We start from the raw sequence: 142,092 nt of genomic DNA, 5'->3' as shown, positions 1-142,092 counted from the left end.
ACCACAGTGGTGGGCATATTTTATTTTGTTTGTCCAGACCCATAGGATATACAAGACCTTCATGTAACAAATGCACCACTGCCGTGTGATGTTGGTAGTGGGAAAGGCTGTGCCTGTGTGAGAGCAGGGAAAACATGGGAAATCTATATTATCAGCTTCATTTTGCTGTGAACTTAAATCTGTTTGTGGTTGAATATGTGACTCAGTGGCAGAGCTGCTGTTTAGCAAGTATGAGGACATGAGTTCAAATCCCAGTATCACCACAAAAAAAATCCTTAAAAAACATCTTTTTTTTGGGGGGGGGGAGGTCCGGTCGTGGGGCCTGAACTCTGGGCCTGGGCGCTGTCCCTCAGCTCTTTTAGCTCAAGGCTAGCGCTCTACCACTTGAGCCACAGCGCCACTTCCGGCTTTTTTCTTTTTGCTTATGTGGTGCTGGGGAATCGAACCCAGGGCCTCATGCATGCAAGGCAAGTGCTCTACCACTGAGCCACCTCCCCAGCCCCAACATCTATTTTTTTTTTAAGGTGTATTAAGTGGCTCTCAATGAATGAGATGCCCTGGTGTTCCACCTCCTTGTCTCTTGTTTTTTTTTTTTTAATTTATTTAACCATTCTTATAGGTCTGTAAGGCTATCTCATTATTTTAATTTAAAAATCCTTAATGACTAATCTCATGTGCTTATTTGCCTTCTATGAAATTTCAGTGTAATATCTGTTTTTGCTCATGTTCTAATGGAATCAATTGCTTTTTTTTTTCTTTGAGCCAGTACTGGGACTTGAACTAAGTAAGGTCTTGTACTCTTGCTTAGAGTTTTAAGGCTGGCATTCTTCCACTTGAGTCACGCCCCACTTCTTGCTGGTTAATGCACATGTGTGTGTGTGTGTGTGTGTGTGTGTGTGTGTGTGTGTGTGTGTGTTTGCTTATGTGCTTATTTTGGGATTTGAACTCAGGATCTGGGTATTGCCCCTGAGCTTTTTTGTTCTAAGTTAGCACTCTATCACTGAGCCACAGCTCCTCTTCTGACTTTTTGGTGGTTAATTGGAGACAAGATCCTCATAGAGTTTCTTTTTTCTTTTTTGTCAGTCGTGGGGCTTGAACTCTGGGCCTGGGCACTATCCCTCAGCTCTTCAGCTCAAGCCGAGTGCTTTACCACTTGAGCCACAGTGCCGTTTCCGGTTTTCTGAGTAGTTTATTGGAGCTGAGGCTCATGGAGTTTCCTTTAGCTGGCTTTGAACCGCAATCCTTAGATCTCAGCCTCCTGAGTAGGTAGGAGTTAAAGATGTGAGACACCAGCACGTATCCTTTGGACTCTTTACAATTATGTCATCTGCAAATAGGGACAGGTTTATTTCATCCTTTCCCTACTTAAAGGCTTTTTATTTCCTTTTCTTGACTTATTGCACTGAGGGAAAGCATCCTTGACTAGTTCCTGATCTTAGAGGGAGAGATTTCAGCCTTTCACCATTATGTATAAGGGTAATTAATATACATAGATAATATCAAAATCTATAACAATATCTGTAGGTTTTTGCATTTTTTTCTTTGTTGAGATCAGGAATTTCTCCTCTATTTCTGTTTTTTCTGGGAGTTGTTTTCAGTAGCATTAGCATTGAATTTCATCAAAAGCTTTTCTGCACCAATTGATATGATTATACATTTTCTCTTCTTTAATTTATGTGTATAATAAATTATGTTGAACCAACCTCCCATCCCTGGAATAAATTCTACTTGGTGATGGTGTATAATTCTTTTTATTTTTAAAATTAGTTAGTTAGTTAGTTAATATTTGTCAGTTGTGGACTTCAATTTGAGGTCTGGGCACTGTCCCTAAGTAGCTTTTGCTCAAAGCTAGAGCTCTACCACTCTGAGCCACAGCACTACTTCTTGTTTTCTTGTGGTTATTTGGAGATAAGAGTCTCATGTACTTCCTGCCTAGGTTGGCTTTGAACCTTGATGCTTAGATCTGTCTCCTGAGTTGCTGGGATTACAGGCATGAGTCACTAGTGCCCAGTTTCTTTTTATTTTTTATTTTGCTTTGAGGTGGGTGGAGCCTGAATTTAGAGCCTCATGCATGCTAAACTCATACTTTACTACTGGGCTACTCCCAACCTCATAATTCTGACTAATATTTGTTAGTCTTTTATGTTTCCATTTGTGCCCATTGGTATATCAGGGTTGTTAGCTTCTAGACCAGTATGTAGTCTGATCTAATGAGACAGACTAATGAGTCTGTCATGGGGTCCTGAGGTCCCTAGCACATTTACCTGCTTTTTTGCCTTCTTTAAGTCTTCTTACATTTGTCATGTATGTGACATACAAAGGTTTCAGTCCTTTGCATGTAAGGAAAAGGAAAATTCACCTACGCTGTCTTCCTACATGTGGAAAGCCATGAAAATATTTCAGTGAAGGCTGGAAATGTGGCTTGTTGGTAGAGTGCTTGTCTAGCATACATGAAGCCCTAGGTTCGATTCTTCAGTACCAAATGACCAGAAGAAGCCAGAAGTGGCGCTGTGGCTCAAGTGGTAGAGAATTAACCTTGAGCAAAAGAAGCTCAGGGACAGTGCCCAGGCCCTGAGTTCAAGCCCCAGGACTGGCAAAAATAAAAATTAAAAAATTACAGTAAGATAAAAGTTACAATCAGTGCTATGAACCAATCTTTCCATATATGTGTAACCTGAGAACCACTACCCAAGAAAACCTTTCTAGCATCCCAGAAGACTCCCTTTTTCCAGGAGGGGCTTATTTGCATTGTTTCAAATATTCAGCTGACTGGATTGGGGAGCAGCAGGGGAGGGAGTGGCAGTCAGGATTCTCAGCTACCCTGATCTGTTCCTGTGGGGCCTGGTCTCTGTAGACCATAACCAAGTCCATTAACGCCTTTTGGCTGACCATGTCCTTTCTCTGTAGCCTGGGCTATCAGTTGTTGGGCTAGAGCTGTTTCATGCAGGTGGGAAGGCCTGCTCTTTTGGCTATCCCTCTCACTGTCAGGACACAGAAGCAGCCTTTGGATGCCCTCTTTCTTCACCTCTGGGATCAACTGTTTATTTCCTGTTTCCCAATATCAATCCACAGTGAGTTCACATTCATTTAGGCAACGAAAATGCTGTGTTATGCAAAACTGAGAGCTAGATGCTGTGTCTGCTTTACTCTGCCTGGCCCTGGATGATAGGGCTGTACAGGAAGACTGCAACTTCCTGAGAGAGTTGGGGGGGGGGGGGGGGGAGAGGAAGGAGAGAAACAGAGAAAAGAGAAGAGAGCAAAAAGAAGGTAGAGAGAGACTATAGAGGTTCAATGGATAAGTCACTTGGGCTGCCTCAGTTTCCTCATCTGTGACACAGAGCCCATATTCCCACTTTTGGAGGAATGAAATTGTGGGTTTGAGATTCTGCTGTGCAAAGAACTCATAATACAGGCTCAACCCAGTTAATACTCACAATCATTTTGTTAACCAATTAAAGGCATATATACTTAGAATTTATACATATGTATGTATATACGGTATGTTTCTTAGAAGAAAAATACTAATTTTGAATTTAGGAAAATTATGAAGTGTTAGTACACTATCAGGAAATCTACATGGTGATTCAATTTAAGATGTTAACACCAAAATCACTTAAAAATAATTTGTGATTACGTGTGTGTGTGTGTGTGTGTGTGTGTGTGTGTGTGTGTGTGTGTGTGTGTGTGTAAATACTGGGGCTTGAATTCAGGGCTTGGGCGCTGTGCCTTAGCTTTTTCTGCCCAAAGTTAGCACTCTACCACTTGAACCACAGCTCCACTTCTGGCTTTTTGGTGGTTAACTAGAAATAAAAGTCTTATGGAGCTAGGATCAGGTGGCTCATGCTTGTAATCCTAGCTACTCAGGAGGCTGAGATTTGAGGATCTTGGTTCAAAGCCAGCCCAAGCAGGAAAATCTGTGAGACTCTTATTTCTACTAAAAACTAACAAAAAAGCTGGAAGTGGAGCTATGGTTCAAATGGTAGGGCGCTAGTCTTGAGTAAAAGAAGCTCAGGGATAGCACTCAGACCCTAATTCAAGCCTCATGAGTGGCACACACACACACACACACACACACACACACACACACACACACACACACACACACACACACACACACACACACACACACACACACACACACACACACACACACACGTCTCATGGACTTTCCTGCCCAAGCCAGCTTCAAACGCAGATCATCAGATCTCATTTTCCTGAATAGCTAGGATTACAGATGTAAGCCATCAGTGACTTGCTTATGAATAGTTTTTTTTTTTTTTTATGTCAGTCCTGTGGCTTGAACTCAGGGCCTGGGCGCTGTCCCTCAGCTCTTCAGCTCAAGGCTGGTGCTCTACCAGTTGAACTATAGCACCATTTCCAGTTTTCTGAGTGGTTTATTGGAGATAAGAGTCTCATGGCCTTTCCTGCCCGGCCTGGCTTTGAACCGTAGTCCTCAAATCTCAGCCTCCTGCATAGCTCGTATTACATGTGAGCCACCGAAACCTGGCATGAATACTTTCTTTTTTAAGTCTACATTTTGAAGTATGGGATCTAGGGCTCAACATAAACTTGGAGGGACACAGTTTGGCCCATAGCACCCTCTTTTTACCAAATTTTCCTTCAGTCCGAACCCTTTCCCCAGGAGTCACACTCTCACTAGGCCTGCTTGTGACATTGGTGGAGCCAGGACAAGAGTCAGACCTGGGCTTGGTTAGGCTCAACATTATTCTCTCACATGTTGGCCTATTATTTGCTAACCAAATATTGAATAAAAATGTCCTGTCCTCCCTCCTAGCTGAAAAAACATACTTTCATAATGATCTGGAATACCAGGTCTAGATCTGGAATTCCTGAACTCTCCAGAGTTTGTTGTCAACATGTGGGGGAGAAGCCTTCCTCCTCTCCCTGCCCAGCTCCATCTGTACCGGGGCCTCTTGTGCATCCACGCAGGACCACTGCCTCATGTGAACTCTCTAATCCAGTTCCTCAACATCCACTTCCAGCAGCTGCCGGGTGGCTCTGGGCTGGACTTGGATCTCTCCTCTCAACAAGCCATTGTCCTTGCTGGAACCATCTCTGCCCTGGGGAATACTATGCTCCCAAGCATGTGGAGCTTGGTCTGGAAAGAGGGCTGAGGTTCTACTTGGGTGGGACCCCTAGACACTTCTCCAGTGGGAGAGGTATACCTGGAAGGAAAGGAAGCAGGGATGACAGTTAAGGCAAGCATCCTTCTGGCTCAGGCCTCAGGATGCTTTTAGTAGATCCTAGTGAGGATGTTCTCAGATCCTCTGTGCCAATTTTCCTTATAAAAAGGATATTCTTGCCAAGTGCCATGACTCATGTCTATAATAGTAGCTACACAGGGGGCTGAGATCTGAGGATCACAGTTCAAAGTCAGTCTGAGCAGCAAAGTTTGTAAGACTCTTATCTCCAATTAACTACCAAAAAGCTGGAAGTGGAGCTATGGGTCAAGTGTTAGAGTGTTAGCCTTGAGCAGAAAAGCTCAGGAACAGTGCCTAGACCCTGAATACAAACCCCACCACTGGCACCCAAAACATAAAAAATGAAATTCTCATTCCAAAATAAAATTCTAATAAGAAATGAGTGTGTGTGTGTGTGTGTGTGTGTGTGTGTGTGTGTGTGTGTGTGTGTGTGTGTGTGTGTGTGTATTGGTACTGGAGCTAGAACTCAGGACCTGATCCTGTTCTTTAGCTTTTTTTGTTCAAGACTTCTGGGTTTTTGCTGGTTAATTGGAGTTAAGAGTCTCCCTTTCTTTCTCTCTCCTCTCTCTCTCTCTCTCTCTCTCTCTCTCTCTCTCTCTCTCTCTCTCTCTCTCTCTCTCTCTCTCTCTCTCTCTCTCTCTCTCTCTCTCTGATTTTCCTGCCAGAGCTGGCTTTGAGCTGTGATCCTCAGATCTCAGCCTCCTGATTGGTAAGGATTATAAACATGAGCCACTAGTGTTTGGCCAAAAAATAGTGAACATATTTTAATACATGGTCATTATTATCAGCATAAGATACTGATGGAAAACTGTACTTCTTTCTCCACCAGACATCTGTAGTCAGGCTCCCAAGGCCCTGCTTCTGTAGACTCAGGGATTTTCCTTTGACAAACAGAAGGTCTTGAGGAAGGAGGTCTGCAAGCAAGGGAGGCCCACTGGTACCTGAAGAGATCGGAAAATGAGGTGAGTGGCCCAAACTTGCTTGCATTCAATGAGCACCTACTATACAGCAATCTTTTGCAGTATCTCTGGTGGAGGTGGTGATACCTCCAGTTTTACGGCTTAAGGAACAGCTAGAGCAGGGAAAGCAGCTTGGCTCAGGATGTTGGGTGGAACTTGAATTGAAAATCTGAACAGAGGCCTACTTGGTGCCAAAGCCTGGGTGCAGCCTACAGCCCTATACAGTCCTGCAGCTCTGGTCAGCATTGAAGCTGTTGGGCTGTGGGCCAGCTCACCAAGGGAGAGCAGAATGCTGAGGCCTGGACCACAGCCAACTCTCTAATTCTACCGCTGGCCATCTGCCCATCAGGCCAGCTGCATGGAACCATGTCTCACTTCAGGGGGTCTAGAGGGTCTCAAAGGGGGGATGTTACACCACAGGGCCATCCGACCATGTTTCTCAACTTCCTGGCTGACTATCTGGAACCAGAGCCAGGATCATGATGGGCATTATGGGAGTTGGCAGGAAGGTGGTATTGGGGAGAGGAGTGTCTGGAGCCCAAATCTCAATTCTGATTTAAAGGCGTGAAGAGGGATGCTGGGCGCTGGTGGCTCATGCCTATAATCCTAGCTATTCAGGAGGCTGATATCTGAGGATCACAGTTCCAAGCCAGCCTGGGAAGAAAAGTCCCTGTGAGACAGACTCCTATCTCCAACCAACCACTCAAAAACTGGAAGTAAGCCAGGCACTGGTGGCTCACTCCTGTAATCCCAGCTACTCAGGAGGCTGAGATCTGAGGATCATGGTTCAAAGCCAGCCCAGGCAGGAGACTCGGTGAGACCCTTATCTCCAATAAACCACCAGAAAACTGGAAGTGGCACGGTGGCTCAAGTGGTAGAGTGCTCACCTTGAGCTGAAGAGCTGAGGGACAGTGCCCAAGCCAGAGTTCAAGCCCCAGGACCAAAACAAACAAACAAACAAAAAAACATACACACAAAAAAAACTGGAAGTAGTTGGGCGCCAGTGGCTCACACCTGTAATCCTAGCTACTAAGAAGTCTGAGATCTGAAGATCACAGCTCAGAGCCAGTCTAGGCAAGAAAGTCTATGAGACTATCATCTCCAAGAAACCACCAGAAAACTGGAAATGGCACTGTGGTTCAAGTGGTAGAGCTTTAGCCTTGAGCTGAAGAGCTGAGGGACAGCGCTTAGGCACAGAGTTCGAGCTCCCTGACTGGCAACGAAAAACAAAACAAAACAAACAAAAAACTGGAAGTCGTGCTGTGGCTCAAAGTGGCAGAGTACTAGCATTGAGCAAAATAGCTCAGAGACAGCACACAGGCTCTGACTTCCAGCCCTGTTACTGACCAAAAAAAAAAGTGAAGTGGGGCTGGCTGCTAGCATCAGGGCCACCTCTTCTGCAATAGCCGGTGAGAATATCCAGAAAGCTGCTGTCTCTTCTTGCCACCTCCTCCTTCCTTCCCTGCTGTCCTGCCCATTATTTAATGACCCCACCTGCCTGTTGTGTTTCTGCCTCTGAAGCTTATCTTCTTATCCTGTTCCTTACCTCCCTATCCTCCACCCCCCCTCCCCCATTCTCTGGACTTCATGCTCTTAAAGTCCTCAGATCATCTTTGAATTTTGTATTCCCTACTTCTTTCTTCTTCTTTTTGTCAGTCTTGGGGCTTGAACTTAGGGCTTGGGAGCTGAGCTTGTTCTGCTCAAGGCTAGCACTCACCACTTTGAGCCACAGCTCCACATCCACCCCTTTTTTGGTAATTTATTGGAAGTAAGAGTCTCACAGACTTTCTTGCCCAGGCTGGCTTTGAACTGCAATGCTCAGAACTCAGCCTCCTGAGCAGCTAGGAGAACAGGTCTAAGCCACCAACACGTGGCTTTCTTCCCTACTTTTTGATATATTAGTTGATGTTTCCTGGGCCCCCTAGGCTGTTCAAACATATGTAGCAAACTGCTGTGAGAGCCAGATATGGTAACTGAACCCCTGGAAGCAACCTCTCAGCAGGCTGAGGTGGGATGGTCATTTCAACCAGGAGTTAGAGACCAGTCTGAACCACAGAGACCCCTGACTCAAAAGCAAAAAAGGGAAGTAGGAGAGGGGAGCGGAGGGGAAGGGGAAGGAAAAGAAAAGGAGAGGAAGGAAAGGGTGAGGAGGAGAGAAGTAAGAGGGAGGAGGAGGCAACAATGTTTGGTAAGAAATGTACTCATTATCTTGCCCATGTAATTGTAACCCCGCTATACAGTATTTTCACAATTAAAAGAAAAAAGTAAGAGGGAAGAAGGGAGAGAGGAAGGGAGAGAGGAGGGGAGAGGAAAAGAGGGAAGGGTTGCTATAAAATGAAGGGCTAGGGGCTAATATCCCCCTGAGGGGATTATAAAGTTAATGGGAGGAGGCTCCAATCTCCAGATGCCTCCTCCCTCCCCTCTTCCCACCCCTTATACACTGACCTCCAGTATTTTTCCCCCCAAACTTCTGATCTCTCTGCCCTGCCAACTTCTAGAGCAAGAGTCCAAAAACTACTGCAAGTTCTGTTTTTGTTTTTTTTATTATTATTATTATTGCCTATTATTTTTAGGGGACAGAATCCAGCCTGATAGGGCATTTCTGGCCCCGCTTGGCCCCAGCTCCTTGGCTCACCTTCTTCATGTTTACTTAGGGGCTGCTATGGACTGAATTGTGTCGTCCAATTGTGCTTATGAGGAAGTTCTGACTCCTAGAACTTCAAATGTGACTGTTTGGAGACAAGGTTTTTTTAAAGAGGAAATTTGGTGAAAAGTGAGGTTATGAGGGTAATTCCTTCCTTCCTTCCTTCCTTCTTTCTTTCTTATTCTTTCTTTCTTTCTTTCTTTCTTTCTTTCTTTCTTTCTTTCTTTCTTTCTTTGTTTCTTTGTTTCTTTCTTTGTTTCTTTGTTTCTTTGTTTCTTTGTTTCTTTCTTTCTTTCTTTCTTTCTTTCTTCTCTCTGGGCTTGGGCACTGTCCCTGAGCTCTTCAGCTCATGGCTAGTACTCTACCAGTTAGCCACAGCGTGGCTTCCGGTTTTCTGGTGGTTAATTGGAGATAAGAGTCTCACAGACTTTCCTGCCCAAGCTGGCTTTGAACAGCAATCCTCAGATCTCAGCCTCCTGAGTAGCTATGATTACAGGCATCAGCCACTGGTACCCCCAGATAATTCTTAATTCAATGATTATTGGACATATATGAAGAAGACATCACTAGGTTCTGATAGCTCACACTGGTCATTCTACTTCAGAGGCTGAGATTGGAAGGATCATAGTTTCAGGATAGCCTGGGGAGAAAAGGTCAAAAGACTCCATCTCAATAAAAGAGGCTGGTATAGTGGCATGTGTCTGTCATCCCAGCTATGCTATGAATCAAAAAACAGAAGTCTCTTGGTCCAGGCATAGGCCCAAGCAAGAAGTGAGACATTATCTCAAAAATAACCAGGACAAAAAAAGGACTGGAGGCATGACTCATTGTGGAATGTCTACCTATGAAGCATGAAGTCCTGAGTTCAAACCCTAGTACTGCCAAAGAAGAAGATGATTAGGAAAAAGAGGAGGAGGAGATTGAGGCACTGTCACACACAGAGGAAGGAAGTACCACATGAATGCACTGTAGGAAAACAGCCATCTATCTATCTGGAAGGGAGACCTCAGAAGAAATCAACCTGCAGCCACCTTGATTTGGGCTTCTAGTCTTCAGACTGTGATCAAATAGATTACTGTTATTTAAATAAGTATTTTGTTATGGCTACTTGGGCACACTCAGGAGCTACCATAGGCCAATTACCAAGGACTTCTATCAAGGATATAAGCCTCCATTGTCAGATGAGTTCTTTGTTTCAGGCATCCACTTTAAACTTCAAGAATATCTCTTAGTTGCTGGGTGAGGTGGCTCACACCTGTAAACCAAGCTACTTAGGAGGCTGAGATCTGAGGATTGTGGCTGAAAGCCAGCCTGGATAGGAAAGCTTGCAAGACTCTTATCTCCAATTAAACACCAAAAATGCTGGAAGTAGAGCTATGGCTCAAATGGTAGAGCACTAACCTTGAGCACAAACATTCAAGGAAAAAAGCCCAGGTCCTAGTACTCACACACACACACACACACACACACACACACACACATATACACACACACACACCTTCATATAGAATATTAAAAAAATGCTCAGTGTTAGAATTTTTGTTGTTCTGACCTGAGAAAATAAGGTAAGTGAGGAAGGCATATGCTGGCTCACAACTGCAGAAGTTTCGGTCCACAGTAGCTTAAGTCATGTTTCTGGGCTTGTGATGTCTGAGTCAGGACCTCATGGTGAAGGGTGTGATCGAGTAGAGTTGTTCACCTCATGGAGGACAGGAAGCAGAGTGAGTTGCATCCAGTAGGGGCCAGGGCAAGAAATAGCTTTCCAAGACGTACTTACTCTAGCCAGGCTCCACATTCCACAGTTCCATCTCAGTCCAATAGTCTGTTCTAAACCATTGATGTTTCATATTCTAATGGTCTCTGAAGTACCCTCACAGATACATCCAGAGGACTGGCCTTATTGATCTTGTAAGCATCCTCAGTCCAAGTTGACAGTCAAGATTAACCATCACAGCATCTCTAACCTTTTCAGACATACATCTTTTATTAATATTCTGGAAGCTTCTCAGGCTGGAAGTGTCCTAGATCTATCTTCTACCTGGAGTCTCCATCGTCCCTTTTTACTGTGTCCTCTTCTCTGCAGGTACTCTGCAAATGCTGTTCTTTGTGTGGTCCTCTCTGACCACTGCCAGTCTGGTGAGAACCTTGGGAGTTACTGTTAGCTCTATGAGGCAGGATCTGCCAGACTTGAAGCTGGGCTGTGTCTGCTTTAAGCAGGGAGCCAAATGGCTGGCTTTTGGCAGAAGTATCCACATATTCCTGTTGCATGTGACAATTGTTAACAGTTCCTTCCTCCCTCCTTCCCTCCTTCCCTCCCTCCCACCATCCCTCCCTTCATTCCTTCCCTCCTTCCCTCCCTTCATTCCTTCCCTCCTTCCCTCCCTTCCTTCCTTCCTTCCTTTCCTTCTGTCTTTGTTTCCTTCTTTCTTTCTTTCTTTCTTTCTTTCTTTCTTTCTTTTCTTTCCTTTCTTTCTCTTTCTTTCTTTCTTTCTTTCTTTCTTTCTTTCTTTCTTTCTTTCTTTCTTTCTTTCTTTCTTTCTTTCTTTCTTTCTCTTTCTTTCTGTCTGTCTGTCTGTCTTTCCTCTTTCTTGTATGTGCCAGTCAGTAGCAGGGTTTGAACTCAGAGCATCACACTCTCACTCTGCTTTCTTGCTCATGGCTGGTGCTCTCCCACTTGAACTATACCTTCAGCTCAGCATTTTGCTGGTTATTCCAGAGACAGAGCCTCATAGACTTTTGTACCCAGGTTGGCTTTGAAATTTGTTCCTTTAGATCCCAGCTTTTTGTATAGCTAGGGTTTCAAGAGTGAGTCACCAATGCCTGGCTAAATCCTAAATGAAAAAGAAGTCTGTTTTCAGTAACATGGCAGACAGAAAACCTTAAAATTCCAGAACAAGATGGAAATACTGAATGAAGTAATACTGATCTATCTGAAATTGGCAGAGAGCCACACGTTTCATAGTGCTCTGCGTTGGAGGAAACAGCCCTAAATCATAGTCACCCAAGAGGAAAATGGGGTGGGCACAGGGACATTCATCACAGCACCGCTTGTTACCACAAAATGTTAGCCATGCTCCAGCGTCTGATACTAGGACTTGGCCAGCACTTAGAAGGTACCTCATGCCCAATGGCTGTCCAAGATGATGATGAGCCCCCTTTAATCCCCCCTCTAAATGGCCATGAGCACTTCAGTTAGAGCTTAAAGGCACAACTCTGATCACATTCATCCTGGATAAAAACCATGCATGATTCCCAGCACCATACAAATAAACCCCAAATATGCCATTTGTCTGTCCCCCACAATCTGTTCCCAGCTGACTGCTACCTCAGTCCCCTACTTCTGCCCTTCAGTCTCACCAGCCCCTTCTGTACCCACACTGACCCTGATCTGCAGACTCATTGCCAGGCCCTTGCCAATGCCATTCCCTGTGCTGGAATCCCACCTCAATACCTTTCCCCAGTTAGCTCACCATTGTATTGCAAGGTTGTGCCTTACCTTGTGACTCCCAAGTCTGGGTGAGGGGAGCTCTGGGCTGCTCTATACCAAGCATAGGCCTGAAGGAGGGGCAGCAGCCAGCTTGCTCATTGGCACATAGCCTCTAAATTCCTGGGGCAGGATCGTGCCAAAAGACATAGCTACAAGCTGGATGCCAGTGGCTTTCACCTGTAATCCTAGCTACTTGGAAAGTCCATGATACTCTTATCTCCAATGAACCAGCAAAAAACAAAACAAAAAAGGCGGGGGGCTGGGAATGTGGCTTAGTGGTATTGGTAGTATATACGCTTGCCTAGCATGCATAAAGCCCTGGGTTCAATTCCTCAATACCACATAAACAGAAAAAGCTGGAAGTGGCACTGTGGCTCAAGTGGTAGTGCCCAGGCCCTGGTTTAAGCACCAGGACTGGCAAAAAAAAAAAAGTTGAGCATCCGTGGCTCATGCCTGAAATCTTAGCTATTCAAGTGGCTGAGATTTTTTTGTTTGTTTGTTTGTTTTTGGGTCTGGTTATGGGGCCTGAACTCTGGGCCTGGGCGCTGTCCCTCAGCTCTTCAGCTCAAGGCTAGTGCTCTACCACTTGAGCCACAGCGCCACTTCCGGCTTTTTTCTTTTTGCTTATGTGGTGCTGAGGAATCAAACCCAGGGCCTCGAGCATGCAAGGCAAGCGCTCTACCACTGAGCCACCTTCCCAGCCCCAAGTGGCTGAGATTTGAGGATTGAGGTTTGAAGCCAGCCTGGGCAGGAAAGTCCTTGAGTCTATCTCCAGTTAACTACCAGAAAACTGGAAGTGGTACTGTGACAAGTGGTAGAGTGCTAGCCTTGAGCTGAAGAGCTCAGGGACAGCGCCCAGGTCCTGAGTTCAACCCCCACAACTGACCAAAAAAAAAAAAAAGCCAGAATGCCAGCCTTCAGTGAAAAAAGCCAAGTGAGAAGGCAAAGCCTTGAGTTCAAGCTCTAGTACTGGGGGGCAGGAAGGGAAACATAACTACAACCAATTTAGTTTAAAGACCAAACTATCGGGGCTGGGAAGGTGGCTCAGTGGTAGAGTGCTTGCCTTGTATGTATGGGGCCCTGGTTTCAATTCCTCAGCACCACATAAGCAAAAAAAGCTGGAAGTGGCATTGTGGCTCAAGTGGTAGAGTGCTAGCCTTAAGCTGAAGAGCTGAGGGACAGCGCCCAGGCCCAGAGTTCAAGCTCAGGACCAAAAAAAAAAAAGACCAAACTGTCTTTTTATTTGAAATTGCACAAGTGAGTATACTTCCTTCTTAAAACATAGAATGAGTGTTTCAATGTGCAAAGTAGGCCTCCTCAAACTATTGGTTCTGGCTGTGGCTCTTTTTTTTGGGGGGGGTCCAGTTGTGGGGTCTGAACTCTGGGTCTGGGTGCTGTCCCTCAGCTCTTCAGCTCAAGGCTAGCGCTCTACCATTTGAGCCACAGCGCCACTTCCAGCTTTTTTTCCCCTGCTTATGTGGTGCTGAGGAATCGAACCTAGGGCCTCATGCATGCAAGGCAAGCGCTCTACCACTGAGCCACCTTCCCAGCCCCTGGCTGTGGCTCTTGTCCCACATCTCTAAGACTTATTCCTGTACCTGAAGATCTGACCCCTGGGCCTAGCATCATCTGGCCCCTGTTGTCACTCATTGGGGCCTGGCCCAGACCCAGGCTTGGTGAAGGCCAGGGAAAGAATGTCAAGGGCCACTGGTTATGGAGACTACTGTTCCTTGGGGTCAGGCTAAAGATCCAGGCATGAAGGCAGCCAATGTTGGCATGAATGCCAAGGCAGCTGGGGGTTTGGTAGCCCCTGTCCAGCTTGCCACACCTGTCAGTATCAAAGACTGAGCACCAGTACCAAGACTTCCTGAGCCTGGCAGAGAGTATTGTCCTTGGGGGGACTGAGGACAATGTCAAAAGAGGGTGTATATATCTCAGTGTGATGCTCTTACTTTGAGCTTTAGAAACTGTACTCCAGGTAGGCTGTTTATCTCTGCCAGAAATGTCTGCTTATCCCCAGGCCTTCGTTGGCTACCTCATGTTTCTCCTTCAGCTGTGGCTTATGGCCTTTCCAGCCACCTGGCTCCGAGCAAGCTGCCTTTGCCTGGTCCTCCAGCTTCTCCCTTATCAGAAAGCTCACCCCAGTACTTGCATGTTCACCTTCATGTGGTAGACATGAAGTACCAAGAGTTCATCAGTGTATTCATCCTAAATGAATGAATGACTTGTCAGAATAAATTTGATTGAAAGAAATAATGTGACATATACCTAGAAACTATGAAGCAGTTGAAACCTGCTTTTTTTTTTTTTTCTCTAGGGTGGAGGTGTGTAGGCACAGGGGCTTGAACTTAAGGCCTCACTTTGCACACTCACTTGATTTGGCTTTTGCTCAAAGATGGAATTCTACCACTTGGGCCACAGCTCCATTCCTGTCTTTTTTTTGGTGGCTGACTGAAGATAAGAGTCTCACAGACTTTCCTGTTCAAGCTGACTTTGAACCAGGATCCTAAGATCTCAGCTTCCTGTGTAGCTAGAATTACAGGTGTAAGCCACAGACACCCAGCCACACATAACTCTTTATGTCGGCCATTGGGATCTCTCGGAGCTCAGAGAAGGGGTAGAGTGAAGTACTCAGGCCCCCTGCTCAGAACTGAGCCCAGACCAGCCATGCTACCTACCATAAGTTAGATTCCCAGGCCACAAGCACCAGAGGGCCAGCCATGTCTAGTCAGGAAGGAGAGTTAAGGAGGCCCCCAGGAGACCTGGCACCTGAACAAGACACTAGATGGGGTGAAGAGGAATGCAGAGAGCTAGTGGAGGGAACTCCAGACAGAGGTGCAGAGGCAGGGCAGGCTGAGGTGAGAGGAAAGGTTATAGAGGAAGGGTGGGGCCTGGGAAGGCAGGCCAGGTAGTTTGGGTAATTATCAATGATGCTGGGGAACCATGGAAGGTGTTTGAGTAGCCTAGGGCCAACAGGGGTGGGAGCAGGGATGCTGGCTGTGCAGTGGACAGTAGAGGGGAGTGTGCAGTAGAGGGGAGGAGTCCAGTCCAGAGATGGTGGAGAAGGTCCAGAGAGGGATCTTCACAATCTTGCATTGGCACAAATGCCAGGGGTAGGGAAAGACACCAAGAGACACACAGAGCCAAGCAAGGCAGCAGATGGGACAGGAAGCAGCTGCATAACTAGAGGAGTGTGACAGGTACCGGGCTACATGCAGCATGGGGGTATCATGCAGCCTGTCCACAGTAGGTACTCAGGCAAAGGAGGTCATACAAGTGAATGGACCAGTTAGCCTCCCTGTCTCTAGGTCTGCTTGGGTTGTCTTCTCTCCCGGTTTCCTTGGCCCCCTTCTCTTTGCCCACCCTGTGGGCTCTGAAGGACCCCAACTAGCTCAGGAGGGGTGGTGTCAGCCCATGGTCCCCACCCAGAGCCCTTTCCTGCTGTGTGGGTACACCCACACGGCTTCCCTCTCTCCGTCCCCCTCCCCCTCCCTGTCCTTATCTTTCCCTCCCGTCTCCATGGCGACTCACCACCTCAGCGTGCCTGCATCCCAGCCTCTGCCAGGGATTCAGAGCCGGGCTCTGTCCCTCCCTCTTCTGGAGCCCTGGTACCCGCAGCCCTGTCTCCTCCCCCTGGGGTGAGTCCAGCAGCAGCCTCCTCTTTCCCGACCTAGCCGGCACATTTATTCTCCAGCTCTGACAGGGAGTCAGCTCTTGAGGAGAAACCATCCCCCCAGCCCCACCCTTCACCTGCCAGCTCGGCCAGCCCTCCAGGAGGAAGTCGCCGTGGCCTCCGCTCTCCTCTCCCCTCTCCGCAGCAGACCCTCTCCCATCCCAGCCTCTCATGCCGAGACCCGCCTTGTCGGTCACTTCCTTTTGTCATCGGCTTGGCAAACGGGCAAGTCTTCAGTCCTAGGATCTGGGGAGGAAGTGGGGGTGGGGGTGGGGGGAGAGAAGGAGCTACCTGGGATGGGGGATGGGCCTTGGGAGGGTGGGGGAAGGGCTCTCAAAACCCAGGCTGAAGACAGGAGTCTGGATTCTGTTCTAGATTTTATTTATTTATTTATTTATTTATTTATTTATTATCTTCAAGGAGAGAAAATGGAGCTTCATGGGAAGCAGCAGCAACAGTTGGTGAGCAGCGGAAGGGGCCTGCCGGGCTGGGATTGGTGCAGTGGAGCTGGCAGGTCAGCTGGAAAGGCTGGTCTGGGAGCACGGACTCCTGCGGCTGTGGGGCGGTGGCCAAGGCTCAGAAAGGCTCTCCCAAGGAGAGGAAGTTCAAGGCCTGATCAAGCAGTCTGTGTAGGGGGATGGAGTGGGTGCTTCTGAGAGACAGATGCTCTGAGCTGAGCTGAAGGAATCCTCCAAGAACTGAAGCCATCTGCTCAGCTACAGAATGGATGCCCAGGCACCAGGTGGCAGCCACCCTTTCCTGACTGTCCCAGCAGGAAGGGGATGTAGACTTGAGGGACCCCTGCTGTCAAAGGGCTGGGGACAGGATTTTCCTGAACACTGGGCACTGGGCTGATGAAGCTGCATGTACATCATGCTGGAAGATGGCCCATGCCCAGACCAGCCATTCTATCCATTGGGACAGGAACTGGGGTTCTGGCAGGGAATGGGTCTTGCTTGGGTTGTATGACTGAGATGGAAGATCTAGGTTTACTTTCACTGTTCTGCTACTCCCCCTCCCACCCCCCATACTCTGGGCTGCCAGGACCTGGGGTTCAAGGAAATGAGGAATGGACAGAGTTCAGTCCCTTTGGGAACTGCTTTGTCCAGTCACGGAAGGGCCAAGGAAAGCTGGGAAGGTCTGGGATGGCCTCCAATTCTGAGACCCAATAGACATCCTGCTTTGTTCTGTTGGGGAGGGTGTGCCAGTAATTGGGCTTTAAGTCAGGGCCTGGGCGCTGTCCTTTGGCTTTTTTCCATTCAAGGCTGGTGCTCTACCACTTGAGCCACAGCTCCACGTCAGCTTTTTGCTGGCTAATTGGAGATGAGAGTTTCATGGACTTTCCTGCTCAGGCTAGCTTTGATCCTTGATCCTCAGATCTCAACCTCTTGAGTAACAAGGATAACGTCCTAATTTCCAATGGTTTGTCTTGCCCTCCACCCCCAGGGCCCATGCACCATTCCCCAAGCTGGAGCTGGGCCTGGGGCCCCGTCCCACAGCACCCCGGGAACCACCCACCTGCTCCATCTGTCTGGAAAGGCTTCGAGAGCCCATCTCACTGGACTGTGGCCATGACTTTTGCATCCGGTGCTTCAGCACACACCGCATCCACGGCTGCGAGCCACCCTGCTGTCCTGAGTGCCGGAAAATCTGCAAGCAGAAGAAAGGCCTCCGAAGCCTCGGGGAGAAGATGAAGCTCCTGCCTCAGCGGCCACTACCCCCTGTACTGCAGGTGTGGGGACCCGGGCTCATTTCAGGGCAGTGGGGTGCTGGGGTCCTCCAAGATCTCTGGTCAGATCCTCACAGAGGGAGGGCAGGTAGTAGCTTTGGCCTTATTCTAGAATGTCAGGGCAGGCACAAAGTTCCAGGCTGGACACACTGCAGACTTGGAGTTCCATTGGGAGGCTCACGGAACCCTGCTCTGTCCTGCCCAGGAGGTGTGTGCGGTGAGGGCCGAACGGCTGCTGCTGGTACGGATCAATGCCTCTGGCGGCCTCATCCTCAGGATGGGAGCCATCAACCGCTGCCTGAAGCACCCGCTGGCCAGGGACACCCCAGTCTGCCTCCTCGCCGTCCTGGGGGAGCAGCACTCAGGGAAGTCCTTCCTCCTCGACCACTTGCTCCGGGGCTTGCCTGGCCTGGTGAGGGTGGGGCTGGCAGGAGGCTGTCGGGGATCGAGACAGGAGCCCCAAGTTTGGCTCTGGTTTGGGGACAGGAGTCTGAAGCCTGGTCTGTGGGGAAGGGGCATGAACCAGTGGATGCTCTTTCTCTCCCTGCAGGAGTCTGGTGAGGGCAACTGGCCCAAAGGAGGAGAAGGGTCCTTGCAGGGGTACAGGTGGGGTGCCAGTGGGCTCACCAGGGGCATTTGGATGTGGAGCCACCCTTTCCTGCTGGGGAAAGAAGGGAAGAAGGTAAGGGAGAAAGGGCAGAAGAAGTGGGAGAAACAGAAATAGAGGAAGAGGAGGGGATCAGATCTTCAGGTGCCAGGCGCCGGTGATACATGCCTATAATCCTAGCTACTCAGTAGGCTGAGATCTGAGGATCGCAGTTCCAAGCCAGCCTGGACAGGAAAGTCCATCAGATTCTTATCTCCAATAAACTCAGAAAAAACCAGAAGTGGCGCTGTGGCTCAAGTGGTAGAGCACTACTAGCCTTGAGCAAAAGACAGAGCCCAGGCCCAGAGTTCAAGCCCTAGGACCAGAAAAGAGAGAGAGAGAGAGTTAGAGAGAGAGAGATCTTCAGGGGTGACAAGAGGAAGAATGTGGTAGAGAGAGGTAAGCCTGCCCTGAGTCTCATCCCCCTGCCCTCTGCATAGGTGGCTGTGTTCCTGGTGGACACGGGGGACACCATGAGCCCGGAACTGAGCAGAGAGACAAGGATCAAGCTGTGTGCTCTCACCATGATGCTGAGCTCCTACCAGGTGCAAGAGGCCCCAGACTAAGCACACCCATCCCACGTGTCCTTCTCCAGCTCAACTTCCTCCAGGCTGGGGGCATCTCAAAGGCTTTGGTGAAATGGGCTTGCTGCAGGTTCTGGGGATACCAATGTAAAGGAGAAAGGTCTCCCAGTTAGTGAAGGTGGGAAGATAGGTTATTCTAGAAATATATTTTCCAGGGGCAGTGGAGGTCCATAGAGGACCCCACAGGGGCTTCCTAGGCCTGCCTGGTCATGAGTGTAGTCCTTCAGGCCCCAGAGGCCTTGGGGCTGGGCCCAGCCTTGTTCCCAGTCCCACAGACTTCCTGGGAGCCCTGGGTCTTCCCAACACATGGCATTGGCCCTACAGCCATTAGCATGCTCTTCTCATTGGTTCTAGATCCTGAACACCTCCCAGGAGTTGAAGGACACAGACCTGGGCTATCTGGAGGTAAGGTGTCCTCTGATGCTTGAGCATCACCTAGAAGGCCAGGAGGGCTGGACCTGAGGAAACTAGTACCCTCCATTTTGGCCACTTGCACTGGTAGGTGGGTGGGTTTGAGGGCAGAGGGTAAATAAAGCATGAGGTACCCAGTTCAGGGAGAGGCAGGAGAATGAATCAAAGCCCTTGGAGCACAGCCCTGATTTTCTCTATGCCTATCCCCAGATGTTTGTTCATGTGGCTGAGGTGATGGGCAAGCATTATGGGATGGTACCGATCCAGGTAAGACACCTGTTCCCTCACTTGTCGGCCCTGACCTTCACACCCTCCCCCTGCCAGCTACTAGGGTTAGAACCTCTTCTCTTCCAGCACCTGGACCTCTTAGTTCGTGACTCATCCCATTCCAGCAAGACAGGGCAGGGGCACGTGGGTGACATCCTGCCGGTGAGCAATGCAGAGAGAGGGGGAGGAGCAGAACAGGTGATGGGGGAGGGGTGGCGGGGGGGTGCGGGGGTCTGGAACAGGGATTCCCAGAGGGAGGTAGCTCCTCTGGCTTAGAGCTCCTTACAATCCATCTTTCAGAAGTTGTCCAGCAAATACCCCAAGGTCCAGGAGCTGCTCCTAGGGAAACGAGCCCGCTGCTACCTGCTGCCTGCTTCTGGGAGGCAGTGGCTGAACAAAGGCTCAGGAAGCCCAGGAGGGGGTGAGTGTCCTCAGGGGCCAAGATTTCTGGGAGTTGCTCCTCACAGCTTCCCTGAAGCCCTCTAGGGGTACCCAATGTCAGCCAGGCTTGGTCTCCTCAGCCTGAAGAATCTCTTTCTTAGATGCAGAAGATGAATTTGGTCAACTTCTCCGGGCCTACGTGTCAGATGTGCTGAGCACAGCCCCTCAACATGCTAAGAGCCGCTGCCAGGGGTATTGGAGTGAGGGGCGCACCGTGGCCAGGGGGGACAGACGCCTGCTCACAGGGCAACAGCTAGCTCAAGAGATCAAGGTGTGAAAACTCCCTGGAAACCCCAGCACCCAGCAGGTCCCTGCTTTCCCTGACCAGGCCGTGCTATCTCTGCAGAACCTGTCAGGCTGGATGGGGAGGACAGGACCTGGTTTCAGCTCTCCAGATGAGGTACAGAGCCCCCCTCCACCCTCCCCTGGAAGGATGGGGTCTGGGGGTGGGATGGGAGCCTGTGCACCCTGGGAGCGGAGATGAGGAGCAGGCAGCAGCCCTGGCTGAGGAGGAAGGAGGGAGGCAGCCTGGGCTTTCCCGTGGACAGATGGCCGCTCAGCTGCATGACCTGAGGAAGGTGGAAGCTGCCAAGAAGGAATTTGAGGAGTTTGTGAGGCAGCAGGTGAGCCCCAGGACCTGCTGGGGGGGGGCAGGATCTGGCCAGGTGGGGCCCACCCCAAAGAGGGGTCGCCTGGGGTCTCCTGGCCAGCTTACCTTTTTTTCCTCCTCGATGTCATCCAGGACATAGCCACCAAGCGCATCTTCTCTGCGCTCCGGGTCCTGCCCGACACCATGAGGACCCTCCTGTCCACCCAGAAGGATGCCATCTTGGCCCGCCACGGTGTGACCTTGCTGTGCAAGGAGCGAGAGCAGACCTTGGAGGCCCTGGAGGCCGAGCTGCAGACCAAGGCCAAGGCCTTCATGGACTCCTACACTATGCGCTTCTGTGGCCACCTTGCTGCTGTGGGGGGCGCTGTGGGGGCCGGGCTCATGGGCCTGGCAGGGGGTGTGGTGGGGGCTGGTATGGCAGCAGCCGCGCTAGCTGCCGAAGCTGGGATGGTGGCAGCGGGGGCAGCAGTGGGGGCCACTGGGGCTGCTGTGGTTGGGGGTGGTGTGGGGGCTGGGCTGGCTGCCACTGTGGGATGCATGGAAAAAGAGGAGGATGAGAGGGTGCAGGGAGGGGACCGAGAACCCCTTCTCCAGGAAGAGTAAGCCAGGAGGCCTTAAAGGGTGAGATGCGCAAGGTGAAAGGGCTTGGAGGGGCACACATGTACCCCATTGTGCCCACTGAAGGCCTCGTGCCTGGCAGTTGGCTGAGCCTGGGACTCGAGTTGGCTCGAGGAACCAGGCCAGGAGGCATGGAAGAGAGCACAGGGCCTATTTCTGAGTAGAGATGATTGCTAATCTGCCATCATCCCAGCTGAACTTGGCCCCAGGGTCTCCCCCATTCCAGTTTCTTTTCCATGATGACCCTGGGTTGGAGGCAGTGCCTTCCTAGAAGTCTCCTCGATTGTGGAGAACCCTGTGATTTCACAGATGGAAGAGGCCCCAGCATGACTGACCTTTGTGTTCAGGACCAGGGGAACTTGACAAGGGCTAAGACACAGGGCAGAGCCAAAGAGATAGGGGTAGGACAGACAGTAGCTTGTCCCCAGGACCCTTCCCAAAGCTACCTATCCTCCAGCAGGACTGAACTGCCTGCCCCGCCCCCAAGTCCTCCCCCACAGGCCTCCAGGCTCCTGTTTTTCATCAGGCAGAGGGAGGAGCACCTATGGTCTTTTGCAGAACGCCCTCACCCAGCAGATTAAAAGCCAAAGAATCGCCCTTCGATTGCATCCTGAGCTAAGCCAGTCTATAGCAAATCCTATCAAAGTCTTAAAAAGGAAAACATGGTGAGGATATTTGATCCTTACCTCTTTTGTCCCCCAAGCTTGTGAGACTATTCTGCCATCTTAGAAGACCTCCTCCTTGATGGAGCTCCCTGAATGCCAGCCCTCATGGAGCCCTTAGGGGCAGGGAGCCGCTCAGGGCAGAGAAGGGGAGAGATGGAATAATTCTGGGCTATTAAACTATAAAAGATGCTGGGCACATGACCCTTTTGTTTTATGGCTAATAAAATATATGTGTACTCGAACGTCAGCTTTCCGGTATGTTACTGAAACAGCCCTCGAAGGGCTTTAGGATGGGAGGAGGTGACAAAGAGTTCCACCATCATTAGGATTTGTGGATGGGAAGAGGGAGACAGGAAATTCGTAAGTGAGGTGGGGCATATCAGAGGGCACTGAGGCAGGAGGGCTCAGGCCAAAGCCAAGTACATTGCTACCTTCTTAGGCCAGTCCCCTAGGATTCTGGGCCCAGTGCTCTTGTCTCCTCTGAGGAATGGTCTCTGATGGCCTTGTCTATAGGTAGTCAATTGGCACTTGTCCCTGCAGAGGACAGAATGGTGGGGACCTTGGTAAGACCTTGGAGGAAGGAGGCTCCATTATGGGACTTAGCCAGCCAAGAACTCACATTTCTGATTCCCCTCCCAGACCCTGACCCTCCACCTATGAATTACAACAGCACTCACTACATTCAAACCCTGATCTTTATACATCAAACCCAGAAAGGTGAGGTCTTGAATAAGGCTGACCAATGGAGACACAGGGGAATCTGGAAGTCCAGCCTGGCTCTCCTCCAGACATCAAAGGATGTGCTGTGCTGTGCTGTATCAATCAGGTCCAGCTCTGGGAAACTGTTGGAGCGGCAGAAGCAGAGGACATGGTCTGGGGACAGATGGCTTAGAAGAGTTGTAATTAACAGACAGAAATACCTAATGTAGGAAATCCCAAAGCTAGGGTGGGGATGGGTGGGACAAAGACAGATCAGAGTGACTGTTTTTTTGGAAACTATGCCTCGGGTGGGGACTATGTGTAATGTTTTTAGATAAAGGCTTTCTGGAAGCATCTGAGTACTTCCCTCATATCTGGTTAGACATGTGTGTCTTCAAAGCATTTCCCCCCACCTCATCTTTCTTAAGTCTCATACATGTTACAGAATACACATTTTCCTAGAGGAGGACCCAGAGACCTGGAGAAATGATAGTCAAGTCAGAATCAAGCCAGAGCTCGAACTCAAGATTCCTGATGTCAAATCCCTTGGTCTGCAGAGCCCTTATGCCAATAAATCTCTCCAGTCCTCAAATCTGGACTATGGGGTCCTGAACCAAATCAGGTGGCCTCCTGAGTATATGATTCTGCTTTCCATTACTATCACGAAATACCTGAGGCTGAGCACTGCACAAAGAAAAGAGGTTTATTTAGCTCACTGTTTTGAAGGCTAAAGGCTATTGTGCTAGCAGTGAGGGCTCTGGTGAGGATCTGGTGGTGGTAGTTGTAACATGCAGGAGAGTGTCCATGAGGGAATGCTCATATAAGAGACAGACAGACAGACAGACAGACAGACAGACAGACAGACAGACAGACAGACACAGAGAGTGACTGGGTTCCCATGAGACCTGTTTTCTTTTGCCATGTTGGTGATTGAATCCAGGGCTTCATGCTTACTAGGTGAGCATTCCTCCACTTGAGTTCTGCCCCTAGCTCTACATTAATTTTTTCTAACGGCTACATCTTCAGTGACCTGATGACCTTCCAGTAGGCCTCATTGAACATCCAACATCAACTCTGTATTTCATTAGGACACTGGGTGATTTGGGATCCAGGTCTCCACCACATGCTTAGGTCTGGTTGGTTTCCTTCCTTTGGCTTATTGAAAGTTGACAACTCCAAGATTCTCATGTGACAAATGTCTATGTTTGATTTGAGGCCTGACCTTCACTTCCTGCTTCGAAATCTCTCTCCTGTTGAAGATGGCAGGAGCCAGAGTCCTGAAGCCCCTTCCTTACATGGGGCAGGGGGCCTCTGACCTGTAGGAAACCATGCCATGAACCAGAAGTAAACTCTTACTTCATTGTGAACTGAGACACATGTGCTCTCTCTGGCCTAACATCAACCCCCACCCCCGCCCCGCCCCGTGTTCCTTAAAATGGAGCATGTCTATAACAAACTATGGGAATATTGCTGATTGGGTATAGAGCAATGGAGAGACACACTGCTGAGCCCATGTTAGTTCACAACAAAACAGTTGTCCAACTGCCACTGACAATAACTTGGAAGGCAGACCTTGTGTTGTTGAGGGGAAAAACAACAAAAACAAAAAATAAAATGGCTGGGAAGGTGGCTTAAGTAGTAAAGCGCTTGCCTAGCATGCATGAAGCCCTGGGCTTGATTCTTCAGTACCACATAAATAAAAAAAGCCAGAAGTGGTGCTATGGCTCAAGTGGTAGAGTGCTAGCCTTGGATGGTGCCCACACCTGAGTTCAAGCCCCAGGACTGGCAAAACAACAACAACAATGAATCAAACAAACAAAAACACCCTGAGAGCTAGAGTCCAGTGGCTCACACCTGTACACACACACACACACACACACACACACACACACACACACACACACACACACACACACACACACACACACACAGCCAGCACATAAAAAGACCTGGGAGGGCTGGGAAGGTGGCTCAGTGGTAGAGCACTTGTCTTGCATGCATGAGGCCCTGGGTTCGATTCCTCAGTACCACATAAGCAGAAAAAAATAAAAAAGCGGGAAGTGGCGCTGTGGCTCAAGTGGTAGAGTCCTAGCCTTGAGCTGAAGAGCTGAGGGACAGCGCCCAGGCCCAGAGTTCAGGCCCCACGATCAGACCCAAAAAATCCCAAAACATTATAATATCATTAAAAAAAAAAAAAAGACCTGGGAACACGGTTTAGCAGTATAGTACCTAGCTGGTAAGCTTGAGACTTTGAGTTTCAAACTCAAGTATTCCCAAATAAAAATAAAAAATAGATAGATAGATAGATAGATAGATAGATAGATAGATAGATAGATAGATGATATAGATAGATGAGTCCCTGACAACCCAGAATTCTTTTCTACCAATATGGAAAACAAGAAAAGTGGGATGTTACTGAATATGCATTCAACCAGACTAGGACACACCCTAGCAGTTATTACAAAGACAAAAGAAATCCCATCTTCTTTCCAAAGGCCAGCAGATACAGCCTGTATTATCTGCATTCTCAGGTCCAAGGACTTCTCCCCAGGTGAAAGGACTCATACTCCACATGCTTTCTTATTCATCCTAAAGCCTACTGGTAATTGAACAATTAACTGTAGGTACCATCTACCCTCTGTATCCAAAGCTACACTTGCCCATTTCTATTCCTGCAAGGACTGCATCCAATAACTCTCAACAAGTCTTCATCCTTGTAGGGCCTCAAACAATCTCCCCCAACCCCTTTTAGTGCCAGTACTAGGGCTTTGAACTCCATCTGGTCCCTGCCTCTGAGCCTACGGATAATACTCAGATATAGCACTCTACTACTTGAGCCATAGCTTCACTTCTAGCTTTTTGGTGGTTAATTGAAAGTAAGAGTCTCATCGACTTTCCTGCTTGGGCTAGCTTCAAATCTCAATCCTCAGGTCTCAGCCTCCTAAGTAGCTAGGATTATAGGCATGAGCCACCAGTGCTCGGCTCAAGCAGACCCTTCATAAGCAAATTCCAAGGCAAGTGCTGAAGACCCATGCCTATAATCCTAGCTACTCAGCAGGCTGAGATTTGAGGATTAAGGTTTGAAGCCAGCATGGACAGGAAAGTTCCACGAGATTCTTAATCTCCAATTAACTAACAAAAAAGCAGAAAGTAGTGGTAGAGCATAAGCCTTAAGCAGAAAAACCAAGCAAGAGTGTAATGTCTTGAGTTCAAACCCCAGTACTGGCAAACAGATGCACAATTAAAAAATTAAAAAAGCAGATTTCATCATGAGAGATCCCTGGGGACCTAATTCCAGTCATGAAGACCCCTAGCTATGACAGGGCCATGCTACAGTTTGGATAAGTGTTCCCCAAAAGTACATGTGCCTAAGGTTTGGTCCCCAGTCCATGACACTATGGGGAAGTGATGGAAACTTGAAAAAGGTGGGGCCTAATGGGAGGAAGTGAGGTCTTTGGGTGTGAGGCCTTGAAAGGGATATTGGGACCCAAATTCTTTCATCTCTCTCTTTGTCTCCATCTGTTTCTGTCTCAGTTTGCCTCTCTGTCTCTCTGTGTGTGTCTGTGTCATTCTCTCTCTCTGCTTCCTGAACATTATGAGGTATTCTATCCTGCCCAATTGTGCCAACTAACCACGCACTGAAACCTCTAAAATAGTGAGCCAAAAAAAACCTTTTTCCTCTTATAAGTTGATTATCTTACATGTCTTGTGACAGTAATAGCAAAATGACTACCACAGGCCAGCATGGTTGTCCATAATAATAGTCCTTTGGAATGGCTCTTTTCAGCTAAATGGCCTAATATCATGTATTTCTAGAAAATGTATTTCAAGTACTTCTTAGGAACCCCACACCAGCTCTCTTCAGGCACTGGCTTCAAGGGAAAACATGACTTCAACCAGATTTCTCTTTCTCTTTGAGAGTCACAGCATACCATGTGAGGGAAACCTTCTCAGTGTCGTGACAATCTGTCCTCCCAGCCACCAATACCTTTATGTCCATGAAATCTCCTGATAGGTTCATAGGGTAGGTAGAACTCTTCTGGCGGACCTTTCTGGATCCTGATTTTATGTCTCAGGATTTCCAGGGAAGAGAGAAGAGAAGCCCTTTTAAATACTAAACACAATCATAAGAGGATTGAACTATATTGAGCACAGGATATGATCTCAGACCCAAATTCCTAGGCTTGCCAGACAAGAGTTCAAAGGCAAACACTGGGCTTGCTGGCAGAATTTGTTCTCATTTCAACAAGCTTAGCAGAAAAGAGAGCATTTTCATTGGACAAGCTTATTCGAGACCAGTTTACTTGCTCTGCCTGTGCAGAGGATGGAAGGGTAACCAGGAGGATGGGAGGGTGATCTGCAGCATTCCTGAATCACAAAGAACTTCAGGCCACCTGGAAGAGACCTCTGATCTTGTATCTTCCCTAGGTCTTGATACTGTGGGATCCACGCCACCAGGACCATGTGAGGTTGATTAAGGAGAACCCTGTGCCTGTACCCTGGGTATGGAAACCAGCATGCACTGGGTGCCAGTGGCTCACACCTGTAATCCTAGCTACTCAGGAGGCTGAGATCTGAGGATTGCAATCGGAAGCCAGCTCAAGCAAGAAATCTGGTTAGACTCTTATCTCCAATGAATCAGCAAAAAAGCCACAAGTCGATTGTGGGTCAAGTGGTAGAGTACTAGGTTTGAGGATAAAATAGTTCAGGGACAGCACTCAGGCCTTGAGTTCAAGTCCCAGGAATGGTACTAAAAACAAACAAAGAAAAACACAAAAATAAACCCAGGATGTAAAGTACCCTGCTGCCAAGCAGTATAGTTCTAACCCATTTCAGATGACACCCTCTGGGCAGTTGGAATTTTTTTTATAGGGACCCAGTGCCTGTGAACTCTCATTGACTGAAATAATTTTGTCGATGATACAATATAACTAGTCAAGTAAATGGGAATTGTGGTACAGGAAATATTCTGCTGGCTAGTTCCCATAGTCCAGCTCAAATATTTTAGGCCCTTTCTCAGTCCATTGGTCTATTCAGTTCATGACGCATATTTTTTAAAACAAACAAAAGTTACTTGGGTTATAAGTAGGACTTTTTTTTTTTTTTTTTTTTTTGGTCAGCCGTGAGGCTTGAACTCTGGACCTGGGCATTGTCCCTGAGCTCTTCAGCTCAAGGCTAGTGCTCACTTGAACCACAGCACCACTTCCGGTTTTCTGGTGGTTAATTGGAAATAAGAGTCTCACAGACTTTCCTACCCAGGCTGGCTTTGAACCTACATCCTCAGATCTCAGCCTTCTGAATAGCTAGGATTACAGGCATGAACCACTGGCACCCAGCTATAAGTAGGACTTCTAAGGACTTCTGCTATATGTAACCGGTGGCTTTTGTTGCTCTGTGGCAAAGTCACCTTCAGAAATGTCATCATTTGCTGGGGCCAGTGGCTCATGCCTGTAATCCTAGCTACTCAGGAGGCTGAGATCTGAGGATCACAGTCCAAAGCCAGCCAGGGTAGGAAAGACCATGAGACTCTTATCTTCAATAAACCTCCAGAAAAAACTGGAAGTGACACTGTAGCTCAAGTGGTAGAGTGCTAGCCTTGAACTGAAGAGTTGAGGGACAGCGCCCAGGCCCAGAGTTCAAGCCCCACAATTGGAAAAAAAAAAAAAAAAAAGAAGAAATGTCATCATTTTGCCCCCAGGTGAATGCTTCAGTTGGGGAAGGGTGGTGATTCACATCTGTAATCTCAGCCATATAGGGGGCAGAAGTAAGAGGATCGTGTCTGGCCCCCCACAAAAATATGAGACTCTATCAAAAGACAAACTAAAACAAAAAGGGATACGGCTATGAAGATATAGCGCAAGGGATAAAACACATAAGCACAAGCACAAGGTCCTAAGTTCAAACTCCAGGGCTTCAGAAAATAAAAAAGCCCTTATCCCCCCCCTCCAAATCAAATCTTCTCTATTGCATAACTGTTCATTTGTCTTAATTCTTTCTCGCCGTTCCCCTCCCCACATGCTCAGCCTCTGCAGAGCTCATCCGTGTACTGCTTTAGCACAGTCCAGCCTACCACAGGCTGACACCAGGAGCCCACGTACACCCCTTCCTCCTTTTAAATGGCTTCTCCCAGGTATTTATCACAGAGAGGAAAGGCTGACTAAAATACGTAAGTTTCCAGTGAGAGGCGTTTGCCAAATTCTTTTTCAGGGGCTCATAATCTCTTCTTTCTCCTGGCATCTGTTCTGGAGTACTGCAGTGCTGAGATGTCTGTCAGAGCAGCACGCCACCCTCTCCCCTTCGCTGTCAGCACTCAGGCCACAATGGATGCCTGCTCCCTCCAGCTCCCCAAACTACAGAGCATCAGACACATGCTCTTCTTATTTCGCTCCCTGGGTGGACCATGAGCTAGTTGGGTAGCCAGTGTTGCTGTTTATCTAATCATCTATCTAATTTTTTAATTAGAATTTTTTGTGCCAATAGTGGGGTTTGAACTCAGAGCCTTGAAGTCTCATTTGATTTTTTTTTTTCTCAAGATGTATGTTCTACCATTGGAGCCACACCTCCACTTTCTGCTTGTCAACTTTTTTGGGGGTGGGGGGAGGTTGGGGTTGGTTGTGGGCCTTGAACTTAGGGCCTGGGTGCTGACCCTGAGCTTTTTTACTCAAGGCTAGTGGTCTATCACTTGAGCCACTGAGCCACTGGTCCACTTGAGCCACTGGTCCACTTCTGGTCTTTTTGGTAATTAACTGGAGATAAGAGTCTCACAGACTTGCCTGCCCAGGCTGGCTTCAAACCAAGATCCTCAGATTTCAGCCTCCTGAGTAGCTACGATTACAGGTATGAGCCATCAGCACGTCAACATTTTTAAAGTATTTTCTTTGGATGTATACTCAAGTCCTTTGTCACTATGCGTGTGTGTGTGTGTGTGTGTGTGTGTGTGTGTGTGTGTGTGTGTGTGTGTGTGTGTGTGATGTCTCTGAGCTTTTTTTGCTCAAGGCTAGTGTGTACCTCTTGAGCCACAACTCCATTTCTGGCTTTTCAGTAGATAATTGGAGAGGAGTCTCACAGACTTTCCTTCCTGGATGTCTTTGAACTGCAATCCTCAGATCTCAGCCTTCTGAGTAACTAGGATTATAGGCATAAGCCACTGGTACCTTGCTTCAATAGTTTTATTTAAATTAGCATACATTTGTTGTACTAGGGGAGTTTTACCATTGTGACATTTCCATAAATGTAAACAATGTATCCTGATCAACTTCCCCCTGATGTCTGTCAATAGTTTTCAACGTTATATTTTCATACATTCAAATAAACCACATGTCCCAGCAGGTTGTGTGTGTGTGTGTGTGTGTGTGTGTGATCCTTAGAGTTTTAAAAATATTAGCTCTTCCAATCCTATTCAATGTAGATCAGGTCATATGCAACCAGGATAATTCATTTCATTGTCTTTTTTTAAAGTCATTAGGTGTTAGATATGTTTTACAGAAAAGGAAAAAACATTTAAAAATTATAAAATTAGAATAAATAACCTGGCGGGGCACTGGTGGTTTACGCCTGTAATCCTAGCTACTCAGGAGGCTGAGATCTGAGGATCACAGTTCAAAGCCAGACTGGGCAACAAAGTCTGTGAGACTCTTATCTTCAATAAACCACCAGAAAACTGAAAGTGGCACTGTGACTCAAGTGGTAGAGTGCTAGCCTTGAGCTGAAGAGCTGAGGGATAGCACCCAGGCCCAGAGTTCAAGCCCCACAACCAACAACAACAACAAAAATCAATAAAATAGAATAAATAACCTGAACATTCAGCTGAGTTTTGGAGGAAAAGAAAGGGTAGACAGGAAGAAGAAATAAAGTAATAAAGCTAGAAGAAAAACAAAAAATAATAATATCAAAAGGAAAATACAGGGTTATTACCTGAGGATGGTAATCTCCATTGTTAGGCTGCCAGATGAATTATAAACTTCATGTATATTTATACCTTCAATAACTAAAAATTAGCAATATCGCTGAGTGCCAGTGGCTCACACCTGTAGTCCTAACTACTCAGGAGGTTGAGATCTGAGGACTATGGTTCAAAGTCAGCCGGGGCAGGAAAATCTGTGACTCTCTTATTTCCAATTAACCACGAGAAAACTGGAAGTGGTGCTGTGGCTCAAGTGGCAGAACTCTAGCCTTGAGCTGAATTGCTCAGGGATGGGCCCAGGCCCGGAATTCAAGCCCCACAACCAACCAATAAAATTATATATATATATATATATATATATATATATATATATATATATATAATAGCAATATCTTCTGTGGGAGCACTAGTGTAAATAAGTAAACAGCAGTAGTTCCATGTAAGAAGTTGCACATTTCAACAGTACACCCTAAGATGTGAAATAAACAAAAACATGAAGTTCTACTTTGACCTTGTAGGTAACAGATGCCAACCTCACTTTAATGGCACATGTTCTACATAAGGATTTACTTCATATAAAACAGTGCAGCTGCTATGGAAGGCTGTAGGAGGTTTCTCAAAAACTTAAAAATAGCTCCACCATATGATCCATCCGGCAATCCCACTTCTGGTTCTCCATCCAAAGACATTGAAATCAGAATCTCAAGGGCGCTATTTGCACATTCGTGTTTAGTGCAGTATTATTCACAATCGCCTGGAGGTGGAAGGAATCTAAATGCCCATTAATGGATGAAGGGAGTCTTTACCCCTTCATGTGGTATATCCATGCCAATAGAGAATATTATCCAGCCTTTAAAAAGGAAGAAACTCTGTCACATGCTACATGGATAAACGTCAATGACATTGTGCTAAGGGAAAGAAACAAGAGAAAGGCCCATGACTTTTACTGATAAACACAGTGTAGAGAACAGAACTCAGCACACAATGCACAGGTGTCATTCTATTTGGGGAGAAAAGTACATGAAGGTCAAGCATAATCATTCCCCAGCCAGCTAGTTTTGGGAGCCCTCTGTGCATAGGAACCCAGCTCCCCACTAAAAGTTCCTTCCAGAGGCTACTGAAAGGGCTCCACCTGACATTAGTTCTTTACCTTTAACTCCCTCTCTCATCTGGGTTAGATGGGTAGCTTCTGCTGGCTTGGCTGATTCTGATATGGATAGTATGTAGCCAGTCTCCATTATTATTATTGTTATTGTTATTATTTTGTGCCAGGCCTGGGGCTTGAACTCAGTGCCTATGCACTGTCTAAGAGCTTTCATGTACTCTATCACTTGAGCTACAGCTCCACTACCGGTTTTTGAGTGGTTAACTGGAGATGAGTCCCCTGGACTTTTCTGCCTGAGTTGGCTTTGAACTTTGATCTTCAGATCTGACGGCTGGCTCCTTCCTGTGATCTTAATCTTCCCTAGCTGGTAAAATTTCCAGGGCGTGGATCCTGACCATTGCGTTCTTTTAGGAACATCTGCGTTTCTGGGCAGATAAAGGGGAGCTTGGAGAAAGGTTCCATCTGTATCCTGTGCTCCCCAGGGTCTCTCAGATGAAAAGAATCAATATTCCACGGTGCCATGCTTTTGAGTGGCATTTCCTGAGGGTGGCTCTCAGGTAATGGATGTGTCAGGTACAGCCCTCCTCCTGAGATAGAAGCTTTTACTAATGTACATTTCCTGCATAGCTGTCAATTTCTCTCACAAAAGCAGGTTTTGTAGAGCTCCTCTGGAGCCTGTGGTTTCTCAGAATAGCCAGCTCAAAATATGCCAAAGATGATTCTTTGGCGGTGGCATTTTCTTGTCTCTGGCAGGCTTATTTTGTAATTGTGCTGAGCCCCAACATGGGCTTCCTGTGACCTCCAAGCAAGTACTCCCTGGCTCTCTTGCTCTTCCCTCTCCCTCCCCCGCTGCTCACCTGCGTGTCATATCAATTTCATTTGGATTGGAATCCATGTCCTTGCTTTAAAAGGACAAAGATCACCATGACAATGATCCTAACCCATCTGGATACTGGAGTGGACACTTGCTGGAGTGAGCAAGCACCTGTGTATAAAGATAGCGGATGCTTGAGCACGTCTGCCTCAGCAACCACAGAATAAACACAGACAGAATGGAAGGGGGGAGAAGGAGAGGAACAGCAGGGATTAAGGGAGCTCCAGGCTGCTCAAGTTGGAGGAAGGACTGGGTTGTTTTAATATAGTTTGCTAGGGTCATTTGGGGTCTATTAATTTTCTGTTTGGAGGATGGTTGTGTGTGTGTGTGTGTGTGTGTGTGTGTGTGTGTGTGTGTGTGTGTGTGTGTGTGTGTGTGTGTGTGTGTGTGTGTGTGTGCGCGCGCGCGCGCGCGCCAGTCCTGAGACTTGCAATCAGGACTTGGGTGCCATCTCTGGAGTGTTTTTTTTTTTCTTTTTTGTCCCTCAAGGATAACCCTTTACCACTTGAGCTTCAGCTCCACATCAAGCCTTTGGGTATTCTATTGGCGACAGTCTCACTAACTTTCTTGCCTGGGCTGGTTTTGAACCATGATCTTAGACTCCTGAGTAGCTAGGATTACAGATGTGAGCCACCAGCACCTGGCTTAAAGCCATGGTTTTGTGTGGCTCAGAGGTTGGGGACATTCTCTTGCTCTTTGCTAGCTCAACAAAACAACCAATAGTCATTCAACCAGGGGGAAAGCTTAGCCGTGCGTGGTAGGAGCACACCCCCAGGAGTGAAGAGGGATTTCCAGGCATATCCCATCAGTCAAGACTTCTTTTAGGATAATTTAAAGGTTTTGGGCAACTCTATTCTCCACTTGTCTATGGTGAAGCAAACTCATAGATGGGTCTGTTTTAATATGGGGCTGGGGGATTGTGGACCAGTAATACAGGGTATGGGAGAGGCTGGGACCCTCCCTCTGTACACAGTGAGCTGATAAGGAAGAGAGGGGGCAGGGTAGTTCAAGTGTACAGTATGTGTTTAGCATGTACAAGGCCCTGGCTCCCATCCATAAGGAAGGAAAAAGAACAGATGGGAGAAGGGAGGAAAGGAGGACAGACATGTTTACTGTCACCATGGAAACCCCATTGAGCATGCAATGGGCGTGGCTTTGGTAGAGCTGGTCCCAGCCATTTTCTGACTTGCTTTCCAGGTGTAGACATGGACAGGGGATTCTCTCGAAGTCCCATAACTTCACTAAGAAACTGGGGCCATCGGACTGGAGTTGGAGGGTGGCTGGGATGGAGAAGTGGGGATTATGAGCAGCAGAAGGGACTTTTCCAGACAGGGTCAGATGGGAAGGCCCCAGCATGACATCATAGAAGCCTGGGAAGAAGCCCAGTATGACGACATAGGAGCCTGCTGAGACACATGGTGTGAGAGCCCGGACGTGCTGAACCACAGGGTGTGGCCACAGCAGCCCTTGCCTCACCCAGGAGGCCCTAAGCCCATGCCCCTCCTGAAAAAGAAGCAGGAAAACCATTAAGCTATGCTACAAAACCCAGAGGCTCACTGGGCAGTGCCAATGGGAAGCCATCACTAGAATGAATGCTGTTAGTTGGCAACCCTAATCAATATCATGAAAAATTCCCCCAAAGGTTTGGCTTACAGGGGAATAGAAACAAACAATCCAACCCTATCCCTAGCGTGCCTGATAAATGCAAGTTTCTGAGTTCAAATCTCTCATCAGAAGAGAACAGTGGGCTCAGAGGGAGAACATGGAGAGGAAGCTGCTCCGGGACCTGTGTTGGAGCTTGTGGTGTAAAGCAAAGACAATGTGGGCAATACAGTGGGACGAAAGGCAGAACTGGACCGAGTGTGGTGACGGGGAGTCCTGGGTCTGCAGGGGAGGAGAGAGAAAGGTCTGTCGACAGCTCACAGTCTCATTCTAGCATTTTCATCTCCACTTTCTCAGATGGTTGGACATGAATGAGTCCACCTAATGGAGTCAAAGTAATGGTTTGCTCCAGGGTAATCACCAGCACAAAGCCAATCCCCTCCTGTGATTATAATTAGCCTAGCCAGGTTCTCTGACAAGCAGAGATTCCTACCTGTGATGGATCTAGATCACCCCTTTTGAGTTCTGTGGCTCCTCTCCAATTTGGGTAAGGCAGATCCCCATGAGGATCTGTTTTGCCCATTCTATAACTGTCTGTGGAATCACACCATCCATTCTCTGTTGAGAAAGGCTTCCTTCACTAGCCTGAGCTTGTTGCTTGTCTCAGCGGCAGTCTAACATTGCCAAGTAATATTCTGCTGACCACAGTTTTGTGTCCCATTTTCCAATTGGTGCAAACCTGAGCAAGCTATTTCTATTTGGGGGAGTGGGGAGGAGAATATTATGAAGAAAACACACAGACTAGCTTGAATAATTTTTGTGAACCTTGGAGCATAGAGTGTCCTGAGTTTCCTGGTTGCCTGGTCCTGGGTTGGCTTAGGGTGCAAGAAAGGTTAGCACAGTACCTGTCTACCTCTTGGCTTCCTATAGACACCCCTTGCTTCCCTCCCCCTTCCCAGAGCCTCATTGCCATTGACCACACAGTTCAAAGAACTCGGGGGGGGGGGGGCGGTCTTAAAAGGTCACAATCGCCCAAAACACATTCACTAGAGACCATGTTTGGGTATATGTTTGAGGTCTGGGAGACCGTTCTCAGTGCCTTAAAGGAAAACAGCAAGCTTCTATAGGGAAGTAGGTTCATCTCTGAGCTCACCCAGGGCCAAGTGCTTCAGCCAGGCCTGATGCCATATACAGAAGGTGAGGAGTCCACTCCAGTTCAGAGGCTGGCAGCGCTGCCTGGCTTCACAGCATGGGTGGCTGAGGGCTCTGGGGAGGTGCTGGAGTATTGGCTGATTGTTGAGCCCTAGCAACAATTAGAGAGAGGCTCCATTACTTTTATCTGCTCTCAACAGCCAGGAAAGTACAGGGCAGAAGTTCCCCCCACCAAAGATGTATGAACCAAAGTCTGAGGCTGATGCCATCTTCATTGGTGGTCCAAAGAATTGTCCTAACTCCAACTCCAGCCCAGGCTTTGGGAATGGAAACAGTAGCATGGGTGAAGGTGGATGCTTGTCCCCTGTCCTGACTTCAAGCTCAAATCCAGTGGCATATACTGCCTCCTACTGGAAGGTGAGGCATATATTGGTCCTGATTTCACCTAGGGACGTGCTAGAAGTCACAGACCTTCCTGCCTGATTCTCTGGACTGATGGAATAAAATTCTGCGTTCCTGGTTCAGGACTGGAAAATCAGGCATCAGATTTAAAATTTTTCTTCTTGTGTCTTAAACGCCCCCTGATGTCTGTTTGGATAACAACAACCTCTAACATTTCCATGGAGGACAAGAGTTAATGAATATTCAGGGTCCTAGGCTGTTTTCAGGAAACCTCTTCCTCATTAGTGAGGAAAATATACACATAACACCAAATGTGACTAGGTACTGTTATATGTAAATACAAAACATATCACTAAAATGTGCCCCAAAGGTGCAAGTTTTTTTTCTTTTTTTTTGGGGGGGGTCCGGTTGTGGGGCCTAAACTCTGGGCCTGGGCACTGTCCCTCAGCTCTTCAGCTCAAGGTTAGCACTCTACCACTTGAGCCACAGTGCCACTTCCGGCTTTTTTCTTTTTGTTTATGTGGTGGTGAGGAATCGAACCCAGGGCCTCATGCATGCAAAGCAAGCGCTCTACTACTGAGCCACCTTCCCAGCCCAAATGTCCAAGTTTTTATCTGTTGTGCTCAGGGGTAGTCATGTAAGTTACCACAAACAACCAAATGGCCCTACTTATAAATTTTAAGGTGCTTTAATCAACAGATATTTATTTAATTTTGGGGCCAGAAATGAGGTTTGAACTCAGGGCCTCATGTTCTGGCTTGGCTTTTTCGCTCAAGGCTGGTCGCTATCACATGAGCCACAGCACCACTTCCACCTTTTTGCTGGTTAAGTGGAGCTAAGAGCCTCACAGACTTCTCCCCCCTCTCCTCCACCAGGATTGCCTAGAACAAGGATCCTCAGCAGTCAGCCTCCTAAGTAGCCAGGATTACAGGTGTGAGCCACCTGCGTCCAGCTCAACAAATATTTATAATAGTTTTCTGTGTGATATATCCAAGATGAAAGTCAAGAAAAACATTTAAAGGACACTGTTCTTGTCCTAATTAGAGTTTCCATTTCTTATTGGAAAAGGCAAAGCATAGCCTGCAAGGCGAGCAAGAAGGGAACGAGGACATGGGTGAGATCCAGGCCAGGAAGGTAGAATGTCAGCTGTTCAACTAGGAGAGAATCTGTGGTAGCACAACATGGCAGAGTACTTGGTACAGCAAACCTGTTCACCTCATGGCTGGGAAGTAAAAGAAAAAAGACCCGAATCCCACAGCTCCATTCAAAGGCACTCCTCCCCACACCCCCAGTAATTTGTAGACCTGCCATGAAGCTCCAACTCTTAAAAGTTTCTACCACTTTTCCATAGTGCTGAGCTGGGGACCAAGCCTTTGACACGTGGGCCTTTGGAGGCCATTTCAGATGAAAATTGGGCTGTGTTGCTGAAGAAATGGGAGTATGGCTGACCAGAAGCACTTGGGAAGGTCTGGCAGCTGAAGGCTGTCTGCCAACAGCACCCCAGCAGCTGGGGCAGGACATTCTGTTTCCAGTAAGGACCTGGCTGGCCTATCACGGTGTCCACTTTAGAGGACAGAGGAAGAATCGCATCCATGGCAGACTGGAAGAAACCTTCTTATCCTTACCCACCTCAACGACCTGTTAGTTGTGCCTTAAATAATCCCCTGTATTACTTGGAAAAGCCAAAAGAGGTGTGTGTGGGGGGGTTGTTTTCCCCCAGTATTGGGGCTTCAACTCAAGATATGGATGCTGTCCCTGAGCTTTTTTATTCAAGGCTGATGTTCTTGAGCCACAGCTTCACTTCTGATATTTCTGGTGGTTAACTGGAGATAAGAATATCACAGACTTTCTTGTTGGGGCTGGAAATCCTCAGAGTAGTTAGGATTACAGGCATGAGCTACAGGCGCCCAGCTATGCAGGAGTTTCTATCACCGAGATGTTTTGTATGAAAAAAGTTGACACTAAGAGGAGGCCTGGTTCCTGCCAGGACGGTGCATGTGCAGCACCTGCTGGCTCCATGCAGCAAATGAGGAAAAGGGGGACCCAGGAACCAGCCAACCACAATTATGAGAAGCTCCAAGAAGAGAGACTGTACATGGGTGTACCCTGATGAGGACACAGACACATACAGAGGGGGTATAGTGTGAAAACTTTGGAGAGAAGTCAAGCCATCTAACCCAGGGAGAAAAGCCTTATTATACAGATTGAAGGAACTGGAAGGAAATTCATGAACATTATATCACAGTATGCTCTCTGGTTCTTTGTTATGGCTGCCCTAGCAAACCCATACTCTGTATCTTCAACTGGTACCCACCTAGAAGGGGCCTTGCAAGGAGAAATTAGATTAGGTGAAATGCTGAAAATTAAGCATCTATTGTTCATGACATCGGATGAGAATTCAGTAAAACTGATGTTACATAAATGCTGTCTTTCACAGAAATACAGAGTCTATTGTGGGAAAACTAAAATTGTGCCAGAACTAGTTGCAGGGAACATGAATCAGAATAGGAAAGGTGGAGCTGAGCGTGGGAGGCTCACGCCTACAATCCTAGCTATTCAGAAGGCTGAGAACTGGAAGATATTGGTTCAAGGCCAGCCTGGGCAGAAAAGTCTTGGAGGAGAATTTATCTCCAAAATGACCAGCAAAAAGCTAGGCTCGGGGCATGGCTCAAACAGTAGAGTTCCAGCTGAACAAGCAAGCCAAGAAAATGTAAGTCCTTGAAAGTATAGCTCAGTGATAAATCATATGCTAGCATGCTCAAAGACTTGGATTCAATACAACAATAATTATAACAATGCAAATAGAAGCTTTTTAGGACAGTGTTAAACTTGACTTTCTACTACAGGAGCTTTTTTTTTCTTTTTCTCAGTACCAGGTTGAACTCAGGACCACAGGTTTAGTGGGCAGATGGTGTACTGCTGAGCCACACTTCTATCCTAGACGGGCCTCACTTTCTTCCCAAGTACACAAATGGACTTTGATCTGCCTATTTTAGCTACCTATCATAACTGGGATGACAGATATGTGCCAGCTTCTTCCACTGAGATGGAATCTGACTTTTGTGTCTGAAACTTTTTTTTTTGTTGGTTGTGGGACTTGAACTCTAGGCCTGGGCACTATCCCTGAGTGCTTCAGCTCAAGATGAGCACTGTACCACTTGAGCCACAGTACCACTTCTGGTTTTCTGGTGGTTTATTGAAGATAAGAGTATCATGGAATAGCCAGGCACCGGTGGCTCATGCCTGTAATCTTAGCTTCTCAGGAGGCTGAGATCTGAGGATCACGGTTCAAAGCCAGCCCAGGCAGTAAAGTCCATGAGACCTTTATCTCCAATTAACCACCAGAAAACCAGAAGTGGTGCTGTGGCTCAGTCGGTAGAGCACTTGCCTTGAGTTGAAGAGCACAGGGACAGTGCCCAAGCCCCACAGCCAACCAAAAAAAAAAAAAAAAAAAAGTCTGATGGACTTTCCTGCCCGGGCTGACTTTGAACTGTGATCCTCAGTTCTCAGCCTCCTGAGTAGCTAGAATTACAGGCATGAGCTACCAGCACCTGGCTATATCTGAACTTTTTATCTCAGCCTCTCATGTGGCTAAGATGACCAGTGTGAATGCTACCACATCCAGTTACTGGTTGAGAAGGGGTCTAATGAACTTTTCTGTTCTCAGTGTCCCACGTAGTTAGGATTATAGGTATAAGCCACCAGCAGATAGCTTGAGGCTCTTTTGAAAAATAAACCACCATAGCCGGGCGCTGGTGGCTCACGCCTGTAATGCTAGCTACTCAGGAGGCTGAGATCTGAGGATCGCGGTTCAAAGCCAGCCCGGGCAAGAAAGACCATGAGACTCCTATCTCCAATAAACCACCAGAAAACCGGAAGTGGCGCAGTAGCTCAAGTGGTAGAGCGCTCGCCTTGAGCTGAAGAGCTGAGGGACAGCGCCCAGGCCCAGAGTTCAAGCCCCACGACCGACAAAAAAAAAAATAAAATAAACCACCTGATTAGAAGCAGCATTTAGAAGTGCTACCCTGGTAGGCCAGGGTTTGTTCTGATAACCCATTAAAAATGTTTTCCAGAATATTTTGGCTTAAAGATGCAGTGGGTATAAATTTGGCATTTCCATGTGCTTACTCCAAAATTCATTGAGAGCAAAAAGGAAAAATCAGAACTTCAGATCTATAGACTAAGCAGTAGAAAAGATGCCAAAGGAGACAGCTCAGGACCATTTCCAAGGACATTCTTTTTCTAGACAAGGCAACATCTTGAGAGATGTAAACAAAAGTTGTGACTTGTTGCACAGGTGATAGGATCCCTGGATTTTGCCCTCAGAAGGCTGAAATCTAAGGATCTTGGCTCAAAGTCAGATTGGGCATAAAAGTCTGTGTCTGTGAGACTCTTTTTTTTTTGTTGTTGTTGTTGTTGTTTTGGGGGGGGTTTGGGGTCCGGTCGTGGGGCCTGAACTCTGGGCCTGGGTGCTGTCCCTCAGCTCTTCAGCTCAAGGCTAGCGCTCTACCACTTGAGCCACAGCGCCACTTCCAGCTTTTTTCTTTTTGCTTATGTGGTGCTGAGGAATTGAACCCAGGGCCTCATGCATGCAAGGCAAGCGCTCTACCGCTGAGCCACCTTCCCAGCCCCTCTGTGAGACTCTTATCTCCAATCAACCACCAAAAAACCAGAAGCAGAGCTGTGGCTTATTAGAATGCTACCCTGGAGCTGAAAAGGCTCAGGAATAGTGCCCAGGCCCCAAGTTCAAGCCAAGGATCAGCAAATAAATAAATAAAGCAGTCAGAATAAATGTGAATCCATAGAGGACACAGATGCAGGGAACTAGAGACCTTGCTCAGCCCCACTGACTATGTAAGAAGTCAGCCAAAAACCAGAAAGTGCTTGAAGAAGGTTGAGGGAGCCCTCTCACCTCCTGAATATATACTAGCACACACCTGGATGCATCTAGTATCTGTGTGCTACCCTATGACCCAGCAATTCCAGCCCCTGGGGTACCCATGTGCAAGAGAAGATCTGGACCAATCTGTTTTGTTGTTTTGTTTTTGTGTCTGCACTGGGGCATGGACTGCAGACCTTGGGATCTTGTTTAGTTTTTTCACTCAAGGCTGACACTGTACCACTTGAGCCATACCTCCACTTTTGGCTTTTTGGTGGTTAATTGGAGATAAGAGTCTCACAGATTTATTTGCCTGGTCTGTCTTTGGACCTTGTCTTCAATTCTCAGCCACTTGAGTAGCTAGGATTATAGGTGTAAGTCACTTGGGCCCAGCACCAATCAGTTTTCCCAAGCTTTGAAATTAAACGTGTTCATTAAAAGAATTACTGATGAAATTTCAGTATCTTAAAACTGAAAAAAAGAGAAAGAATTCCTCCCCATCCCCAAGCTCAACTTTGAGCAATCACAAGACCCACAAGAAGTCATGAGACCTGAAGCCACCCAGATGGTGATATATAGCTGTAATCCCAGCTATTCAGGAGGCTGAGAACTCTACCCTGCATCCTGGACCCTAAGAGGCAGCTCAGAACCGTTCAACCTGGTTTGAGGAGTTTCCTCTCCCACAATATGTGGCATAATGATGGACTGATCACTGTCTAATATTCTTCCTGAACATCACAGGCTATTTAGCTCCAGAATGCAGAGGTGTTACAGAAGGAAGGAGAGGCTGGGGCTGGAAGGTCTTAGGCCTATCACAGGGTTGATCACTCTGAGACAGCGAGCCAGACAGAAGGGAAGTTGCACATGGAGCATGTGGCTAGATAGGGCCAGATGATACAATGTGATACATGTGGGCCCTCAGCCTGGATTGGTCTCTCAGGGACAGGGCAGAACTAAAGCCCCTGGCTGCTCCCACATCTCACCTGTGGCCTCTTCCTGAGGCCATGGCGGCCTTGGTCTGAGTAGCTCAGGTGGGACAGTGACTTCTGGAAGCCAACATGGATTATCTCCATGTGATCCGATGCCTCCAACTCAAAGACAGGCAGCCTTAGTAGAGGTCAACTGTTTAGCTGGACTACTCCAGAGGTTCTGGAACAAAAGTCTGAGACTCACAGAATCTCTGGAAACATCCAAGAAAGGGAACTATGACCAATGTGGGCTGTGTCTTGCTGAGGAAGACCAAGATGATCTAAAGGAAGGCCCAGGACTTAGAATAGCAGCTTTTAAACATCATTGGAACAGGTAGAAAAAGGACTGTGAAAAAACACTGGAATCTTAAAATGGGGCCTAGCAGAACTCCCAGAGTGTACTAGTTAATGACTTCCCCAAGGGACATGGGTACTCGAATCTTGGGAAGTGCAAATTATTACTAGTAGTGATACTATTAACTAGAAGTGCTTTGACCCTTTGACTCTTGCTTCTGGTCATAATAATAGTATCCCTGGGGCTGTTGGTGTAGTTCAGTTGTACAGCTCCTGCTTAGCTTGCATCAGGCTCTGTGGGATTATGGCAACACAAACAGGAGTTCCTATGTCCTTTGGGCTATATCTGTCAGGAAGTTGGTCAGCAGAGGGGCGGGCAGGGGAGGCTGTAGAGCCTTCTTTCCCATGAATCCGGAGTTGTCTGTGGCTTTGACTCTTGGTTGAGATAGGCAATTCAATAGGATATTAGGATGGGGAAATAGACCCCAGATCATCTTCTTGTGGTCCAGCTACAAGCAGGACTGTTAGTGGACAGCCTTCAGCGGTCACTTCAAGCTGTCATTTTTCTCCGCTGAGCCCCTCCTCTTCCCATTGCTGAGCAAGGCAGGGACACAGGCAATGGTTCACAGACCCTGGATTGCTTTATTTATTTATATTTTTTCAAATTCTTTATTGTGATTAAGTGGTTACATAATTCCCCAAATTTCACAGTATTGTGGGATAGTGATGCTTAGTTAAACACATTCTAACTTTCATGGGGCAAATTGTCTATCATGATCTATAACATTCATGAGTTCTATGAGCTTTGACAATACAGTTATTTCTTCCACATTGGGTGATATGTACATTTCTTTTGTTTTGCATAGCATCAGTTGTTCCCTCTTTCCTACTCGTTCCCTCCCTCCTATCACTGCCATTGAGTTGCTTAGTTCGTTTTGATCAATGTCCAGTGCTGCTGATGGGTCCCACTGTTGTATGTTTTTCCCTGATTCCCCCTAGTTCTGTGTCGTCCTCCTGGTTTCCCTCTGGTGTGCACATATATACCATATATGAGATCAGCAGCATGGGGTTATTTAATAGTGATTCAACCAGATGAGTGGAAGTCCTTTGTTTCTTAAGCCTTGTTAAATTTGTTGTATCATCTTATGTTTTGGATTTAACATCCACTTATTAGGGAGACCCTGTGCTGTTTGTCTTTGCTCTTGGCTTACCTCGCTCAACATGATTTCTTCTAGCTCCATCCTGGATTCCTTTAATGTACTCCCACCACCTGAAGAGACTGGCCAGGTGTGCTTCACAGCCTGACAGCTTCCCCTGCCCATTGGGCCCCTCACATGATCACCTCATTATCCCAGGAGATGCTTCTGAAGAGTCAAGTGTAGCTTATTGGTAGAGCACTTTGCTTAGCATGCATGAGACTTTGGGTTTGATCTTCAGCACAGTCTAAATAAATAAATAATAAATGTTGTTCCTAAACCTTGATGTTGGTGGTGATATAGATAACCTACCCCAGAGGGCAGCATACTTTGTTTCCCCTGGAGGGAGAGGGGCAGGTCCATCTGCAAATCCCTGGTTCAAATTTGTCAAACAGGATTGAGTAAGTCTGAAAGGTGGAAAACAACTTCCATGGTCTCTGGAATATTTTCAACACTTTAGAAAACAAGTGATAGGGAGCTAGCCTTAAAGAAAAAAGGTAAGGGTCAGTGCCCAGGCCTTATATCCCTGCCCCCCCTACAAGAATTAAAGCCCCAGGATACCCCAACCTACACCTACACACAAGAAAAAGGAATATAGAAGCCAAGCCAGGCATAGGTGTAATCCTGGCTACTTGGGAAGTTGGAGGAGGGGGATCACTGTTCAAGGTCAGCTGGGGCATAAGAGTTCAAGAGACTCCATCTTAAGGTCTGGGTGCAATGGCACACTCCTGTTCTTCCAACTTCAGAGCAAATGAGTAGGTGCAGTGGTATATACCTGTCATCTCCAGTGACACAAGGAAGCACAACTAGGAAGATGGAATCCTTGGTGGGCTTGGCCATAAAGTGAGATCCTGTCTTGAAAATAACTAAAGCCAAAGGGGCTTGAAGTGTGGCTCCAGCAAAAGAGCAAGCACTAGGCCCCAAGTTTAATCCCTGCTATAGCCAATAAATAAACAGAAGCAAAGAAATCTTCCTTGCTAACTAAAGCAGCAGTTGTCCTGGTTTGAACTACGTAAGTGAGGATCCTGCCTCACTGCTTGGAGATCTTGACTGCACTCATACATCAGCTTTGTTTCTTCATATAAACCCAGCATTCATCCTTGACTGTTTCTGTAGCACAAATTCGCTACAAGTCCAAATGCTTGCACAGAAGTGTGGAAACATTTGTCACATTGCAATCCCAAAAGCCAGGACTGGTTTACATGCTTTTCCAGGCTTGTATGAGAATATGTTTCATCACACCCTTGCCAATGTTGCTAATCACCATCTTTTTTCCCCTGTAATTCACTGTTGATTATTCCTCATCTTGAAAATTCTTATATTGCACAAGTGTTTTCTAAAATAAAGTTGAGTATCTCCATATGCAAGTTGTAAACTAAGGAAGCAGTTCTTTAGGATTTCTTGGATGAGACTTCGAACTCAGGGAGCAGGGCAGTTACAAGGATGAGGTAATGTGGGCAGATATTCCAGTGGGCCACCCCCTCCCCCCAAAAAAGCAGTTGGGATTAATAATAATGCAGCATTTTTGAAAGATATAAATAAGTATAAAAGCCGGGCACTGGTGACTCACGCCTGTAATCCTAGCTACTCAGGAGGCTGAGATCTGAGGATTGTGGTGTTCAAAGCCAGCCCAGACAGAAAAGTCCATGAGACTCCTATCTCCAATGAATCATAAAGCCAGAAGTAGTACTATGGCTCAAGTGGTAGAATGCTATCCTTGAGCAAAAGGAGCTTAGGGACAGTGCCCAGGCCCAGAATTCAAGCCTCAGGACCAACAGAAAAGAAAAAGAAAAAAAAAAAAAGATATCCTATTAACAAAATCCTGAACCAAAATTTTAGTAAAGACAGAACTGACCCTGCACACCTGGCTCATTTCCATCCTAGCAGGAAGGATTCTAGTTGTATGAGCCCAATAGGGATTTGAACTCAGGGCCCCGGACACTGACCCCTAGCTTTCCCCCCCCCCCCCTGTCATAGGGCTTGAACTCAGGACCTGGGCGCTGTCCCTGAGTTTATACATGGATTTTCCTGAGCAGACTGGCTAAGAACCTTGATCCTCAGATTACAGCGTGCTGAATAGCTGGGATTACAGATGTGAGCCAGCAGTGCCCAGCAGGATTCTAGTCTTGATTAGTAACCCCCTTGGTTAGTCATTTGATTAGTAACCCCCTCATCTGACCACATTGCTATATTGCAATGTAATAGCATGCCATTTCAGAGAGCACAATAACGGTGTTCAGTTTCCTATTTTAACACAGAGGCCAGATCATCCCTCAGGTATAACCACAGATCTGGGCAATGCCCCCCAGTGACTTCTATGCCAAAGGAGGGGAATCTGAGAGATCAGCTTGGATTATGAATCTGACACACTGCCCTGGATACCCCATACCCCCTTTCCCCAAATAGGTCCAATGCAACCCTGGGCCACCTGAAAATAGAATCAGTAACCACACTGTGTGCTGGGCTGACCTTCCCATCTTTAAGGATGGGAATAAGAGACCTGTGTCTGCCGATGGCCTGGGCTCAGCCACTCTAGGATCCCTAGTTAATCCCAAATGTTTGCTATTCTTATACCAGCTACAAACAAACACTGCTGTTATTCCTTTCCTCTCTGACCTGTCAGAGGCAGCCTGGGAAGCCCCTAGAAGCTTGGGCAGCAGACAAGTTTTGCAGGGAGCCCAGGTACCACATGGTTCCTCTTTTCTTTTTCTGAGGCCTTCCAGATCTTTCTTGAATCAAGATTGATGTTTATTGTTCTTAAACAGACCAGGATTGTCATCTTTTTATTTAATGAGTTAAAATTTTTATTTATTGATACTATAAAAGTGATGTACAGGGGCTGGGAAGGTGGCTTAGTGGTAGAGTGCTTGCCTAGCATGCATGAAGCCCTAAGTTCAACTCCTCAGTACCACATAAACAGAAAATGCTGGAAGTGGCTCTGTGGCTCAAGTGGTAGAGTGCTAGCCTTGAACAAAAGAAGCTCAGGGACAGTGCCCAGGCCTTGAGTTCAAGCCCTAGAACCAGAAAAAAAAAAAAAAAAAGTGCTTGGGCGCAGGTGGCTCACGCCTATAACCCTAGCTACTCAGGGGGCTGAGATTGGAGAAGTGCAGTTCAAAGCCAGCCAGGGCAGGAAAGTCTGTGAGACTCTTATCTCCAATTAACCACCAGAAAACCAGAAGTGGCGCTGTGGCTCAGGTAGTAGAGCTGAAGAGCTCAGGGACAGTGCCCAGGCCCTGAGTTCAAGCCCCACAACAGACCAACAAAAAGTGATGTACAAAGCCGGGCGCTGGTGGCTCACGCCTGTAATCCTAGCTACTCAGGAGGCTGAGATCTGAGGATCGCGGTTCAAAGCCAGCCGGGGCAGGAAAGACTGTGAGACTCCTATCTCCAATAAACCACCAGAAAACCGGAAGTGGCGCAGTAGCTCAAGTGGTAGAGCGCTCGCCTTGAGCTGAAGAGCTGAGGGACAGCGCCCAGGCCCAGAGTTCAAGCCCCACGACCGACAAAAAAAAAAAAAAAAAAAGTGATGTACAAAGAGGTTATACTTACATCAGGGCCATATCACATCACCTCTTTCCTCTTTTTAGTGAACTTTACAAATTTTATTTATTCACTTAATAGGAAGAAAAAAACTGTCCAAAAGCAGAGATTGGAGACTCCCACAAGATGAACAATGAGCCCTTTAAAACTATTAATTCAAACACAGAGACAGAATAACAAATGAAAAAAAATTGACTAAAGTCAGTCAGGAGCTGATAGCTCATGCCTGTAATACTCAAGAGGCTGAGGATTGAGGTTTGAAGCCAGCTTGGGCAGGAAAGTCCATGAGACTCATCTCCAGTTAAGGCTGGGGGGTGGGGGTGGGGGGAGCCAGAAGTGGAGTTGTGTGGCTCAAGGAGCAAAGCACTAGTTTTGAATACAAAAGTTCAGGGTCTGTGCCCAGGCCCTGAGTTCAAGCCTCAGTTCCAACACATACACACAAAAAAATAAAACAAAATTTGTAATGGGCGCAACTAACGAATGTTATAGTTTCCTCTGGTGCTGGCTTACTATTTTGCACTTTGTGAAAATCCAGAGGTTGTCTGGATTTTTGGTGGAGTCCATCCCCGGAACGTTCAAGAATAGATATGTCCTACCTGTACACAGCTGGTAAAAATCTAGAAGCAGAAACGGAAGCTGGCTCTGCACGGCGGGATTTCTCATCAGGCCAATCTCCTTCCGTCCTACCTTCCCTGAAAGAAACGATCACGGTGGGCGTCAAAAGTGGCATCACCTCTCAAGCTTGCAGACGGCGGCGAAGGAGGAAGCAGGCCAGGCTGCACCCCCAGACTCCGACGCCGTCGTCAGGGGTCCCCAGGCGGCTTCGCCACAGGGCTCACGACCAGCAGCACATCAGTGACCACAGCCGTTCTTAGGAGCAGGGGACAGGGACGAGGCAGACGACCACCACGATCACCCAGCGGTCCACGCGCCAGGGGTCTGCACCCCGCCTCCCGCCAGCCTCGGCCAGGCCCCGGCGTCCCCCTCGCCCCGCCCCCTCCAGCAGAGTCCCCAAGGCCCAGGGTCCTCGCCACGCCCCTCCGGCTCGGAGCCCCTCCCTCCTCGGCCCGGGATCCCCCTTCCCCCGCCCCTCCCCGACCTCGGGGTCCCCTGGCCTCGGCACCCTGGAGCGCCCTCCCCTTGTCCCGCCCCCGCCCGCTCCTCCCCGGGGTCCCCTTCTCCCCGCGAGCACCCCCGAGCTCCGCTCCGCGCGTCCCCTCGTCTCCGCCCTCCCCCCCAGCATCCCCCCTTCACCGGAACCCGCGGTCCCCGCGCCCCCCAGGCCGGTCACTGCGGGAGCCGAGGAGGCGGAGCCCGGCGTCGGCTCTCGGGTGACGGCACGGCCGCGGCGCCGCAGTGGGGGCCCCATTGGCCTCGGGGCGCCGGTTCCCCGTCCCGGAGCAGCGAGACTCGGAGCTCTTCTCCCGGTTCCCCCGGCGTGAGGTCCAGGAGCCAAGCTGCTGCTCCATCCGGAACCTCCAGAGCCGCGGCGGGACCGAGCGGGCAGAGCGAGGCCTTTAACGATGCGGAGTCTCCAGCTTGCTGTGACCTCGTGGCGCAATGGTAGCGCGTCTGACTCCAGATCAGAAGGTTGCGTGTTCAAGTCACGTCGGGGTCAAGATCGGCTTTTTGCGTCACTACCCACTGCAGCATAGGATGAATGGACTTAACACCAGTCAAGTAGAAATTAGGCCTGTGCTCGGTGCGTGGCTCTACCAACGCGCAGGGAAGCTGCGCTCGTTTTTCCTTCCCCTAGACAGCATCTACAGCGGGTCGCTACGGAGAGCGATTCTTCCCGCGGACCGGCAGGAGGCGCTGCGGCAACTGCCCACTGACCCTCAAGATCCGGGGATACAGCCTGGCGCTCCTCCAGGCCCCGCCCACCCAGCCCTCTGCCCCGCCCATCACCCCCTCCCTCTTCTCCCCGCCCCCGGGTCACCTGGGTCTCCCCCAAGGGTCTCTACGACCCGGAAGCACTGTTGCTTCTCGTAGTTCTCCTGGGTCTTGAGCTCTCCTTTCTTCCTGACCACTTTAGGCCACTCCAGGTGTCTCTGGTGGTCATGTTCACAGCTGAGCCGTTTCTTATCCCATGCCCTGAAGGGCTGTGAGTTCAACCATTAAGCCAGGACACTCACCTCAATATTGTTAATAGTTTTATTTATTTATTTTTATTTCTTCTTGTCCATGGGAAGATTGATATAGAGGGGAAAAAAGCAAATTCTGTAGTGGTTTTCGGTTTTTTGTTTGTTTTGTGTGAGACCCGGAGCTTGAACTTGGGGCCTGGGCTCTGAGACTGTCCTTGGGCCATTTTGCTCAAGATTAGTGCTTCTACCACTTGAGCCACACCTCCACTTCTGGCTTTTATTTATTTTTTAAATGTTTTAGTTGTTAAATGGAGAAAAGAGTCTCAAAGACTTTCCAGTCCCAGCTGGCTTGAAACTGTGATTTCATATCTCAGCCTTCTGACTAGGTAGGATTACAGTCATGAGACACTGGCACCCAACTTTCATAGAAATTTTAAACACAAAACCATATACTATGTATGTTAATACAGACTGAGTACCCTTTATTCAAAATTCTTAAGACCAGAAGTATTTCAGATTTTACACATACTTAGATATAATTTTCATATTTGTATATACATGGGATCCAAGTCTATAAACATAAAATCATTGTTTCAAGCTGGGTGCTGGTGGCTCACACCTTAATCCTAGCTACTCAGGAAGCAGAGATCTGAGGACCTTGTTTCAAAGCCAGCTTGAGAAGGAAGTTGGTGAGTTTCTTATCCCCAATTAACCACCAAAGAGCGGCAGGTAGACCTGTGGCTCAAGTGGTGGAGCTCCAGCCTTGAGCACAAAAGCTCAGGGACAGCACCCTGGCCCTAAATTCAAGCCTCAAGACAAGCATGCGTACGTGTGCATGCACACACACATACACACCCACAAAATAATTGTTTCACATATGCTATATACATACAGCCTGAAGGTCATTTTATCATTTTGCAATGTATCTGTGCACCTGTATTTTGACTTTAGTCCCATGAAGTGAGATGTGGAATTTTCCTGTGTGGCAGGCAACATGTCACAACTCAAAACATTGTGTGTGTGTGTGTGTGTGTGTGTGTGTGTGCGCGCGCGCGCACACACACACGCGCACACATGTTTTAAGCCAGACACTGGTGTCTCATACTTGTAATCTTAGCTATTCAGGAGGCTGAAATCTGAGGACCATGATTCAAAGCCAGCCTGGACAGAAAACTGTGAGACTTTATCTCCATTTAATCAGCCAAAAGCCAGAAATGAAGATATGGCTCAAGTTGTTAAGCCCTAGCCATGAGCAAAATTGAGAGGGCAAGGCCCTGAGTTCAAGCCCTAGTATTTGCGCCAAAAGGAAAAAAAGAAAAGGTACCTGTAAATACGTGTGGTATTTAATGTGCATCCATATTAAAAAGAAGGCTAACAATTATACACAACTATTTTAGATAGTGGTTACATTTGAGGAAGGGGGGTGAAGAAAGATTCTTCAAAATATGGGCTGGGAAGGTGGCTCAGTGGTAGAGCGCTTGCCTTGCATGCATGAGGCCCTGGGTTCGATTCCTCAGCACCACATAAGCAAAAAGAAAAAAGCCGGAAGTGGCGCTGTGGTTCAAGTGGGAGAGCGCTAGCCTTGAGCTGAAGAGCTGAGGGACAGCGCCCAAGCCCAGAGTTCAGGCCCCACAACTGGACCCCCCCCCAAAAAAAAGATTCTTCAAAATATATCTCCAAAGATATTACATTTATTAAATCTAGTTACAGGTATCGTTGGTTCTAATATTACGAAACATAACTGAAGGTCTGAATCACTCTGTCTGTGTGGGTTAAAGCCTCCATCCCAAGTAGAGAAATTGGAGCTTCTCAGAGAAGCAGGCCAATCAGCATGCTAGCAGAAGTGAGTGGAGAATATGGATTATCTGAAGGAAATGCAACCTCACAGCTGGTCTTCTAGAAAAACCCCAAATTCGCACAGCTGGGGCGTAGCTCAGATGCAGAGCTCCTGCTTAGCAATCTTGAGGCTCTGAGTTCAATCTCCAGTACTGAAAAAAAAAAAAGGAAAAAAGAAAAGCACTCATAATAAATTCTAAAAGAAAATTGAGAATACCTTTGTGAAGGAGAAACAAAGCTAGGTGCCAGTGGCTTAGCTACTAAGGAGGGCTGAGATCTGAGTGCCATAGTGCAAAGTCAGCCTGGGCAGGAAAGTGTTTGAGGTCACTAATTTCCAATTTATCAGCAAAACAACCGGAAGTGGAGCTGTGCTCAAGTGGTTGAATACCAGCTTTCAGTGAAAAAACGAAGGGACAGTGCCCATGTTTTGAGTTCAAACCTTGTGCGCATGCGCACAGACACAGACCCAGGAAATAGTGAGAGGCAATGTCGGATGGTTCAAAGCAGTTCTCAATGCTTCCTTCCAGAGGTGATGCTCAGAAAAAGCCGGAAGTGGCGCTTTGGCTCAAGTGGTAGAGTGCTAGCCTTGAGCTGGAGAGCTGAGGGACAGTGCCCAGGCCCAGAGTTCAGGCCCCATGACCGACAAAAAAAAAAAACCAAAAAAACCAAAACAGAGGTGATGCTCAATCCTCCCCTACCTTGACAGGGGACAGGACAGGAGAGTCTGTAACAAAAGGCAGACATGAAGCTGGGCAACTTCGAGACCAAGTCATAAAAGGCACTGTAGTTTTCTATCTATTGTCTGTCAGGGTTGCTAGATTTAGGAACTGGCTGTGGTAATACCTATGCAGTCCTATACTAGAAAGGTTCCCTGATAAGGAACTGAGGCCAGGTAAAGAAGACCCCTACCTACGAATCTTCCAGGTGACTGCTTTATTTATTTATATATTTATTTAGTGCCAGTTCTGAAGCTTGAACTCAGTGCCTGGGTACTGTCCTCTAGCTTTTGTGTTCAAGGCTAGCACTCTACCACTTGAGCCACAGCTCCACTTCTGACTTTTTGGTGGCTAATTGGAGAAAGAAGTCTCACTGACTTTCCTACCTGGGTTGGCTTTGAAACTGTGATCCTCAGTTCTCTGCCTCCTGAGTAGCTAGGATTATGGGCGTGAGCCACCAGTGCCTAGCTTCCTTCTGCTTTCTTGATCCTTCTGTCTCAGCCTCCCAAGAGATAGGGTTACAGATGTGCACCACCACCACATCTGGAAGGGCAGCTTTCTTTGAGAGGACTTCAGCCTGTGGGAACTGGGATCTCTATTATCTCATTCTCTTGAGCTGCCCATGGGAGAGAAAATTCTAGAAGAGGAGTGTCAGAAAGAAACTCAGTGAGCTCAGCCTACTTCACTCTCCAGAGCATACACAAAGCAAGACAGTAGCTTGAGAATTGAGACCTGAAGTGACCAAGAAGAACCTAGATATCTTTGTAAGTATACAAAGCAGATTATACAAGTAGAAGATCGCATTTGTGTAATTTGAATAAAGGAAAGAAAGCCACATACTCCGCCATCACGTGAGATGGGAGAGGGAACAAACAAAATGTCAGGGTGGTTATCTCTGGGTGGCAAAGTAGAAGACGTTGGTTTTGTCATTTTGCTTGTGGGTTGGTTTTGTTTTTGTTTTTATTTTTCATTTTTCTGCCAAGGACAGTAGGCATGGTGGCCCTTGGGCTGGCCTGCAATGGAAGGGCTGGGTTTTAAGTTCTGATTCCACCTTGGATGAATTACAAGTGACCTTGGACAATGTATTTAACCTTTCAATGTCCAAATCCCTCAACTGTAAAATGAGAGGACTAATGGCTGAGATCTTACAGGGCTATTGAGAGGATTCAAGACTTCACAGAGTACCTGGCACATAGCAAACCACACAGACACTGGTATGATGTGGGGTTTTTGTTTGTTTGTTTGGTTTTTGGTACCAGCCCTGGGGCTTAAACGGAGGACCTGGGCACTATCTCTTAGCTTTTTTGCAAGGCTAGCACTCTGTATCTTGAGTCACAGTTCTACTGTTAATAAATATCTCACTGACTTTCTAGCCTGGGCAAGAAAGCCTCAGATTTCAGCCTCTTAAGTGGCTAGGAGTTACAGGTGTGAGTCACCTGTGCCCAGAAACTGGTGTGATATTTATTTATTTTATCCTGAGGCTTGAATTCTGGGCCTGGGCACTGTCCTTGAGCTTCCTTTTGCTCAAGGCTAGAGCTCTACCACTTGAGCCACAGCTCTACTTCTGGCTTCTTGTGGTTAAATGGCGATAAGAGTCTTACATACTTTCCTGCCCAGGCTGGCTTCAAACCATGATCCTCAGATCTCAGCACATGAGTAACTAGGATTACAGGGGTGAATTGTTCGTGTTCTGCAAACTGGTGTGATTTTTATTGCACCTCTATAGTCATTTATAGTTTCAAGGCTAAGAACCCCTCATGTGATCCATCACTAAAGGAAGATTGTGTACATTTAGATCATGGACAGACTTGGTGGTAGGCATCTATGGTCCCAGCTACTTGGGAGACTGAGGCAGGAGGCTGGATTTAGCTCAGGAGTTCAGGACCAGCCTGGGAAACATAGTGTCTTGTCTGGGTCTCTTGGGTCTGGGATTTTTTTTGGGGGGGTGGTCCGGTTGTGGGGCCTGAACTCTGGGCCTGGGTGCTGTCCCTCAGCTCTTCAGCTCAAGGCTAGCGCTCTACCACTTGAGCCACAGCGCCTCTCCGGCTTTTTTCTTTTTGCTTATATGGTGCTGAGGAATTGAACCCAGGGCTTCATGCATACAAGGCAAGTGCTCTACCACTGAGCCACCTTCCCAGCCCAGAGTCTGGGATTTTGACTATAGCTAAGTGTTGTCTCTTTAGCAGCAAGAACTGAATCTACCAACAGAGGGCGAAAGTAGCAAACCCAAAATGCAGGTTATTAGAAACATCCTTTTCCTCTATTAGTGCTAATAAACGTTTTTGTTTGAGTAACCCCTAACAAATTTTCTAGAAATCTATGTAACTCTTGAAAAGTTATCAGAGGGGCATATAATATATTCTACAATTAAAAATAATTTCCAGGGCTGGCATATTGCAAATAGTAACAGTTTAAAATAAAACAGTTATATCATTCTTTTAAATATATCCAATGAAGTATAAACACCACTATCATTTGATACTATCGTGTATTTAAAAATGTAAGATCAAGCTATTCTTGGGCTGGGAAGGTGGCTCAGTGGTAGAGCGCTTGCCTTGCATGCATGAGGCCCTGGGTTGGATTCCTCAGCACCACATAAACAAAAAGAAAAAAGCTGGAAGTGGCACTGTGGCTCAAGTGGTAGAGCGCTAGCCTTGAGCTGAAGAGCTGAGGGACAGCGCCCAGGCCCAGAGTTCAGGCCCTATGACCGGACCCCAAAAAAAAAAAAGCTATTCTTTAATAATTGGAACCTTTGATTCTTTCCTTTTCTCTATTTCTTTTTTTTTTTTTTTTGGTCTGGTCGTGGGGCCTGAACTCTGGGCCTGGGCGCTGTCCCTCAGCTCTTCAGCTCAAGGCTAGCGCTGTACCACTTGAGCCACAGTGCCATTTCTGCCTTTTTTTTTCTTCTGCTTATGTGGTGCTGAGGAATCGAACCCAGGGCCTCATGCATGCAAGGCAAGTGCTCTACCACTGAGCCAACTTCCCAGCCCCCTTTTCTCTATTTCTATTCCTTCTATTCCTTCTACACATAAATTTCTAATATGCTTCAATGGTAAACTTTTTAAAATTTGTTTTTGTAATTTTATTTACTACCATGCTTCCCAACACAAAAATGCAAATTTAAAGTGAAAATTAAAATTTCTTATGCCAGGCATAGTGATTCACTTTTGTAATCTCAGTACTCTAGAAACTCTAGACTTTCAAGCTGGACTGAACTACATAAATAAGTAAATAAAATTTAGAAAGAAAGTCAAGTTTTATTAAGTTTTCTTCGGAATTGATTATCACTCTATTTGACATTAGTACAACATATTACAGATGGCACAAATATATTACAAGGCTCTTTTGTGGGGAGGTAAGATACTGAGGTTTGAACTAAGGGACTTGTACTTGCTAGCCTGGTACTCTATCACCTCAGCCACACCTCCATCCTTGGTTATTTTGGAGATAGATTCTCACAACTTTCTTTTTGCCTGGGCTGGCTGGGCTGGAACTGCGATCCTTCAGATTTCAATATACTGAGTATCTAGGATTGCCTGTTACAATATTGTAACATAGTATAGTTTTTTGTTTGTTTGTTTGTTTCCAGAGCTGAGGACTGAACTCAGGGCCTTGCGCTTGCCAGGCAGGCATTCTTCTGCTGAGCTAAACCCCTAGCCCCACATAGTATAGTTTTATCTCTCTCTCTCTCTCTCTCTTTCTTTTTTGGTCATGGGGCTTGAACTCTGGGCACTGTCCCTTAGGTCTTCCACTTGAGCCACAACACCACTTCTGGCTTTTTCTGCTTATGTTGTGCTGAGGAATTGAACCCAGGGCCTCATGCATGCAAGGCAAGCATTCTACCTCTGCGCCACCTTCCCAGCCTAAGTTTTATCTTTGTTCCTTGAGAACCTTTTACACCTTAGGCAATGTCCTTTATTGTCATTCAACAGGAATAAGATGACTTTTGTGTGTGTGTGGCAATGATGGTGAGAAAACACAAGGAACCCCAAAGAAAGGCCCAATCCATGGGCTTTCCCCCAGCAGGGCAGTTTTAACAAGAAACTTAAAGATTGGGACCTGTCCCTTAAACTACTTGAAAAGCCTTCCCACACTGGGGGTAGAGTCGGTACTCAATCAGATCAAGTATTTCCTCAGGGCCCAGAGCACAGCACCATCCCTGCCAGGTCCTTTGCTTAGATGTACATAGTGGCAGGGAACTAGATTACAGATCAAAGTTTAGCCAAGGGAGGTCTCAGGTCAGAGTCTCAGGTGGGAATCTGTACAAAGTAAAAAACAGAAAAAGAAATATGTAGACAGGTGCCAGTGTGCCTAGGTAGTCATGAGACAGAAATCTGAAGACTGCAGTTCAAAGCCAGCCTGGGTAGGAAAGTCTATATGACTCTTAATTTAAAAAATATGATTTTTTTTTGATGATCCTGGGGCTTCAACTCAGGGTGTGGGCTCTGTCCTTTAGCCCCTCTGTGCTCAAGGCTAATGCTCTACCACTTGAGCCACAGCACCACTTCCAGCTTTTTTGAGTAGTTTATTGAGGAAATAGTCTCATGGACTTTCCTGGCTTGGAACTGCGATCCTCAGCCTCCTGAGCAGCTAGGATTATAGGCATGAGCTACCATCGCCTGGCTGGAAGATTCTTACCTCTGATTAACCACCAAAAAAGCCAAACCTGAAGCTGTGGCTCAAGTGGTAGAACACTAGCCTTGAGCAAAAAAAAGCTGAGAAACAGCACCCAAGCCCTGAATTCAAGCATACTTGTGGGTACTGTTTGTGTTTTAATGTTTTATAATGTCTAGGATAGTCCAGGCAGATGAGCAGCATAACTCAATAGCTATGTATATATAAACCATATAAGATGATGCTAAGAAAAATGAACTCCAAAATATAGAAACAAAAAATGTTTTAGGTTTAAGCGTTTTTATTCTTAATGTTATGTAATGTTGCTATATAGTTGTCTTACCTGGCTCACTGCAGTCATTAACAGCTCTTTGGATTCCATTTTTAGCAAGCTCTTTAAGTAGAACTTGAATGTGAGAAAATTAAAATGGAATACTATCTGGCCTGGGAGCTTGACTCTAATAGTAGAGGGCCTACCTAGCAAGTACAAGGCCTTAAGTTCAATCCATAATACTGCCAAAAATATAAACAAAGGAAAAGGACAAAGGGAACAAATACTAGTAATAAATCAATAAAAAAAGAAAAGAAACATGGATGGATGGACACTGGTGGCTCATGCCTGTAATCTTAGCTACTCAGGAGGTTGAGATCTGAGGATTCTGATTCAAGGCCAGTCTGAGCAGGAAAGTCCATGAAACTCTTATCTCCAATAAACTACTGAAAAAGCTGGATGTGGAGCTGTGTTTCAATTAGTTGCACAAAATAAGCTCAGAGTGTCTAGGCCCTCACTTTAAGCCTAGGACACACACACACACACACACACACACACACACACACACACACACACACATCTCCAGAAAACCCAGGAATGGTTTATCATTGAATGCAGCCTGAGTCTCTGTCTTTTAAAGATCATTCAAGACCATGATGTCTGATCTTAACAGTTGTGCAATAGAATGGTGTGTGTGTGTGTGTGTGTTGGTGTGTGTGTGTGTGTGTGCCCATTTTGTTGTTATTGTAACAAAATACCTGAGGCTGGGTACTAATGAAGAAAAAAGGTTTATTCAGGTCACAGTTTGAGAGGCTGAAAAATCCAAACAGCATAGCAGTGGCTGTGATGAGGGTTGCTTTGGCTGCATCACTCAGGACAGTGAGTGGTAATAGCAGGGGTATACACAAAAGGGAGATGGCATGGCCAGATAGGGAGCTGAACATAGGGAGCTGCTTTTGGACCAGGCACCAACTTTTATAACCAGTGGCTTTCTGAGGAGCTTGGAGTACCATGGGCTCTAACTTAGTCCTTTCCAAGCCGCTCCCCCCAACCCCCCAGCTCCATGACCTCCCATTAGGTCACCCATCACTTCTCCCTCACCACTCTGATGGCCAGACTTCTGTTACATCAAATGCTGGAGGATGCAAACATCTGACCAGCAGCGTCCTGGCATATAGGATAAGCTTTAGGATTTGGCATGTGTACCTTCAAATCCTGGTTATAGAAATGCAGGCTTCTTATCTATAAATACTGATAAGAACAATGTCTAGCTTGTTTTTCTTTGATTGGGAGCAGATACATAATGTATTACAAAGTCTAACAGGGCAAGGCATTCATTCTTGTTTTTGTTTTTTTTTTTAATGTATGTGCATGTGCGTGGGTGTGCATGGGTGCGCGCACTGATACTGGGACTTGAACTCAAGAGCCTCTGAGGATTCTTCCTTAAGGCTAGCTCTACCACTTCAGCCACAGCTCCACATCTGGCTTTTTTGGTGGTTTATTGGAGATAAGAGTCTCATGGACTGTTCTGCTCAGGCTGGCTATGTACGAACCTGGATTCTCAGATCTCAGCCTCCTGAGTAGTTAGGATAATAGGTGTGAGTCACTAGTGCTTAGCTAGTGAGTGTTCATTCTTGTAGTGGTCCTTGGAACATGTGTCTTTATGTTGCTGTGGGATAGGCTCCAAGTCTTGACTTGCAGTCTGGCTCTCCTTCTAGTTCCTGTGGGGCCTTAGAGAAGTCCTTTCCCCACTGGGGTCTGGTCACCCCTGGTATCCAATATAAGCATTACACTGCTGCTTCTGAAGGCCTGTCTAGCTTGAAGTTCTAACTCCTCACCTGCTATAACCTCACTACTCAGAATGACTGCCTGCTGCAGAGACCTGCTTCAGGTGAACCTGTCCCTGACCTGGGACCCCATAGCTGTTTTTTTTGTGTATGTGCCAGTCCTGGGACTTGAACTCAGGGCCTGGGAGCTGTCCATTTGCTTTTGTGCTCAAGGATAGGGCTCTACAGGTTGAGCCACAGCTCAAAATTGGAGATAAGAGTCTTACAGAGGGCTGGGAAGGTGGCTCAGTGGTAGAGCGCTTGCCTTGCATGCTCAAGGCCCTGGGTTCGATTCCTCAGCACCACATAAGCAAAAAGAAAAAAGCCGGAAGTGGCGCTGTGGCTCAAGTGGTAGAGCACTAGCCTTGAGCTGAAGAGCTGAGGGACAGTGCCCAGGCCCAGAGTTCAGGCCCCACGACCGGACCCAAAAAAAAAAAAAAAAAAAAAAAAGAGTCTTACAGACTTCCCTGTCTAGGTTGGCTTTGAACTGCAATCCTCCTCAGATCTCACCATTCTGAGTAGCTGGAATTAGAGGCATGAGCCACAGGCACCTGGCTACACATCTGCCTTTTGTATTTTTTTTTGTTGTTGGTGGTGGTCACATCTGCCTTTTAACAAGATCCCTAGAAGATTTCTTGTGCACTTCTGTAGGAAAGCTTTGCTCTGCTTTGCCTGATGAAATTAACCTGAGGCCTGGGTATGTGGCTCTGTGGTAGACTGCTTACTAAAAGATTGATCAATCAATCATGAACCAATTTAAGGCTCCTTAGAGGAAGACCCAAACAACTAGAATCACCAGAAAGGCAGAAATTTTGTGGACTCTTGGGGTTAAGGGGCTCCCAGAGTTTTAGAAACTGTGTTCTTGGGCTGGGAAGGTGGCTCAGTGGTAGAGTGCTTGCCTTGCATGCCTGAGGCCCTGGGTTCCATTCCTCGGCACCACATAAGCAAAAAAGAAAAAAGCCAGAAGTGGCGCTGTGGCTCAAGTGGTAGAGCGCTAGCCTGGAGCTGAAGAGCTGAGGGACAGTGCCCAGGCCCAGAGTTCAGGCCCACGACCAGACTCAAAAAAAAAAAAAAAAATAGAAACTGTGTTCTTCATATGTGACTCCTCACCTCTGACAAGATAAAATTTATATATATATATATATATATATATATATATATATATATATATATATATTTATATATATATATATATATATTTTGGGGGTCCGGTCGTGGGGCCTGAACTCTGGGCCTGGGCGCTGTCCCTGATCTCTTCAGCTCAAGGCTAGCGCTCTACCACTTGAGCCACAGTGCCACTTCTGGCTTTTTTCTTTTTTTTTTTTGCTTATGTGTGCTGGGGAATCGAACCCAGGGCCTCAGGCATGCAAGGCAAGCGCTCTACCACTGAGCCACCTTCCCAGCCCCTATATTCATTTTTAATATTCTGTCCTTAGGACAGCAGGCAGAGTGCATTTGCTAGTTGAGCAGTAAGCAATGGTGCAGGCCAGGTGTTTCTGTCCCTTAATTATCTTACACTCAGGATCCTGTATTTCTGTCCCTGTGAGTCTGTGGGAGTAATTTTCCCTCTCACCGTTCATATGAGCTCTTTGGCTTTGGGAGGGTTACATGGCCATTTGAACCTCTATTACCCTATCTGAAGAAAGAGGATAAAGAGGGTATTGTGAAATCAAGGAGCTGACTGCTCTTAGCACATCCTGGAATATAGTAGCTCTAGAAAAACAGAAGTATAACATTTGTGAATAGCAAGTAATGGGTAATATAATTATATTATTATGGTCATATCATTTTTGGTGGTACTGGGGTTTGAACTCAGGGGTTTGCTCTTGCCAGGCAGGTGCTTTACCACTGGTACTCTATCCTCAGCCTTTTTGGCCGTCTGTTATTCTTCCTCTTATTCTTAGCCTCCCAAGTAGGCATGGACTACTGGCATCAGCATGCTAAAAGTTGGTTTAAAAAGAAAATCTAACAGTTTGACTTTCTTAGATTTTTTGTATTTCTCTTTACATTGTTCATGTGTGTTCTATCCTTTCTTTTAATTAAAGCCTTTTGCACATCTATCATTTTTTTAAAAAGTTGCCAGTTTGCTAATTCCTACATTCCTGTTCGTTGTGGCTGTGATTTTAATGAGTATTCGGTCACTTCCAACTGTGTCTTTTCCTTTTAGTATGCCTTGTAATTTTTCTGCAAATGGCCTGTGGGGATGAGTTCCTGAAAGCAATCTCTGGTCCTGTGATGCTTTTATTTAGGCAGTACTGGGGACTAAATTCTTAGTCTTGTGCTTGCTAAGCAGGCACTACCGCTTGAGCTATGACCCTAGCACTGAGCCTGCGGTTTTTGGACTTTCTGTTTTCTGTTTCTGTCTGGTTCTGGGCTTGAATCTCAGTTGTGACTTACTTCCCTTTCCTGGGGTTTTGACAGTGGGATTGTGTGGTGGTTGTTATTGAGCTGGAGACAACAGAGATTCTGATTAAAGGATTTCTTTTTTTGTTGTCGGTCATGGGGCATCAACTCTGGGCCCGGACACTGTCCCTGAGCTCTTCAGCTCAAAGCTAGTGCTCTATCACTTGAGCCACAGCACCACTTTCAGTTTTCTGAGTGGCTTATTGGAGATAAGAGTCTCACAACCTTTCCTGACCGAGCTGGCTTCCAACTGAGATCCTCCAATCATAGCCTCCTAGTAGCTAGGATTACAGGCGTGAGCCACTGGGGCACGGCTATTTATTTATTTATTTATTTATTTATTTATTTATTTATTTATTTTTGTTGGTCATGGGGCTTGGACTCTGAGCCTGGGTGCTTTCCCTCAGCTCTTCAGCTCAAGGCAAGCGCTCTACCACTTGAGCCACAGTGCCAATTGTTTTTTAGGTTTTTTTTTTTTAAATATATGTTTCAGGGATCCTGGTAACTCCTAGGGTTCTCAGTTTTGTTTTTATGTTAGCACATCAGCATGAGATCAAAGTACTCCATCTAAAAAGCCAGAAGTGGTGTTGTGGCTTAAGTGGTAGAACGCTAGCCTTGAGCTGAAGAGCTGAGGGACAGTACCCAGGCCCAGACTTCAAGCCCCATGACCGACAAAAATAAATTGATAAAATAAGGAAATATTTCCCCATAAATGTCTTTACTCATGTTTCACAGTTAGAGTTGGACCATGCCTGCCCACCCCTCTATAGGGCCCTGCCAAGGCTAAAATGAATCAATAGCGAAAATGAATCATTAGGTGTGGAAAGCCAACTAGGGAACCAGCCATTATATTCCACCAAACTTCCTGACAATAGAATGATAATTTGAGGAGCACTGGACTCTATGTCTGTTACATGGAAGCACTGGAGTATGTCCAACACAATTGTATGCAAAGTATGTACTACGGCCCACATGAGACTGTGACTTCTATGATATGGAAAGCTAACCAGACTTGAGTTCAGGAAACTAGAAACACATAGAGTATATGGTGACTTCAAGGTCAAGAAAACACCCTTATGTAGGGTGCTGGTGGCTCATACCTATAATTCTATCTACTTAGGACATTGAGATCTGAGGATTCTGGTTCAGAGCCAGTCTGACAGGCAAGTCCTGAGACTCTTATCTCCAATTAACTATCAAAAAAGCTGAAAGTGGAGCTATGACTCAAGTTGTAAAATGCTACCATTGAGTAGAAAAGCACAAGCATATTGCCCTGAGTTTAGGCCCCAGGACTAGCTTACCTTTGCGTGCACGCACACACACACACACACACACATACACACACACACACACACATGCCCCTGCTGTCAAAGGTAGCCATATCCTGATCCATGGAACCTCTTGCTATGCTGCTTTACATGGTGCAGGGACTGTGTAGATGTAATTGCATTAAGGAGCTTGAGATTATCCTAGAAATAGGTGTGCAAAGTGGGACCTCAAAGGTCATTAGAAGATGAGGGCAAAGAATCAAAGTCAGAAAGAAAGAAAGAGAGAGAAAGAAAAAACAAAAAGAAAAGAACGAAGAAAGGAGGGAAGGAAAAAGAAAGGAAAAGAAAAAAGAAAAAGATGGAGTTTTTTTTTTTTTGTAGATCATGATTTTGGAGGTGGAAAGTACCAACACTCTGGTATGAGCTCTGGTGAGGGCATCCTTAGCTGTACCACATCACAGCAGATGGCATAGTAGCAGAAGCTCTCGTGGGCAGGAGAGGACACAGGGAGACTGGAGGCTGGAGCACAGGGAGGAGTCAGGCTTGCTCTTTTATAACAACTTACTCTCACAAGAACAACTAACTCACTCCATGAGTGAATCTCAATCCCTCCTGCGAAGAGTGTCCTCAGTGACTTTCCAGAAGACTGCTTTCTACACCTAAGGACTAAGCTCCAAAATGTAAACCCTTGGGGAACACACTCAAACTATATTTAGCACTCAGGGACACACTTTGAAGATGGAGGGAGCCACAAGCCAAGGACCACCGGTATTTCTAGAGGCTGGAAAAAATAAGTCAATTCTCTCTCTTGAAGCTTCCAGAAGGAATGCAGTGTCAGTCCTGTTCACCTCTCTGATTAAGCTCCATGAAGCACATTTCTGACTTCTGACATCTGTAAGATAATGTGTGTTGTGAGCCAGTAAGATTGTGATCATGTGTTACAGCAGCCGTCCAGTCTAGAAATACTAATTATGAATGCACAAAACTGATTCAAGAAGAGGGAGGGCAAACCCTGAATAGACCAGACCAGTAGTTCACCCCCCCCCCAATTGCTACAAGGAAAATACTGGATACTAGTGCCCTTATGAAGAAAAGAGATGTATTTAGGTATATGACAGTTCAGGAGATTCAAGAGCAAGATGACATTTGCTCAGCTCTGGTAAGGCCCTTCTGGCTCCATTACAATGTGGCTCATGGTAAGGGTGGGTACAGGTAAGATTGAGAGATGACATAAAGAGATGAGGGACTCAGCAGTAAGGCTTGCTTGTAACAACCCACTCTTATGAGGAGCTAACTGGGATCCTGAGACAACTGCATTAATCCCTTCCAAGACCTTGTATTCCAGTGACCTACTTAGCTTGCATTAGGCCTCAACTCCTAAAGGTTTCACAGTGAGGAAGCAAGTACCAGCCCATGAGCATTCTTCCTCTGCCCCCACCTTTCTTTCCTTCTTTCTCTTCTTTTTTCTAAACTATTTTTTTAAAGTTCATGAATATCAATTGTATCATTCCTTAGATAACACATAGATTTTTGGGAGACCCTCCCACCATATCCAAACCACAGGAATTAGCAAATTTAGAAGACATAGACAAATTTTCTATCCTTGTTACTTTTTTCCTTTATTTTATATTTATTATTTTATTAATTTTATGTTTTGCCATTCTTGGGACTTGAACTCGGTCCTGGGTACTGTCCCTGAGCATTTGTGTTCAAGGCTAGCCCTCGACTACTTGATTCCAGTTTTTTATGGTCTCTTGACTGGGCTGTCTTTGAACCACAATTCTCAGATTTCAGCCTCCTGAGTAGCTAGGGTTACATGTGTGAGCCACAGGTGTCCAGCTTTACCTATGTTTTAAGAGGCAGATACGGTGTTTTGCCCTGGCTGGGCTGTAATTTCTGGTTCAAACTACTGTCTTAGCCCCTTCTTCAGTTTCCCTAAGTGTTAGAATTACAGGCTTGTGCCACCATGCCCAGACACTTTTGATTATTTTAATCCTAAGAAGATGAAAATTTGACCTCCTTTCCTTTCCTTTCCTTTCCTTTCCTTTCCTTCCTTCCTTCCTTCCTTCCTCTCTTCCTTCCTTCTCTTTCTCTCTTTCTTTCTTTCTTTCTTTCTTCCTTTCTTTCTTTCTTTCTTTCTTTCTTTCTTTCTTTCTTTCTTTCTTTCTTTCTTTCTTTCTTTCTTTCCTTCTTTCTTTCTTTCCTTCTTTCTTTCTTTCTTTCTCTCTTTTTCCTTTTCTTTCTTGCCCTCCCTCATTCCCTCCCTTCTTTTCTTCTTCTTTCATCTCTGCTGATACTGGGCCTGTGCACTACCCCTGAACTTTTTTTGCTCAAGGCCAGCACTCTACCACTTTAAGTCACACATCCACTTCTGGCTTTTTGGTGGTTAATTAGATATAATCTCTTGGACTTTCCTGCCCAGGCTGGCTTCGAACCCTGACCCTGCATCAGATCTGAGTAGCTAGGATTACAGGCATGAGTCATCGTTGCCCCGGCCGCTCTTCCCTAATTTGCACAGTTTTTCAAACTTTTCTTCCCGAGTGCAGGAGTTCACCGGCCTTTACAAAACCTGCGGGGATCCACAGGGGTGCAGGGTGCCCGGAGCTCTTCCAAGGTCACAGGCTGGCTGGCGGCGCGCTCCGACGGGCGCAGGGCGGGCCGGGGGGTGGGGGGGGTGGGGGGACGGGTGGGGGCGGCCAGGGGCGGGGACTGCAGCGGGGACCGGCCCAGAGCAGTCCCGGGCCATCCGCATCCGCGCTTCCCGCCAGCACCGTGCAGAACGCATGGAGTCTACGGTGGAGCCGGCGTCCGGGCCCGGAAGCTCGGAGACTTCCGAGCGTCGCGGGCTGCGCAGCTTGCAGCTGTCCAACGTCCGAGAGGAGCTGCGGGCGCTGCTGGTCCTGGCGGGGCCCGCGGTGAGTCAGGTGGCCTCGGTGGCTGGCCAGTCCCCGTGGGATGGGAGCCCAATGGTCGTACTGCAGTGACTTTGACGGGGAGGGAACAGAGCCGCACGGCGGGGAGAGCCAGGCTGGGGTCCCCGCGCCTCCGCGGTGCGTCCCCGCCGCCAACGGCCCCCCGCCGGGCGCAGCAGGCACCGCTGGCACCGCTGGGAACGCTGCGCGCGCGCCAGCGGCGCCGTCCGCACTGGGGGCCGGGGAGCTGCGCGCGGGAGGGGACTCTCTCCCTAGGGTCTCTCTGCGCGTGGATTCCTGCTAACCAACCAAAAGTTGCCTGACCTCCTGAACACTAAGAACTTGGTTTCTTTGCCCGTCAAGTTGGACAGCTAAGCAATGACCACCCCCGAGGCACGGGGTGGGGGGACGCGATTGGAAACCACGTGTTTGGGATCTAGAATCAGCCTCAGCAAAGGGAGCTGGGGGGCTGGGGGGGGGTATCCTTCACTGAGCTTCCCTCCCTGCCAATCATTGTGTTCAAAATTCAGATTTTTAATGTGGGTTTCTTTGGGGTTGAGGTGTTCTTTTCAATGGGATCGATTTTTTTTTTTTTTAATTATTGTGTTTTGACCATTACTAAGGCTTGAATTCAGGGCCTGGGGGCTCTGGTGCCCTACCACTTGAGCTCCTCCTCCACTTCTGGTTTTTTGGTGATTAATTGGAGAGATGAGTCTCATTGACTTTCCTGCTTAGGCTGGTTTTGAACCTGGATCCTCAGATCTTAACCTCCTGGCAGGAGCCACTGGTGCCTGACCTTTTATTTATTTATTTTTTTTCTGCCAGTGCTGGGGCTTGAACTCTGGGCCTGGGCACTGTCTCTCAGCTCTTCAGCTCAAGGCTAGCACTCTACCACCTGAGCCACAGCATCACTTCTAGCTTTTTCTGTTTATGTGGTACTGAGGAATCGAACCCAGGGCTTCATGCATGCTAGGCATGTACTCTACCACTAGACCACATTCCCAGCCCCTGACTTGGTTTTTTAAAAAAATGTTATTATAAAGGTGATGTACAGAGGGGTTACCTTTTCATAAATCAGGTAACAAGTACATTTCTTTTTGGACAATGTTACAGATTCTTTTTTTTTAAATCATTAGGCTAGATATCTTTCTGCCTTATCTCTAAGAAGTAAAGTATGTGGGGGGGGGGTGAGGGGGAAGGGACCAACAAAACCCACAACTCACGTAATCAGATTCCTTCTCCTGCCAGCTGTGGTGGTATTGGAGGTCAGAGGTAGGAGGGTAGCTTGCAGAAGAGGCCAGGTGTGTCTGAGGGGTGAATATGCTTTTGGCCAGGCACCCTGGGGGGAGGTGACAGGCTATCCTGTCCTAACTATGAGCCTGCTGTTTGTGGGACATGATGGTTAACACAGCGGTTTGCAGTCAGCAAGACAATGCCAGAGACAAAACCGAAAGATGAAAAAAAAAAGGTTGTCCTGTGCATAAACTTGCCATCTTTTCCCACAGACCAGAGAACTGGTTTGGAGTCTTCGGATCTGGGACTTGTTTAGTGCCCTACTTTGATCTGTGGGCTTAGGAGTGGAAGGTATGCATAATTAGGCAGTCTTGGCCATACTATGGTCTGGTTGGTGATTATCTTAGTCTTGCCCCTGCAATGACTCAGACAAGCCAGTTCTCAGGAGATGATTGCCCTGCTTGGCCCACCGCCTCAGTTTCCATCATGGGGTAATTGATCCACTTAGGGGATGATCCCATCATGGGGTGATTTATCTTGGAGGCTTTGCCTTTCCTAGAATCCAAGGTGACTACAGATTTAGAACAATGGGGATTTGGGGGATCTCTTTGAGGGTCTAGAATAGGATGTCATAAAAGCTGAGAGTAAAGGCCATTAGTTATCTTTCTACCTTTAGCCTTGAAGTGGGCCATCTCATATTTTAACATGTGTGTGTGTGTGTGTGTTTTCTGGTACTGAGGCTTGAACTCAGCGCCTCAAGTTCTCACTTGGCTTTTTTGCTCAAGAATAGCGCTGTACCATCTGACCCACAGCTACACTTTCAACTTTTCTTCTGGTTAATTAGATAAGAATCTTAACAGAACTTTCTGCCTGGGCTGGCTTTGAATCTCAGTCCTCAGATCTCAGCCTCCTAAGTAGCTAGGATGACAGGCATGAGCCACCAGTACCTGGCAACCTTGTATTTTAGACAGACATCCCTGAAGGCCTCTATGTGGAGCTGGGCAGGAATCAGACCCAAGGTAAAGAAGAGATGTGAAATGAAGGCAGAGAGGCCAGGCTATAAGAAGACACTACAGCAATTTACTGAGCTGTGTTGTTCATTGCATCTTCCTTGCCTTTTTCCTCTGTGCTGTGGACTTTCTGGGGTGGGGTGGAGTAGCCGTGTTTAACCCTGTGGCTGGGATGTACTTTGTGCTCCAGAGACTCCGTCTTGAGTGTAAGGTCCGAGCCTGGTCAGGTGACTGGACTGAGCTGCCTCGAATGTACAAGGAGGAGGCTGTTCCTAAGCACCATTATGTTCCTTCCAATGATGATCTTTTGCTGCTATGAGTAGATTCTCAGGCCTCCCTGGAGTGGGGGGTGGGTGGGTGACTGTCCCCTTCCTCCTAGAGCTCTTAATTGGCCAGTGGGCAGGCAGCAAGTCCTGGAGAGTCCCCTCCTCAAGCTTCTGGGTTGTGGACCTTCTCCTCACTACCAGCTTTATGTATTGCTGCCTGGCCAAAACATGAGCAGAAATCCTAGATGAAAAGAGGACAGATGCATAGTCAGCTCACTTGTGTATATGTGTGTATGTGTGCACATGTGAGTGTACATAGGTGCATAGGTGCACACACAGCTGAGGATTGAGCAGATTTAGCACAGAACCTTAAACATACTAAGTGCATATTCTCTCCCTCTCTCTGAGTTCTACCACAAGCCCTTACCCTGGCAGTTTCTATCAGTCATTTGGCTTTGTCCAGGCCAAACAGCATGCCTTCTGTTGGCACAGTTCCAAAGGCTCTACAGATTCTCTAAGACTGGATTTTAGGGGCTTGTACCTTTACTGGGTGATCATGGGGTAAGCATGAAGAATGGTACAGGTGGCTCACACCTATAATGTTAGTGACTCAGGGGAGAGGGAGGGAGGGAGGGAGAGAAAGATAGAGAGAGAGAGAGGGAGGGAGAGAGAGGGGGAGAGAGAGAGAGAGAGAAAGAGAGAGAGAGAGAGAGAGAGAGAGAGAGAGAGAGAGAGAGAGAGAGAGAGAGAGAGAGAGAGAGAGAGATATCTGAGGATCACAGTTCTAAGCCAGCCCAGGCAGACAATTCTGAGGATTGAGGTTCGAAGCCAGCTTGGGCACACAAGTCCCAGAGACTCTCATCTTCAAATAACCAGCAAGAAGCTGGAAGTGAAGTTGTGGCTCAAGAGATAGAATACCAGCCTTGAATGAAAAAAGCCAAATGAAAACTTAAGGCTCTGAGTTCAAGCCCCAGTACCAGACATAGATGAATGAATGAGTGAATGAATAAATAGATAGATATCCAGTGTCCCTGGATGAACCCACAGCAAATGTCTGTAAGGGAAGTAAACACCTCAGTCACAGCTTGGGGGTCCTAGAATGAATCTAGGGGACTCCATGGGCTCGAGCTTCACATTCTACTGAATCAGGCCTTTCATGTCACATTTCCTCTCATGCTGAGGATGGAACCCAGGGCATTTTACCTCTGAACTACACCCCTGGACCACAACCCCTCCATTTTCATTCTTCTCTTACTAATTTATTTATTTATGGGCTGATACTAGGATCTGATCTCAGGACCTTAGGCTCTTACTTGACTTTTTCATTCAAGGCTGGCACTCTACCACTTGAACCATATCTCTCGTTAATTGGACACAAGAATCTCTCAGCTTTGTTTGGCTTATCTCTTCTTGTTTGTTTTATGTGTTTATTTTTTTTTGTGGTACTGGAGATTGAACCCTGGGGCCTTGTGTTTGTTCTCTACCAATTGAGCCAAGCCTCAGCCCTTTTATTTTTGAGACAGGCTCTTGTTAATTTTCCTCAGGCTGGCTTGAAACTTGAGATCCTCCTACTAGAGAGGAGGGAAATTTCCAAGTAGCTGAGATTACAAGCATGTGCCACCATGCCTGGCTAATGGCTAATCCCCTCTTTTCTTATTGAGCCTTATTTATGTGATACAAAAAAAAAAATGTTCTCTGTTTAGAAGCTGGAGGTTGTGTTTGAAATGAAATTCACACTCAGTTTCTGTAATAGAGGAGCATACCTGGGTTGGGGCTTGAAGAAAGATATGATTCCTACAGACAAGTGTGCAAGTGTGCACACATTCACACCCACCCACACTGACACCTACATTTACACACACACATACAGTCACACACACTCACATATACTCACATAGGAACAGGCCATTCCCATGTTAAAGTTCTCCATCCGTCACTGGGTTTGAGAACTGCCCTTCTCCAGTTGTAGGCCCTGGGAAGGACATAGCATTCATCTTGCACTGTCACAGTTCAGGAACCTGGTGACAGCAATTTTGGGGGTGGTTGCAGCCCCAGCAGACAGGTTATGATGGGACAGGTGGAAGCCAGCAATGAAAACTCATCACTGGAATCCAAGAAGGAAGGGCCCTTGAGTCAGCACAAAGAAGCCCATTTTGAAGGGCTGTGAGAGGTGGCACTGTGGCTGGACCAACAGCAAATGTGACATCTGGAGGCCTGGGCCTTTGTGAGGGCCCCGTGGGGCAGGTGCAGCAAGTCCTCAGGCATCTGCCTGCTCCTTCCTATTGGGAGGGGCTTCAGATGAGCCTCCTCATGGGCCACGTGACTTTCCTGAGATTGAGACATTGGGCTGCTGGGTCAGGCAGGCAGGGGCAGGAGAGGGTTTAAAATTAACCTGAAGAAATAAGCTAGTGTCTACTGGCCAGTGGACTTGTGGGGAAGTATGGTTCAGTATTCCAGCAGATGAATGTGTCCTTATACCTGAGCTTTTGTAGAATTAAAGAATTAGAGCCAAGTGTTGTGGCTCACACCTATAATCCTGTTTACTTGGGAGGCTGAGATGGGGAGAAGAGCAAAAAGTTTGTGAGGCTCTCCTCCATCTCAACCAATGCAATGCCTGTCATCCTGGCTATATAGGAAATGTGAATAGGAGGATCATGGTCCAAGCTGGCCTAGGCAAACAGCAAGTCCTTATTTAAAAAAATAAATGGTAGCAGGGCACCAGTGGCTCACGCCTGTAATCCTATCTATTCAGGAGGCTGAGATCTGAGGATCATGATTTGAAGCCAGCTGAGGCAGAAAAGTTCCAGTGAGCCTCTTATCTCCAATTAACCACTCAAAAACTGGAAATGGCGCTGTAGCTCAAAGTGGTAGAGCACTGGCCTTGTGCAAAAGAGCTCAGGGACAGCACCCAGGCCTTGAGTTTAAGCCCCATGACTGACAAAAAAACAAATGAACAAAAAACCCAAAATGCAAACGGATACATAAAGGGCAGGGTATGCTTATATGGTAGAGTACCAGCCTAGCCAGCATAAGGTCCTGGTACCATGAAAAAAAGAAATAATAATAATAGAGATTCTCAGCAGACTGGTAGCACTTTACCTGGGCATCCAGGACCCTACTGGAATTTACTTGGAGCACCTATTTCTATCTCAGCCTTTGCTTCACTGTGAGATGCCCTGCTTGCTGACACAAGTTCTTATTATTGAAGGCTTTTTTTTTTTTTTTTTTTGCACTGGTCCTGGGGCTTGAATTTAGAGTCTGAGCTTTTTTGCTTAAGGATAGAGTTCAACTACTTGATCCACAGCTCCACTTCTGCCTTTTTCATGGCACCTGGAGAAGGCTCTGTTCTCTGTGGATCTGTTCACTAGGATCTGGGAGAACAGAGGGCTTAACTTAGATGCAAGCGCCAAACCTTTCAGAAGAAATTTAATGTGTTCTATAGCCTGAGACACTGGAGTGGAAAAAACAAGTGGTTTTTGGACCAACTGAGAGGTTAGTTAGTAGGTTGAGGAATGCAATTGGGCTGGGCACCAGGCCTGTAATCCTAGCTGCTCAGGAGGCTGAAATCTGAGGATCATGGTTCAAAGCCAGCCTGGGCAGGAAAGTCTTATGAGACTCTTATCTCCAGTAAAACTAGAAAACTGGAAGTGGCACTGTGGCTCAAGTGGTAGAGCACTCGCCTTGAGCTGAAGATCTCAGGGACAGCCGAAGCCCAGAGTTCAAGCCCCATGACTGACAAAAAAAAGGGGGCGGGGGAGCCGGGCACGGGTGGCTCACGCCTGTAATCCTAGCTACTCAGGAGACTGAGATCTGAGGATCTGGGTTCAAAGCCAGCCTGGGCAGCAAAGTCTGTGAGCTTCTTATCTCCAATAAACCACCAGAAAACCAGAAGTGGCACTGTGGCTCAAGTGGTAGAGTGCTCCCCTTGAGCTGAAGAGCCCAGGGACAGTGCCCAAACCCAGAGTTCAAGCCCCATGACCGACCAAAAAAAAAGAGGGGGGAGGGGGAGTTGGGGAGGTGGGAAGGAAAAGATAGTGGGGAAAAACAAAGGAGGAGGCAACAATGCTCAATAAGAAATGTACTTTACCTTACTCATGTAACTGTAACCCCTCTGTACAGTATTTTTATAATAAAAAAGTATTAAAAATAAAAATGGATGGGGCTGGGAAGGTGGCTCAGTGGTAGAGCGCTTGCCTTGCATGCCTGAGGCCCTGAGTTTGATTCCTCAGCACCACATAAGCAAAAAGAAAAAAGTCGGAAGTGGCACTGTGGCTCAAGTGGTAGAGCGCTAGCCTTGAGCTGAAGAGCTGAGGGACAGCGCCCAGGCCCAGAGTTCAGGCCCACGACCGGACCAAAAAATAAAAAAATGGTTCTGGCAGAAAGAAAAAATATTTCTAAGTAGAAAAATAAGGAATGCAATTGGGTAGGAGAAATAATTCCTAATATTCCATATCATAATAAGATAACTAGATGATCCCACATTTCAAAATAGCTTGGGGTGTGTGTGTGTGTGTGTGTGTGTGTGTGTGTGTGTGTGTGTGTGTGTGTGTGTGTGTGTGTGTGTGTGTGTGTGTGTATGTGTACCAGGGCTTGAACTCAGAGTCTCATGCTTATTCAACTTTCTTGCTCATGGCTGGTACTCTACCACTTAAGTCAACCCTCAGCCTGGCTTTTCACTAGTTAGTTGGAGATGGAGTCTCTCAGACTATTTTTGCTGAGTTTTCGGTGTCCAACTCTTGAGTAACTGGGATAACAAGTATAAGCCACCAGGGCATGGCAACTAATAGGACTTTTAATGTTCCCCATACATCATAAAGAAGGTGATAAATGTGTTAAACACCCTGGAGCTTGTCACTGCGCAGGTTATATTGTATTGAAATGTCACAAGTATGTTCAATTTTATGTGCCAACTATAAAGTGTTAAAAAATACAGATTTTTTTTTTTTTTTTAGCTGAGATTGATGGCACTTGCCTTGTAATTCTAGCACTTGGGAGGCTGAGACAGGAAAACTGAAAGTGGAGGCTAGCCTGAGCAACTTAGACTTCGTGTCCAAATTAAAAGAACTTTTTTCCCCTTTGGTTTGAGACAGGATCTTACTAGATGGCTCATGCTGGCCTGAAACTTGCCATTTATAGCCCAGGATGGTCTTAAACTCACCATTCTCTTCTCCCTGATTCTGTAGTGATGGGGTTTATAGGTGTGAATTGCCAAGACTGACTCACAAAATACATTTTTAATTTTTTCATTTTTATATTATTGTGCCAATACTGGAGCTTGAACTTAGGCTCTCGAGTCTTATTTGGCTTTTACACCAAAGTTGGTGCTCTACCTCTTGAGTCACATTTCCACTTCTGGCTTTTTGTTAGTTAATTGGAGATATGAGTCTCACAGAGTTTTCTATCCAAGGCAGCTTCCAATGGGAATCCTCAGATCTCAACCTTCCGAATAGCTATGATTACAGGCATGAGTCACCAGTTCCTGACTTAAAGAAAATTTTTTTAAAAGACTGATGATGTCGTTCAGTGGTAGAATATTTGTCTAGCATGTACAAGGCTCTGAATTCAATTCCCAGATAAAATAGTATCCCCAGAATACTAAAATAGTATTCTGGGAATACTATTTTACAATTTCAGTAAGTTCCCAGGATATAGCAAATCTGACAACAGCTCCCTTGAAGCTAGGTTTCTTTGCCTTCCATTGGAGATGATGGTAGGGGTGGCCGGATGGGGGTAGAGGGGTTGGGTACTGTTGCCTTGGAGAGTGTGGTCATTGGTTCTCATTTCGTCTCCTCTTCTTTCTCTTCTAAGTTCTTGGCCCAGCTGATGATGTTCCTGATCAGTTTCATAAGCTCAGTGTTCTGCGGGCACCTGGGCAAGCTAGAGCTGGATGCGGTCACTCTGGCAATTGCAGTACGTATGGGGCTTTCCACAGGGGTCTGTGAAAGCTGTGTGTATGTGGTTCCTCATGCTGCTGTAACAAGTAGCCTCAGCTCAATCACTTAAACTATACCAGTGTATTCTTTGGAGGTCAGAAAATTGAAACAGGTTCCACAGGGCTAAAGTCAAAGTGTTAAACACACAATTGCAGCCTTAATGAATAACTCTTCTTGCTAGGATTAAAATGGAGACATCTTCAGAGAGCACTATATTCTCTCTACCACATCACCTGTGAAGCTCTGGTCCCGGTTGTTGGCCCTATGTGTGGGAGAGGAGAGTTGTAAAAGGACGTTAGAGTCTGACTTCATCTGAAGGCACAGATGCCCCTGACCCATCCACTCTGCCCCTCAGTCCAAACTAGTTTCCAAACCCGAAATTGAGAGACACTCCAAATCTTCAAGAGTGACTGCAGACCCCAGAGACCATGGGTCTTTGTCCATCCAGGGGCTTAATGTGTATCAGAGGTTGTCAAACCAGCCATGTAAGTCTCACGGTCCTGCTAACTTGTTTGGTTTGGCTAGTTTGGTTTGGTATCTAGAACAATAGATACAATCAGTGACTTTCATCCCCTTAGCCTCCCTTCTGCTCTACTACTTGAGCCATGCCTCCAGTTTCACCTTTTTGCTGGTTAATTGGAGGTAAGAGTCTTAAAGATCTGCTGTTGAGGTTGGTTGGCTCCAAACCTTGACACTAATGTCTCAGCCTTTTGAGTAGCTAGGATTGTAGAATCACTGGGGTCCAGCTCCATTCAGGTTTTTAACCCCGACCAGATAAGTGGGATCTCCCTTATCCAAAATGCTCAGGGAAGTTTTATTTTTTTTTAATGCTTTTTTTGGCATGAAACTTTTTGAATGTCAAGTCAGCTCTAGAGTTTCACAATCCAGCTTGGAATATGGATTTTCTATTAGAGTCGACAAGATGGCAGTTACCCTTGAGCACATGAATTTACCCCAAACTGCTGCTGTGCCAGACTTCTTGCCCTTTGGAAGTGTCTGTGACAGGGAGAACAAGTGTCAAAGACTTAACAAAAAGGCTGTGTTTCAAGCTACAGGCTAGATTTTGTGTCCCTCTCTGAGCTTGTGAATGTGCTTGGGGTTGGCTCAGTTGATTTGAGCAGGGGCCCCAGGCTTCAGGAAGATGATGAAATGGGCTTGTGAATGTTGGAGGAAGAGCTTGGCTGGCTTTGGCCAGCAGGGACAGAGAGTTGGACTACCCTTCCCTCTTTAACTCTGCTGGCCTTATCCTTGGATTATTTTCAGATCATCAATGTCACTGGCATTTCAGTGGGACATGGCTTATCTTCTGCTTGTGACACTCTCATCTCTCAGGTAAGTAGAAGTGGTCGCATTCTCACAGTGACCCCAGAATATTTCTTGAATATAGATGGAAGAATTCCACTAGCCAGAGAGAGAGAGAGAGAGAGAGAGAGAGAGAGAGAGAGAGAGAGAGAGAGAGAGAGAGAGAGAGAGAGAGAGAATGAATTACTTATACAAACAGATGAAAGAACCTAAGCAGGAAGTCTTTATAACACTGTATCAGCCACTTAAACCTGTTTTCCTCATTTGCTGTCTTTGTAATGTAGATAGGTATATCTATCTGTCTATCTATCTATCTAACTGTCTGCTGTCTGTCTGTCTATCTATCATGCGTGTGTGTGTGTGTGTGTGTGTGTGTGTGTGTGTGTGTGCGTGCGCGTGTGCGCCATACTAAGGGCTTGAACTCAGGGCCTTGGCACTGCCCCTTAGCCTTTTCTGCTCCAAGCTCACTAGCTACTCAAGAGCCTGAGATCTGAGGATCTCTTTTTAAAGCTAGCCCAGACAGGAAAAGTCCATGAGATAATTATAGCTCCAATGAGCCACCAAAAAGCTGGAAATGGAGCTGTGGCTCAAGTGGTAGAACACCAGCCTTTTCAAAAGGCAAAGAAAAAGGAAACAGGAGAGGAGCAGTGGGAATGGTAAATGAGTCAGTGGATGGATAACATTTTTCACTCATCATAGACTTAGTTTGCATTCTATGGGTAAATATTTTATTATCCTGGACTTTTTTTTTTTGATCTGTTGTGGGTCTTGAACTCTGGGCCTGGGTGCTGTCCCTGAGCTCTTCAGCTCAGGGTTAATGCTCTACCACTTGAGCCACAGGACCACTTCCAGCTTTTTCTGTTTTTGTGGTGCTAAGGAATTGAACCCAGGGCCTCATGCATATGAGGCAAGCACTCTACCACTGAGACACCTTCCCAGCCCCTCCTGGACTATTTTATGTCTAATTAGTGTGCCATTTAAAAAGAAAAATCTTAAAGTCAGTGACATTTTTTTCTAAATAAAATATCTCTAGAATAAAAAAACAGCAACCGACAACAAAACCCCCTAAATCAAAAAGCACTGGTTGAGGGGGGGACATAGTTCAGGGGTAGAATCTTTGTCTGATAATCACAAGGCCTTGACTTTAAACCAAAAATGCTGCAAAGAGTCAGACAAGCCATATTTAAAATTTTGACTTTGGATCTCTCCTAGGCTAACAGTACTATCCAGTACTTTCTTCTCTAGTGATACTGAGTGGTTGCAGTGAGCTGCGGGTCCATTCACTCTATGGCCTTTCTTGCCATGGTACCTCTTCCCTAAGAAGATGGCAAAGTCTCTAAGTGCACCTGTTCCTTTTTCTGTGTGCTGGTTGTGGGGCCTGACTCTGGGCCTGGGCACTGTCCCTCAGCTCTTCAGCTCAAGGTTAGCGCGCTACCACTTGAGCCACAGTGCCACCTCTGGTTTTTTCTGTTTTTGTGGTGCTGAGGAATCGAAGCCAGGGCCTCATGCATGCAAGGCAAGCACTCTAGCACTGAACCACCTTCCCAGCCCATGCGCCTGTTTCTTTGTGAAGCATGCTTTGGGGGACATGAAGGCTCTTAGGGAACAGCAAGGTGTGCCTTTTCTGTGCTAATGAATTTGTCTGTTGTACACCCTAGACATATGGCAGCCAGAACTTGAAGCACGTGGGGGTCATCCTGCAGAAGGGCGTGCTTATTCTTCTCCTCTGCTGCTTCCCCTGCTGGGCGCTCTTCATCAACACCCAGCACATCCTGCTGCTCTTCAGGCAGGACCCGTCTGTGTCCAAGTAAGTTGGGACAAAGACTGGCCAGGCTCAGCCTCTAGGAGTTAACAAAGGCCAGTGACAAAGGCTGCTCACCAAGATGGGATTCAGGCTGTCTTTCACTGATCCCTCACAGGCCTTAGTATCTTCCACACCTGGCTCTCCTAAGATCTAGATTCTCCTCTCCAGGATGACTTCAGTTTTGAGTGGAATTAGTTTTGCAAGCATCTCCACATGGAACCAAAGTTTATGGTTTGTTCATAGCTTAATGATTCCAACACTCATTCCTGATATTAAAATTATCAGGAAGGCTGGCACTGGTGGCTTATGCCTATAATCTTAGCTACTTAGGAGGCTGAAATCTGAGGATTATGATTTGAAGCTAAACCAGACAGTCCATGAGACTTTTATCTCCATAAAGTATACTCTCCCTTTCCCCTACCCAAAAGAAAGAAAGGAAGAAAGAAAGAGAAAGAGAGAAGGAAAGAGAGAAGGAAAGAAAGAAGGAAAGAAAGAAGGAAAGAAGGAAAGAAAGAAAGAAAGAAAGAAAGAAAGAAAGAAAGAAAGAAAGAAAGAAAGAAAGAAGGAAGCAAAGCCAGAAGTAGAGCTGTGGCTCAAGTTGTTGAACACTAGCCTTGAGTAAACAAAGCTCAGAGACAGTGCTCATGTCTTGAGGCTTAAGCATGCGCACGCACACACACACTACCAGGATGCTATAAATCCTGATTCATGTTTTTGGTCCCTACTCCCCAAGGCCTCTTCAAATTGATCCAGGGCAAAGCCTGGGGACCAGTTCCATTCAAAGCTTCCTGGGTGATTCCAATGAATGGCCATTAAGACCTTTAAAATTTAGTCCTTGCCTCAAACCCAGGGTTCTGAGACCAGGGCCATCAGCAATATCTGAAGAGAGTTTTGGGTATCTCAGCTGATGGTTGCCGGGATGGAAACCAGGAAGGCTGCCAAACAGCCTGTCTTACACAGGATAGCTTTTCACACCAGAGAACCACCCAGCCATAGTGTGAGGCTAAAATCCCTGTCCTAAACCCAAAGTCATAGAAGAAGCAAGAAAGGCAACTTGGCAAACTCTGTAAGGTTTCCCTCTTCCCCCAGCAGTTTATTTTGTTCTGCCTTTCTTTTCCATGGCGCGTAACCTCCATCATTGTTTTTCACTCTTATTTTTTGTTGTCTAGGCTCACGCAGACCTATGTCATGATCTTCATTCCAGCACTTCCTGTGAGTTCTCAAGGGCTCAGGGTTCCATTCTTGGGGGCCCATGGGTAAGAAAGTACCCGTGCCATCATCAGGCCCCAGGTATATCAGATTAGTCAGTGACTCTCATGTAAGCATAATTTTAATTTTGGCATAATTATGCCCACATAATTAAAATCTTGCTCTTTATGAAAGAGTGGTTTTAATCATGCCCAATTGAAGTACATAGCCAGCATTATCTCTCAAAGAAACATGCGGGTGGGAAGATATAATTCCAGGAGGCCACTATCTCGAATTCTTGTAGCTAGAGGGCCCTCTGAGTTCATTCAAGGAGAAGAACCTGTACTTTTTTTGTTGTTGGTTGTGGGGCCTGGAAGCTGTCCCTCAGCTCTTCAGCTCAAGGCTAGCACTCTACCACTTAAGCCATAGCGCCACTTCTGGCTTTTTCTGCTTATGTGGTGCTGAGGAGTCGAACCCAGGGCCTCGTACATGCAAGGCAAGCACTCTAGCACTGAGCCACCTTCCCAGCCCCTAGATTTTTTTTTTAAGGGGTAAAGCTTACACATCTCAGAGCCTCTGAGGGACTCATTTTGCCCTTTAGACTTTGTGTGCCCGCTGAGTGTGGGCATACTGAATGTGTTAATGTTTGACATCCAGATGTGTGTGCTCAAAGGACAGTCAAAAACTAGGTTTATTCAATTGAGAAAAAGCTGAATTAGTTTGTGGGAGGGCTGCCATAATACCATAGGCTGGGAGCTTAAACAATAGGAAGTGATTTCTTATTGCATTGGTGGCTAGAAGTCCGAGATCAAGGTGTGGCACAGCTAGTTTCCTCTGTAGCCTCTGTCCTTCACTTACAGATGTCCTCTTGTTTGCTCCCAAGTCTCATAGCCATGCCTCTGTGCCCAAAGCCCCAGGTAGCTCTTCTTACAAGGACACAGATTCTACTAAATAAAGGTCCCAACCTGACACCTTGATTTTAATTTAATCACCTCTGTAAAGGCCTGCAACCCCAGTTACATGCCTAAGGGAGTATTAGGGCTTCAATGTGTAATTTTGGGAGACATCCTTGAACCTGTAACAGTAGCCATTTGCCCTAGTAATTGGTACTGTGCTCTTTACGTTGATAAAACAATATTTGTATTTAATTCACTGAGTAACTTTTTGCAGGGTTGGGGTGGAATCCAGGGCCTCACATGCTAGGCAAAAGCCCTACTACTGAGCTCTCTTACGCCCCAGCCCTGTTGTATAAAACTGTTTAAATGTAATATTCTTTCATTGTCCCACCAAATAGGTTGATATCTTGGTCTATAAGTAGGAAGAAACCCTGTGAGCTATCTCCTAACATACTCAGAAAAATTCTTGCTGCCCACCCAAAAGAACTACATCTCCATTGGCCCAATAGGGTGTGTTGTGGGGGTATTGCTTGAACCATTTGTAGCCATAAAAGAAATGCATGGCTTTTTGGAAGAGCAGAGGGGATCAGCCTTGACTATGGCATAAGCCAGCCTGTGGCTCCTAGCTCATTGACCAGGTACGTCCAGGTGACTGCCCTAACACCCACTTCTTGTTCTCTTGTAGGCATCCTTCCTTTATACATTACAAGTTAAATACTTGCTCAACCAGGTAAAGCAAACTGTCCTCTTCCTATGGGAAGCTAATGGGATTGGGAGTCCTGCAAACACTGAGGGATGAGGGAGACCAGGGTGGTGGGAACCTACCTTCCCAGATCCCCTGAATGGTATTTTTAGAGTTGGACACATTGAACTTTAATGTGAAGATCTGGTTTGTTCAGGAAAATCAAGGAAAGATCACATAATTTTTGGCTCTAGAAAATTTGTATCCAATTCCCACTTAGAAATATTGTCATTGGCCATCTTAGGATTATAGCCACTGTGGTCTTTGGCTCTGTTGTAAACCAACTCTTTGGGTTGAGCAGGGCAGATCCTTGTGCTCCCTGGAGAGAGCTGAGGGTCAGAATGGCCTGTCTAGCTCCTGAGAGCCAGCCTCTGCTCAGCTCTTTCTGCAGGTCCCTGCTTTCCCCAGTAGTGATGCAAAAATTCAAATTGTCATGGGGCCTCAAGTCAGTCAGGATTCTTCATGTGGGGCTAACAGCAATGGTCAGAGGCCTTGCGATGGTAGTTCCAAGTTGGTAGGTATGGCTTTAGGATGTAAGACTGTGGATTTCCTTCTAGAAAATTCCAGGTAAATGGAGGTGTAGGACTCACCCTTCAGGCAGAAGGAATAGAGAAAGAGGGAAGGGAAGGAAGAGAATTTGCCACTTCTTGAATAATGTTAAGACATTAGTAACTAAACAAGGCTATTTTCATACTTTATTAACATCATATTTATAAGCTTTATCCAAGTGCTAGTGGCTCACACCTGTAATCCTAGCTACTCAGAAGGCTGAGAGCTGAGGATCAAGGTTCTAAACCAACCCAGGCAGACAAATCCAAGAGACTCTTGTCTCCAATTAACTAGCAAAAAGCAAGTCTGGGTTCTGGTGGCTCAATGCTTATAATCCCAGCTACTTGGGAAGCTGAGATTTGAGGATCGTGGTTCAAAGCAAGCCTGAGTAGGAAAGTCTGTGAGACTCTTATCCCCAGTTAACCACCAGAAAACTGGAAGTGGCACTGTGGCTCAAAGTGGTAGAACTATAGCTTTGAGCAAAAGAGCTCAGAGATAGCACCCAGGCCCAAATTCAAGCCCCACAATGACCACCACCACCACCACCAACAACAAAAAGGTTAGAAGTGGAGCTGTTATTCCAAGGACAAGAAGGGGGAAAGGCATACCCAGAAAATGGGCCAGCAAGAGCCAGTCACAGGCCTGGGAAGCATGTGGTGGCGTTAGAGTGGCTGGCTCCAGGTCTGCTGGAGCAGAGTCTACATTCTCTGCTGGGTTTCAAAATTTGTAGGAACAAACTACTTGTTGGGGCTCAGATGAGGGAGATGAAATGGAGGCTGATGAGGGTCTTGGGAAATGAGAGCCCACTCCACCCCCTTCTCTGGGGAGTAGTAGAAAACAAAATGACAGTGGGAGAGGATCTATAGGACAAGATGGTGGGGCATATAGGAGAGGAGGGGGAGGCTCTTGAACAAAAAGTTTCTGCCTGGATTGAGCCAGGAGTTGGTGGCTCACACCTGTAATCTTAGCTACTCAGGAGGCTGAGATCTGAGGATCGAGGTTCAAAGCCAGCCTGGGCAGAAAAGTCCGTGAGACTCTTATCTCCAGTAAACCACCGGAACACCGGAAGTGGTGCTGTGGCTCAGTGGTAGAGCGCTTGCTTTGAGCTGAAGAGCTGAGGGACAGTGCTCAGGCCTAGAGTTCAAGCCCCAGGACTGATTAAAAAAAAAAAAAAAAGTTTCCGCCTTGAGGCCTTCCCTAAGAAGATAACCTGGATGGAGCGTACTGAGAATGAATGGAAAGAGGTAACTAGTTGTCTGGAAAAAATTACTAACCAAGAAGAGGACATAGAGTAGAAAAGGAACAGAAAAAAAAAACAGCTGGGTAATGCTTAGACTTTCAGGTGTGGAGTGAGGGGAACTTGGAGGCCAAGATGACTCCCCTGGACTTTCTAGGACCCTCCCTGAAGAAGCTATCTCCTCGTGTATTATCTTTCCATCTGTGGGCATGTGGCTCCCCCACATGAATCTCTCTGGCTTCCAGATTTTTTTTCCAGCCCTCTAAGGGAAACTCATGAAATTTACATAGGTGACACCTCCTCCTCTTCTATTTATTTAATTATTTGTTTATTTATTTTTATTCATTCATTTTTTGATACAGGTCTGGGGCTTGAGCTCAGGGCCTTAGCACTGCCCCTGAGCTGCTTTTTTTTTTTTTTTTTTTTTCTGGTCATAGGGCTTGAAATCTGGGCCTGGGCACTATCCCTCAGCTCTTCAGCTCAAGGCTAGTGCTCTACCACTTGAGCTACAGCACCACTTCTGGCTTTTTCTGCTTTTGTGGTGCTAAGGAATCGAACCCAGGGCCTCATGCATGTAAGGCAAGCACTCTACCACTGAGCCACCTTCCCAGCCCCTCCCTGAGCTTTTTTGCCCAAGGCCAGTGCTGTATCATTTGAGCCACTGTTCTACTTATGTCTTTTTGGTGGTTAATTGGAGATAAGAGTCTCAAGGACTTTCTTGCTCAGGCTAGTTTTGAATCACAATCCTCAGATCTGTCTCCTGAATAGCTAGGATTACAGGTGTGAGCCACTGGTGCCCAGCTGTGACCCCTCCTTGCCAGGCAAGCCTGCTGCGCCTCACTGTCTTGGATCCTGTCTCAATTAGTGGCTTCCACCACTGCACCTCACCTGCCTCTCATAGGCCACACACCTGCTCTGTGATGTTATCTTCTTCCTCTACCTCTGTTTGATCAGTTACTTAGTTTTGGAGGTCCTCTCTGCTCCTCTCCTTCCTCTATACGACCACTTAAATCATTTCTTGTCATTTGTGCTCTGTGTCATTTCAGTAGGAGCTTTTTGACCAGGTTCCCTACTGCCACTTTTTCTCTAGGTCTATCTTTTTTTTGGCCTGGTTGTAGGGCCTGAACTCTGGGCCTGGGTACTGTCCCTCAGCTCTTCAGCTCAAGGCTAGCACCACTTCCGGCTTTTTCTGCTTATGTGGTGCTTGAGGAATCGAACCCATTGCCTCATACATGCAAGGCGAGCTCTCTCCCACGGAGCCACCTTCCCAGCCCCTCTATGTCTATCTTAAATCATGCTGCTGCTCTTATCATTTTCTTGGAATTAAAATCTGATCATAGATCTCCCCATCATACACACACACCCACACCCACCCACCCACCCACCCACCCACCCACACACACACACACACACACACACACACACACACTGGGGAGACGAGAGGAGCTAGAGGGGGTTGGTCTTAGCAGACAAGGAATCATAAGAATTTATAGAAACACAGGGATCAGGTAGGATTTAGTGAAGCCTTGGTTTGTAGGCTCAGAGCAGAGCAGGGCTGTCAATGAAGCCTCAAGTCTAGACCGTGTTGTGCAACTAGGTCCCTTTTCACTTGGAAACTGCAAAGCAAAGATAGATGGAGAAACCATATCCAGGTCTGAATTAGAAGCTGCCCTTCAAACCGCACCCCCAGCCCCCATTCTAGTACTAGGGTCTCAGCTTATGCCCTTGCATTTTTTCTTGGCTTTTTTTTTTTTTTTTCTTGGCTAGGGCTCTACCACTTAAGCCACAACTCTACTTCCAACTCTTTGACAGTTAACTGGAGATAAGAATCTCACAGACTTTTTTGGGGGGTTGATGGTGGGAAGGCTCGATTGGCTTTGAAAAAATCCTCATATCTCAGCCTCTTGAGTAGCTTTTTGTTTTCATTTTTTAAGTGCTGGGAAGGGAACCTCAGCCTATGCATGCTGAGTGCTGTATTAGTGACCCACACCCTAGCCCTAAACTCCTTTTTGGTGTTACAGCGACTTTAATCATCTGGTCAAGAGTAGAGCTTTTTGTTTGTTTGTTTACTGATATAATTTGGAATAGCAAAAGTTCATATATGGTCTTTGATTTTTGAGAACAAAATTTCTCAGGAAGAAAGAAGCTGCCAAAGGGGTGTGCCGGGCACTAGTGGCTCTCGCCTGTAATCCTAGCAACTCTGGAGGCTGAGATCTGAAGATCACGGTTCAAAGCCAGCCTGGGCAGGAAAGTCCCTGAGACTCTTATCTACAATAAACCAATAGAAAACCGGAAGTGGTGCTGTGGCTCAAGTGGTAGAGCGCTCGCCTTGAGCTGAAGAGTGCAAGGACAGCACCCAAGCCCAGAGTTCAAGTTCCACGACTGACAAAACCGACAAAAAAAAAAAAAGGGTGGGGAGGCTGGGAAGGTGGCTCAGTGGTAGAGTGCTTGCCTTGCATGCATGAGGCCCTGGGTTCAATTCCTCAGCACCATATAAGCAAAAAGAAAAAAGCCGGAAGTGGCGCTGTGGCTCAAGTGGTAGAGTGCTAGCCTTGAGCTGAAGAGCTGAGGGGCAGCGCCCAGGCCCAGAGTTCAGGCCCCACGACTGGACCCCCCCCCAAAAAAAAAACAAAAAAAATGGTGGGGGGATGTAACATGGGACAGCAGTAGAAACAGTGCCCCCTTTCAAAATAATTTGGTATCTATTACATGTTACTGAATGAACATAAATTTCATTCATCTTTTTATGGAAATTAGATTGTCAATTTGATTTGCTTCTTTCCCTTCCTCCCAAGTTGTGAGTATTGAACCCAGGACCTCTTGCTAGGCAAGCGTTGTATCACCAGAGCCACCCCCACCCAGCCCAGCCCTTCGCTGTGTATTTTGTTTTTAAAATAGTGTCCTACCAACTTTGTTCAAGATTGGCCTCAAACCCTCAATCCTCCGGCCTCCATTCCCCAAATGTTGGCATGACAGGTGTGTACCAGCATATAGGAGATACCAGACAGGACGTTTCTCCTGCAGCTACTCTGCTTCTCAGTCAGCTATGATAGTCTCTACCATATTCCAGAAAGAAATTCTAGTTTCACAAGATCTTTGGTCAGTGTTCTGAATTTCAACTTTCATGACAAGGAGTACTGTATCTTCATCCCATGTTGAAAATACCTTCTGTATACCTGTTAACCTTGCCCATCCTTGCATGCTTGGAGAGAAGCTATTTTTTTTTTCTTTCCTCCCTGCTGCCTTCTCACCTCCTGTGGTGGAGCTCCTGGCTTCACATATGAAAGAGAGAAGAGGAAGGGATGGGAGACAGGGAAGGCAAGAGCCAAAGGGGCGCTGTACCCTCTTAACCAGTCCTACTGTGTAGCACGGTGAGTTTGGCCTGGACCCTCAGTGTCTCCTTGTTCCAGGGAATCGTTCTGCCCCAGATCGTGACTGGATTTGCAGCCAACCTTGTCAATGCACTGGCCAACTATCTGTTCCTTTATCAGCTGAATCTGGGGGTGATGTGAGTCCATCCAGCCTCCTCTTGGGACAGGGAAGAGGGAGGACTTGTGTGTGGTGTTTCCAATCTGGCCCATATGTGGTCTCCTCACACTGAGTGCTATCGGGGGTGGAGGATGCTGTCCTGAGAAAAAGACAACTTCAAGGCCTCAGGAAGAGGGCAAAGCAAGATACACATGGCCCCTCCTTACTGAAAGAACATTAGTACACATTCAATTGGCTACTGTTCTTTCCCAGGGGTTCGGCGCTGGCCAATACAATCGCCCAGTTTACTCTGGCTCTCCTCCTCTTTCTCTACATCCTCTGGAGAAAACTACATCAAGCTACTTGGGGAGGTAAAGCCTGCTTTTTTGTGTATATGTGACAGTACTGGGGCTTGAACTCCCTTAGCTTTTTTGCTCAAGGCTAACACTCTATCACTTGAGCCACACCTCTATGTCTAGCTTTTTGCTGGTTCATTGACAATAAGAGTCTCACAGACTTTTCTACCTGGGCTGGTGTTGAACCTAGATCTTCAGATCTCAGTCTCCTAGAGAGCTAGGATTATAGGCATGACCTGTCATCAGTGTCTGGCTTAAGGTTGTCTTTTGTCTTACAGCTTGGCCATAGCTTTTTGCCTGGGGCTGAGATCCAGCCTGAAGGCCAGATCTGATGAAAACCTGTGTGTTGCACCTGCAGGGTGGTCCATTGAGTGCCTGCAGGACTGGGCCTCCTTCCTGCACCTGGCCATCCCCAGCATGTTGATGCTCTGTATTGAGTGGTGGGCCTATGAGATCGGCAGCTTCCTGAGTGGTACGTATGCTGAGAGGCAGGCACAGCTCCTGGGCACTGGGGGCTCTGTCTAGAGCCGGGTGTCAGCTGTCTGTCTTTGCAGGGATTCTGGGCATGGTAGAGCTGGGAGCCCAGTCCATTGTGTATGAACTGGCTGTCATCATGTACATGGTAAGTGTCCCAGAGCTGCCCTGGGGCCGTGGGAGATGGTCCCCACAAGTAAGCACTGACATTGGTAACATGTAGCAGTGATATATGAAATGATTGATGGAGCTGGCACTGGTGGCTCACACCTGTATCCTAGCTACTCAGGAGGCTGAGATCTGAGGATCAAAGCCAGCCCAGACAGGAAAATCCATGAGTCTCTTTTTTTTTTTTTTGTTTTTTTTGTTTTTGGTTCGGTCGTGGGGCCTGAACTCTAGGCCTGGGCGCTGTCCCTCAGCTCTTCAGCTCAAGGCTAGTGCTCTACCACTTGAGCCACAGCACCACTTCTGGCTTTTTTCTTATGTGGTGCTGAGGAATCAAACCCAGGGCCTCAGGCATGCAAGGCAAGCACTCTACCACTGAGCCACCTTCCCAGCCCCCCATGAGACTCTTATCTCCAATAAAACCACTAGAAAACCAGAAGTGGCACTGTGGCTCAAGTGGTAGAGCGCTAGCCTTGAGCTGAAGAGCTGAGGGACAGTGCCCAAGGCCAGACTTCAAGCCCCACGACCAACCAAAAAAAAGAAAGAAAGAAAGAAAGAAATTATTGATGGAAATGAAATGTCATCCTGGATTTTAAAAAATGTTATCCTGGGAAGGTGGCTCAGTGTTAGAGTGCTTGGCTTGCATGCCTGAGGCCCTGGGTTCAATTCCCTAGCACCACATAAGCAAAAAGCAAAAAGCTGGAAGTGGCGCTGTGGCTCAAGTGGTAGAGCGCTAGCCTTGAGCTGAAGAGCTGAGGTACAGCGCCCAGGCCCAGAGTTCAGGCCTGGACCCCCCCCCCCCAAAAAAAAGCAACATTTTGCCAGTGAGGTGTGAGGCCTGATATTGCTTTTCTGTGCCATGCCAGCACTGGGCAGTTTGTTGCAGGTTTTCCTTTTCATTTTAGATCCCTATTGGCATCAGCGTAGCTGCCAGCGTCCGGGTAGGAAATGCACTGGGTGCCGGAAACATAGAGCAAGCAAAGAAGTCCTCAGTGGTTGCTCTGCTGGTCACAGGTACATAGACCTATTTAGCTGAGGCTCTCAGTGCATGTTGTCCAGCCCTCCTTGTTCACAGTTTCCCTTCTCCTGTTCTTTTTCCTCCTCCAGTGCTTTTTGCTGTAGCCTTTTGTGTCCTGATGTTAAGCTGTAAGGACTTTGTGGGCTACATTTTCACTACTGACCGGTGAGTGTTGGGGTTTTCTTGAAATGGAAAATCTGTGATCAAGAGATGGATAGGTTGCTGTCATGCTATCATGGCCATCATGGCTAGGGGTAGGGGTGCTGCATCTGGAGAGGTGTTTGGGTAATTTGCAAGATCAGAAACTCCACTGATATTCCTTGGGAAGAACTTAATTGATCAGATATAGAAACTAGTTTATAATCTAGAATGCCAATTTAATGAGTATTGGTAGCGAACATATTCTTCTGATGGTCAGAATACTCATGTATTTTATTTTATTTTACATTTTTTTTTGTCAGTCCTGGGTCTTGAACTCAGGGCCTGGGTGCTGTCCCAGAGACTTTTGTGCTCAAAGTTAGCACTCTACCACTTGAGCCACAGCACCTCTTCAGGCTTTTTTGAGCAGTTTAGTGGAGTTAAGAGTCTCACAGGGACTTTTCTGCCCGGGCTGGCTTTGAACCACAATCTTCAGATCTCAGCCTCCAGAGTAGTATTACAGGAATTAGCCACTAGCACCTGGCCCATGGATTTTTAAAAATAATTTTTGGTACTGTGGAGTACATTTTCAGACAGATTGGATATTCTAAATCCAAAATCAGAAATACTTTAAAATCTGAAACTTTTTGATTGCTAACATGATGTTATATAGCTTTGTGTGCTAGAGCGGTCAAAAATGCAGGTATACTGAAAATATTGTGCAAAATTACCTTCAGCGTATGTATATAAATTGTGTATCTCATATAAATTAATTTTGTGCTTAGATCAGAGTCCTATCTCCAAGATATCTCATAATGTATTTGGAGTTATTCAAAACTCCAGAAATAATCTGAAATCTGAAGCAGTTTTGGCTCCAAATAATTTGCATCAGGAATATTCAACTTGTATTTTGGTCCTGATGAGAAGAATCATCTTGGTATCTGCCAAACTGCCTGATTTAATTTGTCAAAACAAATTGAAATCTTACCAATGGATGACATTGGTGGCTTATATCTGTTATCCTGGCTAGTCAGAAGGCTGAGATCTAAGGACAGAGGCTAGAAGCTAGCCTGGGCAGAAAAGTCCACCAAAAAGCTAGAAGTGGAGATATACCTCAAGTGGTAGAGCACCAGCCTTGAAAGAAAAAGCCAAGTGAAAGTGCAGTACAAAACAACCAAACAAATTGCAGACCACTGGTTAAAAAACTCCAAATAGGGCTGTTGTATAGCTTGGTGGTAGAATGTGTGCTTAGGATGCATGAAACCCTAGATTCAATCCCCAACAGCAACAAATAAATAAAAATAGCAACATAGTAATAGACTTAATTGAGCAGTATATTGGAAATGATATGTTTTGGCAGAATATAAAAGAGTATGTAATACATTACATAGGAAAAGAGAGTTGTGAACACCATGAGGCCCTGAGTTCAAAACCCAGTACCATAAAAAAGAAAGGAAAGAAAAAGAGAAAGAATCTAAGTGTCTAGCATTAGGGAATAGGACACATTTCAGATCATAAAGGCTAACGGCTAACTCTCCACACTGTTCCCATGATCTTTATAGTTTTGCCAGCTTACCTAGTTCTGTGGTGAGCAGTTTTTAATTTTTGGTGATGCTGGAGATGGAACCCAGGGCCTCACACTTGCTAGGCAAGTACTTTACCATCAAGCCACACCCCCAATCCTCTATATTAGAGCACCTTAACTTTCTCTGCAATGTTTCATTAAGACACTGAGAGGCATGTTAAGACTTGATCTGAGGAGCCACCTTAGAAGAAAGATGGCAATACAAGCTGAACTTTAGTTTGAGAGGACAGAAGCATATCACATCATTTAATTAATCTATATGAACTGTATTTTTATAAAGTAATGAAAACAACACGTAATCGCTTTCCTGTTTTGACTAAAGCACCGTAGAAGTACCCCACTTCCCCTCAGGCCCATGGCTGGTGTGTATGCGTCAAGCCAACTGGACCAAGAATCTTGCTGAACTGCAACAGAAAAGGGGTCACCTCACCTGGGAATCATGTTCTTCTCTTTTTCCATACATGTTTCCCACTCATCACCATGTGCTTTACTTTCCTGACAGAGACATCGTGGCTCTGGTGGCTCAAGTGGTCCCCATATATGCAGTGTCCCACCTCTTTGAAGGTCTTGCTGTGAGTATAAGCTCCTTGGTGGCCTGCTACCTATGTCTCCTGAAGAGAATAAACTTCAGGTCCCCTTAGAAGAGGGACTTGAGTGGGAAGTCCTATTGAGTATTATTCTACAGAGTATATGTCACCAGCCTGTGATGTCACGGAGTGATAAAATGTTTGGTCCAGGCTCAGAAGGGAGTTCTTTAGAAGCCCAGCAATGTTCACATGAATGGATGTTACCTGTCTCTTGCCTACAGTGTGCGAGCGGTGGCATTCTGAGGGGCACTGGAAACCAGAAGGTTGGAGCTATCGTTAATGCCATAGGGTATTACGTGATTGGCCTCCCTATCGGCATTGCGCTGATGTTTGCCACCAAGCTTGGAGTGCTCGGTAAGACTCAACTGTGAGCCAGCAGAACCCAGGGAATGACTGGCAGAGGCACATTGAAACTTCACTCTGGAATCCTGCAGACAGACAGACACAGACAGATGGCAGTAAGCACGAAGGTGCTCTGGCCAGGGCCCCATGGCTACACGGCCACGACCCCTGACTCCTGACCCCAGTGGGGGATCTTCCACCTCCCCACACTTGAAGAAACCAAATGCCTTTTCTCCTCTTTTTCCTGTCCTCAGTCACCCAGTTGTCACTTCTTCAAAGGACATGACAGCAAGGGCGGCTGAGGCATTCAGTGATGTCCCTTTTGTAGAGCCTGTCCTGTTTCCTTAGTGACAGCCCCTGGGACAGTGACACTCTCAGAGGGATGAGGTCAACTGCCATTGTCCATTCTGGAAGATGTGGGGAAACCACATGGTAGCTGGACATAGAATGCCCAGGAGTGGTGACTTGTGAGTTTAGCATGCCAGGATTCAGGGAGGGCCAGGCTGACCAGTGATGTCCTCTTTATTCTGGCCCTTCTGCAGTCCCTGCCTCCCACTTGCAAATAATCTTAAGATTGTCTTGTGGCTCTCACCCCACATGGGGCCAGGGTGGGATGAAGATGGGGCAGGGCAAGTTTTCACCTTCTTAAATTTGCCAAGATGAACTGAATTTCCAGGATCTGAAAATACCAGAATTATTCTTATTCCTTTTTTTCCATAATGTTTATTTTTAAATATAATTTTATTGTTATTATTAAGGTGTTGTACAGATGGGTTACCATTTTGTAAGTCAGGTAACAAGTACAATTCTTTTTTTTTTGTCGGTCATGGGCCTGAACTCTGGGCGTGGGCACTGTCCCTCAGCTCTTCACCTCAAGGCTAGAGCTCTACCACTTGAGCCACAGCACCACTTCCAGCTTTTTCTGCTTATGTAGTGCTGAAGAATTGAACCCAGGGCCTCATACATACAAGCACTCTACCACTGAACTACCTTCCCAGCCCAACAAGTACAATTCTTATGGAACAATGTCACCCCTTCTTTCATTTTCCTCCAGTTTCCCCTTCCTGTCCCTTCACATAAGTTGCATAGTTCGTTTTCCATATAGTGCATGCTGAATTTTTAAAATAAGGAAATAATTGGGCACCAGTGGCTCATGCCTTTAATCTAGCTACTCAGGAGGCTGAGACTTGAGGGTCAAGGTTCAAAGCCAGCCCAGACAGGAAAGTCTGTGAGATTCTTTTTTTTCAGTGCCAGTCCTGGGGCTTGAACTTATGGTCTGGGCACTGTCCCTGTGCTTCTTATCACTAAGCCACAGAGCCACTTCTAGCCTTTTCTGTTTATGTGGTACTGAGGAATCAAACCCAGGACTTCATACATGCTAGGCAAGCACTCTACCACTAAGCCACATTCCCAACCCCCTGTAAGATTCTTTTTTTTTTTTTTTTTTTTTTTTTGTCGGTCGTGGGGCTTGAACTCTGGGCCTGAGCGCTGTCCCTCAGCTCTTCAGCTCAAGGCGAGCGCTCTACCACTTGAGCTACAGCGCCACTTCCGGTTTTCTGGTGGTTTATTGGAGATAGGAGTCTCACGGTCTCTCCTGCCCGGGCTGGCTTTGAACCGCGATCCTCAGATCTCAGCCTCCTGAGTAGCTAGGATTACAGGCGTGAGCCACCAGCGCCCGGCTCCCCCTGTAAGATTCTTATCTCCACAAAATTACCAAAAAAGTGCTGGACTTGAGCCAAAGAAGCTTCGTGACAGCCCCAAGGACCTGAATTCAAGCTCTAAGACCTGCACACAAAAAAAGGGTGTGGGAAACAATGACTGCTCAGCTTTGATTTCTAAAATAATAATGAAGAATACATTGGCAGTGAGTAAATGATTATATTAAAAGCTAAACATTATCTTTGGGGTGAAGTAAGGACTTACAGAGGTGTTGAGAAGTCATCTGATCTCTACGGAGAACATCCAGTCCAATGAGTTCCATTGGCTTACAGCTTTTTCTCCAGTTCAATAATATTTGAATAAAAAATACAGTGTTCAAAGAATGGACTGGAGGTTTTTGGAAAATGATGCAGAAAATGGTTAGGTTGCACTTCTGGTATTATTCACGTTTTAGATTTGCCAATGACAGAGACAATGGAAATATTAGAGGATTTTGGGGAGTAATATATTTTATTTTACACAATTTATCCAAAATATTATCATTATAATATTCAATGAATATAAAATACCAAGGGCATACTTTACAACCTTTTCTTTTCTTTTCTTTTTCTTTTTTTGCCAGTCCTGGGGCTTGGACTCTAAGCATGGGCACTGTCCCTGAGTTTCTTTTTGCTCAAGGCTAGCACTCTACCACTTGAGCCACAGTGCCCCTTTTGACTTTTTCTGTGTATGTGGTACTGAGGAATTGAACCCAGGGCTTCATGCATGTAAAGCACGCACTCTACCATGAATCCATATTCTCAGCCCTGTCTCTAAGCTTTTTTGCTCAAGCCTAACATTCTACCACTTGAGACACAACTCCACTTCTGGCTTACAGTGTCTTTCATATCTTTTTTGTTAATATTATTTTTAATTGGCAAATCAACATTTTGCACATTTATGGGACAAAACATGATTTTTGGGGGGGGGCATCTGGTCGTGGGGCCTGAACTCTCTGGGCCTGGGCACTGTCCCTCAGCTCTTCAGCTCAAGGCTAGCACTCTACCACTTGAGCCACAGCACCACTTCCGGCTTTTTTCTTTTTGTGTATGTGTTGCTGAGGAATCGAACCCAGGGCCTCATGCATGCAAGGCAAGCGCTCTACCACTGAGCCACCTTCCCAGCCCAAGGGACAAAGCATGATTTTTGAGATAAGTTTTCCCTAGGTAGCCCGGGCTGGCCTCAACCTTTCAAGCATCCTGCCTCACTTTTCAAGAGCTAGAATTATGGTATATACTACCATGCTTGGCTGAGGTGATGTTTTGATATATGTGTACAATGTTGAGTAATTAGATTTAGATAGTTAACATATCCTTCATCTTATTTGCATTATTTTTATGGTTAGGAATTTGAAATTCGTTCCTAATTTGAAACACACTCCATTATTGACAACAGTCACCCTATTACATAGTAAACCCTTACGTGGATTTGGACAGCAGCTGAAATAAATCAAAGCCAAGCAAAAGAGGAAAGCAAAGACTGTGCATTTCTAGGCTGCTACACAAGGGAATTGGGACGCCATTGACCTGTGTTTAGGCAGAGACCAGAAGGCAGCCCAAAGAGTAGGAGAGCTGTATGACCAGAACAGACAGCTTAGGTATGTGCCAACTAGAGGTGGCTGAATAACAAAGAGCTTCCATAAGATGGGTTAAAGGTACATACTTTGATTGGTCATAAATTGCAGTGGTGACTAAAATTAGGGAGACTGTCAGTTATTAACCAAATCTGAGCTGATTGTAACTGAGAAGTTACTGTTTAGCTTCATAGGTTGTTGCTAGAGATGGCAGTCCAGCTTTGTGCAAATCTGATTTCTGGCAGACTGGAACCCTGGGCCTATTTGTTGCAGTGGTTGTAGGTCAGAGGTTTGTTTGTTTGTTTGTTGCAGGTCCTGGGGCTTGAACTCTCAGCCTGGGTGCTGTCTCTGAGCCTCTTTGTGCTCAAAGCTAGCACTCTACAACATAAGCCACAGTACCACTTTCTACCTTTTCTGATTAGTTTATTGGAGATTGGAGATAAGAGTCTCACGGACTTGGGTTGGGAAGGTAGCTCAGTGGTAGAATGCTTGCCTTGTATGCATGAGGTCCTGGGTTCGATTCCTCAGCACCACATAAGCAGAAAAAGCTGGAAGTGGCGCTGTGGCTTAAGTGGTAGAGCTCTAGCCTTGAGTTAAAGAGCTGAGGGACAGTGCCCAGGCCCAGAGTTCAGGCCCCAGACTGGCAAAAAAAAAAAGTCTCCCAGACTTTTCCTTCCACTGGCTGGCTTCGAACCACAATCCTCAGATCTTAACCTATTAAGTAGTTAGGATTACAGGTGTGCACCACTGGTGCCCAGCCAGAGTTCTAGTTTTACATATGATCTGGCCATTGTCTGTTTGTATATACAATCTCTCTCACACCTCTGCTGAGCTTGGATTCTCCCATTAGTTTACTGTTGACAACACCTCTCTTCATCCGATCTCCCTCAGGGCCTTGTGTAGGCTTGTATTGGGTAGAGCCTACAGGGTGCTTTGAGATTTACAGGCTTTTCCCATCATCCATTCTCCCTCCAAAACTATCTAGATCCTCAACCTTATCCCAGAAGCTTCCAGTAGTCTGTGCTTAAAGTTAGTCCTTGCTGGGTTCCTATCTGGCTCACATCTGTAATCCTAGCTACTCAGATGTCTGAGACCAGTTTGAGTCCAGCCCATTCAGAAAAGTCTTGAGACTCCATCTTCAATTAGCCAGCAAAATGCTGGTCTGGCAGTATGGCTCAAGTGAGAGAGGTAAGAAAACTGTGCAAGCATGAGGCCCTGAGATTGAACTCAAGTAATGGCAAAAAAAAAAAAAAAAAGGGCCATTTAGCATAGTCAGCTCAGTTTACACGTATAATCCTAGCTACTCAGGAGGCTGTGATCTTGGAGGATTGAGCTTCAAATCTAGTGGGGCAGAAAAGTCTGAGAGATTTCATTTCTCCAAATAACCAGAAATATGCTGGAGTGGGGATGTGTCTCAAACAGTGGAGTACCAGCCATGAGCAAGAAAGCTAAGTACCAGAGAAAGTATGAAACTCTGAGTTCAAACCCCAGTACCAACAAACACACATACATGTGCACATGTGTACGTACACACACGCTATTATTGGCCATGATGATTTTTTTCTTAAAAATAAAAAGATAGGGGGTAGGGGCTGGGAAGGTGGCTCAGTGGTAGAGCGCATACCTTGCATGCCAGAGGCCCTGGGTTCGATTCCTCAGCACCACATAAGCAAAAAGAAAAAAAAGCCGTAAGTGGTGCTGTGGCTCAAGTGGTAGAGCGCTAGCCTTGAACTGAAGAGCTGAGGGACAGCGCTCAGGCCCAGAGTTCAGGCCCCATGACCGGACCAAAAAAAAAAAAAAAAAAAAAAAAGATAGGGGGTAGTGGATCACCCTTATACTTCCAGCACTTGGAAGGCAGCCAAACAAACTAATAAACATCATTTCTTTTGAGTCATATAGGGCAGAAGTAGTTCATCCTGTGAAATTTTTACCTTGTAGCTGGCATTTTTCTCAGTACTCAAGTATTAAAATCACCAAGGCCAAAAATAGCCTCCCAGACCTTTGTTCTCACAGGAGGTGGCTGCAGGGAATACTGGGCCTTCTTGAACATTCTGGAAGAGAGCAGATTAGAAGTGTCTGGCCCACTGTGGGTTCCCCCTCAGCCCGAAACGCAGATTCTCAGACCCAGCCCACAGAAGCGAAGTGGAGCCATGTCCTCTGCAGGGCAGCCGATTTCCAGAATTAACCCATCTCCCGTTTCCTTGTCTAGGTCTGTGGTTGGGGTTCATCATCTGCACTGTTTTGCAGGCTGTGTGTTTTCTAGCCTTCATTTCTCACCTCAATTGGAAACAGGCTTGCCAACAGGTAATTGTGTTTGCTGTTCCTTACCTAGAAAATAAACAGGATCCAACATGAGACATTCTTCCATATTGGCAGGTTCATTCCTCTTATGTTATCATTATGCTTTTTGGTTTGGTTTGGTTTTAACTGGATTTTCAGATGTGATCCTGTCCTGAATCATTTTTCCTTTGTTTATTCAGTGAATAGAAAATATAGCTGGTTCTTCCCACCCTATGCTAGCCTCTTCTTGCCTTTCTGCCTAAAAAGCCAATTTCAGGATGAGAATTGGACCAGGAGAGAAAGTCTCCCAAGTTTATCCTAACATTGGCTTTGATGATCTCCAAATATTTCTCTAAGATACTTGTTCACTCCCTTCTCACTGCCTTTTCAAGATCAACACGAGGTCTGGAAATAGGAGGTAGAAAAAGGCCATTCAGTCTTTTTCAGAGGATCCTACTGATTTAGAGAACTTTCCATTACAGTTAAGTGAAATGTCTCAGCAACATGGTCTAATGCCTTGTGCACTTGCTTTGGGTTTTTACTTTTTAGGCTCAGGTACATGCCAATTTGAAGATAAATGTGGCTCTGAATGGGAATTCTGCTGTCTCTCATGATCCAGTTCATTCAGGTAGGTTATAATAATCTCAGCTCTGGCAAAGGCCAGAGAGGAAGGACCGAGGGGTCCTGTGTGGGACACAAGTAGATTGGTTGCAGTGAGCACCCATTGATGAAGGCACTGAAGTTTAGAAACAAAAGAGAAAGTCAAGTCACACTTTTTGAAGTAATTTGACTTAAAGTTCCTTTGCTTCAATTCCATAAACATATTGATTTTTGAGTAGTTTATTGGAGATTAGAGTCTCACCGAGTTTTTGCCCAGGATGGCTTTGAACCGTGATCCTCAGATCTCAGCCTCCTGAGTAGCTAGGATTACAGACCCGAGCCACTGTCGCTCAGCTTAAATTTTAAAATATAAAAGAACTTATAAAATAATTTCTAAGCTGAGCATTAGTGGTTGACACCTATAATCCTAGCTACTCAAAAGGCTGAGATCTGAGAATTGTAGTTAATAGCCAACTCCAGCAGGAAGATCTGTGACACTCTGATTAACCACCAGAAAAAGAAACTGGAAGTGATGCTAAAGTGGTAGAGCACTAGCCTTAAGCAAAAGAGATCAGGGACAGTGCCCAGGCCCTAAGTTCAAGCCCCATGAACACCACCACCACCAAAAGAGAACTAAAATGATTACATTTACATACATGTTATTAAATTTAAAAATAAAAATCATAAAAATATTAACTTAATATAATTTATAACATAATTTATAGAAATCTATAAAATTCATATCCTATATATACATTTATAGACATATATTATAATTTATAGATTTATAAAACCTATATAATAATATATTATCTTATATACATTTATAGAAATTTATATTTTTATATGATACATATTATATAAATTTATAAATTTTATATATATTTTATAGAAGGGGTTTTAATATATTTATAAACATATATATATATATATATATATATATATGTATTTGTGTGTATATTGGGCCTGGGTACTCTCCCTGAGCTCTTTTGTTCTTACTTTCTGTGGCTGGGCTGTGAATTAAATTGACATGACAGATTAGCAGGAGAAAGCAATATTTAATTACAACCATAAACAGAAGAGTCCTAGGAAACAGGAGGTCTGAAGAGGGGTCTGATGACTGAAGCTTACATATATAGCACTCTGAACTACAGAAAAGAAACAGGATGTGAAACTTCTGAGAGATGGTGGCTACCCAAGTTATGGAAGAAGTATGAGGGAAAGAAATCTATGGTGAACAAAAGTGGCCTGTGGTCTTGTTATTCAGATAAAGTCTCTATAGTAATAAAAGTTGTCTGGAACAGCCATTTTCTCAAGACAGATGCTTTTACTGATGGCGATTTTCTTCATAGTTGCAAATGCCTTACAGATAGCTTTTCAAAGCTACTATCTGCAGTTTCTCAAAATAACCACTTTGAAATATACCAAAGAAGAGTATATTTGGGTGGCATATTCTAGTGTCCTATAGCCGCATTTTGGTCGCACTGTAATAAGCTCCTTGGACTTCTCAGATGGCTAAATTTCTGGCAGTGGTCAATTCTGCTTTTCCTTAGTTTTTATTCATGCTGTCTGAAGTTCCTGGCTTAGGATCAGGTTTGGCCACTTGCCTGATATACCAAATGGAATGTTTATTATACGGGTGTTGGCCCCTTGAAACTCTTAAACAAAGGAGCTCCCTAGAGCCCCAGGTTGACAGCGGTGAATAGAGAGGAATGCAATGTAATGTAACCAAATGTAATGGGTTTTGTTCTTTGTGAGCACAAAGCCCACAAACATATCAGGGAAACAAGAGTGAATTGGTCATTCCCAGGAGTGTACTGGGAATAACCCCCAAACAAGATGGTTTTGTGGGGGAAACATACCTCATCATATGCTTAGGAACACTCCTAAGCAGGCTCAGTTGGAGAGTGTGCCTTGCATATTAAAAATGTTAACTAGACCAGCCTCTAGGGTGGAGAATTTACAATTAGAATGAAATTGTAATGAGCAGAGCTCACTTTAGATTCGCTTCAATAATGGGATTCAGCTTAATTTAGTGATTTTGGCTGGTTCTTTCGTGTTTTCTCAGGAGAGCCACACCCAAAACACATAAATAAACAAAAAATACTATGAAGAAAAAAAATTTTTTTCCTGTCCTGGAGCTTGAACTCAGAGCCCTTGGCTCTGTCTCTGAGCCTCTATATGCTCAAGGCTAACACTCTACTACTTGAACCACAGTGCCACTTCTGGCTTTTTTTTTTTTTCAGTTGTGGGGCTTGAACTTTGGGCTTGGGCACTGTCCCTAAGCTCTTCAGCCCAAGGCAAGCGATCTACCACTGGAACCACAGTGCCACTTCCAGTTTTCTGGTGGTTAATTGGAGATAAGAGTCTCACAGGGACTTTTCTACCTGGGCTGACCTTAGATCTCAGCCTCCTGAAGATTACAGGTGTGAGCCACGGGTGCCTGGCTTGACTTCTGGCTTTTTTGAGCAGTTTATTAGAAATAAGAGTCTCACTGACTTTCCTGCCCAGGCTGGCTTCAAACCACAATCCTCAGATCTCAGCCTCCTGAGTAGCTAGGATTACAGGCATGAGCTACCAGCATTCAGCTTAAGAAATGTTAACAGTTAAAGGAAAAACAATTACCTCCCCCACAACAAGTATAGGAGGTTGTACCTATAAGTTCTTGTCTCCCAATTTGATTCATTTAACCACTGTAGCAACTGCTTCCTAAAATATCTTTCTCCTAACAAGTAGCACACACAATCTATCCTCTTTCATACAGTTAGAAACAAAATTTTCCTTTCAACACGCTAACTAAAATCCTTTATTCTCTACAGAGGGTACTGAAAACCATGAAGAAATTGTAATGAGAGATATTGAAAAAAGGGACGAGGCTCAATTGAACCCACGGATGCACCAACAGCAACCTTTGCCTGAGCATCCAGCAGACAGCAATACATTGTCTGGAAAACAGTTGGTGTTCCGTCGAGGGCTTGTGCTCTTGGGGGTTGTTTTAGTCTTGGTGGCAGGGATTTTAGTAAGAGTATATGTAAGAATCCAGTGATATGGCAGGAGAAAGAGAATCAGATCACATGACACAGGTGCTTCCAGACTTAGGATGTAATTACTTTTGGACAAGGCCATTGTAACTTGAACGTAAGTCAGGACTAGGGGTGTAGCTCAATGGTAGAGCTTAGCATGCGCTAGTTTTAATTCCTAGCATGAACACACACACACACACATACACACACACACACACACACACACACACACACACACACGAGAAATAGAAAAGAAGAAAGAAAAGAAGAAAGAAAGGAGGAAAAAGGAAAGAGAAACCTTAAGTCCATAATGCTTTTAACATATACATCTATCTACAAAACATCGAAGTTTGTAACAACACACTGTAGAACATTGCTTACTTTCATGACTTGCAGGGCTGACAGAAAGCTGCCACTTACTGTGGCTGTCTTCTCTTTCAAGAGAGGATGGTATTACATAGCACTGGCTTGGGGAAAAGCTCTAAATTCAGATTTCAAAGTAGCTTCTACTGAATTCAGTGTAAAGTTGAACTGATGGAAATTGGCTCCTCCTTAAGGCACAGGCCTAGAAGTAGCAGTTTTAAGGTATGTACATAATTTAGCTTTGCCTGTAGGTTTTTAGAATTGAGAATTCAAAGGCATACACATAGAGACACACACACACACAGACACACACACACATACACATACACACACTACCACTTGAGCCACACCTCCACTTCTGGCTTTTTGGTGGTTAATTGGAAATAAGAGTCTCACAGACTTTCCTGCCCAGGTTGACTTCCAACTTTAATTCTCAGATCTCAGCCTCCTGAGTAGCTAGGAGTACACGCAGGAACCATGGGTTCCTGGCAAAGATGTGTATTTCTAATGAAGGACCTAAGGTGAATATTGTATCTTAGACCAAGACAAATGAGGTTGGAGTAAGAATCCCTGTCTGGATCAGGGACCCCGGAATACTTACCTAGGAATCTATGCTTTCCTGTTTCTTCTACCTACTTACTGTTTTCTAAGACACAGACCATATATAAAATGCTTCAGAATTCCTCCTGTATGCTCCCCTGCTTCTTCTACCTACTGTTTTCTAAGACACAAACGCATATATAAAATGCTTCAGAATTCCTCCTGTATGAATTACATAAAATACATTTTTCAATATAAGTTTCCTGTGTCCTACATTTTATTCAATCGACCAATGGCACTTGTCATCTTTACCTGGAGAGGCTAGACCTCAGACACTACGGATGCATAGTTGGAGAGCTGGGAAGATCCAAACAAGAGTGCTGTTTCCTGGCTGTGTCCAGAGGACAAAGCTTTAATAAAGGCTTTAGATTATGAACTAGTTACCCTGTTTCTTTCAGCCCTTAGTAGGGTTAAGTTTACACAGCAAATCTTGATCTAAATCACATACCCTGGGTGCTAGAACGGTCTGGGAAGGTGGCTCAGTGGTAGAGCGCTTGCCTTGCATGCCTGAGGCCCTGGGTTTGACTCCTCAGCACCACATAAGCAAAAAGAAAAAAGCCAGAAGTGGTGCTGTGGCTCAAGTGGTAGAGCGCTAGCCTTGAGCTGAAGAGCTGAGGGACAGCGCCCAGGCCTAGAGTTCAGGCCCCACGACCGGACCCAAAAAATAAATAAATAAATAAATAAAAATAAAAATAGAACGGATACAGGAGGAGGCTGTTGACTTTGCTGGAAAGAACAGATAAGAAACAAAATCACAAAAGTTGCTACTATGAGTTTTTTTTTAAAAAACAACACACAAAACACCCAACTGCTGGGATTTTTATTGGAACTCCAGGCCTCCCTTCTTGCTCTCCTGTATGCAGAGTGTGTCCCCAGCCTTCCGAGCACTGATTTTTGGTGGGGACCACCATAAGGCATCTCTGCCCTTGGGAGTCATTCTTCTTGGATGTATAAATTTGTATCATTTTCCAAGGACCCACAGTAAGATTATGGCCTTCCGGAGGGGGCCTGCGGAGACTGAGGCAGCCCAGAGAACCCCCCTTTCCCAGTTCTTCAGGGCGCCTCAGACCCCTCTCCACAGGACACCCCTAGTCGTTTAGGGGGTGTCTTACACTTTCTGCCTGGTCCCAGAGATACAGGGTTCCTCCAGCCAGACTCAAACAGGAGCAAGGATAAGGACAAGGAACCCAGAGGTTCCAAAGATGATCTTGCCCTGCAAGGAGCAGAGGTTGGGGGTATGCCCATCCAGGTCCGTCCAAAGGTGCTCTGAGGGCGTGGAGGGTGACAAATGACATTTTTGCTTTAGTCTGGATAAAGAAGACCTCCTCATCCTCCATTCCTGACCCCTAAGCACCCCTGCCTTGGGGATGGAGATGTGTGTGTGTGTGTGTGTGTGTGTGTGTGTGTGTGTGTGTGTGTGTGTGTGTGTGTGTGTGTGTGTGTGTGTGTGTGTGTGTGTGTGTGTGTGTGTGTGTGTGTGAGTGGGAGGGGGGGCTTCCCCAGGCCCGACCCTCCCCGGGGGTTCTGCGGGCATTGGTGGTTGGCCAGGGGGCTCGCGCGTGGGCGTGGCCGGGGCGTGGCCGGGGCGTGGCCCGGGCCAGGTCGCTGCGGTACCAGCGCCCCGCAGAGGGGCATCGGCGGGGCGGGGTCGTCTCGATCTCCACCTCCCTCAGGGCGCCCCACGGGCTGGCTTGGATCTCTCCGGACGCCGGCATGGAGCCCCCCGCGGTCGTCGAGCCCTTGGAGGGCGCCCCCGACAGGCTGGACTTGGCCACCGTCACCCTGAGCCCCAGCGGCGTCCTGATATCCCCTGGTGGCCCGGCGGCTTGCGGGGCTTGCGGGGCGCGCTGTCCCCCGAAGTGCTGCGGGAGGCGGCGGAGCTGACGGCGCTCGCGGGCCCCGTGGTGAGCTGGGCGGCCGGAGGGGGGTGGGGGGGGCGGTTTCTCCCCCACGCCCAGCCCCGAGCACCCCTTCCCGTCGCGGTCTCACTTGGTGATGATGGGCGGGAGTGGGGGGGGGACGGGAAGGGTGACCCCGCTTTTCTTTCTGGCCCTTCCATAGTTCCTGGCCCAGCTGATGCTCTTTCTCATCAGCATCGTCAGCTCGATATTCTGCGGACACCTGGGCAAGGTGGAGCTGGACGCCGTGACTCTGGCTGTATCGGTAGGTGTCTGAGCCCGGGACAGAGCCTCAGAACTTTCCAGAACTCAGTTCTGATGTTGGCGGTGAAGCCAGGGGGGGCCTCGTGCCTGCCAGGCAAGCATTTGCAAGGAGATCCAGGCCCCTACGTCCCCACACGCGAGCAGACCTCTCCTTCCAGAGGTACCAGGTCTTGTGCATCTCTACGAAAACCAGAAGAACTCCATTTTCCCCCCTATTATGAAAGGAAACCAACAAAGCCATTAACCGAGTTACACACTTCATTAAGGCCACACTATTTCACCTTGTAAAAGGTGTCTCATTTCTAGTGCGGATGAGAATTACACCTGTGAAGTCTCTCCTTGTTAGTGATGCAGTGGACAGCTTGTGTGTCTTGTGTTTAATCCAGGCTTCCAAACAAAATGGAAAAAAAAAAAAAAAAAAAAAAAAAGACTCCTCCTGCTGATGATGGCAGGTCTCTCCCTCCAGTCTTAGAAAATGTCTTTTCTGCCCTTCCCCCGCCCCCAGGAGGTAGGGATACCAGTAAGATCACAGAAGGCCATGAAAGTTTCTCATTAGTCTTCTCATTAGTAGAGGAGGCCTCAGGCTGTGTGGAATCACATTTTATATATGGACTAATTACTGTACTAATTAGGGCACTGGGGACATTTCTGCTTTCTTTAGAAAGTTTAGATTGGGCTTCTAGCACGTCAAGAAGGGCTGTCCCAGTGTCCAGGAGTAGATGTCCCCTGCTTGACATCAGGCCTTAGAGCCCTTGCCCGTGCTGTGCCGGTTTGATCCGGTTCTAACCGGTTTGAGCCGGTTTGAGCCAGTTCTGACAGGTTTGATCCGGTTCTGAGTGGTTTCATCTAGTTCTGACTGGTTTCAACTGGTTTGAGCCGGATTGATCTGGTTCTGACTGGTTTGAGCCGGTCCGATCCGGTTCTGACCGATTTGATCCGATTTGTTCCGGTTGTAGCTGGTTTGATCCGGTTGTAGCCAGTTTGATCCGGTTCTGACCGGTTTGAACCGGTTCTAGCCGGTTTGATCCGGTTCTTGCCGGTTTGAACCGGTTTGATCCTTTTCTAACCGGATTGAGCTGGTTCTGACCGGTTTGAGCCAGTTCTAACCGGTTTGATCCGGTTCTGACCGGTTTGATCCGGCTCTAACCGGTTTGAGACAGTTCTGACAGGTTTCAGTCGGTTTGATCCGGTTTGACTGGTTTGATCCGGTTCTGACCGGTTTGAGCCTTTTTGATCCAGTTTGAACCTAACCGGTTTGAGCCGGTTTGATCCGGTTATGACCGGTTTGAGCCAGTCAGAACCGGTTCTAACTGGTTTGAACCAGTTCGAACTGGTTTGAGCCAGTTTGATCCGGTTCTGACCGGTTTCAACTGGTTTGATCCGGTTCTGAGCGGTTTGAACCAGTTCATAGGGGTTTGATCCGTTCTGACCGGTTTCAACTGGTTTGAACCGGTTGTAGCCGGTTTGATCCGGTTCTGACCGGTTTGAACCAGTTCATACCGGTTTGATCCGGTTCTAGCTGGTTTGATCCAGTTCTGACCGGTTTCGACTGGTTTGAACCGGTTTGAACCGGTTCTGACCGGCTCGATCTGGTTCTGACCGGTTTGATCCGGTTCTAACCGGTATGGTCCGGTTCTGGCCGGTTTGATCCGGTGCTGACCGGTTTGAACCAGTTCATACCGGTTTGATCTGGTTCTAGCCGGTTTGATCCGGTTCTGAGCGGCTTGAACCAGTTCTAACCGGTTTGATCCGGTTCTGACCGGTCTCAACTGGTTTGAACCAGTTTGAGCCGGATCGATCCGGTTCTGACCGGATTGATCCGGTTCTGACCGGTTTCAACTGGTTTGAACCGGTTCTGACCGGTTTGAACCGGTTCTGACCGGCTTGATCCGGTTCTGACCGGTTTGATCCGGTTGTAGCCGGTTTGATCCGGTTCTGACCGGTTTGAACCGGTTCATACCGGTTTGATCCGGTTCTGACCAGTTTCAACTGGTTTGAGCCGGATCGATCCGGTTCTGACCGGTTTGAACCGGTTCATACCGCTTTGATCCGGTTCTAGCTGGCTTGATCCAGTTCTGACCGGTTTCGACTGGTTTGAACCGGTTTGATCCGGTTCTAACCGGTTTGAACCAGTTCATACCGGTTTGAACCAGTTCATACTGGCTTGATCTGGTTCTAACCGGTTTGATCCGGTTCTGACCGGTGTCAACTGGTTTGAACCGGTTTGAGCCGGATCGATCCGGTTCTGACCGGTTTGATCCGGTTCTAGCTGGTTTGATCCTGTTCTGACCGGTTTCGACTGGTTTAAACTGGTTTGATCCGGTACTGACCGGTTTGAACCAGTTCATACCGGTTTGATACAGTTCTAACCGGTTTGATCCGGTTCTGGCCGGTTTAATCCGGTTTCTGACCGGTTTCAGCTGGTTTGAACCGGTTTGAGCCGGATCGATCCTCGGTTCTGACCGGTTTGATCCGGTTTTCACCGGTTTGAACCAGTTCATACCGGTCAGATGCGGTTCTAGCTGGTTTGATCCGGTTCTATCCGGTTTGATCCGGTTCTGACCGGTCTGAACCAGTTCATACCGTTTTGATCCGGTTCTGACCGGTTTAAACCAGTTCTTACCGTGTTGATCCGGTTTTAACCGGTCTGAGCCGGTTTGGTCCGGCTCTGGCCGGTTTGAGCCGGTTTGAACCAGTTCTAACCGGTTTGAGCCATTTTGATCCCGTTCTGACTGGTTTGATCCGATTCTGACCGGTTTCATCTGGTTTGAGCCGGATCGATCCGGTTCTGACCGGTTTGATCCAGTTGTAGCCGGTTTGATCCGATTCTGGCCCGTTTGAACCGGTTCTGACCAGTCTGAACCAGTTCATACCGGTTTGATCCGGTTCTGACTGGATTGAGCCGCTTCTGACCGGTTTGAGCCTGTTCTAACCGGTTTGTTCCGGTTATAACCGATTTGATCCGGCTCTAACCGGTTTGAACTGGTTTAATCTGACTGGTTTGAGCCAGTTCTGACCTGTTTGATCTGGTTCTTACCGGTTCGATCCGGTTCTAACCGGTTTGATCGGGCTCTAACCGGTTTGATCCGGCTCTAACCGGTTTGAGCCAGTTCTGACAGGTTTCAGCCGGTTCAGTTCTGACTGGTTTGATCCGGTTCTGACCGGTTTGAGCCTGTTTGATCTGGTTTGAACCGGTTTGAGCCTGTTTGAATCGGTTTTAGCCGGTTTTGTCCGGATCTAACCGATTTGATCCGGTTCTGACCGGTTTGATCTGTTTCTGACCGGTTTGATCCGGTTCTAGCCGGCTCTAACTGGTTTGAGCCAGTTTGAGCCGGTTTGATCCGGTTGTAACTGGTTTGACCCCGTTCTAACCGGTTTGAGCCAGTTTGAGCCGATATTGACTGGTTTGAGCCGGTTAGAACCGGATCTAACCGGTTTGATCTGGTTCTAACCGGATCGAGCCTGTTCTAACCGGTTTGAACCGGTTCTAACCGGATTGAGCCTGTTCTAACCGGCTTAATCCGGTTCTAACCGGTTTGAGTCAGTTCTGACCAGTTTGATCCGGTTTGGTACGGTTCTTACCGGTTTGAGCCGGTTCTAACCGGTTTGATCAGGTTCTAACTGGTTTGAGCCGGTTCCGACTGGTTTGATCCGGTTCTGGCCGGTTTGAGCCGCTTTGAACCGGTTTGATCCGGATCCAACTGGTTTGATCCGGTTCTGACCGGTTTGAGCCGGTTCTGACCGGTTTGGTCCGGCTTTAACCGGTTTGAGCCGGTTTGTTCCGGTTCTGGCCCGTTTGAGCCGGTTCTAACCGGGTTGATCCGGTTCTAACCAGGTTGATTCGGTTCGGACCGGTTTGATCCGGTTTGATCCGGTTCTAACCGATTTGAGCCGGTTTCAGCCAGTTTGATCCGGTTGTAGCCCGTTTGATCTGGTTCTAACCGGTTTGAGCCGGTTCTAACCGGTTTGAGCCGGTTCCTGTGGGATGTGAATGAGCATAATTAACAGGAGACAATCAGAGGACGGATCAAGACTGGCTATTTTCCTGGCACTGCTTCCCAGGGCTCATTTCTGGGCAGCTCCTCAAGGTGCCTGGCACAGTTACATCTTCTTCCTTGTTGGTCACATCTCCTGGCCAATCATTGGCTTCAGCCTGGGTGTCTTCCTTTCCTCTCCCAGGCTCTGCTATCAAACCCGGGAAGGCTCTACCTCCTTCCCTCTCCCTCAGAGTCCACTTCCCTTTCTTCATCCGTCCATTCCAACTTTTCATGTAGACTCCCAGCAGAAATGTTTCCTTTCCTGTCAACTTTTCAATCTTTCAACCATCTTAACAGTTGACCTCCTGGAGTTGTTCTTGCCAGGACCCCTTCATTTTCTCTCCCACCTGTGTCCCACTTGACTCCCTGCTTGGCACCCTAGGCCAAACAGACAGCTTAAGCTCCCCTTCCCCTCCCAGAGCTTTTGTTACCTATGCCCCTACCTTCTACTATGCTTTGGGACCTTCCTTCCTCCTTCAACCCCTTCCCCTTTATGTGCTTCCAGTCTATTATGATAAACCTCCCAAGTGTCTTCCAGGAAAATTATCCCCGTCCCATTTCCCTGTCCAGCTTCCCTCTGCTGTTTCTTTTTTTCAGAATCCACATTCTGCCTCCTTTCCTTTTCTCCAATCACAGTCTGTTCTCTATCTCACCTTTCACTGAACCTTCTCTGGCCACCAGTTGCCGGTGACATCTTCCTGCTGGGTTGCTGTGACCTTAACCTGTGGCCTAGTATTAGGAACCTACTGTGGTATTTCATACTGGCCTCCCTGATAGTTGCATCTCTCTTTTCTCCCTTCTTTCCCCTTTCAAGTTGCTGTTGTTGTTTGGGGGACAGTACTGGGATTTGAATTCAGGGACTTGAATGTGCTAGACAGGTGCTCTATCAGTTGAACCACTCCTCTAGCCTTTTCCACTCTCTTTGAATTCTTGGGTCTTGCTTTGTAACCATGCCAGTTACATGATTCTCACATAACTGGAATGACAGGCAAATGTCATCACACTAAGCTTTTAATTGATTGAGATGGGGAATCTCAAGAACTTTTATACCCAGCCTGTCCTCAAACTTAAGTCCTTCTAATTTTAATCTTTGAGTAGTTAGGATTACAGCCATGAGTCACCATGCCCAGCTCTACTTTCTGTATCTCCTATTTACTGGTGTCTCCCAATTCAGTATTATCGCCCATAATCTGGGCTTCAGGCTTGGATGACTGTAGTGTGGACCATCTGAAAGCTGCAGGGACTCATCCAACCCAGAGTGTTTGAAAGTACTTCCTATACTCCCTAGATGTGTGTGTGTATGTGTGTGTGTGTGTGTGTGTGTGTGTGTGTGTGTGTGTGTGTGTGTATGTGTCTGGTATAAACTAGGCCTCATTCTGGCATTCTACCATTGAACAACATCCCCAGTCCACTTTTTTAGTTTTTATATCCGAGGGTAAATCAGTCAGCAAGTTCTGCTCACTTTATCTCCCACATTCCAGAATCCCTCCCTTTCTTCATCTTCCCACACCACTTCTTGGATGGTTCTCACCCTCTCTGCCCCCCCACCCCCCCGGTCCCCAGGCCCTGTGGCTCCTGGGTTTTGGCTCTGGCCACTTTGTGCGGATGTTTATCTGTTGTTATGGTTCTCTTTCTCCTCCAAAATCTCAAGTTCACTTTTTTCAGGCTTGGCTCCTGGCCCAACCCAATAGTTCAGAGAGACACATGGTACAGGTGTCCCTGTACAGCTCCCAGCCAGCTCACTGTCAGCTGCTTGTCTTTTCCTTCTGCCCCAACCATGCCAGCTTTTCTGCTCTGTATCACGGAGACTCCTGCTCTTGAAATATTTCCAAGCATATTTTGAGGGAGGAAAAAAACTGAATTAAGGTTTTGGGACTGGGGTCATGGCTCAGTAGTACAGCATCTATCACAAGGCCCTCAGTTAAAATCACAATACCCCCCAAAAAAGAAAGAAAGGAAGGAAGAAAAAGAGATTGGGGAGAGGGAGGGAAAAGGAGGGAGAGGGAGGAAAGGAAGGAAGGGAGGGAGGGAGGGAAAAAAGATTTTAGATTTCTTCCCTCTTTCCGTTTATCCTGCAAACCCCCAAAGATAAGAAGTCAGGAAGATTCCTGGTTTGGGCTGTTAAAAGTGGCAGGAATAAAGGAAATACAGTCCATCATGGTGGAAAGGCATGAGGATGGTGTGTGGGAAGGTGAGCTCCACAGGCAGGAGTAGCCCCAGATAAGCTTTTAGGGAGCTCTGCTGTTGTCCTTAGTCAGTGGGTGGTGAAACTTTGCTTTGCTTTTTAGACTTAAACTGTAACTAACTTTTGGGAAGATAATAGACTTGTTTACACCATAGCCAGATAACATTCATTTGAACTTTTTGATTAAAATTTTTTTTGAGAGACAAAGCTGCTCTGTAGTTCAGGGTGTCCTTGAACTCATGATCTTCTTGCTTTAGCCTCCCAAGTGCTGGGATTGCAGGTGTGCATTTCTACACTGGGCCAGAGCTGGGTTGTTGCCTAACAGAGGTAAAGTTCTGGGTTTAATCATCAGCACTGCAAAAATAAAATCTTGATTTTATATTTGTATATAATATGGAAGAATTTATAAGTGTTTATCTTATTTAATGGAAAAGACAATTTTCTGTACACAGACTTTGAAGTGGTTCACACAAGTGCATTCACTGTGGAAGAATGCACAACTAGCTGGTAGAGCTGGACTGAGGGACATGGGTGGAGACATGGGAACCCAGTGAGGTCAGTACCAATCAGGCTGCTTTGCTGTTCAAATCTAAAGCAAAGCTCGGGCTTTTGCTTAACTAGTTATTCAAGGATCAGACAAACTTTAGGCACAGGGAGCATAGAGAATTTTCTGAGTAGATTTTCATACAGGTGACACATGATTGGGTGCATGGTCTTTTTGTTGTTGTTGCTCCTGTGGCTTGAACTCTGGGCCTGGATGCTATCCCTGAGCTCTTCAGGTCAAGGCGAGTGCTCTACCTCTTGAGCCACAGTGCCACTTCCGGTTTTCTAGTGGTTTATTGGAGATCAGAGTTCTCACAGACTTTTCTGCCCAGGCTGGCTTTGAACCATGATACTTAGATCTCAGTCTCCTGAGTAGCTAGGATTACAAGCATGAGCTGGCTTGGGTGCATGGTCTTTAGACCTGAGGCTGGCATCAGATCACCTGGCCACCCAAGTATCTGGGATTACAGGTATACATCACAGTGCCTGGTTTTAAATACAGAGGTAATAATACACTGCATTCAGAAAAACTCAGTTTGGGTTTCCCCAGTTGTCACAGAGTTAAAAGTATATTCTTTGATTAGAAGTAGTTCTTAGCTGGGTGCCAGTGGCTCACGCCTATAATCCTAGCTACTCAAGGCTGAGATCTGAGGATCGTGGTTCAAAGCCAGCCCAGGCAGGAAAGGCCATGAGACTCTCATCTCTAATTCCAGAAAACTGGAAGTGGTTCAGTGGCTCGAGTGGTAGAGTGCTATCCTTGAGCTGAAGAGCTGAGGGACAGTGCCCAGGCCCAGAGTTCAAGCTCCACAACCGACAAAAAAAAAAAAAAAAAAAAAAAAGTATATTCTTGTTCTTGTTCCATAGTTGGCAAGGATCCCACTTGATCTGAAATACTGAGCGTGAAATTTAAAGATGAGGTCCTTTGGTATAAAGTGAGCTGTTTGATGGTGATGGTGTTTGTGGCATCCATTGTTTCTTGCAGGTGGTGAATGTTACCGGGATCTCAGTTGGAACTGGCTTAGCCTCAGCTTGTGACACACTGATGTCTCAGGTGAGGACCTTGTTACCCACGTAGCTTTGGAGTCAGTTACCCTTCATGTTAGAAGTGTCCACTCTGTGTCAACATGGCAAATGCAGTGCTGCCAGGGGAATGTATGTACAGAGCAGGTAGCTCTCCTGTGTCACAGGACAAAACCACAGCAACATAGTTCTAGATCCCGATCCCAGCTTTATTCGTGATTCCAGAGTAGAAGCAGCTCCATCTGCAGCACAGAGTGAGAGCTTCCATCTGCCATGGAAGGAACAAGGAAAGACAAGTAGGAAAAATTTTATATCACACAGCTTTGTGCGGCTTTTTTGGACTGAGTAAAAGCAGAGGGGCTTATTATTATTATTTACTATTATTATTATTCAGACTTAAGAAGGCTAGCTCGATCTTTTGTTTTCAGGAAAAACGGATCTGCTGAGGGATCTATCACATCCTTAAAGATTCAGTTTGATAAGAAGGCATTTAGCATAAGGGATGCCATTTTGGTTCCAGGTGGTTGGGTCTGCTGGGGCTGATACAGGAGCTCAGTCGAAACCAATGGTAATGGTATTTGTGGCACCAATGATCATCATGATTGTGTTCTGCTAGTTCTGTCCTCAGTCTCATCTGCTCAGGGCCATGTTTCCCTTCTTCTTCCCTATCTGTACTCTTCCTGAAACTTCTCAAAGAGTTCTTTGTCCTGACTTCCTGTGTCCTGACTCTGTGTCCTGACTTCCACTCTGAACTCAGTCCCCATCACTCATGGGGTGACCTCCTTCAGGGGCCTCATGGTAAAATCATTGGGTAAGCCCACTTGGCTTTCCCAATAATGTGTGTATTTTTCCTCTTCTGTCCTCCCCACCCCCAAGGTTTGGCTGGCCTTGGGCTCCTCCCTCCCCCTCACCTTGTATCGCAATCACCATCTCCTGAAGCTTCAACCCCTGTCTACAGTTTCCAAGACTCCTGGTTAACTGCCTTAGTTCCCAAAAGCAGGACCAATTGCTTAGGATGGGTAGAATGCCATGGTGGCAACTAGCTCCCTGGCTACCCATGGGCTTGCAGCTCACCTGCACTGCTGGCTTCAGGAGACCTGGCTGCCTGAGCCACAGCTGGGCTACAGGAAGTGGCTGCTCCGAGCCTTGGGCTGCTGACAAACCATGGCATTCTGTCTCTGCCCATTTGTTTCCCAAGTCCTTTGGGGGCAGGAACCTGAAACGCGTGGGCATCATACTGCAGAGAGGAATCCTCATCTTGCTGTTGTGCTGCTTCCCTTGCTGGGCCATCTTTATCAACACTGAGCGCCTCCTCCTGCTCCTACAGCAAGACCCTGAAGTCGCCAGGTCAGTAGTACTACCAACTCATGGTTGTGGGTTCAGAGTAAGGGGACGTCGGCTAGTATGCCTGTGCTGCCATGTGCGGCTCATTAGCTGGACTCAAACCCTTGCAAATGGAAGCTGTGACTGTGGTCCTAGACCCCAGCAGCAGGGACCTGACCCGGGATAATGTGTTCTTGGCCCCATCCTTCTTTTATGTTATTATTCCATATTTCTCTACAAGAGTAGAATACCAATACAATTGTCTTTACTTTTGTTTTTGGAGTTGTTATTGGAGTTTGGGTTCTTTCTTCCCCTTTTCTCCTTCCTCCCTTCCTCCCTCCTTTCTTCCCTTCCTCTCTCCTTTCTTCCCTCCCTCCTTCCCTGCCTGCCTTCCTTCCTTCCTTCCTTCCTTCCTTCCTTCCTTCCTTCCTTCCTTCCTTCCTTCCTTCTTTCCTTCCTCCCTCTCTTTCCCTCTCCTCCTTCCTTTCCACCCTCCCTCCCTCCCTCCCTCCCTCCCTCCCTCCCTCCTTCCTTCCTTCCTTCCTTCCTTCCTTCCTTCCTTCCTTCCTTCCTTCCTTCTTTCCTTCTTTTCTTCCTTCCTTAATTTCTTTCTTCCTTTCTTCCTTTCTTGTGGCACTGGGATTTAAACTAAGGGCCTTTTACTTTTTGCTAGGCAGATAAACTCTGCTACCTGAGCCATGGCCCCAGCCCTTTTTTTCAACTTAGTTATTTTTCAGTTATTTAGTTATTTTTTAGTTACTTTTTAGATAGGATCCCACTTTTACTCTGGAATTGCAACCCTCCTATTTATGCCCCCCAGGAAGCTGGTGTGACAGACATGTACCACCATGTCTAACTTATTGGTTGAGATAGCGTCTCACCAACCTCCTGCTGGGGCTGGCCTTGAACTGTGATCCTTTCAGTCTCTGCCTCCCAAGTGGCTGGGATGATAGGTGTGAGGTACTACACTTGGCTTGGATTATTTCATTTGTGTTTTAGACCTACAGTTCCAGTATGATCTTTTGTGTTGCCCCTAGGATATGTGGTCCTTTCTAGAAGATTCTTACTCACTGTGAAGTAGTTCTGGAGATTTCAGAAGGTTTCTGAATTGTGCTCAAGTTTTAGTTCTGTGTGTGTGTGTGTGTGTGTGTGTGTGTGTGTGTGTGTGTGTGTGTGTGTGTGTACGCTCATTTAGCTTTTAGGCCAAGAAGGACCTGAAAAATGTCACGTTGTATGGCTTCCCCTTAGATAGTAGACATTTCACAGAGCTCACATTGGGCAGAAAACCAAAGTTGTGAATCAGTTTCTCCCACAGAATTTGTTTTTAGTTTTAATTTTTAGGACCTACTCTGTTCAACTTGAAGAGAGTATAACCAGATACTATTTCATTATTAACTGAAGACCATTTTGTTGTTTATTTCAGGATAGCCCAAGTTTATGTGATGGTTTTCATTCCAGCTCTGCCCGTAAGTTTTAAGACTGTTGTTTTTCTCTTTATTAAGTGAATATTAATTTTAGAAAATAATTTCTTTTGAGACATTTTGATACATGTATATAATATACTTTGATCATATTTCCCTTTTATTCCCTCTCTTCCTTTCCCCCTTTTTATTCCTCAACTGTTATTTTTCATTCTATTTTTTCTTTCTGTATTTCACCTCAGAGAAAAACAAACGTGATTTTTTTTTTTTGGTCTGGTCATGGGGCCTGAACTCTGGGCCTGGGCGTTGTCCCTCAGCTCTTCAGCTCAAGGCTAGCGCTCTACCACTTGAGCCACAGCACCACTCAGCATCACTTCTGGCTTTTTTTTTTTCTGCTTATGTGGTGCTGAGGAATCGAACCCAGGGCCTCATGCATGCAAGGCAAGCACTCTACCACTAAGCCAACTTCCCAGCCCACGTGATTTTTTTCTATATGAATCTAGTTTATTTCACATCAACATACCATTTTGCAAATGGTATGATTTTGTTCTTTATGGCTGAATAATACCAGTGTGTGTGTGTGTGTGTGTGTGTGTGTGTGTGCATGCGCACGCGTGCATGCACGTGCATGCACACACACATTTTCTTTATCCAGTCCTCCATGATAGGCGTCGGGCTGCTTCCGTACCTTGGCTATTGGAAATAGTGCTGCTGTAAACATGGGTGCAGGTGTCTCCATTGCATGCTGACTTTAATTCCTCTATAGATACATATATAGGAGTGATGTAACTAGTCATTTTATTTTTATTTTTGTCAGTTGTGGGGCTTGAACTTGGGGCCCAGGCACTCTCCCTGAGCAATTTCATTCAAGGCTAGCCACAGTACCACTTCAGTTTTGTTTGTTTGTTTGTTTTTTCTGGTGGTTAATTGGACGTAAGAGTCTCATAGTCTTTCTTGCCTGGGCTGGCTTTGAAACTCATTGCTCAGATCTCAGCCTCCTGAGTAGCTAGGACAATAGGGATGAGCCACCAGTGCCCAACTTGGATCATTTTATTTTTAAGATCAGTTTATTTTTAATGCTTTGAGGAACTTCCAAACTGATTCTCGAAGTAGTTGTAGATATGTATTGGTGGCTTATGCCTGTAATCCTAGCTACCCGGGAGGCTAAGAATTGAGGATCATGGTTCAAAGCTGGACCTGATAGGAAAGTGTGTGAGACTCTTATCTTCAATTAACTGCCAAAAAAGCCATAAGTAGAGCTGTGGCTCATGTGGCCGAGTACCAGTCTTGAGCAAAAAAAAAGCCTAAGGACAGCATCTAGGCCCTGAGTTCAAGCTCCAGGAATGACATGCGTGGACACAAACACAGACACACACACACCAGACACACACAAACATACACAGTATCTCCAGGGACTGTGATGGGGGCTCATTTATAAAGCATTTACCTTGCGTATACCAGGCCCTGGGTTTGATCCATATCACCATGAAACAATAGCAGCCACAAGGCAGGAATGAAATAAAGTTGTTATTTTCTGCTTATTGTCTAGGCAGCATTCCTGTTCCAGCTGCAGACAAGATACTTGCAGAGTCAGGTAATCTTTTTATATTTTTGCTCCATACTCCTGGAAATGTATGGTAAACATTTTGAAGGTATTGTCTCCTATTTTCTTCTTATCCCCTTTACAAGGACTTTCTACACAAAGCAATGCATACAACCAGGTGCCAGTAGCTCACACCTGTAATCTTAACTACTCAGGATACTAAGATCTAAGGATCGCTGTTCAAAGCCAACCTAGGCAAAAAAGTCCATGAGACATTTCACTCCAATAAACTACCAAGAGAGTAGGAAGTGAAGCTGTGGCTCAAGTGGTAGAGTGCTAGCCTTGAGCAATAAAGCTCAGGGACGGTGCTCAGGCCCTGAGTTCAAGCCCCATGGTAGGTATATGCACATCTGTGTATGCACACACACAATGCATACTTTTTTTTTTTTTGCCCAATAATCCATGCTTAAACCTCCCCAAGTTCATTGTAGAGCCTTGTGTCTGTATATCATTCAGCCAGGGTCCGAGTCCATCTGATTCCTCTTGGTTGTCCCATATTTCCCTCAGCACTCCCCATCCCCCCCAACCCCTTCAGCGTTGGCAGCTGGCTCTGCACTTGGCCTTGGACCTGCTCTTGCTCCTGATTTAGAAGATGAGGGCCCAGAGTTACTATAGCCACATCTGTGAGTGTGTGGGGCCAACCTCACACCAGATTCAGAAGGAAAGGGAAGAAGTTGGCCAGACAGAGGTGGGTAGGCAGAGGCTGAGCCTACCCAGTGAGGGCTCCTGGCTTATCCTTAGGCAAGCAGTGCGCTACCTTTAAACACAGAGGCCACTGTCTGCTGAAGCCCAAATGAGTCCACTGTGCTTTGATAGCAGCAACTGTTTAAATGCAGGGAGAAAAAGTAAGTTTTACCTAAAGAAAATGTTTATCTGAGTTCATACACAAAGGAAATGAGCTAGTGGGCTGACATTTCACATCACACAAAGGAAATGAGCTAGTGGGCTGACATTTCACATACCCGTGTTACAAAGGAGCACCTAGAGAAGTCAAGCAGCATGACCCCAGTATCCCCCCAATCAGGCCTCCCTAAACCCCCATCTGTGGTGCCTGTTTTGTTCTTCAAGTAATCCCTCCCTCCTCCTTTTCTTTCTCTGCTGCTGTCAGGGTATCTGACCTACCAGAGCCTACAGAAGCTTGGCTTGGCTGAAGCCATCCAAATGAAAGAGATGTATCTGGTTCTTTTGGTTTCTCCAATCATGTGTGACTTTGCCCTTCTTAAAGATCATCCCATTCTGAGTTAGACACCTTGTGCTCATATACTGTTTCGTAGAATGGGAACTTCTTTGTACAACTTCTTAAAGATATAATAATAAAAAAATGTGAAAAAAAGAAAAAAAGAAAAAATCATCCTCTTTAAGTGTGGTGCTGGTGGCTCACACCTGTGATCCTAACTTCTGAGGAGGCTGAGATCTGAGGATTGTGTTCAAAGCTAACCCAGGCAGGAAAGTCCATGAGACACTTATCTCCAGTTAACCACCAGGAAACCGGAAGTGGAGCTGTGGCTCAAAAGTGGTAGAGTGCTAGCCTTGAACGGAAAAATCTCAGGGACAGCACCCATGCCCTGAGTCTAGGTCCTACAACTGACAAAAAAGAAAAGAAAAGAAAAATTGTTCCATTTAGCCGTGGATGTTCACTTGACAGCCTAGCCATCTCTCTTGTGGAAATGCTCATGCTTTCCTCTTTGTTTGGAGATTTTAGGGCGTCATTATGCCTCAAGTTGTTACTGGGATTGCAGCAAACGTCGTTAACGTGTGCATGAATGCCCTCCTGCTGTATGCCCTGGACCTTGGAGTGGTGTAAGTCACACACAGAGGGTGTCTGTGTGCTGGGTGTGTGGACCCTGACCCAGGGGCTGAAAAACCAGAAGTGATACAGGGCACACAGATGGGCAAGCGGGCACTTACAAGTTGATATTTGGGTACTCGGCATAGCAGATAAGAGGTAGCTGCTGTGGATGCCTACAGAGGAGGAGGTGTAGCCAGCTCAGGCTAGCGGATGGTTGGGGATAGAAGTTAGGTGGAGAGATAGGGACAGAGATTTAGAGGAAGCAGAGTGTTGGCTCACATCTGGATTTGGAGTTAGCCTAGGGAGGCAGGTTGCCATGGGCAGTGGAGGCTCACTGTGAGCCCCCCAAATAGAAGTAACCGTGGGCAGATGCCTGGCAGGATTCTCCCAGGATCTAAATTGTAAGCAACAGAGCAAATTCCATCTTATGAAACCTGAAGGGACAGTGTTCCACCAAGAAAGAGAGAAGTTTGAACCTCCCTCAGTAGGAGTTCCTGTGTCCTGCTGGTTCAATCCTCACCAGAGGATAGCTCTGGGCCCTCTGTCCCAAGCCAGACACATGTGGCCAGACAGAGATCATGTCAGCACCATGCAGACAGAGCCCTACCAATCTTGGGATGTTTCAGGACAATGTGTGGCCCTTTATTGACAAAATCTGCTGTACTAGATCATGGCCAACACTTAAAAAAATAAAATATTATGGATCAAATAGAAGAGAATAGAGGAGAAAATTTGAGGCTCCTCAATTGCTGTGAGGTGTGTTTCTTGGGATTTGTTTCAGGTGAGTGGTAGGTGTGTGTACCTGGTAATGTGGGTAGTTGCTTAGTGGTGGAGAATGTATTTATTACTGCTCATAGCCATCATTTCAATGACTGGGGGATGGGCTCAGTGGTGAGGCACTCTCCTTGCATGCACCAGGTCCTGAGATACATGCCCAGCACCAGAAAAAAGGAAGGAAGAAAGGAAGGGAAGGAGGGAGGAAGAAAAGAAGGAAGGAGGGAGGGTAGGAAGAAAGGAAGGAAGGAAGCAAGCAAGAAAGGAAGGAAAGAAAGAAAGAATAGTTGAAGATTAGCACATATATAAGAATACATCAATAAAAATCCATTTATAATGGTACTGATAGCTCAAGCCTGTAATCCTACCTATTCAGGAGGCTGAGATCTGAGGATCATGGTTCAAAGCCAGCCTGGTTAGGAAAGTCTGTGAGACTCTTATCTCCAATTAACCTCCAGAAAAGTGGAAGTGGTACTCTGGCTCAATGTGGTAGAGTGCTAGCTTTGAGCAAATAAAGCTTAGAGACAGTACCCAGGCTCTGAGTTCAAGCCCCACAACCACCAAAAACAAACAAAACCCAAAATCTATCTGATTAGTTTCAGGAGTGGATTAACACCTGATACAATGTGAGGTCTGGATAGGAGAGTGAAATGAGAGAATAGATGAGAAGACAGAGTTCCTGGCTCACTATAAGCACAGGCTTTCTGTTTGTAGTGATAAAATGTTACCCACTGAAGAGGCTCCAAAGTTTTGGTCTAGTGAAAAACAATGTATTATAATCCTGAGGAGTAAAACTGTGATGATGGGAAGCAGTACTTTGAACACAGGAGCTGGTTGATCCATCCAGACTAGTTAATGTCTAAGAAATGTTATATCTTTATGTCCTTTGGTTTTCCCATTGATGAATAGGAACATTGGATTTTTCTACACACTTCAATCTCAGGAAAAGATCTCATAAATAGATGTGGGTTTTTTGTTTGTTTATTTTTTGTTTTGGTGCCAGTCAAGGGACTTTGAACTCAGGGCCTGGGTGCTGTTCCTGAGCTTTTTTTGCTTAAGGCTAGTGCTCTACCACTTGAGCCACAGCTCCACTTCTGATTTTTTGGTAAAGAGTCTCACAGAATTTCCTACCCCAGACTGGCTTCAAACCATGATCCTCAGATCTCAGCCTCCTGAGTAGCTAAGATTACTGACGCCCAGCTAGATTGATTTAAAAACATTAAAAGAAAACGCAGGAGCTCCAGGCTCATCTATAATGGATTCTTAGCGAGCAAAGGCTTGCCTGGATCACTCCATGGATTCAATGTGAAGGATCAGCTGGGTAATGATGGCCTTTTCTCCTCCAGTGGGTCTGCCTGGGCCAACACCACCTCCCAGTTCGTCCTCTCTGCTCTACTCTTCCTATACATGTGGTGGAAAAAAATCCACATCAGCACCTGGGGAGGTACATTGCATTGCTTCCTTACCTTCCTTACCTCTTCTTTAGTAGGATCTAGGTTCCTGACCAAGCTCTTCCCAGATGGTTTTAATCTCCAGGGAAATCTTAAGATTTTTTTTTTTTTGAAAATGCTTAAGTAACTGAAAATGTGAAAATGAAATGGTCAATGTAGGGATATTTTTGTGTTTATGAAGTGAAACTGATGGATCATGTGGGGATCCTATTTGTTAATTCTTTGAGGAACTTAAATAATTATTTTTCCATAGTGGGGACACTTTTTACATTCCAATCCCACCAACAGTACATAGTTTGTCTACTTCCTTGATTGCCTTTGTTGTTTTCTGTGTTTTGCTTTATTTGTTTTATGGTTTTATTTTTGTTTTTTAGTATTAGGCATCCTAATGGTTTTGAGGGGGTTTTAACTTACATTTTCCTAATGATTAGTGACATTGCCATCTTTTCATCTATTTGTCCATTTGTATATATTCTTTGGAGAAATATCCATTTAAATTGTTTGCCCAGCCAGGTGCTAGTGGCTCATGCCTGTAATCCTAGTCACTCAGGAGGCTGAGATCTGAGGATTGCAGTTCAAAGCCAGTCATGACAGGAAAATCCATGAGACTCTTATCTCAATCACAAAAAGCTGGAAGTGGAGCTGTGACTCAAGTGGTAGAGTACTACCCTGGAACAAAAAAAGCTGAGGGACAGTACCCAGACCTGGCACACACAGACACAGACATAGACACACACACACACACACACACACACACACACACACACACACACACAAATTGTTTACCATTTTTTTTCTGCTTATGTGGTGCTGAGGAATGAAACCTAGGGCCTCATGCATGTGAGCCAAGCACTTTACCACTGAGCCACCTTCCCAGGCCTATTGTTTACCATTTTTTAATTGGGTTAGTTCCTCTTTTTTATTGCCAAATTATAGAAGATTTTTATGAATTATAGACACAATGATGTCCAGATATCTTTATTATCATATAGGCTTTGCAAATATTTTCTTCCATTCTTGGGTGATCTTTCCCTCTACTAATGCACCCTTTGATATATGGAAATTGTTCATTTTCATGTAGTCTAATTGACTTTTTGTTGTTGTTGTTGTGTGATCAGAGTGCATTTCTTTTTTTGGGGGGGTGGGGAGATCTGGTCGTGGGGCCTGAACTCTGGGCCTGGGTGCTGTCCCTCAGCTCTTCAGCTCAAGGCTAGCGCTCTACCACTTGAGCCACAGTGCCACTTCCGGCTTTTTTCTTTTTGCTTATGTGGTGCTGAGGAATGGAACCCAGGGCCTCAGGCATGCAAGGCAAGCACTCTACCACTGAGCCACCTTCCCAGCCCCCAGAGTACATTTCAAAGTGTCTAAAAGCTGGTGTGGTGACTCACGCCTGTAGTCCTAATCAGGAGGCTGAGGCAGTGGATTGCTTAAGGCTAGTAGTTCAAGACCAGCCTAGGCAATATGGTGAGAGTCTCAAAAAGAAATCTCCCCATATTACCATATGCATGTGATAAACACACATTTACATATGTATACGCATATATATGTGTGTGTATAAATGAAGATATATATGTATGTATATATATGAAGATGTTACCTTCAATTTTCTTTTGAAATGTGTGTGTACATACACACATGCACACACACACACACACAACCTATATCTATCTGCCTATCTATCATCTATCTCTGTTTTTCATACTATAGTGTGCATCTATCATATTTTTACTTCTTTGGTTCCCTGGGGCTGGTCTCCCACCCCTCACACTCCCACCCCAGTCTGTCACAAGCTAATGTCTTGCTTTTTTTTTTTTTAATTGAGCTGCCATCTCCACCTAGAAGTAGCATGTGTGGGTGACAGGGCACCAACATAGTTCAGTTTACTGCACATTACCAACTTGATACCTGTCATCCTAGGTGTCCATCTCTTTGACATCTTCATGCTTGGCTAGAGACGGGGGTACTCTGGTTTCTGGCCAAGTGGAAGAGTGGATGTAGAATGGAGCAGCTGTTAGAGGGAGTCCTGAGCAATGTATGTGCTGTTTATTGCCTGTTCTCCAGGTTGGACTCGAGAGTGCTTCCAGGAATGGAGCTCCTACACCCGCCTGGCCATCCCCAGCATGTTCATGTTATGCATCGAGTGGTGGACCTTTGAGATTGGGACCTTCCTCGCAGGTTTGTCAGCATCCACTGGATGCCTCTCCACACAGCTGGTCCCAGAGACCAGTTTTATTTTTCTAGACCACTGTCCCATCAGCTGTCAAAGAGATCTGCCATAGAGGCATAGACCCTTAGTTAGCCATAAATGTTCTCAAGCAGGGAAGGGCTTCAAGCCCCACTCTACCCTCTGTTCATTTTCATAAATGCAGAAAGGGAAACCATTGGTAAAGAGTTTGGATGTGAGTCAGGTGCTGCTGGCCCACCCTTGTTGTCCTAGCTACCTAGGAGGCTGAGAGCTGAGGATTGTGGTTCAAAGCCAGCCCAGGCAAGAAAGTTCATGGGACTCTTTTCTCCAGTTAACCACCAGAAAACCAGAAGTGACACTGTAGCTCAAAATGGTAGAGTCCTAACCTTGAGCAAAAGAGCTCAGAGACAGCACCCAGGCCTCAAGTTCAAGTCCCATGACTGACCACAAAAAAAAAAAAAAAAAAAAAAAAGAGTTTGGATATGGTAAGGAGAAGGAAGATGAAACGCAACTCTAGGTCTCTGGACTCTCACATCATCTTGTTAGGTATCTGGCCAAGGCTGGCCACTTTAACAAACACAGAGAATGGTAGAGTTAGCTCTGCCCTGCATTTCCACCAGAGCTGGAATGATTTTGGTTACAGGTATTCTGCATAGCCATATTCTCACTAGTAATATAATAGAGCAAGCTGTAGTGACAGCAGATGGTAGTAATGGAGGGCAGTGTCTGTGGATACTTCTGGGGCATTTTTGGTCTTTCTTGAAATAGGTTCTAGGGGCTAGAGATGTAGCTCAGTGACAGAACTTCCTTAGCATGCACTAGGCTCTGGCTTCACTCCCCAGAAATGCCAAACAAAAAACCGGTATGCATATACCTTGTGTGTTCTAGTTTCATAAGGAAGATGTTGCCTTCCATCCATTTTTTTTTTTCAATCTGTTTTGTGTCTGCTGATGTTTCAGGACTCATTAACGTGACGGAGCTGGGAGCCCAGGCTATCATTTATGAACTGGCTTCTGTGGCCTACATGGTAAGAACCACTGGGGGGAGGTAGAGTAAGAGAAAGAGAAAAAGAAAAGAATCTTGGACTACTCCCCATCCCATTGGTGAGTGTGACTTAACCTTTCTGAACTTCAGCTTCCTCACCTGCAAACTAAGGGAAAGTAGCTACTTTGCAGATGAAGACTGAGTTGTAAGATATCACTTAGCCCAATTCATCTAACCAATGTGGAGTTGGTGCTAGAATCTAGTGATGAGTGGGATGGAGTCAGCTCCTTCCCTGTGTCCTATGTCCTCGTCACGAGACAGAGATAGAAAAAGTAGATGAGTGAGCGCACTGTGAATCTCATGTGTGTAGCACAGGCATCATAGAAATGCAAAAAGAAGGCTGGAGCTGTATACGGGCTGTGAGCTCTTGCTTCTTTGTACAAGCTGGGGAAAAAGGTATAGGTGGGCAAGGGAGGTGGGTGGAAGGAAACTGCTAGAATTGTCTGGGTAAGAAATGAGCAGGCTGCTGGGGGTGAGGAGGGAACTGGATGAAGTAGGGAGGCAGAACTGATAGATCAAGGTCAAGGCTGTAGAATGTGGGACAAAAAAGGAGTGAGAAGGCTCATAATTGTTACAGTATCAGTGTGGGTATACCTGTGATCATGCGATGTTTTCTGAATATTCCAACCTGTATAGAAATAAGATGCTCCCTTTGTTTTGTTTGCTTCTTATTTCTGTAGGGTTGACAGAGGCCATCTTGGTAGAGGGATCATGGGTTTTGTTTTTGTTTTTGTTTTTTTTTGGTCAGTTCTGGGCTTCAACCTTGGGCCTGGACTCTGTCTCTGAGCCTCTCTGTGCTCAAGGCTAGTGTTCTACCACTGAGCCACAATGCCACTTCTGGCTTTTTCTGAGTAGCTTATTGGAGATAAGAGTCTCATGGACATTCCTGCCCGGGTTAGCTTTAAACTGTGATCCTCAGATCTCAGCCTTCTGAGTAGGATTACAGGCATGAGCCACCCGCACCAAGCTATCATGGGTCATTTTATTTTCCATGTATTTATTTTTAATTTATAATAATTTATGGATCTGGCTGCCAGTGGCTCATGACTATAACCCTAGCTACTTAGAAGGCTGAGATTTGAGGGTCAAGGTTCAAATCTAGCCCAGACAGACAAATCCCAGAAACTTTTATCTCCACTTAACCCGAAACAACAACAACAACAAAAACGAACGAAGTGAAGCTGTGGGTCAAGTGGTAGAATAGCAGTCTTGAATAAAAAAGCTAAAGGAGGAGGCAACAATGCTTGATAAGAAATGTACTCATTATCTTGCCCATGTAATTGTAACCCCTCTACATGATTTTTCACAATTAAAAAAAAAAAGCTAAAGGATAGTGTCCAGACCTTGAGATCAAGCCCAAGAACTTACACACACACACACACACACACACACACACACACACACACACACACACACACACTCACAAATAATAGGATAAAAAGAAAATGTGTCTAAGAGCAGGCACAATAGATACATATCAGAACTGGAAGGACAATCAGCCAAATAACACACGATGGGCCAATGTGGAAGAAAGAAAATGGAGCAGGATGCCAAGAGAGGAGATACCTTTAATAGGAAGGTGGCCCAGCCAAGGTCTGCAGGGAGATGGACTAAAGCAAGGTCAGAGAGAGTGCCTGGGTTTCCTATGGGTCACTGGAGACCTTGTGGAGTGATGAAGCCAACTTCCCAGGAAGGAAAAAAAAGATTGGAGGCTGCTGAAAGATGTTCTGCCTGCAGGTTTGGTTGGCAGTTCGTGAGATGTATGAGATGGGGAAGGGGTGACACCAAGTAATCAAGTGCCTTGAGTCCCTAAGTCTTAGACACTTTATTTATTTATTTATGCCCATGCTGTGGCTTGAACTCAGGGGCTAGGAAGCCTCTTTGTACTCAAGGCTAGTGCTCTACCCCTTGAGCCACAGCACCACTTCTAGCTTGTTCTGAGTAGCTTATTGGAGATAAGAGTCTCACAGACTTTTCTGCCTGGGCTGGCTTTGAGTTGAAATCCTCAGATCTCAGCCTCCTGAGTAGTAGGATTACAGGTGTGAGCCACCAGCACCTAGCCATCTTAGACACTTTTGTTGGTAGTGGTGGTGGTGGTCATGGGACTTAACTTGGCCTGGGTGCTGTCCTTCAGCTCTTCAGCTCAAGGCTAGCACTCTACCACTTGAGCCACAGTGCCACTTCCAGATTTTTGGTGATTTATTGGAGATAAGTGTCTCACGGACTTTCCTGCCTGGGCTGGCTTTGAACTGTGATCCTCAGATCTCAGCCTCCTGAGTAGCTAGGATTACAGGCGTGAGCCACTGGTGCCCATCCCATCCCATTTCTTAACCATTTGCTTTTGGTTCTGATGATTGTCATTGAGCTTTGTACTTAGGTTGTTTTTGTTTTGTTTGTTTTTGTTACTTTTGTGATTTGTGATGATCCTAGTGGTTGACACATTTGGTGAGGAGGTACTTTACTGCTTGAGCCAGGTCCTTTTTGTTATCACTTTTATCCTGTACCTATTGACTCAGGAGTGACAAGGAATTCAGCTCCCTTTCCCCAGCATATCCCTCTATCTTTGATTATTTTATTTGTAGTTTTCTTAGTGGTTACTTTTATGACTTGAAATATTAAACATTGGCCTCTTTTTCTTCATCTATCAACTTTATATTCTTTGCAGCTTGACCCCTAAATTATGAGGACCATTGTGTCCTTACATTTCTTTCTACTCCTCTTCTCATTTGCCTTCCAAATTCCACAGGCGACTTAACATCCACTCTGTGCTATGAATGAACGAGGCACTGGTCTAAACAATTTACAAATAGCAACTCATGGACTCCTTATTAAAATGCCATATGGGGAGTTTATAGTTACTTCCCACATACCTAGAAATGAGAAAATTGTACCCCAGAGAATATCATTTATCAAGTAGATACATGGGATTTGAACCCAGGTCCTGGCTCCAGTTCATGGCTTCAGTTCTTATGTTATGCACCCTCCCCCAGCTTTATCATTATTTTTATTTAGTGAGGACTATTACCTTTAATTATGTTCTATATTATGTCTTCCATATTCTAGGGGTTATCTGAAAAAAGCAAACATTAACCAATAGTAATTTTTAGCAATATGATGACTTACAGACCCAGCTGATGGTTCTTGCATCAGATGAGGCATAAGTGCAACCCAGTAGTCAGCCAAACTCTCCACTGGAAAATCTTGCATAAGTGACAGATGAGGTGGATGATTATTATTATATTTTATTATTATATTTTATTTTGGTGAAAATTCATCATATTTTCAGTTTGATTTATATTTAGTCCAGGATTTTTTACAGCTTTTTATTTGTTTCTCTGGCACTTCTAGTAAGCTTTATTACTTGTTGGCCAACAGTGTGGGTTTGCCTGTGTTAAGAACATCAGTGTTCATGTCAGGGATATTCAAAGTCCTTGTCTCTGATTTCTAGACTTTTCCTAGTTTTATATAGAGCTCTTGTTCCAGAATTTGTCATGAAATTAAATCTATACTTTCTTTGTTCCATTTCTTCCTTTTTCTTAGATTGTTCAAAAAAATTTAGTATCTAGTTATAGAATGTTCCTAAGATCATTTGGAAGATAAATTTGGAAACTCTTTTTTCCCCTTGACATCTGTTTAATAATTTGAGCATAGAATTCTAGATTCAAAACCCCTCTTTGTTGAGGAGTAAACAAGGACTGATTTGTTCCATCTGATTTCCAGTGGTGTATCCTCAGGAATATTTACTGGCACCTCAAATTGACAAGGTACCCTTAATCCATTCTATGGAAAGAAACTATTAAGTCAGTCTTTCTCCATGATGACACTTCATGGCAATAGTACTAAGTTCTATTAGTTATATTCTATTCTGACTCTTATTCCTGTACAGACAACATGATTTTTCTGTTTGAAAGTTTTAGCATTTGTTCTGAAACTTCACAGGGATATACTTCTGAGGATGGATGGATAAATAGGTAGCTAGATAGAATTTCTGTTTCATATCTGTGATCCCTTTTTGATGTGAAGATTGTTATTTCTCAGCTCTAGAAAAGTTAATTTTTGGGGCTGGGAAGGTGGCTCAGTGGTAGAGTGCTTGCCTTGCATGCCTGAGGCCCTGGGTTCGATTCCTCAGCACCACATAAGCAAAAAGAAAAAAGCCGGAAGTGGCGCTGTGGCTCAAGTGGTAGAGTGCTAGCCTTGAGCTGAAGAGCTGAGGGACAGCGCCCAGGCCCAGAGTTCAGTCCCCACAACCGGACCCAAAAAAAAAAAAAAAGAAAAGTTAATTTTTTTCTTCCCTTTTCTGTACATTTTTCTATTCTTTAAAATTTTTCTACTAGATAGAGGTTGACTTCTTGGACTCATCATTTTGCTTTTGACCTTTTCCATATCCGAAAGAAATCTCCTTTGGATTTTTGCTTATCTTCTATAGACTGCTGCTCTTATGATGTCTTACTATCCTTTCTTCACAGGACTCTGCAGTTTCATGCTTCCCTGTCTTTATATATCTAGGGAGACTAAATTGAATCTTAACAATCTTTCATTCTTTGAAACAGCTATTTTGTTTCCTCTGTGATCAATGACTTCTTATTTATCTTTGGGGGAATGACTCACTCAGTCTTCCTCAAACCATGAGATCTGGCATAATGGCACCACCCTATAATCCTAACAATCAGAGGTAGAGTCTGGAGGATCTAGGATTCAAGGCCAGTTCCAATTATATAGTGAGACATTGCATATAAATAAATACATAATAGGGCTGGGAAGGTGGCTCAGTGGTAGAGCGCTTGCCTTGCATGCATGAGGCCCTGGGTTCGATTCCTCAGCACCACATAAGCAAAAAGGAAAAAGCCGGAAGTGGCGCTGTGGCTCAAGTGGTAGAGTGCTAGCCTTGAGCTGAAGAGCTGAGGGACAGCGCCCAGGCCCAGAGTTCAAGGTCCCACGACCGGACCCAAAATAAATAAATAAATACATACATACATAAATACACAAATACATAATAAATAAATAAATGGCCAACATAGCATTCCTGTCCTGTTATTTGGAGATTTTTTCCCCCAACAATCTTTCCCTAGTACCTGCCAAGTCACATTTTTATTTTCAGGTTTGTGGGTAAGGACTAAGCAAAGGTGGACTGGCCTCCTCACTCTTGTCCCATATTGCCTCTATACCAACCATCTTCAAAGACAAAAGAAGGGTTCTTCTGGGCCACCGCCCTTCTGGGGATGGGGTGAGATGGCCTGAGGCCCTCTTCTTAGATACTGTGCCTTCTGTGTGGGCAGAACCTGGAACTCAGGTTGCAAGGGTTCTGTTGGGACAAAGGAGTTGAGATCCAGCCTTCTGGTATGTTCTGGAGTGTGGCTTCCCAGGTTCCACCCCAGTGTGATGATATGCCTGCTTTTCTGCTCCTATTCTCAGTGTTTGTGTTTTGGGGGAAGGATGAGAGTTGAGAATATGAGGGCTGGGAAGGTGGCTCAGTGGTAGAGCGCTTGCCTTGCATGCTTAAGGCACCGAGTTTGATTCTTCAGACCACATAAGCAAAAAGAAAAAAGCCGGAAGTGGCACTGTGGCTCAAGTGGTAGAGCACTAGCCTTGAGCTGAAGAGCTGAGGGACAGCGTCCAGGCCCAGAGTTCAGCCCCATGACTGGACCCCCCCCCAAAAAAAGAGAATATGAGCTGGTCAATCATTTTAAATATATATATATATACATATGTGTATATATATATATATATACACATATGTATACACACACACACACACACACACACACACACACACACACACACACACACACACACATATAGCCAGGTGGCTCACAACTGTAATCCTAGCTATTCAGGAGCCTGAGATCTGAGGACCGTGGTTTGAAGCCAGCCCAGGCAGGAAAGTCTGTGAGACTCATATATCTGATTATCCACCAAAAAGCTGGAAGTGGATCTGTGGCTCAAGTGGTAGAGCGCTAGCCTTGAGCAAAAGAACTCAGGGATAGCATCCAGGTCCTGAGTTCAAGCCCCAGTACCGGCACACACACATAAAAAGTATATACTAGATTTTGTGTGTGTGTGTGCCAGTTCTAGGGCTTGAACTCAAAGCCTTGATATTTTGTTAGGCTTTCCCCCCTCATAATTGTCTATTTTTCAAGTTCTGTTTTTGAATGTGTGATACTGGGGCTTGTAGTCGGAATCTCACTAACTTTTTTTTACTAGTTGGCCTCAACTCACTATTCTCCCAATCTTTGCCTCCTAAATAGCTGTCTTTATAGATGTGAGGCATTGTACTGAGTCTCAGGTTCTTAATCTTAACAGTTTAATATGTAGTTTTATTAATTCAGGCTATTTTCAAGACAATAACCTATTAGGCTTTGAGGAGAAGGCTGCTTCTAGCAGAGTGAGAATTTTCAGTTAATGTATCTATTCTATTTTTATAGTAGAATTAAAATCTTTTAATATTAAAAACAGAGAGCCTAAATTAAAGCTGTGTTTATACAACCCATATTACCCAAACAAAGAGCAGTACTTTGTTGAAAAATAAGAATTGAAGAACATGAATCTCTGAAGGTTGAATGATAGTCTATTTAAGAAGCAAATATGCACCAGTGGCTTACATCTGTAATTCTAGCTATTCAGGAGGCTGAGATCTGAGGATCCCTGTTCAAAGACAGTCAGGTAGGAAAGTCTGTGAGACTCTTATCTCCAATTAACCACTAAAAAGTCAAACGTGAAGCTGTAGTTCAAGTGGTAGAGTACTAGCCTAGAGTTTAAAAGTCCAGGGACAGTGCCTAGGATCAAGCTCCAGGACTAGCATCAAAGAAAATGAAGAAAGGAAGAAAGGAAGGAAGGAAGGAAGGAAGGAAGGAAGGGAGGAAGGAAGGAAGGGAAGGGAAGGAAGAATGAAAGATGAAAGAAAGAAAAAAAGGAAGAAAGAAAGAGAAAGGGAGAGAAAGAAAGAAGGAAAGAAAGAAAGGAAGAAAGGAAGGAAGGGAGAGAGAGAAAGGGAAAGAGAAAGGAAGAAAGGAAAGAGAAAGAAAAAAAGAAAGAAAAAGAAAGAAGAAGGAAGGAAGGAACAAAAAGAAAGTGAGGGAGAAAGAAAGAAAGAAAGAAAGAAAAGAAAAGAAAAGAAAAAGCAAAAGAGATAAAGAAGCATAGCTTTTAGGCCGGGCACCAGTGGCTGAGATCTGAGGATCCCAGTTCAAAGCCAGCTGGGGCAGGAAAGTCCATGAGACTCTTATCTCCAATTAGCCACCAGAAAAGCAGAAGTGGCACTGTGAGCCAAAGAGCTAAAGGACAGATCCCAGGCACCAGAGTTTAAGCCCCAAGACCAATGAAAAAAAAAAAAAAAGCATAGCTTTAGATTTCCTTAAACAATAATTGTTTTGTATTTTTTTCTGGGGGTGGAGGGGGAGAGGGGGTTCGGTCGTGGAGCCTGAACTCTGAGCCTGGATGCTGTCCCTCAGCTTTTCAGCTCAAGGCTAGCACTCTACCACTTGAGCCACAGTACCACTTCCAGCTTTTTTCTTTCTGCTTATGTGGTGCTGCAGAATCGAATGCAGGGCCTCATGCATTCAAGGCAAGCGCTCTACCACTGAGCCACCTTCCCAGCCCCAACAATAATTGTTTTTACATGTGACCAGTACTACCAAAACTAAAAGAAAATAATTGTTACTTGAAAGACCCCATTTCAGCTGAGTGGATCATCAGACAAATAAGATATATCTCCCATCCCACCATTCAGGATGGGTATGGACTTTCCTGAGTGCCTACAGAGTTCCAGGCTGTGTCCTAAGAGCTTTTTAAAGTAATTCCTTCAATTTTAATAGATACTTTGTATATTCTATTTAATTAAATCTTACCTGCAAAATGGAGTTGGGTTGATTAAGTGGTGATAGTCTGTGTAGCCACTAAAGAAGGAGATGTGTTTCACCAAACCAGGTTTTTCAAGAAGCTCTGCTCTGGCTCACATGCAGTAGTGGGCAGCTGGGCAGTGCTGCCCTCTTCACCAGGGAAGAAATGGGTTGAAGGAGACTGAGCAATATCTCACAGGCAGGATGTACTAGCATCTATAATAGAACCCAGGTCGTTGATTCTGTCTGGAGTTTTCATGTAGTTTTACCCAAGTGCTCTAGTGCTCATGTTTTCTTAATTGTGAATTCTGATTGTTAATTTGTAGGTGCCCCATGGCTTTGGAGTGGCTGCCAGTGTCCGAGTGGGTAATGCTCTGGGGGCAGGGAATGCTGAACAGGCCCGATGTGCCTGTACTACTGTTGTCTTGTGTGCTGGTAAGCAAAGCCCTTCTCCTCCCTGGCCTCCATACTGGACTTACTGAGATAAGTTAAAATCAACATGTCAGAATTGAGACATTCTCTCTCCCTCCCCCCCACAACCCCCCCCACTTCTTTTTATTTTATTTTATTTTATTTTTTTTTTACCCCCACCACTTCTATCTCCCTAAACCTTTATTCTTTAGGTGCTTTTTTTTTTTTTTTTTTTTTTTTTTGCCAGTCCTGGGGCGTGTACACTAGACCTGGGCTCTGTCCCAAGCTGCTTCTTTTTTTTTTTTTTGGTCGGTCATGGGGCCTGAATTCTGGGCCTGGGCACTGTCCCTCAGCTCTTCAGCTCAAGGCTAGCGTTCTACCACTACTTCTGGCTTTTTCTGCTTATGTGGTGCTGAGGAATCAAACCCCAGGGCCTCATGCATGCAAGGCAAGCACTCTACCACTGAGCCACCTTCCCAGCCCCCTGAGCTTCTTTTTGCTCAAGGCTAGCACTCTACCACTTGAGCCACAGCACCACTTCCAGCTTTTTCTGAGTTTATTGGAGATAAGAGTCTCATGGGCTTTCCTGACTGGACTGGCTTCAAACCACAATCCTCAGATCTTGGTCTCCTGTACAGCTGATACTCAGTTTAGGCTCTTTCTAATTTACTGAGTTAAATAGATCTTCTAGTGTCACATACCAAGTAAATAATAACATGATTGGCATTACTGAAATAATTTTAAAAGCAGTTATTATCAAATATAGTCTTATTTTATGGCCATAATCTGAGTGACCAGTTCTCCATGACCCTGAATCTACTCTGGCCATCCCAATATCTTGGAATCTAAGCAGTTAAGAAAAGATTCTGAAGTCAAGTCTTTAATCTGTACTCCTATAACAGAATACCTGAAGTGAAGTAACTTATAAAAAGCAAAATTGTATTTCTCACAGCACTACAGGCTGAGAAGTCCAAGATCTAGGCAACAGCAAGTCTGAGCAGTTGGTGAGGACTGCCCTCTGCTTCCAAGATGGTAGTTTAATGTGCCCCCTCCTGAAAGGTTGAGCAGTTGACCATGTTTCCTCCCAGGGCAGAGGGGAAGGAGATGAAGAGGGAGTGAACTCCCTCTGACAAACTCATTTTTGAGAGCACACTGATCCATTCATGAGGGCAAGAGCCCTCCAGGTTCAGTCACTTTCCAAAGAGGACACTTCCCAGTGCTATCGCACTGAAGATTAAATTTCCACCTGAATGTTGGAGAGCATAACAACATTTAAACTGTAGCAATTGACATCATACTCAAGTTCTTTCCTGAGTGTCCCCTAGAGAGAGGAGTCAGAATCAGCAAATCTTAGTTGTCCTTGTCACAGACAATAAACACTATAACATTTCTTTGAAACAGGGTCTCACTCTGTTGCTCAGGCTTAACTTGGGAGCTCTAGCAATCTCCTGCATCCCCCTCCCAAGTAGCCCCCAACTACAGGAGACTGAGATGTGAGGGTCAAAGCTTGAAGGGGCACCATGGATTCTGTCCCTTTGCTTTTTAAAACATTATTATTATTATTCAATGCTGGCGCTCAACTACTTGAGCCACACCTCCACTTCTGTCTTTTTGCTGGTGAATTGGAGATAAGAGTCTTATAGACTTTCCTGCCAGGGGCTGGCTTTGAACTATTGCTCCTTAGATCTCAGCCTCCTAAATAGCTAGGGTTATAGGTATGAGCCACCACACTCCACTCCTTACATTTCTTAAATCACGTTATAGTGTTTGGGTTTTTGTTGTTGGTGGTGGTTTGTTTTTTTTTTTGTTTTATTTTTTTATTGTTTTTACTTTTTTTTTGTTGGTCATGGGGCTTGAACTCTAGGCCTGACTGCTGTCCCTACGCTCTTCAGCTCAAGGCTAGTACTCTACCACTTGAGCTACAGTACCACTTCCAGTTTTCTGGTAGTTTATTGGAGATAAGAGTTTCACAGACTTTCCTGCCTGGGCTGGCTTTGAACCGTGATCCTCAGATCTCAGCCTCCTGAGTAGCTAGGTTACAGGCATGAGCCACCGGTGCCTGGCCTGTTTTTACTTTTTACTGTCTGTGACAAGGACAACTAAGATTTGGTGATTCTGACTCCTCTCTCTAGGGGACACTCAGGAAAGAACTTGAGTATGATGTCAATTGCTATAGTTTGAATGTTGTTATTCTCTCCAACATTCAGGTGGAAATTTAATCTTCAGTGTGATGGCACTGGGAAGTGTCCTCTTTGGAAAGTGACTGAACCCAGAGGGCTCTGCCCTTGTGAATGGATCAGTGTGCTCTCAACAATGTTTGTCATAGCTGAGTTTACTTGTTCTTCATCTAAATCACTGATACAAATCTCTCATAGGATCTCTGGGCCTCTGGAGAGCTGTCATTCCCTCTTATTCCTTATATATTTCCCAGGTGTCTGTGCACTTGCAGTGGGAGTTTTACTAGCAGCCTTGAAGGATGTGGTCGCCTATGTATTCACCAGTGACAAGTAGGTAGTCCTGGAGAAGGCTGTCTGCCATGCTTTCTTTCTTCATTATATCTTCCCACGGAGGAGAGTGTCCCTGTTTCACAGGAAAGCCTGTAGAGCAGGTAGGAGTGAGCAGCACAGTGCTAAACTGGAAGGAGTTGGAGTGAAGGAAACATCTGCACTCCTCCATCAATTCATTAGGCCTAGCAGAGCTTTGCGCAGAGACCCACAGAAAGCCATGGGGAAAACTCTTCTCCTTGGAGAGGTGCCCATCAAGTGTAGGGCACACTGACAACATTCACACCCAGTCCCTGCCATTGCACAACTTCCATCACTTCAGTGATGAAGACATTGCTATTTCCTAACACAGTGTTGACTCTGAGGACATATTTTCTCATTTGAAGTTGAACTCTCTTTTCCTACATGAAAAATAGCTAAGACAAAAAGTTTGGGGTCTTGGCTCAAGTGGTAAAGCACTTGCCTGGAAGGCAGAAAGCTCTAAGTTCAAACTTCAGTCCCACTATTTTAAAAAGCAAGAGAGAATTATCCTTTAAGTCAGATGTGTTGCTATACACCTGCCATCCCAGCACTCAGGAGGCTGAGACAGGAGGATTGAGTGTTCCAAGCCTATACTACATAATGAGACCTTACCTCCCCCCCCCCAAAATGTCCTCTATAGTGCCAGACCAGACTATGTCTCTTTTTATGAATGCATGTGAGTTTATTATGTATTTTTGTCAAAAAGGAATGTACTGTTGAACTGCACTGCCAGGTTTCTGATTTTGAAGTTATTGACACTTTCCTTTCCTCCAACAGGGACATCATTTCCCTTGTGTGCAGAGTGATGCCAATTTTTGCTCCCTTCCATCTGTTTGATGCACTTGCAGTGAGTTCACAGTAATTTTATCCTGATCTACACAGCAAATGTGTTTTATGTCTCTAGCTTTTAATTAAAAATCAAATGCGATTTTATTTCTAAAAGCATGAGCTCTTTCCTCTTACAGCCTGAGTACTTAAGGGAAAGATGAAGCACTTGACTGTAGCCTCTCCAGGTGGAGGAGACTCAAGTTCTCCATCTTCTCTAGGTTTATCTGGGCCAAGGAGTGAGGCAACTTCTGCAGGAACTTCCCAGGTATGTCACCATACCTATGAGTCCACTCTGGCTGCCACAAGGCCCCTTTTTAGGCTGGTCTTCTGGATTTACAGTTTTAAAGACCACTTAGACCTCTGGTGCTGGTGGCTCACACCTATAATCCAGAAGGCCAAGAACTGAGGACTGAGCTTCAAAGCTAGCCGGGGCAGCAAAGTCTATGAAAATCACCAATTAATCACCAAGATGGGAGAAATGGAGTCATAGCTCAAGTGATAGAGCACCAGTCTTGAATGAGAAAGTTTCAGAGATAGCACCTAGGCCTTGAGATCAAGCCCCAGGACTGGCACCAAAAAAAAAAAAAAAAAAAAAAAAAAAAAAAAAAAAAGAAAGAAAGAAAAAGAAAAAGAAAAGAAAAGAAAAAGAAAAGAAAGACCCTTTGCCTACATTTCAGTCATCCAGGTTGAGCAAGAAAATATTCTTTATGACATGATTTCCAGGCACACTTGTCATTTTACTTTTTGCCTCCCATGGAATTTCTTCCAATTTCTCCATATACAATAAAGCAGCAGTGGTAGTCAAGATTAAATACAGCGGCAGGAGGAGTAATGTGAAAAAGAAGCCCAGAATTGTATTCAGGTTCTTCAGCCATAATTTCAGACTAATTTCTGCTGAGATACCATGCATGAAACCTTGCATTCTTTTAATAAACATTTAAAACTAGGCTAAGCTAGTCAGCAATTTGAATAGGGTTACCTTGTTTTTTTTTTCTTTTTAAAAAATTATTATAAAGTTGATATATAGAGGGGTTACAGTTATATCAGGTAATGAGTATATTTCTTTTGCAACAGTATTATCTCTTCCCTCATTTTCTCCCAGAGTTTCCCCTTCCAACCACCTCACCCCTGTATATGTTACTTGACAGTTTTCTGATTAAAGCTGCTGTACTTTGGTGATTGTCAACATAACTTTCAAAGCAGAACACTTTGCTTTATGTCGAATGCAAGAGTTATGTACACTTTGAGACAGAAGTAGCTGAGCACCTGCAGATCTGTGAGCTGCTGTTTTGAGGCCATGAGAGTTGTGACTACAGTACTGGTGTTGACTTTTCTCTCCCCAGGGCACCTGTGGTGGTGTTCTGAGAGGTACAGGGAAACAGAAGATAGGCGCCATCCTAAATGCCATTGGCTACTATGTGTTCGGTTTTCCCATTGGAGTGTCCCTGATGTTTGCAGCTAAGCTTGGAATAATAGGTATGTGTTCGATTCCTCAGTCACTTGTCTAATCTCACTTGTCGTTCTGGGACAAACTGATTGATGGATAGAAATATCTGTACATCCATGTCCCCTGCAGCACTCTGTACAACAATCATCTTTCAGAACCTAGGGAATCAGCCAAGATCCCCATCTACAGATGAGTGGGAGGCAAAAAAAAAAAAATCCACTAGACTCCATCTCCAAAATAACCAACCAAAAGCAAGTTTGGAGGTGTAGCTCAAGAGTTAGCATGCCACTTCAGCAAGAGTTCAAACCTCAGTGCCACAACAAAACAAAACAAAACACTATAGTAGATCCTCTAATCACATTATGTCACTTAAATTTATGATATCAAAATAAGATAGGGTGCTCACATTAGTTCATCTTTATGCATTAAAAAATTAAAAATGGTTCTCTCCCCATTTGGAGACAGTTCACACATATGGCCCAGATACTTAGTAAGACAATACCACTTACCTGACTCAAATTAGTTAAAAATTTAAAAGATTAATACATTTGTGACAGAGCATATAGCCTCTGGTGATACCATGTTGCAATTGATACCAGTGAAAAGGGGTGGGTAAATGGAGATTGAATGAGAATGAATGAGGGAAACTAAGGAAGAGAAGGATAGAGGGGATGGGTTGGATTGGGAGACATCATATGCATATATGGAAATGTCAGAGTGAAACTCACACAACTAATGTAAGAATAGAAGAGAATAAAATAGATGTAAATCCAACTACATCAATAATAGCATTAAGTGTAACGAAAAAAATCCAGTTCTACAATGTCCACAGAAGTCACTCTTTAGATTCAAGATACTCAAGGGTAAAGATACACCTGGTATGCACAATGCCCTGGTTTTGATCCCTATAGTATCACAAAAATTTATTTTTAAAGGTACAAACTGAAAGTAAGAGGATAGGAGTAAGTAGAGAGTTGTTTTTCAGGGCTGGGAAGGTGGTTCAGTGGTAGAGTGCTTGCCTTGCATGCATGAAGCCCTGGATTCTATTAAGTACCACGTAAGCAGAAAAAAAAAAGTTGATTTTCTATCAGTGGGTTACTTATCTGTGGACCCAACCAAGCATGTACCACAAAAAAAAAATTGTGTGTTTTTGGTTGTGGGGCTTAAACTCTGGGGCCTGGATGCTGCCTCTGAGCTTTTTTGCTCAAGGCTAGTGCTCTATCACTTTGAGCCACAGCTTGACTTTTGGTTTTCTTGTGGTTAATTGGAGATAAGTGTCTCCTAGACTTTCTTTCCCAGGCTGGCTTTGAACTGTGATTCTCAGATCTCAGCCTCCTGAGTAGATAGGATTACAGGCGTGAGCCACCTGTGTTTGTGGTGCCTGCCAACAAAATGTTTTTAAATTAATTCTAAAAAGTTCAAAAAAGTAAAATTGGAAATTTCCACATGCAGAGTATTATGCTGAATCCACACACATAAAATGTGTGCATTGTATTGAATTACAAGTAATCTGAGGATGATTTAGTTTATGGGAAGATGTGCACAGGTTATATGCAAATAGTACACCATTTTATATAAGGGACATGAGCATTGGCTGGTATTGTTATCCCTGGTGGGTCTTGAGGGCAATCTATGGGTATTTTAAGATGAAAATGTATCATGTAAAAAAAAAAAACAGAAACTACAATCTACATTAAAGGATACTTATCAAAAAAATAATAAAAATTAAAAATCTGAGTTAAGGAATTTGTTCAACATCCCACAGGTAATAAGGGCTGACGTTGTCTTTGAACCTATGTGCTTTGATCCAGGAGCTTACATGCTAGCTACAACTGTGTGTTGAAATTTCCTCATTTTCTTAGCACGTTCACTGAACACCTCCACACATCAGACTGGATGGTGCTGCATTAGAGTCTGGGAACATAACGACAGACAAGAAAGATCTCTGTCTCCTGATTAATACTCTTCCTTGTTTTCATTCCTCTCTTGGCCTTTAACACTTTTCTTCTTTCAGCTCCTGGAATGTTACCTTTCTTTCAAGCTGATGATGTGTAGGCCCTTATCTATGACCTGACTTCCTGCCTGTGTCTTTCCAGCTGTTCTATGCATTCCCAGGTCTTCCAACATCACCCTTTTGCCTCCTCACCCAGATTCAAGGACTGCATCAGTCACACTGCCAAGTTTGAATAGCTGCTGTAATATCCTTCATATTCTGAGTGGTTCCTCCCACTTGAAATAAGATAGGAGCTTATAGTGACTGTGGCAATGGCACTTAACATTTATTATCTCCAGTAACATTTGCTTTGACCTTGGGCATATATGAACTCAAACCCTGAAATCAGAGCCTGGTGTACTCATTTGGTTTTTTTCCATATAAGGCTGGCCCTCTACCACTTGAGCTACATCTCCATTTTTGACTTTTTGCTGGTTAATCGCAGCTAAGAATCTCTCAGATTTGTCTGCCTATTTGTCTGGCTATGAACCACAATCCTCAGATCTCAACCTCCAGAAGAGCTAGCATTACAGGTGTGAGCCACAAGCCCCTAGCCTTTACATACCTTATTGCTCCCTTAGGGAATTTTTTTAAAGATAGGGTCTCATCCTGTAGTCCAAGTTGGTCTCAAATTTGTGATCCTCCTGTCTCAGCTTCCTGAGTGGAATAACAGATGTGCATCCCTATGTGATGCACATCTGTGTGGTGAAAATGCTCTTGAGTTTCACCTCAGAATGGTACTTAGAATTCCACTTCCAGGCAAACATTAAAATTTGGAGACCTGTATTTTCACAAAATAGCTGCTTCTCAGATACTCAATAGCTATTATGTTCCAATATCTGGTGAGCATTTCTGGAAATACTTGATTCTACTCAGGCATATTTTATTTGTTTGTTTGTTTGTTGTTTAGTCAAGTTTGGGCCATAATCCCATGAGAAAAGAGAGTTTATATAAGATGTATAAAGAGCCAAATTCAGAGGTTTAGAGTTTGGTCATGCAATATAGCAAGAACAAAAAGTTCTACTTAAAAATACATCATTTGACTTTACCAGCATTCCTTCCAGCTGAGCGAAGTCTGGGAGCTTTTAAATGACCTAGAAAAAGCCACTGAAGTTATTGATTGGTTTGAAAATAAATGTATGCATGATTAGATAAGAAGACAGTTATCCAAAGGTGTTGCTGTTCAATCACTAGTTTTTTTTTTCTGTTCTTGTTGTTTTTGTTTTTGTCTTTTTAGTACTGGGGTTGAACTTAGGTCTTCCACTTGTTAAATAGATACTACCATTTGAACCATATCACCAGCCCCTTTTGCTTGGTTATTTTCAAGATAGGATCTCACTTTATGCCTAGATCAACTGTGATCTTCCTTCTGTGTTTCCCTGTGCTGCTGTGGTTGACAGGCACATATCCCACACCCAGATGGAGTCTTGGGAACTTTTATGCTCAGGCTGACCAGGAAGTTTAATCTTCCTATATTGGCTTCCCAAGTAGCTAGAATTACATATCTGAGCTACTGCACTGTCTTTGTTCTTTTGTTCTTGTTCCCCAATTCCGCTTCTTCCTTTTCCTCTTTTTTTTGGGGGGGGCTGTTTTGGGGTGTTTTTTTCCAGACAGGGCCTCACTGTATAGCCCAGGCTGGCCTTGAACTCTCCACCCTCCTGTTCAGTCCTGGGATTGGAGTCATGCACCACCACATCCTGCTTCAAAGCAAGCTTTTGGAAATATCACGTCTTGCTGGGTGCTGGTGGCTCACACCTGTAATCCTAGCTACTCAGGAGACAGAGATCTGAGGATTCAGGTTCAAAGACAGCCTGGGCAGGAAAGTCCATGAGACTCTTAGTTCCAATTAACCACCAAAAATCAGAAGTGGTGCTGTGGCTCAAGTGAGCGTGCTAACCTTGAGTGGAAAAAGCTCAGGAACTGGGGCTTGGAAGGTGGCTCAGTGGTAGAGTGCTTGCCTTGCATGCATAAGGCCCTCGGTTCGATTCCTTAACAACCCATATGCAGAAAAAGCCGGAAGTGGTGCTGTGGCTCAAGTGGTAGAGTGCTAGCCTTGAGCTAAGAGCTGAGGGACAGCGCCCAGGCCCAGAGTTTAGCCCCGATGACCGACAAAAAAAAAAAAAAAAAAAAATCAGGAACTGAAACAGTGCCTACCTATGCAGGTCAAGTCCCAGGATCTGCACACACACACACAACATCAGGTCTTACATCATAAACACACACAAGTCTGAAACAGTTCTGTTGGGTCCCCATTAGATCTAGGATAAGTGGTACGCTTTGAATCATTCGTGGCCTGTTTCTCTGTCATGTTTTCTGTACACTTCCCTGTCAGCAATCTGCTTCCTTACTGGCCTTCCTTCTCCAGAAGCTCAAAGCTGACCTCCTCTAGGCTTGCTTCCCTTCTGGGCCTGTTTCACCTCTGCCTGTCCTGAACATTGTCCTTGTCCTTCAGGTCTCCACCCCAGAGGACACCTGGCCACTGCTCTGGTTCTGCCAGTAGTCATTATGCATGTGCTCTTGCAGTATGCCACACCTGTCACTCTCAAATTGTCATGTTTGTTTCCTCATTTATTATTTGTCCCTCCAGCCTCTGTATAAGTTCCATGAGGCTCCCATCTTGTCTTTTTGTTCACTCTGTATCTCTAGAACTTAAAATAGTATGTGGCATAAAACAAAAACCAGTAAATACATTTTTAGGCAATCATATAAACCAGAAAGCAGTTTTGAGGGGTTGTTTTGTGTTATTGGTATTTATCGTGCTCAGTGGTACACTTAAGTCTCATTCCTGGTCTATACTTAGATAAAAATTTAGGAAATGGCCGGGTGCCAGTGGCTCACGCCTGTAATCCTAGCTACTCAGGAGGTTTAGATCTGAGGATCGCAGTTCAAAGCCAGCCTGGGCAGGAAAAGTCCGTGAGACTCTTATCTCCAATAAACCACTAGAAAACCGGAAGTGGTGCTGTGGCTCAAGTGGTAGAGCGCTCGCCTTGAGCTGAAGAGCTGAGGGACAGCGCCCAGGCCCAGAGTTCAAGCCCCACAACCCACCAAAAAAAAATTTTTTTTTTTTAGGAAAGTTAACTTAATTGGAATTTTGACCTGGATTATAGATGATTGGGGAGCAGGACTGAAGAAAATAGAGAACAAGCTCTGAGTCTCATTTCCCACCCGCAGGTCTGTGGTCTGGATTGATAGTTTGCATCTTTTTTCAAGCCCTTTTCTACTTGGTGTACATCCTGACAACCAATTGGAGTAGAGTTGCAAAGCAGGTAAAAATTTTGTAGACCTGATACCATGGCATGGTAAGGAATATTTGGGGTAAATATGAGGAAATCTGGAAATCTATCTACTCTGCCAGGAAGTGGGAGGAGGATAGAAGAAAATCACATTTCAGCACATTTTCTGCCTAATTTAGAGTGGATTTTAGTATGTACTAAAAAGACCTCAACTTAAAAAACAAAAAAATGGAACTGAGATGTATTTTCTTTTCGTATAGTAGTGTTAGAAGCATATCTTCTATTCCTTCCTACCAATTAGCTCTTTTCTAGGCTTCTTTTAAAAATATTTTTTAATTTTTTAGGCCATCATGGCTACATACATCTGTAATCCCAGCTATTCTAGGGGCAGGAGTATTGAGAGTTTGAGTCCAGCCCAGGCAAAGTTAGTAAGATCCTATTTCAAAAGCAAAATGCAAACAAACAAACAAAAAGGGCGCAGGGCTGACGAGTGGTTAAGAACCTGCCTAGCATGCATGAGGCTGTAGGTTCAATTCCCAGTTTTATATATATATAAAATTTTTTTCTGGATAGATAGATGACAGATGTCCACTTCTTATTACAAAGTAGTGTATTAAGTAGTTGTGATCTATGGGAGTATTTAACAGGCAGTACCACAAAGTATAGGCAGTGAATCAATCATGTTCTTGACATATGTGAGCAACCTGTGAGTGAATTGCGAGCTCTTCTTGTGTTGAGTTTGTGTGACACGGGTGGGTGAGTGGCTCAGAGGAGGGGTCTTAATAAGAAGACAAGAAGAATGGATTTAGGTGTACCAGCTGTTAGCTGTTACAGCTCTTATTCTGACCAACCTCCCTTCAGATTTCTAATGCCTTTGGACTTCATTCTTTTTATCTGTGTTTAGGAACACTAAGGGGAACAAGGGCAAACAACATGTTAGATCTGCAATTACATTGTTAAAAGCAGAGCACTGAAGGGGTGGGGGGGGGAGGGGGCTGTTGATTTCTGGTATTATATTCTTTTGGCATGTGGCCATTTTTGGATGAAGAAAGACGATGTGAGATATTGTAAACCTTTCAGCAATAGCTGTACATTTTTTCCTGGTTCTGGGGCTTAAACTCCAGGGCTTTGCTCTCTTGCTCTGTTTTCTTGCTCTGCTGATGCTTTACTGCCTGACTCATGACTCCAGCCCAGCTTTTTGCTGGTTATTTTGGAGATAGAGTTTCATGGGTTTTTCTGCCCAGGCTAGCTTTGAACTGTGATCCTCTAGGTCTCAACCTCCTGAATAGCTAGGATTACAGGGATGAGCCCAAGCACCAAGGACATTGAAGTTTTAACAAACATCTACCAGCTTGACTCAACTTACATTTTATTTACTTATGTGACATTGCTTTCAGGCACAGGTTCGGGCTGGGCTAAAAGACAATAAAGAGACCACTTCTACCCAAACAGGTAATTGAGGGCATTCTTTTGTATACTGTATTTCTGCCTTATAAAGACTGAAACTTAATGTGGCCAGAGTTGTTCAGTTTGTGAGATTCCCTGTCTTGCCTCAATTAGATTTATAATAACCAGACAAATTCTGAGTTCTCCTAAAATAATTTAAAAAAATATTTAACTTCACATATGTTAACTGATGATGGTTATGGTCATTTGTTATCATGTATTCTCATGTGAACTTCAGTGTTACCCTCCTACTTGGCTCAGTAAATGCTCCACTCTTCTCCACAAACAGATCAACCTGGAATGGAAAGAGAAGTAACTGATGGAGTGATCTTGCCTGATATCATCAGACCAGAGAGCCAGACTGTCCAACTGATGGGACTGGAAGAAAATAACCAGTATGCAGTGCCCACTGTTGGGGATGTCTTGACCGTGAGACAGCTAATTTTCTATCGTGGAATGGCTTTAGCCATTGCTGTTGCTGTCCTTGTAGCAGGAATTTTAGTAAGAGTTTTCAATGACAGGGACTAAAATGGAAGAATCACCACCAGTTTAGAAATAATAATCATATGCCACATGCTAAGCATTGGGGGAAGGCCTGTTAGTTAGATGTGGTTTCAGTCTCAGCTGTGGGTTATTGGTGATATGTTCTTGGTCATTCCAGGAAACTGTACCACTGTATTGAGATCAGAAAGGAGCTGGACTTGCCTAGCATGTATGAGGCCCTTTGTTCAATCCTTAGCACAGATGCAAGAATGAAAGAGGGAAGAAGGGAGCCAGTAAAAAAGGTTTCTTTTGTTGTTGTTTTGGTTTTTGGTTCTAGGGATGGAACCCAGAGCCTCATGCATGCTAAGCAAGTGCTGTCTCACTGAGCCATGTCAATTTTAAGTATACTTTTCTCTGTTAACTTATCATGGTTTCTAATTATGTAAATTTGACTTTTCCAACTATAATGTTTGTTAGTCGCTCACCTTGCATAGCCTCTTTTCAGGAAAGTAGTCCATTGTCATATAAAATATTATTGCTGATAACTTTTAGGAGTCTTTGTCTTCTAATAAATCTGTGTGGCAATTTTCATATTAATTAGAAAACAAATTTATGTTCTTTTTCCTCCTTAGCTCCCACAACTCCCACAATGTTGACAGCTATGGTTTCACCTCCTAGCAAAGAGATTTTTCTTAGGACCAGTTCCAGAAATTGACTAATTAAAAAACAAAATAATTTTTTAAAAATCTAATACTGGGTATTATCCAGTGTAAAGTCCACAAGGTAAGGCTAGGCATGGGTGGCTCACACCTGTAATCCTAGCTACTCATGAGTCTGAGTTCTGAGGATCACAGTTCAAAGTCAGGACAGGCAGGAAAGTCTGTGAGACTTTTTTTTTTGTTGTTGGTTGTAGGGTTTGAACTCTGGGCTTGGGTGCTGTCCCTGTGCTCTTCAGCTCAAGGCGAGCGCTCTACCACTTGAGCCACAGCACCACTTCCAGTTTTCTAGTGGTTTATTGGAGATAAGAGTCTCAAGGATTTTCTTGCCCAGGCTTGCTTTGAACCGAGATCCTCAGATATCAGCTTCCTGAGTAGCTAGGATTATAGGCATGAGCCACGGGCGCTGGGCTCTGTGAGACTCTTATCACTAATAAACCACCAGAAAACTGGAAGTGGCACTGTGGCTCAAGCCCCATGACTGACAAATAAAAAAATTAAAAAGCCCACCAAATAGTTAGAGTGGATCTCATAGTTCATGTTAGGCTTGCTGTAACATATGCCTGAATAAACAATATAAAAGGAGGTTTACTTTGGCTCATAGTTATGGAGGTTTCCCTCTATGGACAGTTGGCCCCATTGTTTTGGGACTCATAGTAAGTAAACACATTATGGAGGGAAGTTTGTGAAATAGCAGAGCATTCACAA

The 142,092-nt window shown here is 45.6% G+C and overlaps 3 protein-coding genes, 1 long non-coding RNA gene and 1 other non-coding gene across 6 annotated transcripts; all 5 read left to right on the top strand.

Annotated features, from left to right (window-relative positions):
• Nucleotides 1-15,956: 15,956 nt before the first annotated feature.
• Rnf112 (ring finger protein 112) lies at nt 15,957-22,198 on the top strand. Of its 2 annotated transcripts, XM_070027590.1 has the most exons (14): nt 15,958-16,210; nt 16,406-16,446; nt 17,432-17,717; nt 17,920-18,126; nt 18,265-18,396; nt 18,801-18,905; nt 19,299-19,349; nt 19,566-19,622; nt 19,710-19,784; nt 19,923-20,043; nt 20,165-20,334; nt 20,410-20,463; nt 20,612-20,686; nt 20,806-22,198. In XM_070027590.1, the coding sequence occupies exons 1-14, from the start codon at nt 16,157-16,159 to the stop codon at nt 21,274-21,276; spliced, it is 1,899 nt and encodes a 632-aa protein (XP_069883691.1). In that variant the 5' UTR covers nt 15,958-16,156; the 3' UTR covers nt 21,277-22,198. The 2 variants fall into 2 exon arrangements, with proteins under 2 accessions (XP_069883690.1, XP_069883691.1); XM_070027589.1 differs by having other exon boundaries at nt 15,957-16,210; nt 19,566-19,784.
• Nucleotides 22,199-35,232: 13,034 nt separating this feature from the next.
• Nucleotides 35,233-43,293, top strand: LOC138830410 (uncharacterized). The gene is made up of 3 exons (XR_011373019.1): nt 35,233-35,336; nt 37,045-37,384; nt 43,070-43,293. It is a non-coding gene; the product is annotated as an uncharacterized lncRNA (long non-coding RNA).
• Nucleotides 43,294-48,116: 4,823 nt separating this feature from the next.
• Nucleotides 48,117-48,188, top strand: Trnaw-cca (transfer RNA tryptophan (anticodon CCA)). Its single transcript has one exon. It is a non-coding gene; the product is annotated as a tRNA-Trp (tRNA).
• A 16,179-nt stretch (nt 48,189-64,367) lies between these two features.
• LOC138830816 (multidrug and toxin extrusion protein 1-like) lies at nt 64,368-99,149 on the top strand. The gene is made up of 17 exons (XM_070027587.1): nt 64,368-64,503; nt 72,818-72,919; nt 74,206-74,274; nt 75,903-76,051; nt 77,218-77,260; nt 78,818-78,862; nt 84,071-84,168; nt 84,402-84,499; nt 84,843-84,956; nt 85,039-85,106; nt 86,029-86,137; nt 86,231-86,306; nt 88,367-88,436; nt 88,673-88,805; nt 94,274-94,368; nt 94,894-94,972; nt 97,764-99,149. Exons 1-17 carry the CDS (start codon nt 64,372-64,374, stop codon nt 97,988-97,990), a joined length of 1,707 nt encoding a protein of 568 aa, XP_069883688.1. The 5' UTR covers nt 64,368-64,371; the 3' UTR covers nt 97,991-99,149.
• Nucleotides 99,150-108,845: 9,696 nt separating this feature from the next.
• LOC138830817 (multidrug and toxin extrusion protein 2) lies at nt 108,846-141,198 on the top strand. Its single transcript, XM_070027588.1, has 15 exons — nt 108,846-108,908; nt 110,076-110,224; nt 111,624-111,666; nt 113,171-113,215; nt 114,927-115,024; nt 117,134-117,231; nt 119,300-119,413; nt 120,383-120,450; nt 128,629-128,737; nt 131,145-131,220; nt 132,016-132,085; nt 133,410-133,542; nt 138,678-138,772; nt 140,137-140,191; nt 140,475-141,198. Exons 1-15 carry the CDS (start codon nt 108,900-108,902, stop codon nt 140,711-140,713), a joined length of 1,401 nt encoding a protein of 466 aa, XP_069883689.1. The 5' UTR covers nt 108,846-108,899; the 3' UTR covers nt 140,714-141,198.
• The last annotated feature ends 894 nt before the right edge of the window (nt 141,199-142,092 follow it).

This window comes from Dipodomys merriami, unplaced genomic scaffold, assembly GCF_024711535.1.
Source record: "Dipodomys merriami isolate MVZ:Mamm:240054 unplaced genomic scaffold, mDipMer1.0.p SCAF_19, whole genome shotgun sequence".
Taxonomy (NCBI): domain Eukaryota; kingdom Metazoa; phylum Chordata; class Mammalia; order Rodentia; family Heteromyidae; genus Dipodomys; species Dipodomys merriami.
The sequence above is the reverse complement of the archived record's forward strand: the minus strand, read 5'-3'. Positions and strand labels throughout refer to the sequence as shown.

Bases quoted from the DNA above. Each gene is read 5' to 3' on its own strand.
- LOC138830817 (XM_070027588.1), top strand. The intron at 113,216-114,926 runs GTAATCTTTTTA...TGGAGATTTTAG, and splicing joins CAAGATACTTGCAGAGTCAG to GGCGTCATTATGCCTCAAGT. The intron at 138,773-140,136 runs GTAAAAATTTTG...CATTGCTTTCAG, and splicing joins GGAGTAGAGTTGCAAAGCAG to GCACAGGTTCGGGCTGGGCT.
- Rnf112 (XM_070027589.1), top strand. From the start codon at position 16,157: ATGCCGAGACCCGCCTTGTCGGTCACTTCCTTTTGTCATCGGCTTGGC. The intron at 18,127-18,264 runs GTGAGGGTGGGG...CTCTCCCTGCAG, and splicing joins TCCGGGGCTTGCCTGGCCTG to GAGTCTGGTGAGGGCAACTG. The intron at 19,350-19,565 runs GTAAGGTGTCCT...GCCTATCCCCAG, and splicing joins CAGACCTGGGCTATCTGGAG to ATGTTTGTTCATGTGGCTGA.
- LOC138830816 (XM_070027587.1), top strand. From the start codon at position 64,372: ATGGAGTCTACGGTGGAGCCGGCGTCCGGGCCCGGAAGCTCGGAGACT. The intron at 76,052-77,217 runs GTAAGTTGGGAC...TTTGTTGTCTAG, and splicing joins CAGGACCCGTCTGTGTCCAA to GCTCACGCAGACCTATGTCA. The intron at 84,957-85,038 runs GTACGTATGCTG...CTGTCTTTGCAG, and splicing joins GATCGGCAGCTTCCTGAGTG to GGATTCTGGGCATGGTAGAG.